At 42.0% G+C, this 144,179-nt stretch overlaps 5 protein-coding genes across 5 annotated transcripts in view; 1 reads left to right on the forward strand and 4 right to left on the reverse strand.

Annotated features, from left to right (window-relative positions):
• LOC147333608 (uncharacterized) overlaps positions 1-5,408 on the forward strand; it is an 8,986-nt gene extending 3,578 nt beyond the window's left edge. The window contains exons 2-6 of the mRNA XM_086285813.1: positions 1,343-1,801; positions 1,899-2,027; positions 2,389-2,697; positions 3,582-3,908; positions 3,989-5,408. Of these exons, the coding sequence (XP_086141939.1) occupies positions 1,343-1,801; positions 1,899-2,027; positions 2,389-2,697; positions 3,582-3,908; positions 3,989-4,053 (1,289 nt within the window). The 3' untranslated portion in view covers positions 4,054-5,408. The remainder of the gene's footprint in view (positions 1-1,342; positions 1,802-1,898; positions 2,028-2,388; positions 2,698-3,581; positions 3,909-3,988) is intronic.
• A 4,255-nt stretch (positions 5,409-9,663) lies between these two features.
• On the reverse strand, positions 9,664-13,984 carry LOC147333609 (neoverrucotoxin subunit alpha-like). Its single transcript, XM_086286320.1, has 3 exons — positions 13,837-13,984; positions 10,468-10,514; positions 9,664-10,323 (listed from the first exon to the last, which is right to left on the reverse strand). Exons 1-3 carry the CDS (start codon positions 13,890-13,892, stop codon positions 9,791-9,793), a joined length of 636 nt encoding a protein of 211 aa, XP_086142446.1. The 5' UTR covers positions 13,893-13,984; the 3' UTR covers positions 9,664-9,790.
• A 21,019-nt stretch (positions 13,985-35,003) lies between these two features.
• Positions 35,004-40,175, reverse strand: LOC147333610 (protein NLRC3-like). Its single transcript, XM_086286349.1, has 5 exons — positions 40,064-40,175; positions 39,878-39,979; positions 38,000-38,078; positions 37,057-37,261; positions 35,004-36,805 (listed from the first exon to the last, which is right to left on the reverse strand). The coding sequence occupies exons 1-5, from the start codon at positions 40,150-40,152 to the stop codon at positions 35,004-35,006; spliced, it is 2,277 nt and encodes a 758-aa protein (XP_086142475.1). The 5' UTR covers positions 40,153-40,175.
• A 10,901-nt stretch (positions 40,176-51,076) lies between these two features.
• On the reverse strand, positions 51,077-75,104 carry LOC147333611 (uncharacterized). The gene is made up of 12 exons (XM_086286353.1): positions 75,025-75,104; positions 71,756-71,871; positions 67,898-68,038; positions 62,833-62,875; positions 62,472-62,648; positions 62,155-62,374; positions 61,644-61,784; positions 61,441-61,550; positions 60,996-61,089; positions 58,296-58,353; positions 53,153-53,199; positions 51,077-52,990 (listed from the first exon to the last, which is right to left on the reverse strand). The coding sequence occupies exons 1-12, from the start codon at positions 75,079-75,081 to the stop codon at positions 52,443-52,445; spliced, it is 1,752 nt and encodes a 583-aa protein (XP_086142479.1). The 5' UTR covers positions 75,082-75,104; the 3' UTR covers positions 51,077-52,442.
• Positions 75,105-79,518: 4,414 nt separating this feature from the next.
• Positions 79,519-114,041, reverse strand: LOC147333612 (protein NLRC3-like). The gene is made up of 10 exons (XM_086286342.1): positions 113,992-114,041; positions 102,863-102,983; positions 102,695-102,778; positions 100,275-100,341; positions 96,112-96,340; positions 94,178-95,987; positions 91,933-92,106; positions 89,971-90,144; positions 83,210-83,256; positions 79,519-83,061 (listed from the first exon to the last, which is right to left on the reverse strand). The coding sequence occupies exons 2-10, from the start codon at positions 102,949-102,951 to the stop codon at positions 82,532-82,534; spliced, it is 3,204 nt and encodes a 1,067-aa protein (XP_086142468.1). The 5' UTR covers positions 102,952-102,983; positions 113,992-114,041; the 3' UTR covers positions 79,519-82,531.
• Between the last annotated feature and the right edge of the window lie 30,138 nt (positions 114,042-144,179).

Raw genomic sequence — 144,179 nt, forward strand, 5'->3', positions numbered from 1 at the left:
GATCCATTGTTGATCTGCACACAGCTGTTGCCACAAACGTTGCCCTTGCTTACGTCACTGTCATGAGACATTCTCGCAAAAAAAAATCACGGTTTTAGTAACGCAGTATCGCAGCGTTCCTACGGGAAAGTAACGGTAATCTAATTACCTTGTTTGCAATAGTAATCCCTTACTTTTTACTTGAAAAAAGTAATGGTATTACAGTAACACGTTTCTTGCAACGCGTTACTGCTCAGCTATGTTCATCAGCAGTGTTAGTCAGTAAGTGACTGGCTGCTCCTGTATGGGATTACAACGATGCCACCTTATCCCATAGTCCAGCTAATGATGCGATTCACATTCGTATAAATGCAGCTAATCAACGTGGTTGACAGGCTATGACAGCGTCCTTATGTGCCGGTGTTTTAGCGAGCAAAGCTGCTGATGTGGAGTGAAGCCACGTTAATGACAACGTGTACAACCATTGGAGATGTGAGCAGGACAGACGGAACAATTGACGGGAAAAGTGTGGCCTTTATACCAGTTTTTAAATTGTGTTGATCGGCCACGTAAAACCAGAATTATGATAAAAATATCTGCAATGTTTGGTTTTCTTCCTGAATACTATCGTTGTTTATATTTACTGCAGGAAGAAACGGTAAAAACTGCGTTTTATAAAGAAAACGCTCGAAAGCCTGTGAGCAAAAACGACTCCCAAAAAACTCTCTTTCTTATTGGTCGAAAAATGTAATGTATGTAACATTCCAAGTTTTCAAACCTCACAGGAAAATCTTGATAACCAAAAACTCTTTGATGTGATTGTTGTCATCACTGAACTATGCACACAGACTTGTAAGAACACACTTCAAGATACACAAGTCTGTTTTGAATTTTGCTTTCTTCTCTAATGAATAATGTTTTATTAATTCTTTAATCACTTGCAGCTTAAGAGACAGAGAATTAAAGTGGACAGTATATCCGTGGTTTGTCTTTGACATAAACTCATTGCTGCAGCCAGCGGCAGTACAAAACTGATGCTCTTAGACAGGCTTTTAGTTTCACTCTCCTAAAGGTAGTGGGTTGGCTACCAGCCACCGCCTCATGACTCCATCTTCCCTGTGTTCTGTATGTTGGTTTTAGGTTTTGTTTGCTCAGTTTAGTTTTTTTTGTGTCTCGGTTGTTGTTTTGCCTTTTGTTTTGTAGTGTCATCCAGTTTTAATAAACAGCTTGCCTTTTTTATAAAAATGACTTTCTTTTGCAAGTGTCTGCTTTTGGTTTCACTCTCCACTCCTCACGGTCCACCAGCTCAGACCATGACATAGGTGTGAAAATCTCTGATGCTGAATTGATCACTTGTAAACAGAACCCATCTTTGCATCTGTAGTTAAACTTTCACCTCATGTGCATGTTGGTCCTCATACTGTCTCACCTGATGTTACAAAATCACTGCATTCATCTGCTTCATATTTTCTCTCCTCAGTTTCCCAGCATGCCACAGCAGTGGAGGTGTACGAGGGAGCAGAGTCTGTTCTGCTGCCCTGTCAGTTACTAGCTGCTCCCAGTGAGTTCACAGCAGCAGTGTGGGACCGCAAGGACCTGAACATCCCAACAGTCCATGTTCGTGTGAAGAGTGGTGATGATTTGGATGACCAAAACCAGCGTTACACCAACCGAACATCAATGAGTGCTGATGCACTGCAAACTGGAGACCTCAGCCTCACTCTGAGAAACCCGACAGTCTCTGACAGTGGAACCTACACTTGCATCCTCCGCATCGCTGGACGAGATGTGAGCTGGACTTACTTACAACTGAAGGTCACAGGTCAGTGACGTAGACAGAGGTTAGAGGAGAAGTGAACTCTAAATTTATCAAAATCTGCTGGATGATGTTCAGGTTTTTGTGTTTGTGCTAATTACAGAACCTCCTCCTCCACCTCCTCCAGTCTGGCCCAAAGTTCTCTCAGCTGTCTTGGTTCCTGTGGTTGTCCTGGCTATTTGCTGTGGTATCGGCATGTTTTGTGGATATAAAAGGCTGAAAAATAAAGAAGGTATGTAGGAGTGTATGTCTGCGTGTTACTCAATAATTCTATGAAAAATCTGGATGCTTCTATCCCTCATAATCCTTAGTGTCATTGATCCATTACTTAGTTCTACAGTGTTTCATTCCTTGAGTGTAATATTTTGCAGCACTTCTGAGTTTCATTACCCTGTTTCTGGTTCTGTTGCTTCATTGATGTTAGTTCCCTTTTGTGATCTCTTTGTTATTTGTATCCCTGCTTCAAAATGAAACTTAAAAGCATCAGGTGACATTGCACATTGCTCATAACAGCTAGGTTCAGAAAGGAATCTGTCAAAGGAAGTTTGCTGCTGATGCTGTGCAGCTCATGTTGTGCTTGGTTGTTCTTTCAGTTCGTGAGGTGGAGGTGGGTTCAGGTGTGACGTCTGCCAAGCTGCCCTGCAAAGCCACAGTTCACCTGTCTCAGGTAAATAAAGTCGTGTGGAAGGACAGAGATGGCAGAATAGTCCACGTGTATCAGGAAGACTCTGATCAGCCTGAAAAACCGCACAGACGTTACAGGAGCCGAACAGAAATGAATGAAGACCTCAGTCTGACCCTGACATACCCCACAGAAACTGACACAGACACCTACACCTGCACCGTCTACAGCAGGGAGGGAAAAGTCCTGATGGAGAAAAAAGTGGAGCTGAAAGTCAAAGGTCAGTGTTGCAAATGATCCTTATTCACAGATTGTGTTTGACAATTTGATGGTTTGGAAGAACTAATGAAGCTATTTGTGGGAAATTGATGGAAGAGAAACTGTTAAATATTAGCAGTTAATGAGGCGGCCAAGCTCGAAGATAAATTTGAACACAGCAGATACTACGGTTATTCTGTCTAAAATTTTAAATTGTTTCATGATCGGAAACATTTATGGGTGACAAATAAATAAAACCATATTAACCCTGGAGAACCCATGCTCTGCTTCTGCGTAAAGTCCAGTTCACCATTACCTTTTTATAATTATTTGAACAATTCAGGAAACCAATGGGGTCGGCTCTGACCCCATTGGTTCTCCAGGGTTAATATGGTTTTTAACGTTAGATAAGATACGTTTTTAAATGCTGATGGATGACAGTGAGCTGAGTTTCTCTTGTTCACAAGGAGCTCACCCAAAACCCTGGCTGATTGTGACACCCGTTTTCATACCTTGGCTCATGTGATTTTGTAGAGGATCATCAGGGGGTCATTTGTCCCTCTTTGGGGTGTTACTCCCACTGGGTTTAAATCTGGGACTCTCCACCATTTGACCTTTAGAACTGAAGAAGCTTCTCGGATCAGAGGTGAAACGTCTTCAAGCAACTTACCAGATGCTTTTTTTCCCAAGCTCCTTAGACTATTCTGTCTAAGATTAAAAACATTTCATGATCTGAAACATTTATGGGTGACAAATATGCAAAAACAAGAAGAAAGAAATCAATTACTTCATGGTACTGCATGTTAGAAAGCATCTGCAAGTGATTTAACAGAAAAAAAAACTGGTGGATTAAAAAGTCAAATGTTTGTCTTTATAGAGCTCATGTTGTGTTTGTTGTCCTCTCAGACTGTCATGTAGAAGTGAAGGACGGGGCGGAGTCTGTCCTGCTGCCCTTTCAAACCACAGAAAACCTGCCTGAAGACACTGAAGTGGTGTGGAAATGCCTTGAACCCAAGTACATGAAGGTCTATGTGTATGAGAACCGCTCTGACCATCCTGACAAACAGGACGAACATTACAAAGATCGAACGGAGATGAAGAAAGACCTGCTGACCGCTGGAGACCTCGGTCTGACCCTGAAAAACCCCACGGAGGGTGACAGTGGGAGATACGGCTGTGAGGTCAACAACAAGGAAACCTGGAGATACAAGAGAGTGTGGCTCACAGTCATAGGTTAGTTAGTGAGTTAGTTCATGATTTTTCATGTTGGTTTATTTATTTGTTTGTGTGACTCTCTTCTGTTTCCTCTGCAGGGAATAACCAGGCCAAGAAACAAACAGATAACATCAGGATCAGGTCCAATGATCAATCAGTTTGATGTGTTCGTTTCATTATTAATCTGATTTCAAAGAGCAAAGGTCCGTGAAGGACATCATGAACAGACAATGGATGAAGGGCGGAAGATGATTTCACCTGATACTGAGCCCTTTGTTTGTTATTAGTCTCAGTGAGGTCAACAGTCTGTCCTCATATTTGTCAGTTCTCAGTATGATTAGACAAGCAACAGTGTCACTTTACTGTTGGCTGTTTCAGTAACATGAAGAAAGTACAGTGCAAGAAATATATCAATATCATCTGCATGTGATGTGAAAGAATGTGAAGCACCATTTATACATTTGTTCAATGAACATTTTATATAGACTAAGGTACACAAGTATTCATTAACCCTTTAAAACTGTTAGGAGCGGTAGACGGATGGATGGATGGATGGATGGATAAAACCGGAGGAGTTGTACTTACATCTTATGCCATCAGCTTGTCCTAGGTCATGGTTTCCTCCCACATATAGCTTTGCAAAAATTGCATAAAAAGCACTTGCAGCAACAAAAACATAATATTCCAGAAACACGCTTTGCCGATCCGATCAGCTGTTTGTAACACTTCCTATGTTGAAATAGACTTAGACGAACGATGGCATGTCCATGTTACCTGCTTGAAACTGGAAGTAACGTCATTTTCACAAAAATTGTAGGTTGTTTTTTTGGGTTTTTTTTTACCTTCGACACCTGTTACGACCCGTCTAGGGCCAGGCCATAACATGAGTGAGGCACTCGCTTCCCCCCCCCCAAGACCCAAGCAGCCACAAGAAACAAATCCGTTAGATATGAGGTGATTTGTTTACAATGTGAAATAAAGGAACCAAAACGGGAGTGTCAACACTTCAGGGTGAGCCAAGGCCAAAACAATAAACAAAACAAATCTACACAAATCCCGCACCCCTGACCTTACCAAAACAAAGTCGAAAATAAAGACAGAGTCTGACCTCCTTAACTAACTCAAAACTGGAGAAAACGGGTGATCAAAAGAAACGGCAGCTCACCCCTACCCACTCCACTTCCACAACTTTCAAGCGCACTGCAGCCAGTGGCTGCCACAGGAGTACTGCTGGGTCATGAGGAGAAACGCGAGGACCTCTCCCCGCTGTAGCACTCCAGCCTCCTTTTAATGGGCGGGTCCTCCAGCTGGGACCAGTCACATCGGGGCGGTGTATCCACGCACCAATCGGAGCAGGGCCCTGGCACAGCTAAATTAACATAAAAAGACACAACACCTGCACAAAACAAACACATGGACATGCGAGTTCGTAACACACCTTTAAAGCCTACACTGGTGTTTTTACACTGTATAGTTTCTGGAATGCTTAGAACTCAAATTGCTTTGAATAGTTTATTTTGATGCACATGCTGGGCTTTTTTTTGCAAATTTAGATTACAATATTTATTTTCGTTTTTCCTGCAGTATATAAAAATTGGTGTATCTCAAAAATAAAACTATGACGACACTCAAAATAAATTTCTTGTTGTTGGAGCTATTTTGTGCAAGTTTTTTGTATTTACAGCTTTGAGGGATAAACATCTGAAATTTCTATAACTACAAATATATGTAAAAAAAAATGAAGAACAATTTTAATTTTTTTTGTTGTTTATTTCACTTTTTTGCAATTTATGTAGTTACTATGGACTTAATGCATACACATATTACAATTTGGTCTATAACAGTTGTATTGATGTATGGCAACTTAAAATGCAGCATGAAAAAATATAAAGATAAGCTGTGGCAGACTTCTATGGTAGGTCGTAAAGGGTTAAATAAACAGCATTTATACATCTGTTTTCCTCTGCTTACCCATTTCAGATTCAGGAGGGCAAAAGTTGGAGCACATCCTGGACACGCTGCCAGTCTAAAGTTCCTCTCATAGCACTCAGTTACTCAGTTCAATTTTATTTATACAGCACCACATCACAACAACAGTCACCTCAAGGCACTTTATATATTAAGGTAGACCGTAAAATGTTACAAATTTTGAGAAAACCCAACAATCATATGAGCAAGCACTTTGGCGACAGTGGGAACGAAAAATTCCCTTTTATCCATTCTTTATTTGTCAAGGGATTATACAGACTTGTACACATTATATGCTTCTTACATGACATTAGATTTTGCAAACCAATTTGGCTTTTATTGTAAACCAAAAAAAGTATGATAGAGAAAAGAGTATGTATGCATCCAGGTACGCACAGGCTCACTCCTGGTGGCTGCGTGTCGAGGCCTGGAGCCTGGGGCTTGCTCGGGCCCCTTCGGGGGTGGGGTGCCCTCGGCCTCTCGGCCTGGGGCTCGGTCACTCTGGCACAGCTGGCTGCCGGCGGAGCTCATGGGCACGTGACTGCAACCCCCCCTAGCTTATGCTCTGCGGCTTCTGAGTGACCCCTCATCTGGGACCTCATGCCCTGGAGGATGGGGCTGTGGAAAAACTACTCCATGCATTCATCTTTAGTAGGCTTGACTACTGTAACAGCATCTTTACAGGTCTACGTAAAAAATTAGTCAGACAACTGCAGCTCACTCAGAACTCTGCTGCTCGAGTCCTCACTAAGACCAAAAAAGTGGACCACATCAGTCCAGCTCTGAGGTCTTTACACTTTACACTTTCTGCAAAAGTTTATATATTTTTTTCTTTTGTGATATATTCTCATGTGTAAGACACTTGCTTGGCAACCCAGCTAACGTTAGTACTGCTCTATTTTAGCAATCTTTTCTATAATTAATTCAGTATTTTTAACCCTATTCTCGTAATTAACTCAATATTAATGACTTTAATCTCGTAACTGACTTTTTTTCCCTAAATATGGTGTAAAACTGCCTCGTAATATTATTTATTTCTATGGTCAGAAATTATTTTTGTAATCTTCTCACCAAAACAGACCTGAAATAATCCCTACATGTTCCATCTGTCATGGTCCCCGTGCCTGCTCGGTTGGCCCTGTGTGGCTACATGTTATGTTTTTGTCTGTTCTCTCTCTCCTCTCTCTCTGCTCGCTGCCTGGGCGGAGCTCATTGTGAGCTCCCGGCCTCCACCACCTGTAGGCTATCACCTGTGGCTCCTCACCTTGTTTGCTCCCGCTACTTAAGGCAGTGACTGAGAGCACCTCGCCGCTGGACTATTGAGTAACGCTCGTCAGTGCTACTTTAGCCTCAGCCAGTTTTGAGCTCTGTCCGTGAAAGTTCTGTGCTAACTCTTGTTCTCTGTATGCAGATCTCTCGTGCTTGGTTTGGGGACTCTGGACGCTTTTCCCGACTCCTCTCTGCACCCCTGGGAACCCTGGCCCCTTCTCCTTCACCTGTATATAGTGCACCTGGAGTGTGTAAATAAACCTGTTTTTCTGAGACTTCAGTCTGCGCCGAGTCCTCCCTGCTCCGCCGTGACACTATCTTCATTTGCAGGAATGGGAAAGCCAAAAACCAAACCATGCCCTTCCTGTCAGGCTCCAAACACCTGCAACAGGAAGATGTGCAGTGGATGCCTGGGCAGCCTGAAGCCGTGAAGTAAGAAACTAACAAGACATGAATATACACATAAAATATTTATTCATAAAAGAGCATAAATAAAAAAGTTATTCACATCAGAATAACATCGTCACACTAAAGACATCAAACTAGAAAAAACTTCAACTATTTTAATTTAAGCTACCTCTGATTTTTAATTTAATTGGCTATTAACTGAGAGACAAAACATTTCAAGATGGATAATTTAGAACAGTTTAGAATAGAATAGAATAGAATTCAACTTTATTGTCATTGCACATGTCACAGGTACAGGGCAACGAAATGCTGTTTGCATCCATCCAGAAGTGCTTTAGCCATGATATAGATATATTACAATATATGTTAGCAATAATATAGATATGTAAGTATATTACAGAAATGGGTCTATTATGGTCAAGGTAACTTTATTTATACTCATAGGCAAGGTAAATTTCCTTTACAGAAAAAATGACAGCATTTGGCATCCCTTTAAAAACACACATACCTAGTACAGATATACACCTCACTGTGGCACATATATAGTAATTTTAATATTTCGAATCAAAAACAGTTCTTATTTAATTCAGTGACAGCAACGGGGACAAAGCTATTTTTATAACGCTTTGTCCTGCATCTCGGAAATAGAAACCTCCATCCTGAGGGAAGAAGCTGAAATTCACCCCTTAGAGGATGGGAACCATTTTTAAGGATTGATAAAGCCATCCTCTGTACCTGCTCAGAGTACAGGGAGGCTAAACAAGACTGTGGCTCACCTATCAGACGACTGGACCATCTCACTATCAGATTTAGAGAGTTTTTCTCTGTGACAGAGGTCTGACCAAACCATGCCACCAAACAAAAGGATAAAACAGACTCAATAAAAGAACGAGATAACAAAGTTAAAAAAATTTTGTCAATGTGGAAATGAACAAGTTTCCTAAGGCAATAAAGGTGCTGGTGACACTTTTTACAAACTGATTTGCAATTTTGATCAAAGTTCAGTTTTTCATTTATTATGGTCCAAAGATATTTATATGATTGTACTTGCTCTATTTTCTGACCTTTAATTAAAGTGACTCCGTGCCCATTTTGTTGTTTCCTAAAATCAACAACCATGTCTTTTGTTTTAGATATGTTCAGCTGGAGATAAGACTCCTCCCACCACTGAACAAAGTCATCAATGACTGGGCCGTGGTTAATTTCACCCTCTTTCAGAAAGCTGACAATAACAGAGTCATCTGCATATTTAATGATGGCCCTGTTTTCATATCTGCTCTGACACATGTTTGTATAGAGAGTGAATAATAAGGGCGATAGGACGCAGCCTTGAGGAGAACCTGTGGAGGAGAACACTGGGTCAGACAGAACCCCATTTATTCTCACTTTTTGTGACCTGTCAGTTAAAAGATCTAAAATCCAGCACACCAGGTTTTTCCTGATTTCAAACTGTTCTAAAAAGTATTTTAATTAAAATATGGGGCTGTATTGTATTACAAGCCGAAGAAAAAGCAATGAAAAGAAGTCTTGCAAAAGTCCCTTTACTCTCTACATGTTTAAGAATCAGATTTAGTAAAGTCAAAAGTGCGTCCTCCACTCCTCTGTTGGGCCTGTATGCAAACTGCATTGGATCCAGTTGATGTTCAGTTTCTTTCATAATCACATTTCTGAGGATTTTTTCAAAGACTTTCATGACAACTGAAGTGAGGCAACAGGCCTGAAGTCGTTTAGATTTAGGGACAGGAACCACGACTGCTTCTTTCCAAAGAGTGGGCACATGTTGTGTTTGCAAGGATTTATCAAAAATAACCTGAAATATAGGACTGAGTTCATCAGCACAAGATTTAATTAGGCAGCCACTAATATTATCAGGACCCTGGCTCTTGTTCACATTGACTGTATGAAAGGCCTTTTTGACATCGCTGAGGTCAATGATAAAGTGCTGAGTATCTCTCAGTTTCTGTTTCACTTCCAAAATATCCTCGCTGAAATCAGAAGAACTAAAATGAGCATAAAACATATTTAAAGCGTTTGCAAAATCTCTGTCTGAATTAAAACCATCTAAAATGATCTGACTGCTGCTCTGGGGATTTTGAAACCCTGCTGTGGTTTTCATACAAGTCCAAGCAGACCCAATATTTGTTGCAGCAAATTTGCTTTCAAGAAGGTTTTTGTAGCTCTGTTTTGCTTTCAAGATCTCGATTCTCAGTTCCTTGGAGTGTTTCTCTAACAGGGAGACACTCTTTACACTCAACTCAGCACAGTGTCACTGAGGAACCAAACCACAGTCCAAACCCAGGATAAAGAGGTTCAGTGAATGTGGTGTTGAAGGTGTGGAGGTGGATCAGAGTGTCAGAGGAGACTCTGTAGAAGGACAGAGTGCCAGCAGGACAGTCCACATACACTGCCACTCTGTTAGAGACAGAGGAGGAGGTGGAGGAGGAGACAGATTCTGATGTCTGGTTATGATAGACGGAATCAGGACGACCATCATAGCATGAAAGACTCCATGACTGATCATTCCATCCAAACGCACAGTAATCACTGTCTCCTTTCCATCCAATTCTTCTGTAACTCACTGATATAAAAACTCTTCCTCTCCACTCGACCTCCCAGTAACAGCGACCAGTCAGACCAGTTCTACACAGCAGCTGGTAACAGCCATCAAATCTGTCTGGATGATCAGGATATGACTGAATCTCCTCCACATGTGTCACCTTCCTGTTGTTGTCAGACAGTTGGAGTTTTGTGTGCACTGTGTTTGTGTCGATTGTGAGTTGGCAGGAATCTGATGGAGAGAACAAACACAATCCAGCTGCAGTTATTGATCCATCATCTGTTCATTGATCGACACTTTGATGATGACTCCTGACATCAGAGATGTGAATGTGTGCTGCTTTGTTTTCATGAATCCCATTAAAAACACACTTACACTTCCTCAGACCTGGTCTCAACCATCGTTCTCCAGCAGGCTCCACCCTGAAAGGAGGAGGGGGGTCAGACCAGCACAGTCAGCATGCATACATGGACATTACATGGCTCTCATATACATACTGTTAGACATTGATAAAGGAACAGTCCAACATTTTCACAAATACACTTCAATCCATATGTGGATCAAACTGCTGATAAGTTGGATTGATCCTGTATCTGCCTGTACACAGCTGTATTGAATGAAATATGAATGATTCAAACTCTGACCTTCATTATCTTAATATTCCTCTTATGTTAAGCTGGGGAGGAAACTGGCCTGCATTTGCTGTCCACCAGAGCTTATCAACAACAAAAAACAGCTTGTGCATCAACATAGACTATTTCCACAGTGAAATTTGAGTTCTAAGCATGCCAGAAACTATACAGAAAAGCCAAAAATGACTTTAAAAACCACCAGTATAGGCTCATAAAGGCCCTAAAGAGAAAAACTAAATTTTAAGTGAATGTAGCACTGGCTTCTGCACTATGAGCATCATGTTAGCAAAGGTAGGAGAGCCAAGCACGAAAGACGGCACCGCAGAAAACATTTTTTCGGCGAAAGTTATGTTCAAAAAAAGTGCCCCTCCGACAGCCAAACCCATCTGTTCTCTGATTGGATTGTTACATTTGTGATTGACATGACATTGACCAATCAGATGAGAGGAAGAAAAATAGGGTCAAGATTCGTACTTGTAACTTGCAGGGTTTTTTTTTTGCTAAGTCCACACACAAATCTTTTTTACACACACACACATTCTTTTTACACATACAAAACTGATTTACAAGTACAAAATATTTATGACCACATTTTGAACCCATAGTTTTCATTCAAAGACTTTATGGCTTTAATACCTGGTGGGCCGGTCTGTAGTCAAAATGCCCAATTTTTTGTCCCAGTCCAGCCCTGCAGGTTAATACTGGCAGTGTCACCATGCCAGCTGACTGTATTTCATCATCAGCCAGTGTTGTTCTTGATCAATATTACCAAAGTTTACCATAAGGCAGCATAGAAAGTATTTACTTGCTTTCAGGTTTCATTCAAATGTTAGTCTTTTCATTCGTTTCCCCACTTTTTTCCTGTTTCAAAATCAAACACCAGTTTGTGAGAAGATTATCTTCTTTTTTTAATAGGCATTGGTTTTGCATTGGCATTGGCTAGTTTGCCAATTGTATGTTAAAAATGTTTTTGCCCAAAACATATGGGGAGGAGGCCCCGGGGCAGACCCAGGACACGCTGGAGAGATTATATCTCTCGGCTGGCCTGGGAACGCCTTGGTATTCCCCCGGACAAGCTGGAGGAGGTGGCTGGGGAGAGGGAGGTCTGGACCTCTTTGCTTAGGCTGCTGCCCCCGCGACCCGGCCTCAGATAAAGCGGATGAAGATGGATGGATGGATGGACATATGTGCACTACATGTCAGTAAAAATACTATGCAAATATTGATGTCCTTATCTGCTGAACACTGACTGATTGTATCTCTTGTACTTTATCAACGCAGTATCTAAAAACTTTGCACCGTAGTGGTTAAAATCTCATTCTAATAAGAGTTAAAAGCGCATTTGGTTATTAGGTTTATAGGGTTATTGAATTATGGTTAACAGTTGGTAGAATTGTTTTTAGCATTATCTGCCAATAACATCTGCCACCTTTCCAAATCTGTGCCCCTACCTGCCCCCCCCCCCCAACAAAAGTTTTCTAGACACGCCACTGTTTACGTTAGCTGTAAGTCACAACTAACCAAACAAGCTGGTTATGAAACTCTTTGGGAAGGTCAATGCCAGGGTGCTGGTGAGGAGAGTCCATCCGTTAGTTGAACCTCGGATACAGGAGGAACAATGCAGTTGTCGTCCTGGTCGTGGAACACTGGATCAGCTCTTCATCATCTCAAGAATACTTTAGGGTACATAGGAGTTTAGAGAACTTGAAGAAGGTATTCGACCATGTCCCTTGGTGGGTCCTGTGGGAGGTGCTCCGGGAATATGGGGTGTCTGGCCCATCACTACGGGCCAGAATCCTTATACACCATTGTAAGAGCTTGGTCTGCATAGCCGGCAATAAGTTGGACTTGTTCTTGGTGGGTGGTGGACTTCGCCAGAGCTTCCCTTTGTCATCAATTCTGTTCATAATTTTTATGGACAGAAATTCTAGGCTTCTAGGCTTAGCCAAGTGGGTGAGAAGCTCAGCCATTTGAGAAATGCTAAGAGTAGAGCCGCTGCTGATCTAGAGAAGGATGCCTCATCTAGAGATGATCTAGAGAAGGATGCCTCCTGGGGGCCTGAAGTTAAGGTTATTGGAAGTCAAGTCCCTTTGGATAAGTTAACTGATACCCTCGGTCTGCTTACTTCTCATCTTTCTCACACTATAAGGAATCTCGGAGTGTTTTAGATAACTATTTTAAATTAGAGAAGCAAGCATCCACTGTAGTGAAAACCAGGTTACGCGAAATTGCCAATCAAAGCCTTATCTTTCTCGAAGAGATCAAGAAACACAAATTCATGCCTTCATCACTTCCAGTCTGGATTACTGAGATTCTCTCTATTTCTCTTCATTGCTCACAGTTAGTCCAAAATGCTGCTGCACGTCTTTATCGGGTGTTAGAATGCACACATCACTTTAGTTCTGGCTCCATGTCAAATATCATATTAATTTTAATATTAGTTTACTTACTTTTAAAGTTACAAATAATATGGCACCCAGTTATTTAAGCCAACTCCTCAACATGGATGACCCCAAAAAAGCACTGATATTGTCTAACCAGATGTTCTTAGTACAACCAAGGTCTCAATTGAAGCATAGAGGAGATCTGGCATTTACAGTAGTATCACTCAGACACTGGAATAATCTGCCAGAGGATATTTGACTTCAAAGTCTATTCAGTCTTTTAAATCACATCTTAATGCTCACTTTTTCACTTTGGCTTTTAATTCAAGTTCAGAAAGATCATTTCTAACCTTCACTAAAGCGGTTTCTATGAAAGCTGACTAAAACTCTTCAAATAAGACCTTCCTCTCCAGAGGACTTGTTTGACAGCTACTCTTTCAAGAATTTTTGATATGAAAGGAAGGCTGGAGTTTAGCCTATAATTAGCTAAAACCACTGAGTCAAGAGATGGTAAATACATACAAGAGAATGATGGCCATGACAACCCAATGCCCAGTGAATATTTCATGCAGCAGAAACCCAAGAAAGAGAAGCAAGAGGAGGAACCATCATGTAAGGAGAGGCCCCTGCACGATATGTACCACTGGCAGATAGACACTTCCTCGCACATCCAGAAATCCTATCAGTGGTTGGATAAAACTGGACTGAAAAAGAGCACAGATCCATACCTGAGAGTGTCCAGTCTCCACCCTAAATCCCTCAGACCAGCTGACAGCAGCTCCATTCCTGAGCCCCCTGGTTGATTGTAGCTCAGGTCCAGCTCTCTCAGATGGGAAGGGTTGGCACTCAGAGCTGATGCCAAACAAGTACAGCCTTCCTCTGTGATCAGACAGCCTGACAGACTACATACAAAAAAAACAGCAACAATTCAATCTATTTGCATCCTTTCAATTGAATTAAGCAGCATATAAGTGATGATTCCCATCAGTCATCTCACGTTTCTTAAGAGTGTAAGGGAGCACCCTACAAATCGAGGTCACGATTCAACTTTCTAGGAGAGACTGCTGTTAAAAAAAGGAAAAAAATATGTAGGTTCCACCTTTGGCTCATACCATCACCAGGCAAATTGAAGATATAGCAGGGGACACTAAGACACAGTTGTTGAAGAGGTACATAATTCAGGTTAATGAGTCTACTGAACTTGACGGCTAATACTACTTGTATGTGAAAGATATATGTGTGCATGACAACATTTTTTTTTTGCGCTGTCACTACCAAGCAAAACCAGTGGTGTAGAACTATTCAAAATTCTGAATGGTTACATATCAGAAAAACTGGATTGGTTTCTCTTGGTCTGCATATACACAGAGAGCTGAGTGGAGTTTGCACTTGACTGCAAGTCTATGCACTGTCATTTACAGGGAAATTGTGATTATCCAAAAAATGTTACTTGAACCTAAAAACACAATAAACAGTGTCATTAAAGTCATTAACTACATCAAAGCGAATGCCCTAAACTCAGGTCTATTCAAGCGGCTTTGTGATGAGATGGATGCAAAGCACAAATGCCTTCTCTTACACACAGAAGTAAGATGGCTAACTAAAGGGAGATCCTTGGTCAGAATTTGAGTAATGAAAGCTTGTGCCGAGACTTATTCCAGGAAAAAAACTGTGATCCAAACCAAATTGTGAAGTATGGTTGACATAAGTGACAAACATTGCATGTCCTTGTCTCCCATTACTCCCAAATGGACTGGCTTCTTAGGTGGGAAACAAACAGCACTGACATAAAGGAACAAAGCATACACAAAGGAGAAGGAAGAAAAAAATTGAGCATATGCACTATTGGATTGATGGAGCATGTTTTACAGATGAAATGGTGCCTCAGATCATAAAGACTCATAGATGAGTACAATTGATGCTAATAAGACAAGATAAGTGCTGCAGAAAAAAACATCAATCTGCTGAATTTAAGTTTTTATTTTACCGCTGAATTCATTAACATCAAGAATAGATGGAGTGAAAATCATTATCATATCATCATTACATAATTCTGTGTGGTTTTCTCATTTTAGCTAATTTCAGCTCTAAAATATATACTACCAGCCAGGTTTGGACACACTTCATTTAATGTGTTTTCTTTATTTTTGTTACTTTCTATAATGTAGATAATAGCCATAATCAAACCTAGCGTAATAAGACTATCTATAATGATCAAAACAGCACAACAAAGAACTCAGAACAGAAGTATTGAATCCTCTTCTTTTTATTCTTTTACTGGACAGAGAAAATGCGGAGTGAGAGTATGCAAAGTATGTATAATTATTTTATTCAATCATTACTTTCCGGAAAGGGATGTGCACGAGGCTAAGCCACTTGCAGATCTGAAGCATTAAGCTGGATGTGTATAACATAGTCAGTTATACGTCACACACAGTTTCGATCAAAACAACTTCTGCGCTTCACTCTGCCTACTTCCTCTTTTCTGTCTGCATCCTGTTCCTTTGCAGCTCTGCACAAAGCGTTCTGCACAGTTTCCTGTCTCACTCAGCAATCTATGACCTTTCACATACTATATGACTGAAAGATGGCCTGCTTTAGTATACTGGCCTACATAAAACAATATAATCAGAAAATAAGCACTAAGAATATATATTTATTTCCTAACAGAAGCCATAATATAAAATACAAAAGACTCAAAACTGCTGGGTCACAAGGACCCAGAACAGTGACACCTAGGGTGTTGCCTAGGGATGGGTATCGAAACCCGGTTCTTGTTGAGAACCGGTTCCCACTGTTTCAATTCCCTGGAATTGTTTGCCGTTTTTGCAAATGATTCCCTTATCGATTCCAGTCGCCCAGTAGTGGTTTTAGATACGGGCGACACAGGCGGTTGCCCGGGGCGGCATCATGGTGGGGGGTGGGATCACAGGCATTGGCATTGGCAAAAAAAAAAAATGCTCGTACTCATGCTGCCCCAATGTCAGCCAGCGCATATTGGGAATGGCATAGGCACCAATCGGTTTTCTATCGCCCATTTATTCACTGCAAACCGTTTTATTCTCCGCGGGAGTTTGCTTCATTCATCCTGGCCGCTGTTTACATCCCGCCAGACGCGGATGCGCAGGCAGCTCAGTGCGCACTCGCGGAGCAGATACTGCACATGGAGCGGACATTCCCGGACTCTCTCATCATTGCTCTTGGGGACTTTAACAAAGCCAATCTGAGCCATGAGCTTCCGAAATATAAGCAGTATATTAAATGCCCGACCAGAGAGGAGAGGACATTAGACCACTGCTACAGCACGATCAGCGGGGCCTATCGCGCGGTGCCCCGCGCTTCACTCGGACTTTCTGACCACGTCATGATCCACCTAATCCCCGCGTACAGACAGAGGCTGAAGCTCTCCAAACCTGTCGTGAGGACTAAAAAACTGTGGAGCAACGAGGCTGTGGAGGAGCTTCGCACGTGTTTGGAGTCTACAGACTGGGACACAATGAAGGCTGCTTCTAACAGCTTGGACGAGTTTACGGACACTGTCACCTCCTATATCCACTTCTGTGAGGACAGCATTGTGCCATCACGCACCAGGGTGAGTTATAACAATGACAAACCCTGGTTTACTCCTAAACTCAAAAAGCTGTGGCTGGAAAAGAGAAAGGCGTTCAGAAGCGGAGACAGGGACTGCTACAGAGAGGCCAAGTACAGGTTCACTAAAGAAGTGGACATTGCTAAACATCAGCACTCTGAGAAGATGCAGCAGCAGATCTCAGAGAATGACTCGGCCTCTGTGTGGAAAGGTTTTAGGAATATCACAAACTACAAGCCTAAAACCCCCCACTCCACTGATGACTTGCTCTTGGCCAACACCCTTAACGACTTCTACTGCCGTTTTGACGAGCCATCAGGCAGCCTTCACACCTCCAACGGCCCCAACAATAGAGGCACTTTGGACACTCATTCCCCCACCTCTCCCCCCTCCATAGAGCCATCACCACCTTCAAACTGTTCACCTACAACACCCGCCCCCTCACCCCACACAAAAGAGGATTTCACACCACCTCCTCCGACCACAACTCTTCATATTCATGAAGCAGATGTGAGGAAGCAGTTTAGGAGTCTGAATGCTCGGAAAGCTCCCGGCCCAGACGGTGTGTCTCCTGCCACCCTCAGACACTGTGCAAACGAGCTGGCCCCAGTGTTTTCTGGCATTTTCAACTCCTCACTGCAGGCATGTCATGTGCCTGCCTGCTTCAAGTCCTCTACCATAATCCCTGTCCCCAAGAAACCTAGGATCACTGGACTAAATGACTATAGACCCGTGGCTCTGACATCTGTGGTCATGAAGTCATTTGAGCGCCTGGTTCTCTCCCATCTCAAGACCCTCACGGCCCCCCTCCTGGACCCCCTGCAGTTTGCATATAGAGCCAACAGGTCTGTAGATGACGCCATCAACATGGCCCTACACTTCATCCTGCAGCATCTGGACTCCCCAGGAACCTACGCCAGGATCCTGTTTGTGGACTTCAGCTCTGCCTTCAACACCATCCTTCCAGACCATCTCCGAGGCAAGCTTTCCCAGATGAATGTGCCTGATCCCATCTGCCGGTGGATCACTGACTTCCTGACGGACAGGAAGCAGCATGTGAGGCTGGGAAAGAATGTCTCGGACTCCCGGACCATCAGCACCGGCTCCCCTCAGGGCTGTGTTCTTTCTCCTCTGCTCTTCTCCCTGTACACCAACTGCTGCACCTCCACCCACCAGTCTGTCAAGATAATAAAGTTTGCAGATGACACCACCGTTATTGGACTCATCTCGGACGGGGACGAGTCTGCCTACAGGAGGGAGGTTGAACGTCTGGTGTCCTGGTGCAGCCACAACAACCTGGTGCTGAATGCCCAGAAGACAGTGGAGATTATTGTGGACTTCAGGAAGCACACAGCTCCACTCCCCCCCATCATCCTGACTGACACCCCCATCACCTCTGTGGACTCATTCCGCTTCCTGGGTACCACCATCACCCAGGACCTGAAGTGGGAGCCCACCATCACCTCCGTCATCAAGAAAGCCCAGCAGAGGATGTACTTCCTGAGGCAGCTGAAGAAATTCAACCTGCCAACACGGACGATGATGCAATTCTACACTGCAATCATCGAGTCCATCCTCACCTCCTCAATCACCGTGTGGTACGCTGGAGCCACTATCAGGGACAAACAGAGACTGCAGCGTGTTGTGCGCTCTGCTGAGAAGGTGATTGGCTGCAGACTCCCATCTCTGCAGGACCTGTACACCTCCAGGACACTGGGGCGTGCAGCCCGGATCTCAGCTGACCCTTCTCACCCTGGACACAGTCTGTTTGACCTGCTCCCCTCAGGCAGGAGGCTCCGGTCCATTCGCACCAGAACCTCTCGCCATAAGAACAGTTTCTTCCCCTCTGCTGTTGGACACATGAACAATAAACGTACGACTGTTCCCACCACTAACACATGACCCTACGCTGTGTCACTGCATCATTCCATGTTTGGCACTGATCACCACCTGCACTCATGTATATATCTTTCTACGTAGCACTTTTAATTCTTATTCTCATGTATATATCTCATGTATATCTCATGCATATATCTTTCTACGTAGCACTTTTAATTCTTATTCTTACTTTTATTTTTTCATGTCTATTTAAGCGCAATTTATGACAGTATGTTTGCACTGAAGCACCGCAGCAATTTCCTAATGTTGTAAACCTGCTCAACATTTGGCAATAAAACCCTTTCTGATTCTGATTCTGATTCTGATTTGCTGGGAGTAAGGGCGCCCTCCGTTTGCGAGGTGTGCCCAGGGAGGAGAGGGCGGGGCGGCGGGGGATTCTCTGACCGGCTGGAGCAGCATCTAATAACCAACTCGCAAAATAAAACAAAATAAAAAACAAACCAACAAAAACACCAGACATCATGATACAGACAAAATTCTATACACGAAAGGTGAGCACGAGAGCCCTCGGTGCGCCTGCTCGCTGCTGAAGTCAAAGTAAACTTTATTGTCATCTCCGCTACATACAGTCCAGTATATAGAGAGAGGAGACGACGAGGCTCCAGTTAGAGCAGTGCAAGTAAACAAACAATATATATAAGAAGAGTAAGAAAACAAATATACACTTTAGGACTCGGGGGTAAAGGGATCAATAACAATTTAAATTTTAAAGTTTGATGATTTAAAGTCTCACACACAACCCGTCGAAAGGGGAGGGGGCCCTACTGCTTCCAAATAGAGCACATTTCATTCATAATGATGTAAATCCAAGCCCATTATGTATTCATGATTTGAATCCTGGGTTGTGTGAAATCTCAGAAATGCACCCTAGACAAAGTGAATCTGTGAACTAAGGTGTAGGTGTGTTAGATTATGTTGTGGTGATCCTCAGGATGAAGGATTGGTGTTCATACTGGAGTGCAAAATTAAAACCAATGGAAGATGGACAAGAAAAGTTCAAAGCCATCAGGTGCTCGGTTTAGAAAAAAGAGAAAAGAAGAGGAGGAGAAACGAGCAAAAGATACAGATAAGCAGATGTGTCATTGGATAATGGCAGGTCATCCTGAAACAATCAGAATCAGAATACTTTATTAATCCCTAAGGAAATAATGTGGGTTACAGTTGCTCCAAGAAGAAATGGTAAAAATAGCAACAGTAACAGACTAAACTCCAAACAATACATTATGTTAGAGAGGGAGTGTTCGCCCAGGGCACCAAACAGACTAGGACCACCACTGCAGTCGTCCCGAATGACGTCACCACGTTGCGTTGGCTGAAACGCTCAAAAGTTTGGTTATACTTTACAAGAGCGGATGACAACAGTGCAACTTGCAATACTTGAAAAGTAGATGTTTCATTTAAGGGAGGAAACATTACAAATATGCAAAACCATTTGCTCACAAAACACGTGATAACCTTAAATGAATGTCGTGTTTTTAATTCCGCCCCGGACTCGTGAATCTCAACCCAGCAGCAGCGGTAACGTTTGCACGTCCTCTCCCGTTAATGCGGCAGGTAAATAATCAACTAACAGTGCATATTATGTTAGCGCAATCTGCCTTATTACAAGACCTGCCATTACTGTGCATTTAGTGACCATGATGAGAGAGAGTCTGGCTCAGACTTTGGCAATTCTCGCTGCAGTCTACCGGTAGCGTCTCCTTTCAAGCCAGGATAGACGAATGTCACCGAGCAGTTTGTGGTCAAAGCCTTGCACCCGTTTGCCACAGCAGATGCCCCCGATTTTCGGTAAGTGAATGTGTTTAATTGTAGGCAGGGATATTACTGGATATTCTTGTGTAATTGCTATAGAATCATTTATGTTATACTTTGTTATTGCTACAGACGAATATTTATTTTATTATTTTACATTTACAATTTTTTTTCCCGGGGTCCCTGTGACACCCCATTGAAGAGCTGTAGGCTGCGGATCTCTTAAGATCTCACTGCTGGGTTTGTAAGGCCATGTTACTCCTAAATTTCTATCTTGTTCAAAGAGAAGATAAAAAACAAAGTTCTAAGCTAATCAAACTTAGTGTTCTCCTTTTTTAAAAAGAATCGATAAGAGAATCGATAAGAGAATCGATATAGAATCGAATCGTTAAACAGAATCGAAAATGGAATCGGAATCGTGAAAATCTTGCCTGGTGTGGTATACCCCAGCTTCTATGGCTCGTGTGCTCAGAGCTTGTTCCTGTGTGGCGATAACTGGTGCCTCTGTGCTGTGTTTAGTCCAGCCACTGGTAGGATTTCTGGATGTCAGCAATCTCCTTGATCTGCCAATTGTACATACCATGCAGTGCCTTGTCCTTACAGGATTTTCCTCCTCTTCCTCATCTTTTTTGGTTTCTGTTGCCTGAGGTATTCAATGAGCACGTTGTCAGTTGGGGCCATTCTCCCGATGTACTCATTTTTTTTTTTTGCCTCATCCTGGACTGTGGTGCTGACACTCACCAGTCCCTGGCCTTGTTCCTTCTGCTTAATGTACAGCCTAAGGGTGCTGCATTTGGTGTGAAACCCTCCATGCATGGTCAGGAGCTTTCTTGTCTTGATGTCAGTGGCTTTTATCTCCTCCTTTGGCCATCTTATTATCCCAGCAGGGTATCTGATAACGAGCAGGAAGTAGGTGTTGATAGTCTGGATCTTGTTCTTACCGTTCAGCTGACTATTCAGGACTTGCCAGGACCCTCTGCAGCTACTTGTTGGTTACCGTTTTTCTAGCAGCCTCTTCATGGTTCCCATTTGCCTTGTAACTGTTGTCTATGTCTGCAATGTCGCTTAGTGGTAGTTTGATCCCTTTAGTTCCCACTACTTTCCCCCTCTTTGTTACCACTGACTACACTGATGTCTGACAGGAGCTTCCACGTGGTATTACGGCAGGTTATTGATTGGTAGTTGGATGGGACCAGTCCCTTCTTTGGTCCTTGAGGATCGGGACTGTCTGGCCTTTGGTTAGCCATTCTGGATGTCTCCCATCGACTAGCAGCTATGTAAGTGAAATTGGCACCCCCACCTTCTTCAAATCCAACAAAAGTGGTATCAAACGTTTGTGCTACGTTTGTGCTGGTTTGTGCTGCTAAAATTGTTGTTTGTGCTGCTTGTTTTAAAGATATTAATGAAAATGTAAAGGTCAAAAGGTCAACCAGCCCCCCTACATTACCCAAATCAAACAAGATTGATGTCAAACGTTTGTGCTACGTTTGTGCTGGTGTGTGCTGCAAAAAGTTTCGTTTGTGCTGCTATCATTTTAAAGATATTAATAAAAATTTCTAAAGGTCATCAGAGGTCAACCAGCCCCCCCTCCCCCCCCACATTAATGGAATCAAACAAAATTGATGTCAATCAGTTGTGCTATGTTTGTGCTGGTTTGTGCTGCAAAACATTTTGTGTGTGCCGCGATCATTTTAAAAATATTAATAAAATAACGTCTGGATGCGTGCTTAATCATCCAGGTACTGTAAGTAAATCCCAAAAGGTTGATTCTTTTCATCTGGACATTTTCGGTTAGAGAAACGTTTCGTCACTCATCCAAGTGACTTCTTCAGTCTCAGCTGACTGCAGGTTTCCCCAACCTTATAAACAGTACATTTGCATAGTGAAGGAAACTAGCGCCACTGAATGAACAATGTGTTGGGGGGTTAGTTCCATGACTGTTAGTATGCAAATTCTTATGACCATTGATCAATGACAACTAATCAAAGCCTACTGATCAATGGCCATGAGTACCATTCACAGAAAGTGGGGATTGGCTACAATCACAGCATTGTAAGATGGCGAAAGATGTACCCTTGGGCCCCCCTTCTCGATTCAGAGATGGTCAGCATCCTGACAGCCCAATGGACGAAGCTGTCTCTCAGTCTGCGTGTTCTGGCCCGGAGGCTCTTCAGTATCCTTCCTGATGGCAGCAAACTGAAGATGCTGTTGAAGGGATGAGTGGAGTCACCTGTAATGGAGAGGACCTTCCAGATGAGGCAGGTGCAGTAGATCTCCTGGGGAGGGAGGCAAGAGAGGTCCCCACAATGCTCTCGGTTGCTCTCACTACCCGTTGTCATTTTTTCCTGCCGAACCCAGTGCAGGAGTCATACCACACAGTGATGCAGCTGGTGACGATACTCTCAACTGTGCCTCTGTAAAAGGTGCTCATAATGGGGGTTGAATCTCTTGTGCTTCTCAGTTTGCAGAGGAAGTAGAGTTGCTGTTGGTCTTCTCCACATTCAGGGACAGGTTGTTGTTGCTGTACCACTCTGCCAGATGGTTAACTTCACCCCTGTAGTAGATCTCATCGTGGGTCAGCAGAGTGAAGAGAAGGGGGCTCAACACACATCCCTGGGGAGCCCCCGTATTTAGTGTTCTTGGGCTGGAGGTGTTGCTGCCAACCCGTACTGTATGCTGTCTTCCTGTCAAGAAACCTAGCAGCCCGTTATACAGCAAGGTGCTGATCCCCAGCAGATCCAGTTTGTGAATGAGTTGCTGTGGAATGATGATGCTGAAGGCTGAACTGAAGTCTATGAACAGCACTCTGACATATGAGTCTCTAGTGTTCAGATGTGTGAGGGCTGAGTGAGGGGCAGTTGAAATTCCATCATCAGTTGAGCGTTTTGACCGATATGGGAACTGAAATGGATCCAGGTTGGGGGAAAGTGGTAATTTGATTTGATGCATGACTAACCGTTCAAAGCACTTAACTTAATAATGATGGAGGTGAGTTTGACAGGACGGTAGTCCTTAAAGCAGGAGGTAGATGACTTCGTGGGTTCAGTAATGATGGTGGAGGCTTTGAGGCATGTGGGAACGACGGCCTGACCCTAGTGATGTGTTAAAGATGTCTGTGAAGACATTTGTGAGTTCCACAGCATAGTCCGTCAGTGCTCGTCCAAGGATGTTATCAGGATCTGGAGCTTTGAGTGTATTGATTTTGGCAAGGGATCTCCACACACTGTCTGGGGATTGTGTCACCACGGTCTGTAGAGTGGGCTTGTAGTCTGTGATGGTTTGTATTCCTTGCCACTGCCTCCAAGTATTTCTGCTGTCGCTGAAGCTTTGCTGTAGTTGATGTCACGTGACAGGTTTGCCCTTGCTGTTCTTAGACTCACCTAATTCCCGGCTCTGAAGGCTTGCATTTTTCAACCTTAGGAGCATTTAAACCTGACCTGTGAGCCATGGTTTCTGATTGGCCCGGACAGTGATAGTCCTGGTCTCTGTGATATCATCAATGCATTTTGGGATGTAGGCAGTAACAGTTTCTGTATATTCCTGAAAGTCTGTGGTGTTGTCGTGTGTGGCGGCCTGTGGTGGAAAAGCAGTCTTGCAGTGCCTCTGAGGACCCTTCTGGCCACACCTGTACCTGCTTACGAACTGGTTTGGTGACTTTGACCAGGGGCCTGTGGGAACCCATGGCACACCTAGGTTTCTGCCTGTACTGACCCTTATGCAAAATAGGTGGAATTAAGACACAATTCCAAAAGCAAACACAACTGATCAGTGCTGAGACTGGTCCTGTTGCTGAGGTTGGGGTGATCCTGTAATCTCTTATGAACTACCTCCAACACTTCTATAACTGGGATTCAAGTGAAGACAGATGTAACATCTCTCTCTCACTGTACATGTACTGTTTATAAAATTAGGGAAACATAACCCGCACAAACAAAATAATTTGCAGGACAAATGTTTGACATCAATTTTGTTCGATTTGAAGAAGGTAGGGGGGGGCCAACTTCACTCACATGTGTTTATAAGGTTGGGGAAACCTGCAGTCAGCTGAGACTGAAGAAGTCACTTGGATGAGTGACGAAACGTTTCTCTAACTGAAAATGTCCAGATGAACAGAATCAACCTTTTGGGATTTACTTACCTGGATGATTAAGCACGCATCAAGACGTTATTTTATTAAAAATTTTAAAATGTTAGCAGCACAAACAAAAATTTTTGCAGCACAGACATCAATTTTGTTTGATTCCATTAATGTAGTTGGCTGGTTGACCTCTGATGACCTCTAGAAATTTTTATTAATATCCAAACGTAGCACAAACGTTTGATACCACTTTTGTTGGATTTGAAGAAGGTGGGGGGCCAACTTCACTCACATCTAGCAGCTGGTTCATTTGTGCTGCGAGATCCTCATGGAGTGCAGTCACCTTCTTCAGCCAGGTGTGAACCATGTCAGGTCTGATGCTGTCCAATTCTTGATACTGGAGACCTGTTCTTGGATGTCTGCCACTGTGATGGTTACTGGACCCTTTTCAGGGAGGTCGTTGTAGCCTTCCCTTAGGTCCACTAGCCACTGAGCATTGCCGTTATGGGTTGCATCCTTCTCCGATATTGTCTTCCAATATTGCTCTGTCTCCAGTGTGTGGTTTTCATATTGTTCCCTTGCCACTGAGAGTACACCTTGGCTGGTTCTCTGGAGAACAGCTGGTTTATCCTTCTGCCTTCTCTCTCCCAAGTGTACCTCTTCAATCGGCTGGCCAAGGCTGTGAGTAGTTGCTTGGCAGTTTTTCAGGCAGGCCTCAGGTATGGACAGCTTGCTATACATCTTGGATACCGTCTTTGTCGCACCTTTTTGCAGCTCCAACAGTTGGCTAACCTCTATCCATGCTACCTTGATACTAGTCTCCAGACTCCTTCCCCATAGGGGGTATTGCTTCTTATGGCTGTTCAACTTGTAGCCAAGCATCTCACTGATCACTCCTGCTGTAGTGTAGATCAGCTTGTTAGTCTCAGTAATCGTGGCTGTAGGTATCGTCCATAGCGCTGCATTTACATCATCTAGCAGATCTGCTGAGGGTACATTTATTCTTGCTAACCAGCTACGGGGACCCAGGTTTCCCAGTTCCTCTTGCACTCAACGATCCTTCTTCCATTGCACTTGAGGCTTGGTACCCAATCTCTTCTTTCGAATGTTGTAACACTGAGCTACTAGTGATATGTCGGTCGCGAACGAAATGGCTCTTAGTAGTAGTAGTAGTATTATTTATTGTCATTGTCAAGAACAATGAAATTGCGTTTGGGGCTTCCATACAACCCAAAAAAAGAAGAAAATAATAAATAAATACCCCTTAAAACCCAAGTGTACATATTTAACCCAGTGTGACTCCAATGCAATAAGACAATCCTTAGCAATAATGTTCGTAGAAATTCAGACAAAGACCTGAGAAACATGACAAAATACAACAATGCAACCCATTCAATATTATTGTACTGTGAGATATGATATCAGATATGATAGTTATCTATTTAAGAAAGAGGGGGGGGGGCAGGAGGGGGAAGAGAATAAAGATATGATGCACCAATGCAGACCAGTTCATTGCTATTAAGAAGTTGGATATGGTTATTGTCCGTGAGAGGGGGGCAGAGAGTTCAGGAGCCTCACAGCCTGTGGATACAGGCTGTTGGCCAGTCTGGATGTTCTGGCCTGTATAGACCTGTACCTTCTCCCTGAGGGCAGCAGATGGAAAAGGTGGCGCGCAGGGTGATGTTGGTCCCGCAGGATACTGTGCACCCTCCTCAGACAGCGAGTGGGGAAGATATTACTGATCCCTGGCAGACTTGTTCCAATAATTCTGCCAGCTTCTTTCACCACCCGCTGGAGTGCTTGCTGATCGGCCTTGGTGCAGCTGGGGAACCACACTAGAAATCCATACGTCAGAACGCTGCTGATGGCACAGTTGTAGAAGTTCAACATCAGAGATCTGGGAATGTGTGCGCTCCGCAGTCTCCTCAGGTAGTAGAGGCGCTGTTGGGCCTTCCGTGCAACTGAGGTGATATGGTTGCCCCAGGACAGGTCCTCGGTCACAGTTACCCCCAAGAATTTAAAACTGCTCACCCTCTCCACCGCCTCACTGCCAATGAAGAGAGGCAGATGGTTGTTATGACCCTTCTTCCGGAAATCTACAATGATCTCCTTGGTCTTTTTGGTGTTTAAGACCAAGTTATTGTCGTGGCACCATGACTCTAGTTGTTGCACCTCTGTCCTATAGTTTGTCTCATCGTTGTTGGATATAAGTCCGAGCACTGTAGTGTCATCTGCAAACTTAACAATGAGATTGGACGCGCAGGAGGAAATACAGTCATGGGTGAAGAGAGTGTATAGCAGAGGGCTCAGAACACACCCCTGAGGGGCACCGGTGTTGACCACAAGGGTGGAAGAGGTGTTCTTACCCACTCTGACACTCTGTCTACGGTTAGTGAGGAAGTCCACAATCCAGTTGCACAGAGAGGAGTTAAGTCCCAGTTGGTGGAGTTTGGGACGGAGTTTGTATGGCCGGATGGTATTAAAAGCCGAGCTGTAGTCTACAAAGAGGAGCCGTGCATAGGTGTTCCTGTGTTCCAAGTGCTTCAGTAATGTGTGCAGCACTGTGGCGATCGCATCCTCGGTTGACCGGTTCTCCCTGTATGCAAACTGGTGCGAGTCCAGGGATGGTGGAAAGGCAGCTCTGATGTGTTTAATAACCAGTCTCTCCAGGCATTTGGCGGGAATGGGGGTGAGTGCCACAGGTCTGAAATCGTTCAGGCATGTGACATTTGACTGTTTTGGGATGGGAACGATGGTTGCTGCTTTGAAACAGGATGGTACCAGTGAACAGGACAACGAGGTGTTATATATAGAGGTGAAGACGTCCGCCAGGTCCGCAGCACAGTCTTTTAGCACCCGGCCCAGCACTCCATCTGGCCCGGCTGCCTTCCTGGTGTTAATGCTCCGGAACACACGCCTCAGCTCATGAGTGCTCAGGACTGGAGCAGGATCGGTTGAGTGGAGAGGGGGCAGGACAGGGTCGGTGTTCTCCCTATCAAAACGGGCATAAAAGAGATTTAGATCCTCAGCCAGAGTAGAACTGTTGGCTGAGGGTGATGGTGTTCTCCTTTTGTAGTCCGTGATAGCCCTGATGCCCTCCCAGACCTGCCTTGGGTTTGTGTTGTTCTCAAACCTGGCCTCGATACGCCTCCTGTGCTGCTGCTTGGCAGTCTTGATGCCTCTTCTCAAGTTGGCCCTGGCAGCACTGTATGCCTCCTGGTCCCCGGATTTGAAAGCGTTGTTCCTCGTTCGAATAAGTTGTTGAACTCCGTGTGTCATCCAGGGTGGATTATTAGGGAACACACGGAATCGTTTCCAAGTTGTTACATTGTCCACACAGAAACAGATGTAGTCCAAGACAGTGGAGGTGTAACTGTCCAATGCGACACGATTGTCAGTGTCCTGCACCTTGAATACATCCCAGTCTGTGCAGTGGAAACAGTCCTGAAGTATCGGAATAGCATCCTGCGGCCATGTTCTCACGGTTTTGGTTGTAATCCCAGTGCTCTTGATCTTTTGTGTGTATATTGGGTGTAGCAGAAGGGAGAGATGGTCTGACAGACCCAGGTGGGGATAAGCCTGGGCTCTGTACGCATTCGCCATGTTGGTGTACACCTGGTCCAACGTTCTATCTCCTCTGGTAGCACACTTCACATTACGGTGGAAATTGTGAAGTACAGATTTCAGGTCCGCGTGGTTAAAATCCCCAGCCGCAATAAAGACACTGTCCGGGTGTGCTACCAGGCTGTTATTGATGCTGCTGCTCAATTGTGCTAACGCTAGCTTAGCATTAGCATCTGGTGGAATGTAAACAGCGCAGATGTAAACGGCAGAAAATTCCCGAGGGAGATAGAATGGACGGCACTTTAACACCAACAGTTCTATCTCTGTACTGCACAGTCTTTCCGTTACCGTGACGTTCGTGCACCAAAAGTTGTTAATATAGATGCACAGCCCCCCGCCAGTCTTCTTACCTGAGTCCGCAGACCTGTCGGCTCGATAGGCGGTGCGGCCTGCTAGATCAATAGCCGCATCGGGAATGGCGCTGTCCAGCCAGGTTTCAGTGAAAATCATGCACGAGCAGTTATTAAAAGTCCGTCGAGTGGCGATCTGCAGTCGTATTTCATCCAGTTTGTAACGGATTGAACGGGCGTTGGAGAGGAATATGATCAGGAGTGGTGGTTTAAACGGACTAGTCTTTAGCCGTGCCCACAGGCCTCCCCGCCTGCCTCTCTTCTGCCTCTGCTCGCAACGTCTCCTCCTGCGGCTTGCTGTTGCGGGTAGCCCCGGGGGTTGCTTAACGATCTCCGGGGGGATGAGATACTCGGATGTTAGTTGAAGATCTCCACGGCTTAGTTGTAGTAGATCATCTCTGTTGTATTGAAGTAACCCCAGACTGTGTGAAATAATACACAGTACCACCAAAAGTGCAAAAGTGTAGGAGCTCCGGGCCGCTGTGTCTGTGCGCGCCGCCATCTTGTTACAAGAGCCGGATCTTTGACGTGAACGACGCGAGCCGGCTCCTTATCGCAAGCCGTGGTTTTTTTCTCTCTCTCACCCTCTCTGTCGCCCTTTTTTTCCTCTTTACTCAGGACACGAGCCTTGTGCTTTATGCTGGGAAGAGGCGGGAGGTGCGGTAGTTACACTCGCAGTAGCACAGGAACAGAGCGGAAGGGAAAGAGAGAAAGAGAGCCAGGGACAACGACGTCACATTAGTGGCTCTCCCTCTGTGGAAGAGGTTTTTTTCTCCTTTTCTTGTGTTGCAGGTCTGCCTCATGAGCCACAGCTGAGGTGTGTTCCAGCTCGTCAGCCACGGCATATAGTCTGCCATCCTAAACTGCCACACCCCTGCCACTTCCCCCATTTTTGCCAGAGCTGTGAGCTATCGTGTTTTGGGCAGCGGGCCTTAGTGTGTATGTGTGTGAGAACTTAAACTCTGTGACACTTTGGTTCTTTCTTTTATTGTAAGAAAAGGTGTGCCCTTATTGTGTTAATTAGTTCATCATTGTGGAAGCAGGTAGGGGTTCTCTGCCATTTTTGTTTCAACTGTTTTCTCCTTTTTTTTGGTTAGACAGGGAGCTCAGCCATTGTATTTTGTTTTGGTTAGTGAGTACTTGGTTTGATTTCTAGCTAAAGGGGGTGTTTTGTTTGTTGTTTTGGCCTTGGAGACCCTGAAGAAAAGAGCTTCCCTGTGTTTATTTTTACTGTAGTAGTTTTGGGCAATAAATCACATTTAATGACATCTATTCTCCAGTAGTTCATGTGTTCTCTTTCACTTTGTGTTACCCCTCACTCCAGTCAACACTTCGTTTTTAAGTGGGGCGTAACATCATCCACAACTACAGGGAGTGCAGAATTATTAGGCAAATGAGTATTTTGTCCACATCATCCTCTTCATGGATGTTGTCTTACTCCAAGCTGTATAGGCTCGAAAGCCTACTACCAATTAAGCATATTAGGTGATGTGTATCTCTGTAATGAGAAGGGGTGTGGTCTAATGACATCAACACCCTATATCAGGTGTGCATAATTATTAGGCAACGTCCGTTCTTTTGGCAAAATGAGTCAAAAGAAGGACTTGACAGGCTCAGAAAAGTCAAAAATAGTGAGATATCTTGCAGAGGGATGCAGCAGTCTCAAAATTGCAAAGCTTCTGAAGCGTGATCATCGAACAATCAAGCGTTTCATTCAAAATAGTCAACAGGGTCGCAAGAAGCGTGTGGAAAAACCAAGGCGCAAAATAACTGCCCATGAACTGAGAAAAGTCAAGCGTGCAGCTGCCAAGATGCCACCAGTTTGGCCATATTTCAGAGCTGCAACATCACTGGAGTGCCCAAAAGCACAAGGTGTGCAATACTCAGAGACATGGCCAAGGTAAGAAAGGCTGAAAGACGACCACCACTGAACAAGACACACAAGCTGAAACGTCAAGACTGGGCCAAGAAATATCTCAAGACTGGTTTTCCTAAGGTTTTATGGACTGATGAAAGGAGAGTGAGTCTTGATGGGCCAGATGGATGGGCCCGTGGCTGGATTGGTAAAGGGCAGAGAGCTCCAGTCCCACTCAGATGCCAGCAAGGTGGAGGTGGAGTACTGGTTTGGGCTGGTATCATCAAAGATGAGCTTGTGGGGCCTTTTCGGGTTGAGGATGGAGTCAAGCTCAACTCCCAGTCCTACTGCCAGTTTCTGGAAGACATCTTCTTCAAGCAGTGGTACAGGAAGAAGTCTGCATCCTTCAAGAAAAACATGATTTTCATGCAGGACAATGCTCCATCACACGCGTCCAAGTACTCCACAGCGTGGCTGGCAAGAAAGGGTATAAAAGAAGAAAAACTAATGACATGGCCTCCTTGTTCACCTGATCTGAACCCCATTGAGAACCTGTGGTCCATCATCAAATGTGAGATTTACAAGGAGGGAAAACAGTACACCTCTCTGAACAGTGTCTGGGAGGCTGTGGTTGCTGCTGCACGCAATGTTGATGGTGAACAGATCAAAACACTGACAGAATCCATGGATGGCAGGCTTTTGAGTGTCCTTGCAAAGAAAGGTGGCTATATTGGTCGCTGATTTGTTTTTGTTTTGTTTTTGAATGTCAGAAATGTATATTTGTGAATGTGGAGATGTTATATTGGTTTCACTGGTAAAAATAAATAATTGAAATGGGTATATATTTGTTTTTTTGTTAAGTTGCCAAATAATTATGCACAGTAATAGTCACCTGCACACACAGATATCCCCCTAAAATAGCTAAAACAAAAACAAACTAAAAACTACTTCCAAAAACATTCAGCTTTGATATTAATGAGTTTTTTGGGTTCATTGAGAACATGGTTGTTGTTCAGTAATAAAATTATTCCTCAAAAATACAACTTGCCTAATAATTCTGCACTCCCTGTATTTTCAGTTGCAGATGATTTATTTATTACATTTTATGTGGTGTGAATAAATAAAAGTATATTTACGGTGGTCCCTAGAAACAAAGGACGTACAGACTTCAAAACACATACGAACTCTGAAGCACGTAAAAACTCCAAAACACGTAAAAACTCCAAAACACGTAAAAACTCCAAAACACGTAAAAACTCCAAAACACGTAAAAACTCCAAAACAAAATACAACAGAAGTGCTCCAGAATGCTAGTCGCAGTGTTGAGCTTTTCTTACCTAGTGGCTACACAAGCCAGCAATTAGCAACAACCAGATTTGGTGTGTGGTAATAACAGGTAAATGAACATTTTTTTTAAATTATTTGAATATAAATGAGTGCCTGTGTATAAATACACAAACAATACACATATGCTTTCAATCGAGTAATTTAAGTAATCTAGGTAGCTCTGTTCAGTTCACGCTAGAAATGTGTTTTGGAGTTTGTACATGCATTGTCTCTAGGGGCCACCACATATATTTATACATAAACATATATAAATAAAACCACTTTTTTTTACATTAGTAATTCCTTTTGTGCATAATTTTATATTATTGTTAATAATAAATCAATTAAAGCAACAAAACCACCTGAAGAGCCAGTTTTAGTGAGCCGAGCCGAAATAGCCAGTTCTCTAAAAAGAGCCGGAAATCCCATCACTATGAGCTACGCATTTCACCGTCAACTTGGATGATAAGTATAGAAGATTCCATAGGTCCCTCATCCTTTTCATGTAACCCCTTCCGCCAGGGTTACTTGCATAGTAGCATTCCAACAAGGCCCCATTTTCATTTCTTAGGTTAAGTCTGATGCATGAAACAATACATTTTTAGACATACAGTAGGTTGTGATGGCCGCCGTTTTCTTTTTGAGTATTTATTACACGGCGTGCTGCGGGGAAAAGCCTGTTCTAACGTTTGAGTCTAAGGTTTATTTTTTAGCACCTGGCGGCTCTTTTTTGCTTCTCAGCCATAAATACTCTGCATACTTTTTCACATCATTCAGTTTATTTTGAAAAGTCTCAACAGGATCTTGAGCTTTATTGTGAAAGGTTTGTGGAAAATAAACAAGCAGACTTGTGATGTTTTTACCATTGTTGTTGCTAACGACAACGCATAAAAACAGGCACTTGTCCGTCCGTTGTGTGGTTATATTAAATATAAGAGAAAGAGAGAACTTTAAGAAATTAATATAGCCACTACAGTGACCATCAAAACAATATTGCCGTAAACGTTTATTTTGTGACACCACAAAACAAACGATAACGTAAAATGAAACTATAGATGTTTATATACCATCATCCGGTATATATCGTTATATCGAACAGCTCTACCCACCGATGCCTTCTTGTTTCAATAGCCCACTTCTCATCAGGGTGCCCTGGTTCCTCAAAACCTGATGTGGACCTTGTTGAGCGAAATAGAAGAGCCACCTTGGGAGAACAAGATTAAGCTGTTTCTCTAAAGGACAAAACTCACTCTTTCAAGGATGCCATTGTTCACATTTTCCATTATGAAAATAGGGATGCAAAACAGACCTAAATCTTTGAAAAGAACAGTGCATAAATCATGTTTCTATTGTCACACTAAGTGTCACAGTTTTTAAATTTTAGAGTTTAATAATCCACTGAAGAAGCAACTAAAATGGCACCTGCAATTTCTATATAGGTTAGCAGTTTATGTAAATAACCTTTTAATTATCAACAGTATCAATCAGAATCCTGACCTTAGAATTTCCAGTGTGCAATATGAACTCATCACTCCAATGCACAGAAACTTCACTCCTGAGTCCCGTAGGTCATTGTTACTAAGATCCAGCTCTCTCAGACTAAAGTACTGGGAGCAGAGAACTGAGGACAGAACATCACAGCTTCTATCCGTGAGGTTGCACACACTCAATCTGAAGGACACACACAAAGAAAACACTAGCTTTACAGTGTATTGATAGTGGTAGTTTGTAGATTTGACGGTTCTAATCTTATTTTAGAACTGGCTGGAACTCTTATTGTCTTATTATAAATAGACCAGAGGTGTGGGAGTTTTTAGATACAATTAGCACTAATAAAACAACAATAAATGGATGAAGCTGACTTTTATTACTTGTTTTTTGAAAAACAAACAAAAGCTCTTTTGATCTGACCTCAGATTTTCCACTGTATAATGTTGAGTCTTTAGTCCACTGCAAAGAAGCTTCACTCCCGAATCCTGCAGATTATTATTACTTAGGTCCAGCTCTCTCAGACAACAGGATTGGGAGCTAAGAACCGATGAGAGAGCTCCACAGCTACTCTCTGAGAGTTTACAGTGATTCAATCTAGAAAAAGAATGGCATGTATTAAAATTAAATCACTTTAGATGAAGAAATCAAACATCAGTGTGGAGCACAAGTCTTTATTAACTTACAAATACATTTTAATCTGGAAAAAACATTTAAAGATTTGGAATTGCACCAGTAACAACCTAATCATAACTCTATAATTAAATGTAAACCAGTAAGGACCTGGTTCATTTAGTAACTCTAGTTCAGCACCTGCAGGGCTACAGGCCCTGTTCATATTTCTAATTGTAAAATATACAATTACTGTTGCTAAATGGCAATCAAACCAATACTTTTCATTACATACTTGACCTTGTTTTAGCATCTGAATTAATCCTTTATACTTGCTCGTTTAGCTTTTTCCTCTTAAGCCCTTCCTAAAATCCTACTTTCTTTTGATTAGCCAATTTAAGGATGCCTGCTAAAGGCACCACTCTGTCCTTTTGAACTACACCATGTCCACTACATGTGCATAGGTTGTGCAAACGGTAAAACCTTTATAGACAAGTTCTGGTTTACAATTACCAATAAAATCTTCTCGCATCCATTTGTACATTTCAGAGCCTGATTCTGGAATATGATAGTGGACGTCGACAAATACAAAATCATTGCTTTCTTACTGAGGACTGAGGACTTCTTACTGCATTTAGTCTTTCAAATATGAAATTTATAAAAAAAGTGTCCCTGTTTAAAGGGTGTGACAGCTAAATTATTTTGGAGAGAGAACACCAGATCAGATCTGAGAGAATTAACAATACTCCTTCCAGAACACTGATTATGAATTTTGTTACCCACAGGGACAAACTGAAATCAAATCAATCTACACTGTATAAGTGGACAAAAACTGATTTCTAGGAATCAGTGAATAAGATTAATACGTGCTGACAGCAGGAAACCAAATGCAACATAATGACTAAGATTCAGTTCACCAGCAACTGAAGTACCTGGGTATATAAGTGACTGTGACATTTGAAAAGTGAAGTCATATCTTCAACTAAGCAGGGCACTGATCCTGAGAATTATCCTTTTTCTCAGGGTTGCGGAGTGGTTGGAGCCTGACCTAGTTACAGAAGGGAGAGAGGCAGGCTAAAGCTCTTGGAACTCTTACCCAGGGCTAACATGGAGATACCACCAACCATTTGCACTGACATTCAAACCTATGGGCAATTTAGAATTAACAGTTCACCTAACCCCACCTCTTTGGCCTGTGGGAGGAAGCCGGAGAACCGGGAGAAAACCCACAAAAACAACCAAAAATTAAAAAATGCATTGTAATCTGCATTTTGTAGTTTAAAAAAATCCTTTTAGAAATTAAGGTATGAATATATATGTACTCACAGAGCTTTGTTGGAGGCTTTGACCACTGGCAGCAGCCTAAGAAGAGCCTCCTCTGAAGCAGAGTATTTCTTCAGGTCAAACACATCCAGATCTTCTTCTGATGACAGTAAGATGAAGACCAGAGCTGACCACTGAGCAGGAGACAGTTTATCTGTGGAGAGACTTCCTGATCTCAGGAACTGTTGGATCTCCTCCACTAGAGAATGATCATTCAGTTCATTCAGACAGTGGAACAGATTGATGCTTTCCTCTGCAGACAGCTTCTCACTGAGCTTCTCCTTGATGTACTCGACTGTTTCCTGATTGGTCTGTGAGCTACTTCCTGTCTGTGTCAGCAGACCTTGTAGAAGAGTCTGACTGGTCTGCAGTGAAAGACCCAGGAGGAAGCGGAGGAACAAGTCCAGGTGTCCATTTGGACTCTGTAAGGCCTTGTCCACAGCACTCTGGTAGAAGTGTTTCTCTACAGATTCTCCTTTTTCAGACTTCTGGAAGGTTGTTTTTTGTTGTTCCAGCAGATTGAGTCCAGAGTTGATGAAGGTCAGATGGACATGAAGAGCAGCCAGAAACTCCTGAACACTCAGATGGATGAAGCAGAACACCTTGTCCTGGTACAGTCCTCTCTCCTCTTTAAAGATCTGTGTGAACACTCCTGAGTACACTGAGGCTGCTCTGATATCGATGCCACACTCTGTCAGGTCTGATTCATAGAAGATCAGGTTTCCTTTCTGCAGCTGATCAAAAGCCAGTTTTCCCAGAGACTCAATCATCTTCCTACTCTCTGGACTCCAGTGTGGATCTGTCTCAGCTCCTCCATCATATTTGATCTTCTTCACTTTGGCCTGAACCACCAGGAAGTGGATGTACATCTCAGTCAGGGTCTTGGGCAGCTGTCCTCCCTCTCTGGTTTCCAGCACATCCTCCAGAACTGTAGCAGTGATCCAGCAGAAGACTGGGATGTGGCACATGATGTGGAGGCTTCGAGCTTTCTTGATGTGGGAGATGATCCTGCTGGCCTGCTCCTCATCTCTGAATCTCTTCCTGAAGTACTCCTCCTTCTGTGGGTCAGTGAACCCTCTGACCTCTGTCACCATGTCAACACAGTAAGGAGGGATCTGATTGGCTGCTGCAGGTCGTGTGGTTATCCAGAGGTGAGCAGAGGGAAGCAGTTTCCCCCTGATGAGGTTTATCAGCAGCACATCCACTGAGGAGGACTTTCTAGGGTCAGTTAGGATTGTAGTTTTGTGGAAGTCCAGAGGAGGTCGACACTCATCCAGACCATCAAAGATGAACACAACCTGGAAGTCTTCAAAGCTGCAGATTCCTGCTTCTTTGGTTTCAGTAAAGAAGTGATGAACAAGTCCCACCAAGCTGAACTTTTCCTCTTTCAGCACATTCAGCTCTCTGAAGGTGAATGGAAATATGAACTGGATGTGCTGGTTGGCTTTGTCTTCAGCCCAGTCCAGGGTGTATTTCTGTGTTAAGACTGTTTTCCCAATGCCAGCCACTCCCTTTGTCAGCACTGTTCTGATTGGTTCATCTCTTCCAGGTGAGGCTTTAAAGATGTCTTCTTTTGTGATTGTTGTTTCTGGTCTGTCTGGTTTACTGTATGCTGTTTCAATCTGTCTGACCTCATGTTCATCACTGACCTTTGCAGTCCCTCCCTCTGTGATGTAGAGCTCTGTGTAGATCTGATTCAGGAGGGTTGGGTTTCCTGCTTTAGCGATCCCCTCGAAGACATACTGGAAGTTTTTCTTCAAGACAGACTTAAGATTATGTTGACAAACTGCACCATAGAGTTCTAAATGAAAAAAAGAAAATATTTTTAAAAAGTCAATATTACTTTTTAGTTTAGTTTTATGTTCTTGCCAACAAACTGAAGCGGAAAGTTCTGAAATATAATTTTTTTTTTAAAAAATGGTCATGTTTTACAAAGTGCTCATGATAGATTTGACCAAATAAAGAAATAATTAAATTAAATTAAGTCTCTCTTGAGATATTAGCAAATTCTTATTCACCCAACTGCTTAAATCTTGATAGAAATCCTCTTACTGTTCTGCAGGCGATAAGCCAGCTCCTCCTGTTTCATTCTCCTAAGGAAGTCCAGTGTGATCTTCACAAAGGCCTCTCTGCTGCTCCTCCCCTGCTTATCATCCTCTCTCTGACTCTCTAAGCATTCTGGGTAATCTAGACCAAGAACCTTCTGGATCTTCTTCAGCTCATTCTTCACAAAAGTGATGATGTTGTCCTCCAGCAGCTGGAACAGAATGTGTTATGAATGATCCATTCTATGATCACACTAATACATTTTAATTTTAAAAAACATCTTTTTCTCTCCGTTTTGGCCTTCTGTCTACACTGAGATGGTGTTTCTGGTCAAGGAAAACTGAGCTTTTTAAAAACACTCTCCAAAGTGGATACATTTGAAAACGCACTTTTTGTGTCGCAGTGTGTGCAAAAACAGAGGCTTTTAAAAACGATGACACATTTTACTCATATGATTCATTCATGTGACCAATTCAACGAGAAGGCATTGCCGTCTATATATGCGCTCACTTTGCATCTTTGTACTTTTGTGCTACTCACAGCAACAACTTCAACTCATGATCAGTTCATTTAAAAAACTTTTTGATTTTCTTCGACATTTTGCCACAATGTTTCAAAGAGCCGGAAAGTAAATAAACAGCAGACAGAAATGACGCAGGTCGAATGACCTTATTTTTTAACGCATGCGCAGTACAGAACACAAGTGTTTTCAGTCATTTCAGTATGGATAAAAAACTTTTTGTAAAAAATTGAAAATGATAGTGTGGACGTGGAGCATTTTTAATTTATCCAGATTGCTGTAGACGTTACCCCAGTTAGACACTGAAATCATGCAGCCAAACATCAGATCCATGTTGGACACACTGGCAATCCACTGGTCTACAAAGAGCAGCATGGAGATGATTGTGAACACAATAGATGTAAAAGTAGTTGCTGTACATGTACAGACCATAAATATGGAGTCCAGGTCTGTTTGATGCTGCTGGACAGACTGACCACTGGGAACCTCTGAGCTCTGCTGGTCCACACTGTGGAGGAATTGTGGGAAGTAGTTCACATTGAGACATTTTTACTCGCCACACACACACACACACACACACACCTCGACGTGAATGACAGCATCTGTTGGTTGTTGGAATTTTAGGTGATTTTACCACCTAAAAGATGTAGGCATAGTCACTTTTGCCTGAGTTTTCCTTTCAGATAATAAAATGATGAATAGGAAATCAAATATACAAATTATACTCAAGTGTTCTACCATTCTTAATCATATTCATATTGCAGCTGGTTGTATATGATCCTAAATGATAACGCAGTGTCTTATCTACAGTCAGTACAAAACTATGTTACACTGAATAATGTGGAGCTGCAGTTGTAGCAGGAGTAGGCCTCAAAACAACTACACCAAACAACAAAAACTAGAATTCCAGCCTTACTCACAAAGCGAAACACAATGAGTACAACTGTATCCTTCAAGTGCTACACAACCTGCAGGCTGCTGAAGCAGAGCTGCACATTCACAGACTCACACCAACAACAGTAAGTATGAGCTACATTGGCTGTTGACTAGCCTCACTAAGAGTTACAAGAGATGACACTAAATCCACAAATTCTTTTATCTAAAGGTCACATACACAAAGCAGCTTTACAGAGGTCATCGTGACTACCACGTGCTGCCTTTGACAGCTGTTTGACACGTCAGCCATCTTACTCTAGAACTTCTCAGTTTGCTGTACACCTTAAAAGTTTGGCTAACTTTGACTTGTTTATCTGCAGTGGACTTCATCATCATACCAAAGGCCAAACCAGTGTCAGTGCACAAAATAACAGAGTGATGCTGGTCTATTTAACTTCTAGAAACTAAAGTCACTCTCCACTTTTCAGAAAATTCATTAAAAAAAATAAAAGTCTAATCTGTTAAAATGTAGAAAGGAAAGTTTCCTCTCTGACTGACAGTGTTTGAGTCATTTTTGATGCTCTGAGTTTTATGAGGAAAATTTGTGCCACAAAGTTAGTGTTCCCTCTTCTAACTTCCAACAACATAAAGCACAACATGACTGATGGAAGAAAACATTCGCACGCGCATCACTTCCTGTTTGCTGAAGCGGATTTTCAGTTGTTTAGAAACCAAAAGCTTGTTTTTAAGAGACACTTTAAAGGGGATTGAGGGAATGACGTGTTTGCACTGCAGTTTATATCAAACAACATCAAGCAGTTAAATCAAAGATTTCATGTTACTAACAGCTCACCTCTCTGCAGCAGACACAGGCTGATCTTTAAATTGAATGGGTTCACCCCTAGACCGTTCACTCCGAAAGGTCACACAGCTGGGTCCAGGTTCAGTTTGGATCCTGATAATTAAAGTTCAAATATTCAATCAAGGACTTGTCATTTTAGACATTATAATACTGACTTTAACTTGCATCTTTCTTGGTGACTGTTTTTGTTGAAATCTATTAATGGCATGATTCAACATAGTGTTTACACAGCTGGGTCCAGGTTCAAGTTCAGTAGGTCTCCTGTGGATCCTGTGAGAGAAGAATGTGTTTTTCATTTGCAGCCACAGAAGCTCACGAAGACTTAGAATACCTTCATCATCCCAAAGAGAAACTGCTTTGCAGCTGAGCATGAGCAGAAGGAAACTCCAAACTAAATTAAGAACAGAGCTCAACTGATTGACTCCTGTGTGAGCAGCAGGAGTTTGAATGTTGGACATGTTTTATAGAATAAAGGAATTCCTTGCTCAGTGACTTCCTTTGACCAGGAAACAACATCAAGCAGTTCATTTAAGTCAGACATCAAAGACTTTATGTTTATAACAGCTCACCTCTCTGCAGGAGACGCCTGCTTGACTTTAAAATGAATGTAGCAATCATTAGATGAGTCACTCTTACAGGACCCAGAGCTGGGTGGAGGTCCAGGCTGGTCCCTGTGAATAATGATGGAGCAGTGATGTGAGTGCTGAGCTGTGACATGGAGAAGAGTCATGGACAGTTAGAGATGGTCATCTCACCTCTGAGCTTTGGTCTGGCTCTCATGTTCCCCACACAGAGTGCTTTTAGAGGGAGGGGCTCCCTCCTCTCTGTCCTCACACTGATCCATGCTGCTCAGCTCACACACACTTTCTACCTGCAGAGGAAACACAAATCATTCACGTGCACATCAATTACTAAGATCAGGTGACTTCAAAGTGCAGTAAGTCATTCATTTGATGTGTTTGAAAACTTACCTTGGGATTGAGTGTAAGGAAAGGCATTGGGTTTAAAACTCAAAGTTAAATTAAAGTGGTGGGTGGGCTCATTTTGACAGAATATATAATATTTCATGAATGAATTAAATGCAGAGTTTAGACTTTCATTTATAGCATCTACACTGATGATAAAATTACCTAGTATGATTATTTTATCTGAACTCAGCACTGAATCAGATTAAAAACTGAGGAACAGCCAGGTGGACAATAGATTAAAAGAAAAAAAAATATTTGTTGAGTTACATAGTCAGGGTGAAAAATGCAAAAAGTCAAGCTTTCAAATGGTGTACCCAAGTATTTATAGAGTAATCAATATGTTGATCAGTTATTAAATAGTTTAATAACTAAAGAATCAGGCTTTCAAAGTGTTCAACCTCTTTGAATAAAAAGAATAATAAATAAAACATGTAAATTATAATAGCATTAATATAACAAAATATAAGTAAAACTATTTGATGCCATAAAAGCTAAACAGTCACTGTAGCCATCAACACTTACTACAGCTACAAGCCAATATTATTTTGAAAAATCAATACATTGTTTAAATCAAATGTAGAGAAAAAACAAACTATTCTGCATTATGCCTTTAATACACAATGAACAAGGAATCTCTAAATGGTTCCACCTTTTTGACTTACTTGATTATTTTACTCATTATTCTATTCACTGATTGAGTAATACCATAAGAAATATGGTTGTCTTATTATAGGGCAATAATAAATATTCTAAAGAAATAAAATGAACTGTTTAATACTTTCCATTAACTATTTTAATAATTTAAATGTACAAAAAGTGTTCAATTCATAATAAATGTTTTAAAGCTAAATGTCCTCTTTTCTTCCCTTTTTAAAAAAAAAAAAGTCTCTCAGCCTAAGTTTTAGTTTTCTATTTTAATGGCCTGTGGAACAAAATGAGTACAAATGGTAAAAATTGTAAATGGTCTGTATTTGTATAGCACTTTACTACTCCCTAAGGACCCCAAAGCACTTGGGTACACCAAATCCTTTATAAATGAATCCAGTTTAATTAATATCATATTTTATTTATATTACACATGAATGTAACCTGCCAAATAATATAACCAAACACTTGAAATAAATACATCGAGAACACCCCATGCCCCCCGTAGACTAAGCCCTGCTTACTGCAGGTATCACTGCCACATAAAGTACCATGAGGTAGATCTTAAACATGATGCTATGCTGCTGTCTCCAAAAGTTGATTCGGTTCATCTGGACTGGGAGGTCAGTTCTTTAATCATAATTATGCAAATTCTCATGACCATTGATCAACAACCACTGACCAAAACCCACTGATCAAGGAGCACTGATCAAAGACCACTGATCAATGGCCATGAGGACCATTTGATGGGTGAAACTGGGGAGCCCATGGCACACCCATGTGCCAGGAGTCTAGCGGTCCATCTAAACAAAAGGCACTTAGACTAAAACTGACATAGATATGTTTATCCTGCCATAAAACAATAAAACAAGGCACGGCCTCTCCCATGCTCCCTGGATGTGGGTGTGAATGCCAGAGCACTCTGGAATGCACACAAAGTCTTTGCAGCCTATAAGGATCAAACCTCTACCAACATGACGTTGATTATAAAACTCCAAGCATGCCTGGGATGGTCTGCTTGCCTCCACCCCGGGGGGAAGGGTAACATCTCTTGGGTCTGGGTTCTGTTTCCCCCTCTGGGGGCGAGGGTACCTGGACCCGGGGTATAGAGTATGTTTGGGGAGTGTGATTGTGTGTACATGTCCATTTATGTCAGTCCTTACGTTGGGTGAGTGCTGAGTGTATGTATATGTGTGCATGAGGGTGGGAACGCATGTTTGTGTCTGTGTGTGCCTGTTTGTCTGTGTCTATATGTCAGGTCAGGTCTTAGACTCCACCTCTCTGGGAACTCCCAGGCCCTCCAAGGCCTATCTCCCCTCACCACACTCCCTGCCGGTGACTGATGCCCTCAGGGGTCGGTGCATTGGTGGTTCTTGGTGTCCGGGGCTGGGCACTCAGGTATGTACCGGCTCACTCCCGGTGGCTACCTGGTGGGGCCTGGCGCCTGTTGCTCGGTCAGGCCTCCTCCGGGGTGCGGGGGGCCCTCGGGCCTCGGGCCTCTGGGCCTGCAGCTCGGTTCAATCTGGCACACCTGGCTGCCGGCAGAGCCGGCGGGCACGCCGGTGCAGCCCCCTCTAGCTTCTGCTCGGTGGCTACTGGGTGACGCCTCGTCTGGGGATCCTCAGCCCTTCCCATGAGGGTGGCACGGATGCCCCTCCAGGTGGTCCTCCTTGGGCTCTCGCACTCTGAGGCCTCTGGATGTCTGGGGCCTGGATCTCCTCCATGCCTGCTTCATGCCCTGGGGGACGGGGCTATGGCTCGCTACATCCTCTTGCAGACCATTACATGTGGAAACCATTTGAATACAAGCGCGCTGATCCACACAGGTGTGCACACGGGTGTTCACTGCTCATAGACTTAAATTACACCTTTCTTGGCTGCTACTTCGAAGCACATCTGTCCTGCGTGCTGCACAACAACATTGAATATTTAGTATTTACTGCTGTTTACACTTAGCTAGATTAATGCGATGGTGTTGTGTTTAGTATGTTGCTTTGGGTTTTTTTGTTTTTGTTTTTTTTGCTTGTTTTCTATTCTTCTCCTCTCAACAGGTGATCCAGGAGATTTTTTTTTCCCTTTCTCACTGTCCCTCTCCCCTTCTGTTTTTCCTTTCCTTCCTCTTTCTCTCTCCCTTTCCTATCCCTCACTCATGTCTGTCCCGTCTGTAACATTTGAAAATAAAATATAATAAATAATAAAAACAAAGGTCGATCAAATGGACCAATACGGCAATGCCACGATGATCCATTTGGCAAAGTAAATCCATTGGGTATCCTTGTTGGTCTTCAGACAACAATTCTGACGGCTAAAGAACCAAATGGGACAGGCCAAAAAAATAAATAAATAAAAATAAAAAATAAATAAAACTCTAAGCATATATGAGTAGATATTTCTACGCATAAATGACAATCAACAATATAAATCTAACAACAACGCTACATCCAGATGAACAGAATTACCCATATGGAAAAGAAACAGTAAAAACTTATATGATTTACTCATGAAAGTGGCCACTTTCTCATTACTTTCATATATTGTTTTAGTAAGTATCCAAAACATACAAGTTTCATTATATAATTTTTCAAGGGATCTTATATCTGTTTTCACTCTTATATGCTTTTCATACAAGTTTAACACAAAACAGATACAAACTTTATAAGATTTATATATATCTTTTTCATATGGGTAATTTTGGGAGATTTACTTTCCTGGATGATTGAGAATGCATCAAGGTGATACTGCTGTGCTCGGTTCATGACAAGTATTTGAGTCCAGACTTGCTGTGTGTTGTATTTAGAAAGAAACAAGCTGCTATCTGGAACGAGTCAGTGCTCTGCTTCTGATGGAAAAAGGGGTGATGAAATAATGGGTGATGCAGAGGAGGGGGATTTTGACAAAGAGAGTATAGAATAGAGATGGACCGATCCAATATTACGTATCGGCATCGGTCCGATACTGACCTAAATTACTGGATCGGATATCAGTGAGAAATAAAAAATGTAATCGATCCATTAAATATATATATTAAAAAAAAAAAAAATCACAAAACTTGCAACACGGCAACTCAGTTCATAACCGTAGCACGTCAGAGCAGTGTGGTCACGTGATAGAGCAGCTGCGTGTTTTTGTAGCCTCGCTACCAAACCAGCATTTCATCTCCGAGGAAGTGATCCCAGAGAGAAGTAAAGCAAGTGTGTAAGTTCATCTCTGAGTGTTTGTAAAGCATTCCTGCGTTAAGCTTAACAACCGATATATGGAGCGACTGCCCCTCTCTCCCTCTCCTGCTGCTACTTCAATCGTGAAACTGATCAATGATCAGCTGATCGGCTTTTCCGTCTCTCTTCTTTGTTTTTGGCCCACTTTGCACCAGAAAGAGGAAACCAGCGGCTGAACAACAGCAGCACGTTTAAGCTTGATCAGCTGTTGTTACAATTTATTTAATATTACTTTCTACACCAGGATCTTTTTCTACGTAGCTGACAGCTGGTAACTGTGCAGGGGAGGATCTAGCAAAGTTTAGCCAGGGGGGCCGATAGGGCATGAACAGGGAAAAGGGGGCACAAAGACATACTTTTCTTTCTTATTCTCATTTAAAATGTCTGGCTTTTAACCCTCTGGGGTCCAGGGTATAATTGGCCGTTTTTGACTACTTTTGATTTTACCTCTATATTTCACCTTTAAAATGTGTTTTTCTTGCTTTGTTTGGTATCATTATTTTCAGTACAACCTCAAATATCTGAATTTTCTTTTTCATTTTGGTATTCTATATTAGCACAGTTGATCTAAATTCAGACAAAAAATTCAAAATCCGAGTAGAAAAAAGTTAAATCTTTTACTGTAAAACCCACAAAAATGTTTAACGAATCATTTTCATAAATTGAAATGCAAATAGAAATTGTACATTTCTAAAAGAATATGCACAAGTTTTGCAAACACCAAAGTTATATGGTACTATTTACCTAAAAATGCAGCCAAGGCCTCAGTCGTTTTTTTTATATAACCATTTAAATCTATTTACAGAACACTCAGCTGTGCTGCATCAAAGAAGGCACACAAATTATTTGTGCCAGTCCAAAAGAAGGTAGTTTGTGTTCAGTATAAGACAGGAGAACAGCACAGGCCTAAACCTGCAGGTCTGACAGCAGGAGGAGCATCAGTCCAGTTTTCCATGTGGGAACAGCGTTTACACTGGACTCTACCTTTGACGGCGTTTTTGGAGCAAATGTGACATTCAGCAGTATAACTGACACACAATACAACACAATAACTACATAACACACTAACTACAGCCTCCAAACACGCTAAACGTCACTAATGTCTCACATATGAAAACTAGCTCTCTCTCTTTCTTTCGCTCTCCCGCTTTCCTTCTCAGGTGTCACTCCTAAAAACTTCCCCTTCTCCCTAAACAACCAAATGTCACATGTTGCCTTACCAGTTTTTTGATTGGCTGACATGGTAAACTCTAACACCAATAGGGAAGGGGTGTTTTTTCTTTTTCTTTTTTCACTCACAAGCGGAGCGTGTTTGCTTGCGCTGTCTGTAGAAAACCCCGTTTTTACCGTCCTTCCCGCTCTGAACACCACTGTTTTATTAAAAAAAAAAACATTACGTGTATGTTTTATCATAACTCTGGTTTTACGTGGCCCATTGACACAATTCAAAAACTAGTATATAGTTTGAAGTCTGCACTTTCGACCCAAGTTGAAATGGTGAATAGCTTTAGTGTTGTTGTGTATTTAAACTTGAATATGAACTTATACAAAATGCAGCAAGATATTTAAAAAAAATTTATTGATTAAATAAACACACTATATCGGATTCATATCGGTCTCAGCAGATATCCAAATTTATGATATCGGTATTGGTATCGGACATAATAAAGTGGTATCGTGCCATCTCTAGTATAGAATATAAGCATTCCTGACCATATTTACTCCAACTCACTTTTCAGCAACAACAAATACTCCAAACACTTTAAGAAAAAAAGTGTCTCTCGCTAAGGCAGAAAAAAATGTTTCTTTGATGAAACAAAGCAGAGTTCCACTAACAACTTTTCCTTTATCGAAAAGCAGCTTTTTTACTGTCTGTGTACAAACCAATCTTTATTTTGAACATAGCTTCTCAAAGCTCAACCCAAATACAGAAAAACATCATTGTCTCTCTCACACTGTGTGACTCACACCTGAACAATGAGGTTGTGTCACACCTGCCCTGCAGCTAAACTGCTCATGTGAGTTTGACTGTAAATAATAGTGGTCATATGATTTACAAGGAGAACAGGCCATGCCAAGTGTCTTCCTTGTCTGTGCCCGTCAGCATGGGACCAACTTCTCCAACTTCTCCTGTTATCAGATTTGTGAGCAGCAGCAGAAACAGAAACATAAAACCGTTTGATTCCAGTCAATCAACAACCAATAATCAAGTTTGAAGACAAACAGTGATCAAAGTTTGTCCTGGAATTGGAACTGAACAACTGGTCCAAACATCACAGAGCACAAAAAAGAAACAGTCAACCTGTTGAACTAGGAAACAAAGGAAACTTACAGTTTCTTCAAGTACACACACCATCAACAAGCTCCACTCCACACCTGGGGCCCGTTCTTCGTACGTCGCTTACTACATCCAAGATCAAATGACACATCCAAGACCAGACCATCGCGCTAACCGTGAGCTCGCTAATCCGGTTCCCCGAACACACCTGCTGTTGACGATTAGTACAGCTGGACGCAGTAATGTGACATCACTGGGTGTCGTAAAAGGGGCTACGCATCGATAGTAGAAACGTTGATCGGCAACCCGCTGATTGGTCGGCGAAAATGTCGAAGGGGCGTGCTCGGTATTTTCCGGCAGCAGAGCAAGAACTCATGAGTGAGGGATTTCAGGAGTTTCAGAGTTTAATTAAAACGCAAGAGAACACTGCAAAGGCTGCAAAAGCAAGGAGAGAGGGCTGGCAGAAAGTTGCTGACAAATCAAACTCGTAGGTAATTTAATAATAATAATAATAATGGATTGGGTTTATATAGCGCTTTCCAAGGCACCCAAAGCGCTTTACGATACCACTATTCATTCACTCTCACATTCACACACTGGTGGAGGCAGCTACGGTTGTAGCCACAGCTGCCCTGGGACAGACTGACAGAAGCCAGGCTGCCATATCGCGCCATCGGCCCCTCTGGCCAACACCAGTAGGCGGTAGGGTAGATCTATCATATGACACTATATTGTCCAATATTATATGGCATTATATTATATTATAATATGTTATATTATATCCCCTTTCACATTAGAGCCACAACAGGACCCACAAGAACATGGGAACAAGTAAAAGTGGAATACAGGAGTATTCTACAGAATGGTAATATTTATCTCTTAGATTGCTGTTCGTCTCTTGGCAAGGTAATACTGGCCTGTAATACTCTGTTAGTTTGTTCATAACAGCAACCAAGAAAAGGGCAGAGGAAAAAAAGACAGGTGGTGGTCCTGCACCCCCTCGTCAACAAGTTGGTTAAGTAAATAATACCCTCACGGGGATATCGATATCTCTCAATGAGCACACTGTCGCGCTGAGCTAAAGGATCCTGTCTATCCCGCAATATACGCTGAATTCTGAGGACTCTCCTTATCAATCTTGCACCTTCCACAATGGGTTGGTCGCGTATACGGACAGGACATGGCTGCGACAGGCTTCCCAAATCCACCTTCGCTTTTATAGCCGTGGTCTCTCATCTTGATTACACGAAGTAATTTACAATTACTACTCTGAAATATGAATTACATCTGTAATAATCACATACATGTAATAGAATGTTAATAGTACATTTCCCTTTTTTAGGAAATGACCTGTATGTATCTGTGTGACATCAATAAAAGGATCAAGTGCTGCATTATCTTTAGTTACATTGATGTTATTTATTTATGGTGAAACAGTGGTAAAATATCGCTGTTGCTTTCGTATAAATGAAGCGGACATACCTGCGTGGCCGCGATCTAATCCTGTTTACATAAAGTAATCCTGCTCCCGAGCAGGTTTACGCTTACGGCTCTGTTGCTATGACAGCAAGTCCCGGATGAGCTTCGGGGAACCGAACGATCCAGGATCACGCGAAATCGTCAACAATCAAATCCAGCTAACTTACTTAGCGAGGTACGAAGAACGGACCCCTGGACACTAAACACGGACACACAGGTGAGCTGCTTACTGGAAGGAGGCGGGATTTAATGCCTAAAGAGTGTGAGAGGGTCACACCTTCATGTGCTGGTTTACAAATATGTCATCTGACTGCTCAGACTGAACCTGTTTACCTGGTTAAAACCTGTAAAACTGGGTTTTCTGAGCTTCCCGCTTGAAAATGACATGTAGAAAATGAATTTAGTATTTTTTTTTTCTTACACTCTGACTAAACTAAATTTAAAAGTAGAATGGGAGGGAGAGCCTTCAGTTTTCAGGCCCCTCTTCTGTGGAACCAGCTTCCAGTTTGGATTCGGGAGACAGACACTATCTCTACTTTTAAGATTAGGCGTCAAACTTTCCTTTTTGCTAAAGCATATAGTTAGGGCTGGACCAGGTGACCCTGAATCCTCCCTTAGTTATGCTGCAATAGATGTAGGCTGCCGGGGGATTCCCATGATGCATTGAGTTTTTCCTTTCCAGTCACCTTTCTCACTCACTATGTGTTAACAGACCTCTCTGCATTGAATCATATCTGTTATTAACCTCTGTCTCTCTTCCACAGCATGTCTTTATCCTGTCTTCCTTCTCTCACCCCAACCAATCACAGCAGATGGCCCCGCCCCTCCCTGAGCCTGGTTCTGCCGGAGGTTTTTTCCTCTTAAAAGGGAGTTTTTCCTTCCCACTGTCGCCAAAGTGCTGCTCATAGGGGGTCATATGATTGTTGGGTTTGTCTCTGTATCTATGAAGCGCCTTGAGGCGACTTTTGTTGTGATTTGGCGCTATATAAATAAAATTGAATTGAATTGAATTAAACAATCTTGGCATCAAATTAAAGCTAACACTTGTGAGATTTGATCAGAGGTGTAAATACTACAGCAGATGTGACTGTGTCAGAGTTCCTGAGGCTGGAACATAAAAAACGTTTGTAGATTTTCTTCAACTAAGTTATTTTTTATTTTATTTTATTTAACAAGTAGGGTGACCATATTTAATTTCCAAAGGAAGAATACACTTGGCACAGTCATAATGAACTTTAATTATACTGTTTGCTTAAAGAAGTTTTTAACATAAAAATGATGCTTTCTCTGTACGGTTAATGAATCGTGAAATTTAAAAAAAAAAAAAACGTCTTATAGGCTTTTCAAGTCAACAAGTTAAAAAAAGAAGACTTTTGGTCACCAATTTATAGCCACTTTGAAAATATGATTCCCTTCCCATTTAACCAGGAATCAACATGTGAACATTATCTGTGCAAGTAATGATGCTGCTGAAGTGAAACCATGGAAAATTACAGCACTGTTAATGACTACATAGCCATTTGGCACATTTTGCCAATGTGATGGTGTGATGCATTTTGTAATGGTGATTTATTATGTCAGAATCAGAATACATTATTGATCTCTCTCTCTCTTTACTAGTCCCCCCTAGGGACCCCAAAGCGCTTTACACACCCAGTCATCCACCCATTCACTCTCACATTCACAGACCGGTGGAGGCAAGCTACAGTTGTAGCCACAGCTGCCCTGAAGAAGTAACTATATAATTAATTGCCCAACACTGGTCATTATAAACTGTATTTTGCAGACAGAGTTACAGGACTCTCTCCCAGACCACAGACTCATAATACAAGTCAGAGCTTTATTAAGAAAAAAAAGAAAAGAAAGAAAAAAAAAAGATGTTTTCAAAATTGGAATTTAAGTTATTTTTACTTCCAATAGTGTTTACATATTTTTTTTCATTGTAAGTGGGCTAAAGCATAAACATAAATGTAAATGCTGTAATTTGATTATTTTAGTGAACCATGTAACTTGGATGGATTCAATGCTGGCCTGACGACAGTGCACACCTCTGATGTTGCTCACCGTGGTCCAAGGGATCACTCAGAGAGTTTGTGTGTTTGCTCAGACACATGAAAAATTAGAGGGAACATTGGTTGGTGCCAACCTGCAATAGAAATGTGAGATCAACTAAATATTTAGAATTGTGTGATTTGAAATGTAAATAGATGCTGTGTTACTGTAGGTGACAATATGTCATGATATTGTATATATTATATGTTTGTTACGTCTCCTCGAGGGCAGGAGGGGATAACACAACAACTCCGGAAACTCGGTACAGGTGTTATGAAAAAGGTTTAATGGCAGCGCTCTCACAAAATAAATAACCTAGATTCAAACAACAAATGTGGGGGAGAAAGGGACAGTTAGGTTGTGCCAAAAAAAACACCAAAAAGACAAAACCAAAACTTAGCTGAGCTGAGCTATTATCCTAGAAAAGCAACAAACAGGAGAGAAAGACCCTAAACCTCAACTTAAAACAAGCTCAAAATTACATGGGTGGCACCAACCTACTTACCTAGTGTTTCTAACAAAAAGACTCTACGTGAGTAAGTGTATGGTGTCCCCAAACTTACCTAGTCCACTTTACTCCCACCACAATCATCAAACAAAAGACAGCCTGCAGAGAACCATCACACATGTCCCAAACAATTCAAAGGCAGGAAGAGAGCCACACAGCCACAGGTGAGTCTCCTTATCAAGGTGTGCACTCCTGGATTGTCCAATCAGGGCCTCCCTCCTCTAATTAGTTGGACGTCCCCAGATTGACATCAGCCTGCAGTCTGCAACCTAAGGGAACGGCAAACAAAAGGAGAGGGAAAGAAAATATGCAGCCTGCAGACACGTAACAATGTTACACTCACATAACATAACATAATGTAATGTCTTCATATTTCTGACCAGGTGATTGTGGGAAAACGTGATTAACATATTTTTCTTGTTTGTGGATGAAAAAAGCAACGCTTATAAGGCTAAATAATTACTCGTCCTGTATCGACAGACAGAAGAGGGTCCCAGGGCCCAGGTCCATATCAGTACTGTGTGGCTACTACTGGCATGTCCATCGAACTGGAGGTTCTCCTGGAAAGTTGAGAAAGTCTCTATATTGATACAAAAATGTGACACAACAATTTCAGATAGAAAATAGTGTGAGTGGTGAGAGAAAGATTTTTGTGTGTGTGTGTGTATTGTTGAGAATGTTCAGAAAAAACAGCAATTATAGATTAGAAAAAAATGGACAACAGTCATTCACAGTTATAGTTTAATGACTTTTCAAATGTCGAGTGTTTATATGAAAATAATTGTAATAAAGAGTTGGAAATGCATACATACAACAGTCTCAAGTTTATTACATAAAACTGAAAAGCATGATAAATACAACAATCTTTAATTCAATTTTATTTAATTTCATTTTATCTCTACAGCGCCAAATCACAACAACAGTCACTTCAAATTGTAAAGTAGGACTTACAATAATACATGTAAAGAAAAACCCAACAATCATTTTACCCCCTATGAGCAAGCACTTTGGTGACAGTGAAAAGGAAAAAAAACTCAAGCAGTATCAGGCCCAGGGGCAGCCTGATAGTTAAACTTAGTTTTTGCACTTGGTAAAGCAGAGATGCTGATCATTTTATTAAACATGAAAGAATTTAGACACTTTTGAACTCTTAGTGATGCAACAGTGTTTTTTCAACTTTAGAACTGGAAGCAGAGTTTGGACCCGGATGGATCCTCGAGGCTCCTCACTACGATAGCCATAATGATTCATCGAGGTGTGCATCTTCGTAGCTTACCAAAGTCGCACTTTTTTTGAAAGATTTTTTAGCGCCGTGTACCACATAAAATCGGTTGGGGTCAGTAAGCACAACCAGAATTCATGCACAAGGCACACCAGATTATAAGACGCGCTGTGGATTTCTGAGAAAATTAAAGAATTTTAACTGGGCCTTATATAGTTTCAAATGAGGACTGAAGCCTTTGCTGTTTATTAGATCAGCCACATGTATTATGATCTCTCAATACAATCATATTCTGGCTATAACTGCACTTAAAATCTATTGAGCCAATCATTTCGGCTTATATAGCCGAAACATTTTCAAATCATGAGCTCCCAACAATGAGTGAAACAGTAAGAGCATGTAGAGAGTTTGGAAACATCCCATTAAGAAAGAGAAATCAACTTTGTTTTAATGAGCTCAGACTTGTTGAAAATGCAGAGGTTGTGAACTGAGCTTCAGAGAAACATACTGATATTCACTTTGAAGCTTTGAGTGGAAAAAGACAGAAAACAACAGGTGGATTCTGGAATAATGTGAGCTTCCATCTTTAAAGGACTGAAGAGCAAGAAGTTTACAAGGAATCATTTAGAACAGCTTAAAACATCAACTGACTGAATGTATGAATCTGAAAATGTGTTTCTGGGTGAAAGAGACAGACATGTACAGACTGAACTATCTGTTCAACAGTCAGAGTGTTTCTCTAACAGGAGACACTCTTTACACTCCACTCAGCACAGAGTCACTGAGGAATCAGGACTATCGGGCCAGAGTGTAAACCCAGGATAAAGAGTTTCAGTGAATGTGGTGTTGAAGGTGTGGAGGTGGATCAGAGTGTCAGAGGAGACTCTGTAGAAGGACAGAGTGCCAGCAGGACAGTCCACATACACTGCTGCTCTGTTAGAGACAGAGGAGGAGGAGGAGGAGGAGGAGGAAATGGATGTTCTTTTTCCATTATACCAGACAGAACGAGGACCATCATCAGAGCAGCTCAGACTCCAGGACTGATCATTGCATCCAAACCTACAGTCTTTACTGCCTCCTTTCCTTCTGATTCTTTTGTAACTCACTGATATAAAAATGTGTCCTCTCCACTCGACCTCCCAGTAGCAGAGGCCAGTCAGACCATTTCTACAAAGCAGCTGAGGATAAAAATCAAATCTCTCTGGATGATCAGGATATGACTGAACCTCCTTGTCATATGTCACCTTACTGTTATTGTTAGACAGTTGGAGGTTTGTGTTCACTGTGTTTGTGTCGATTGTGAGTTGACAGGAATCTGATGGAGAGAACAAACACAATCCAGCTGCAGTTATTGATCCATCATCTGTTCATTGATTGACACTTTGATGATGACAGTCAGGATGAGTGATGTGACAGTTTGAAGATGGTTGAATGTGTGCTGCTTTGTTTTCATCAATCACATTAAAAACACACTTACACTTTCTCAGACCTGGTCTCAACCATTGGCCCCCAGCAGGCTCCACCCTGAAAGGAGAACGGAAAGAAAGGAGACCAGATCAGACCAGCACAGTCTCTTTCAGCATGCACACATGGACACTGCATCGCTCTCATACACATACTGTTAGACACTAATAAAGGAACACTCCTACATTTTCATTGTCGTCATTATCTTTATATTCCTCTTCTGTTTAGCTAAAAATAACACCTCCCTGCCTTTGCTGCCAGCTGTTTTCTTCTCTTAATGTCAGTGTGGTTACTGTAGATGACCTCTGACCTTTGAGTGAGTGCAGCGTTTTAATGTGTTTTAATACTACCTGAAACCTGTTCATCTTGTGATTTGTCCACATGCACACAGAGAAATTTCTGCCTCTTTCATGATATTCCAATCAGCACATTAGAAACTATTATCAACTATCTGTCTACATTTGTGTGACTGGGATAAAGAGAGATTGAAGTGAAGGGGTAAAGTGTCTTAATATATGTCTTAACATTAAAAATGATCAAAGTCCCAAAAAATTGGTTTTCCCTAACCCTAATAAAAAAGCATTTTCATTCTTAATGAAATATAAATAAAATGACAAGTTTGATCATCATGAGAAATGTTTGAGTAGTAAAATGGACCGTTCTAATATCTGAATTTTGTGTTTTCAGACATGATACAGCTTCAGGCTTTTCCACTTGTGTGGAGGAAAGTAGGAAGATAAGAACTATATCCCCAAGTTATCATACTCCAAATGGACCATGTTCAGCATCTCCATTGCCGAAGCTGCTGCACTGAGTTGCGGCCGGAAGGTGTTTGGTTTCTGTCGTGGTGGTAACCCCCCAACCAAATGTTGGACACCAGACGTGAAGGAGTCCTATCAGGCTTGGTTGGCCTGTGGGACTTCGGAGGCAGCTGACAGGTAACGGCAGTCCAAGCTGAACGCGGCATGAGCAGTGGCTCAAGCAAAAACACAGATGTTGGAGGAGCTCGGAGAGGCCAAGGAAAAAGACTTTCGGACTGCCTCACAAAAATTCTGGCAACCCAACAAGTGACTCGGGAGTGGAAAGCGGTGCTCTACCTGCACTGTGTCTAGGTGGACCGCTGCTGACTTAGACTGAGAAAATTGTCGGGCGGTGGAAGGAATACTTCGAGGACGTCCTTAAAACACTGGAAGTCCCAGGCTTCTACCTTTCTACCTTTAAAACCCGCCACCAGCCAAATGGCTGGTAGGCTTTTAGCTAAGCTTTAGCTTCAGCCAAGTGGAAGCTAAATTGGCTAGTCATTCATATGTATATTAGGTTGTTAGCTGGGAATTCTGGAGGGAGGGGAGTGGGGGTGTGTGATTGAGGGCGTGGGGGAGCTGCTAAAAGCTGTGCACTTCCTTTTGTGTTTCATCTTGATGCATTCTCAATCATCCAGGGAAATAAATCTCCAAAAGTCACCAACTTGGAGTGTTTCAGTTTGCCATCTTAGGGAGAAATCAACACACATGGGTGTATTTCCTTTGTTGCTGAGATTTATTGATAAAAACAGTACAAAAAATCAACCATTTGTACACATTTTTACAAATAATTATAAAAAGTGAGTGAGTACATTTCAACATTTTCAGCAATCACTCACAATCCTGGCACTGCCATGGTATCTGTAGTCTGCATTTACCTTGGCTTGGCTTCCTGATCAATTGTCCACTACCAAAAGGAAGCCAAGCCCTGTGATCACACCTTGTTTTGTTGTAAAGGGTGACAGGGCTTGGCTTCCTTTTGGTAGTGGAGCATTGATCAGGAAGCCAAGCCCTATATATATGATACAATCTCACTGCACTTAGCCTAATCCTTCATTGCCCTGAAGAATTCTGTGGTGTACGGACCTCCTCTCCAAGGAAAGAAAATGCAGAGAAGACTCACCACTCAGCAGGCCTTGGAAATGATCCTGAGGGAAGTCGACCCTTGTGACTCGGATGGAGAAGACCTACAAGTTCAGCCGGATTCGGACTCAGAGCTGTCTGATCAGTCTTCCGGTTAGTTGCATTTCATGTTATTTCCTATTTCATTTCAAATAAGTAAGTGGATGTAGTTTGTAAGTAAGATATTTCAGACATTATTCTGATACAGAGGAGGAGATACTGGACCTTCCCATTGCTCACAATTTGAATTTGTTCTCACTGCAGATGAGGAGACTGCTTCTGCACCTAAAAAGAGAGCTTGTTTGGGGACTGAGACAGCGAAAGATGGCACAGTGTGGCGTGAAGAACAGGTGGGGACCCGTCTCCCTTTCACCCCAATAGAAGCGTACGCTGCAGATGGAGAGCCAACGGCTAAGGCCAGGAGAAATATCACGAGTCGCCTTCGGAGCTTCCTGTGTTTCATCACTTTTGACATGCTTCATAGCATTCAAGAATGGACTATTCAACATGCACAGCAAACGGAGCATGTTCATTGGTTCATGGACCTCCCTGAACTAATGGCATTTATTGCAATTGTCATCTTGCGGGGGGTTACCAGGGTTCCATCTCTAAATGACTGCTGGTCAGCAAACCTGGGAAACCCACAGATAATTGGAACTATGGCACGAAACCGCTTCCAAGAAATCATGCAACACCTACGCTTTGATGACAAGTCCACCCGCAGTGATCGAGCAAAGACTGATAAGTTCGCTGCAATTTCCAGTTTGTGGGGATCATTTGTCACCAACTGCATCACATGCTACAACCCTGGTCTACATATCACCGTTGATGAACAGCTTTTCCCATCAAAGACTCGGTGCTGTTTCCTGCAGTATATTGCAAGTAAACCTGACAAGTTTGGGATCAAGTTTTGGGTGGCTTGCGACCTAAAATCCAAGTACATTTGCAATGTCTTCCCATATCTTGGCAAGGACCCCAGTCGTCCCACTGGGGAGAGACTTTCTGAAAATGTAGTAATGAGGCTGATGGAACCATTCCTAGACAAGGGCAGAAATGTTACCACGGACAATTTTTTCACATCGCTTTCACTTGCGCAAAAACTTCTTAGACGGAAAACCACCATCCTCGGCACAGTCAACAAGATTCGCAGGGAAATTCCTCAATCCACTAGACAGACAGATCGCAATAAATTCACCACTCAGGTATGTTGCAGGTCTTTTGTGGTTCTATGTTTATGTGTTTCATTGTGTGTAAAAGTGCTATGGAAATAACAATTTATCTTATTTCTTAGGTGTTTTCAACCTCTGCTGCCACGCTGACGGCATATGCGGCTAAACGGAAGAAGACAGTCTATATTCTTAGCAGCATGCACGGCGTGGTTCAGACTGATAACACTACCAAAAGGAAGCCAAACACTGTCACCCTTTACAACAAAACAAAGTGTGGCGTGGATGTGATGGACCAGATGGTTCGGGAGTACACTGTCCGCAGAGGAACACGGCGCTGGCCAGTTGCCGTGTTTTATAACATGATTGACATGGCAGCACTGAATGCACATGTGCTGTATCAAGCATGCTCCGGGACGAAGGAAAGACGGGTGGACTTCCTGGTGGAGCTTGCAAGGGAGTTAGCTCACTCTCATGTAGCTGCGAAGAAGGCAAGAAAAGAACAGTTGCCTTTGACACAACCCTCCACACCGAGCCCTGGAAAAAGAGCCATGTGTCAGGTCAAACACAATTGCAAGAACAATCATGCCACTGTGCGATGTGTTCACTGCAACAGATACACATGTGGTAAAAGGATTGTGAGTGATTGCTGAAAATGTTGAAATGTACTCAGTCACTTTTTATAATTATTTGTAAATATGTGTACAAATGGTTGATTTTTTGTACTGTTTTTATCAATAAATCTCAGCAACAAAGGACATACACCCATGTGTGTTGATTTCTCCCTAAGATGGCAAACTGAAACACTCCAAGTTGGTGACTTTTGGAGATTTATTTCCCTGGATGATTGAGAATGCATCAAGATGAAACACAAAAGGAAGTGCACAGCTTTTAGCAGCTCCCCCAAGCCCTCAATCACACACCCCCACTCCCCTCCCTCCAGAATTCCCAGCTAACAACCTAATATACATATGAATGACTAGCCAATTTAGCTTCCACTTGGCTGAAGCTAAAGCTTAGCTAAAAGCCATTTGGCTGCTCTCCGGGTTTTAAAGGTAGAAAAGCCAAATGGCTGGGCTCTGGGCCTTCCTAGTGTTAATTCCACTGGCACGTCTTCTGTGGAGGAAGAAGAGTCTTGGGATGACCCCCCCCCCCCCCCCCCCCCACCTCTGGGGGTGAGGACACAGAAGGCAGTTAAACAACTCCTTGGTGGCAGAGCCGCTGATGTGGCTGAGGTGAGGCTCTGGATGTTGTAGGGCTGTCCTGCCTGACATGCCTCTGCAATGTTGCGTGGAGATCAAGGGCAGAACCCCTTGACTGGCAGACCAGAGGATGTGTTCCAAATACAGGTGATCACACTCCTCAGCCTCCCTGGGAAAGTCTATGCCAATGTGTGAGAAAGGAGAGTCTGTCTGTTAGTCAAACCTCAGACACAGGAGGAACAATGCAGTTTTCTTGATACTGCAGGTACTTGAGGGCGCATGGAAGTCTGCCCAACCAGCCTGTTTGTGTTTTGTGGACTTCGACAAGGCATTCAACCGTGTCCCTTGGTGTTTTCTGTGGGAGGTGCAGCTGGGGTGTCTGGCCCATTGCTACGGGCCATTCGATCCTTATACAACTGTTGCCAGAGCTTGGTTTGCATAGCTGGCAATAAGCCAATAAGCAACAATAGAGGCCAGTGTAAAACTATACCAGCACACTGCACATATGGCAACTGCCATATTATAATGTTGCAAGCAATCCCAAACTCCAGTCTTCTGTACTCCAATGTGCAGTAAGAAATCTATTATCCTCAACAGTTCTTTCCAGGAACATCATCTGAACAATTTTCAGTATAAACTGGCTGGTCCTGTCATAACTTTTTCTGGCATCACATGTTGCACAAATCTTTAAGCTACATTTAAACTGTTTGCTTGTCATATACTGTTTGTGTGTTTCTCCAGATATCACAGGATGTCTGATTCTTGATATGGAACTCATTTTCTGCATGAATCAACAAAAAGGCTACGTTAAGGAGAGAGGAAATGTTTTTTAACAATTTCTCCTTTTTCAGGGGGTTTTTGCATACCTGAGAGCTTCCAGTCTCTTGTGTAGTTGCTTCTCTTCAGGTAACCGGTGCTTAATTCCTGTAAATGCATCTTAAATCATAATTGGTCCATTAAACATTTGACAATGTTCTAACTAGCAAATCAAATCAATTCATGTTACTTTAGCAGTATGAGGGCTCTGGTCCCCCACAAGCATTGTGTTTTTTGGGCCTGTTGCAGTCTTAACCTAATTCTATCTGTAATTTTTGTTTTGTCAAATGACTATCATTGTGATGGCCATCATCATGACTACATATTACTAACACGAGTTAGTCATCCTGTTTCATTCTAAAAAATTAACCCAGTCAATCAACAACAACAACAAACTTTATTTACGTAGCACATTTAAAAACCAGTGGTGTACCAAAGTGCTTAACATGCAAGAGGGTAAGATGAAGTAACAGGGAAGGATGAGGGCTATGGCAAGGTACCAAAATGTGCTAGCAGGTTGAATGGCATTAAAACACACAAAGGCAAAAGAATTGCATATAAAAGCATAAAAGAAGGCTAAGTGTAGAGGATAAAACAGTCAAAAATTTTTTAAAATGAATTAAAAGCCAAAGATAAGAATAAGCGTTAAGCTAACTATCAAGCAATCGTTAACTGGTAGAAAAGGCGAGGCTAAATAAGTGGGTTTTTAACCGCGATCTGAAGGAATGGATGGAATCAGACTCGCGTATAGCGATGGGGAGGTTATTCCATAAATCGGGTGCAGCCAAGGCAAACGCGTGGTCACCTCTATTCTTCAGCGGAGATCTCGGCAGTACCAAGAGTGACTGGGAAGATGATCTTAATGCTCTAGTAGGGGTGTATGATCTAAGTAGCTCAATGAGGTAGCTTGGCGCTATATTGTTAATAATTCGGAAGGTAAGCAGCAGGATTTTGAATTGAATGCGGTACTTAACGGGAAGCCAATGCAGATCAGCAGGAACAGGGGTAATAGAGACACGCCGCCCACTACCAGTAAGGAGACGAGCAGCTGCGTTCTGAACAATTTGGAGTCTATGGAGGAGAGTAGAGTTAAGACCGAAGTAAAGTGAGTTGCAATAATCCAACCTAGATGTCACAAAGGCGTGGATAAGCTTTCCAAGGTCCCTATGTGGAACATAATGTCTGGCTAATAAGATGCAATTGATGGAAACAAGATTTAACAACAGAGGACACTTGTTTATCGAACTTAAAAGAGCTATCCAAAAATACACCCAGGTCACTAACAGTGTCAGTGAGGGAACTGTTAAAGGAACCGAGGGAATTCACAAAGTTGGCTACAGGGGACTCTACTGTCAAAGACGGTAATTTCCGTTTTCCTGTCGTTTAGAATAAGAGAGTTACCTACATCTGTATGTCGTCGACATAATGATGTGCGATGTTATACTTCTCAAAGATTGCGCCTAAGGGGAGCATATACAGTGAGAAGAGCAGGGGGCCAAGGACAGATCCTTGAGGCACACCGCAGGAAACAGGTGCAGCAGAGGAGAAATAAGGGCCAAAATTGATCGAGAAGGACCTATTAGAGAGGTATGACTTAAACCAATCTAGGGCGGCACCTCCAATGCCAACTGTGTGTTCAAGCCTCGCTAATACGATGTTATGATCTACCATATCAAAGGCCGAGGATAGATCTACTAGGACCACGATTGAAGAGCGTCCGGAGTCAGCAATCAGAAGGAGATCATTGAGGACTCTGAGCAAGGCCGTTTCAGTACTATAACAGGGTTTGTAAGCAGACTGAAATTTATCATAAATGGCATTCGCATCCAAATATGGCTGGAGTTGTGAAAGAACGATCCTCTCCAGTGTTTTGGACAGGAATGGAAACTTAGACATCGGCCTATAGTTCCCAAGATCGTTATGATCAAGGTTCCTTTTTTAAAGAACAGGCTGGACAACAGCGCGTTTGAAGGCTAAAGGAACAGAGCCTGCAAGTAGAGATATATTCATTAGAGATAGGATGCTGGGTCTAATTACGCTGAAGCAATCCTTAACTAAACGAGATGGAAGGATATCATAAGCAGGAGAGGTGTTCTTTGATTGGTCAATAAGTCGCTTGAGAGTATGGAGTGACACCGGCTCAAACTGTTGAAATGATGATGAACAACCAGGGGTGGGAATAAAACTCGACACTGAGGGGAGCGAGAACTTAAGCTGTAAAACTTTACGAATAAAATGAGTTAAAAAAATTTCACAGAGAGCAGGAGAGCATGCCAGTGGCATTTCAGGACAGAGGTTAACCAATGAATTGAAAACATTCATGGTCTCAACTATGTTTTTGTGTGGGTAGAGCATTTGGGGGGTTAAGCCAGGAGATTACCTTTTTGTGAGCAGGAAGTCACACAAATGCACCCATATCCAAACACACTCACTCACCTCCACATATATACAGACTTACAGAGACACACATACACACACACACACACACTCAGTGCCCCCCCCCCCCCCCCCCCATGGACCATGTTGGGGGGGGGGGGGGGTTGCAGTGAGTGTTTGTGTAAACTGTGTCACAGACTAAATGGTTGCAGGGGAAGCTGGTTTTTTGGAGTGGTCTGAGACCGAGGGCAGAGATGCTACTCTGAGATCCTCCCCTTGCTAGCATGTAAAAACCGTTTTTTGCCTTGCTTTCTTCACAGAATAAGTCTGAATTTGCGGGCCTGTCGAAGCACAGACCCAACAGTGGTTCTTACCTGGAAATAGGTAGAAGTGTTTTGTCAGAGTGTCTCTCTCTTTGGTTGGCATCTGCTTCTGTTCAGAGGGGAAATCTTCAAATTGTTGCATGACCTTTGAGATTAAAATAAAGTTACAGTGATGTCTGACACAGCTGCTCATATTACAGAAAATATATATTGCAGTCATAGATAGAGAGAGACATGGAGACATTATTTCCATCATGTTTAGAGACAGGAGGATCATCTCTTGTTTTGCCTTGTTTCAGGTCACAACAAATGAAGGGCATTACAGATTTCTAGCCCCATTGCCAGCTACGAGCATGGGAGATCAACCTGGTATGAAATGGACTAGTAATAGTAGCCAGAAAGAAAATGCAAAAATATTGAGAAAAACTTAAACATGCAGAGAAAGAATTAGGAATAAATTCAGGTTAATGACCAGATAAAATACTGGCAAACTTACTTTTTTGAATAGTTCTTCAATATCATCTTGACAGCACCCCGTGAGGATCACATCACAAATGTAATGGAAGAAATTAGAACCATATTCTGGGTTTCTATATGAATAGGTGTCTACAAAGAAACAGAAACATAATTTGCTGCATTTAATTGTGTTTGTTATTATACACTATTATTATAATAGTTACAAGAAGCAGGATAACTTACGAGGTGTGCTCGAATGAAAACCAATGAAATCCTTTTCTATGTGTACTTTTCCAACTTTGGCAATGTTTTTTGATGGAGGGCCAGTGTTTTCTGTCCCCATGGATTGTCTGCTTGCATCTACTGTAACTACTCCTTCATTCTCTGAAACAAGAAAGATGTGTGCAAACAGCTATTCTTGATCATCTTCAGGTGCTCTGTTGTCATACTAAAAGCGAGAAAAACTGCATCATGTGTATTTAACATCATTACATCTAGTAAACCATTAGTTTTATTACATTCTCCAAATTATTTTAAAGATTTCAAAAGTTTTGGATTTTCTTTGCCTGTAATTAATTTTGTTCATGGTTTTCTTGTTTCTTTAAAAAGAGACACTGACCTAAATGAGACAAACTAAACAAAATATTTCATAACATCACTACTACAACTATAACTGGTAATAATAATAATAAAAACATGTGTAACAGTAATGTTCAGCATCTTTTTGGTGCATGTCAGGCTAGTTGATAATCACCTCCTCTACAGGCCTGAATGATTATGACCTTTGGCTTGTTCATTAGTGCAGGACAGTTCTTTGTGTTTAAGCGCTCATAAATTTTATCAATTTCAAAGTTCTTCAGGTCAGAGCCACGGATAGTTCCCAAGTCACCATGAGACATGAGAACCACAAACACACTGTCTGTGTTAAAGAGCTTTCGATGCTTGGAGAAACGAATTAGAGCCTCATCAATCTCCTGTAAACAGAAAAGTTGGACATGAATTTGATATTTTACTCAGTTTGAACATCAGCTAAGTGGAAGTGAAATAATGCTTTCTGTCTGTAGAATTTACCTGTGCAGTCAGGTCTTGGTAATATACCACTGCATAGCCCAGTTTATAGAGCAGGTTGAGCACGGCTTGTGCGTCATACTCAGCACCGTGTCGGTTTGATTTCAGATCATAAAAATGTCTAATATTGATCAGCAGTGCGATGCGATTTGATATGGAATATTCAGTCACCGGGTAAATCTGAAAGAATATATAATTTAAAGGAAAGTCTTGAGATCACTGTAACAAACTTTATTTTAATTTTTTTTGTAATGCAGTCAGTTACAAATAGACAGTAATTAGCTTTAATTTAATATTAACTGCAAAAAGCTAAAGACAAGAGCTCAGTTAACAGATATGAGATGAGAATTATATGGTGACTCACCTTGTTACAATCTATGTCATCTGTGCACATCGCCATGTTTAATCTATAAACACATTGAAAGATATTTGTAGCTGGAGGACTGACTCAGCATCAGTTTATCAAATGATATCCATTTTTTAGATTATTCACTATATATCACATAATATCTCGTCTTCGGAACAGACAGGAAAGACAACAAGAAGGTGTACAAAAAGGGTTTTTTGATTACCTAATCACAAAAAAATAAAGTTAAACTAATACAAGACATGGAAGAAAAAAAAAAACTTAACTTAAAAGAGAAAATAAGCCAAAGACTAGAGATAAGAAGCAAACTGAAGATGGAAGTGTGGGTTTCTCTACCTCATGCTGGAAGATAAATTATAAAAATAAAATAAAAAAAGATACTTTTCCTGCTTTCCCGGGAGGCTGGACATGAAAGCCATGGTTCTGGGTCAGTTGACCCAGCATTTTGACATTCTGTGTTTTGTTGTCTGTTATATATTAAGTTTAACTGCTTAGTTGTAAGTTCATTTTTATTATGTCTCTGAGTTAACTTGTAATCAGTTTAATTTCTTGACCTTTGGGTTCCCTTTGTGTCTCTGTCCTCTGTGTCCTTCTCTGTGTATTTGTGTGCATCCTTGTGTCTTGTTTCCCTCTTCGGTTTCAAAATGTGCCAGTCTTGCATTACATCTTTTCCTGTTTTCTTTTGAGTCTTGTGTCACATGTTCAGGGTGTTTAGTTTTGCTTCTTCTGTCTCGCTATGTATAATTTGCCTTAGCTTTGTTTCCCCATTTGTTTTCTGTTCCTTGTCATTCCTTGTGTATTTAAGCACTCTGTTTCCTGTGTCCAGCACCCAGATCTCCCTCATGGCTGTGTTTAGTTTAGGTTAGTTTTGTATTTCTGCCATCTCAGTAATAAAGCTGTGTTTTGAGTTTAAGCCGTATCTGCAAGTCTGCATCTGGGTCCTATCCTGCCTGATTCACAGCCAGTTCATGGTAATGTCTGCCATCCATCAGGGGTTTTTCTTTCGGTGGGGGACTTCTAAAAACACCCTCCAAACTTCAGTATTCACATGTTAGCAAGAAAACAATGATATTAAATGTAAAGTTCGGGGATAACCTGTTAAATCAGCTCTGAGCTAAGTAGTCTGAGAGATGAAACATGATAGTGAGTCCACCAGAGCCTTTGTTTTGTTTTGGGGTTTTTTCTACAGCTTGGTAATAGAGTGGTAATAGTAGGGTTCCAATGAGAAACAAGAACATAATTATGTGGTAATTTCTAAGCAATTACCACTCAATTACCTGTAGTAGTTTTTTGTGTACCGTATTTTCGGGTCTATAAGGCGCACATAAAAGCCTTAGATTTTCTTTAAAAAGTGCGGCGCGCCCTATAGTGCAGTGCGCCCTGTGTGTTGTAAGGAGGACGTAGTAGAGAACACCATGAGAATGCTAAAGGGTGAAGTGTGGGCGTTGATCGTATATACCGGGACAATCGCACATACCTGTATAAAAGGAAAGGTAGGTGCATTATGCGGAACATCGTTGTTTTAACAACCCTGAAAATGGCAAAGGGACACGCTTATGAAACACAGTTTAAACTGAAGGCCATCAGCTACGCGGAGGAACATGGAAATCGAGCAGCGGCGAGAGAATTTAAGATTAACGAATCGATGGTTCGACAAACACATCCAGCCCAGCCACATCACAAACATGGACGAGGTCCCGCTCACTTTCGACATCCCAGTGAGTCACACTGTGGAGAAGAAGGGGACCAGCACAGTAGCGATACGGACAACGGGGTATGAAAAGTCTTCTTTTACTGTTGTGCTTGGCTGCCATGCTAATGGACAGAAACTGCCGCCTATGGTGATTTTTAAGCGAAAGACTTTGCCTAAAGAGAAGTTTCCAGCAGGAATCATCATTAAGGCAAATGAAAAGGGCTGGATGGATGAGGAAATGATGAAAGAGTGGCTGAGGGAGGTGCATGTAAGGAGACCAGGTGTTTGTTTTTTCCACGCATCACCATCGCTGTTGATCTGTGACTCTATGCGTGCCCATCTCACAGCCGATGTGAAAAAACTAGTGAAACGAATGAACTGTGAGCTTGCTGTCATTCCGGGAGGCCTGACAAAGGAACTCCAACCGCTGGACATCGGTGTGAACCGTCCGTTCAAAGTAAGGCTGCGAGCGGCCTGGGAGCGATGGATGACCGATGGAGACCACAGTTTCACCAAGAGTGGAAGGCAGCGCCGGGCAAGTTACCGGTACGCCACAATTTGCAAATGGATTGTAGATGCTTGGGCTAACATGTCTGCTGGCACTGTTGTTCGAGCTTTCGCAAAAGCCGGCATCATTTCCGAGGAGCCGCACGGCACGGAAAGTGACTCTGACGGTGAAGACAGTGAACCTGGCATGTTTGATGGAGATTTAGCGCAGCTGTTCAATTCAAACAGAGGATGAGGACTTCCATGGGTTTGATTGATGACAATTACCGGTAATAAAAATGTAAGTACCAAACTCAGTTTTGCTCCCGCTTTATTTTTAAACACGCATACTTGTATGCGCCCTATAATCAGGTGCGCCTTATGTGTGTGTTAAATACAGTAATGGCACACATAACTGAGACTGCGCCTTTTAGTACAGTGCGTCTTATGGTCGTGAAAATACGGTAATAAGAAGGAAACAGAGCCGAAAAATGCAAATAAATAAATATATATATATATATATATATATATATATATATATAAACACCCAGCACGCCTCTGCGGGCGGTTTATCCTTCAAGCTCGGGTCCTCTACCAGAGGCCTGGGAGCTCGAGGGTCCTGCGCAGTATCTGTATTTTATTGTACTTTCATGTCTCTCTCTCTCAGCCGTGTTCCCCTTTCCTTTGTCTCCTTGGTCTGAACTCCCATAACTGTTTTCCGTGTCTCCCCAGTCCATCCAGTTTCCTTGAGGCCTCCTTCTTCCTTGCTCCTATATGAAGTTGCGTGATTTTGTCTGTTCATGTTAGCTGTGTCCCTAATTACCCTCATGTGGATTTATTGTGTCAGTTTCTTCTGTTCATTGTCTTGTCTCTGTTCAACATTTGCCAAGATTCGGGTTATAATGTTCAAATGGTTCCCATGACTAGGTTTGATGTTCTGTATTCTCTGTGTTTAGTTTTTCCCAGTATTGTTATAGTTTAGTTCCCTCTTTTCTTTTCATTTCTCTGTTCTTTTCAGACCTAAAAAAAAAAGCTGCTCTCTTTTGGTTTAAATTACAATTTTTTCTCATACCTGATTTTTGTCTATGCTTGGTTCCACTCCACGCACCAGCCATCCAGCCTTGACCGTACTGAAGATGATGAGCTCTCAACCACCTCTGTCAAGCTCAGGGAGGACATGATCTACACTATGGACATACTGTGCTGTGAGTGGTGTATTGGGAGGCAATCACCCACCAGCTGCAGATACTTCTTTCTAGTGGACGGACTACAGTCATTGGTGCAGCTCAGCTGTTGCTGTGGCCAGAAATACAGAGTGGTGTTGGCACTTCAGCCTACTTGTTCGTCACCCATCACCTTTCTGGCAGGCTTATAGTCGGAGGATGAGGAGTGGAGAGCCTAGCTAGCACTTCCCTGTGTCAACTGGAGGGTCAGGCGTGCTCCGTTGCCACCGTCGGTCCCAGGGTTGGCCTATTTTGCCCATGCTGCCAACCTCCTGGTTGTCCCCCAGAACTGTGTTTTATTGTGGAATCTTGTGCTCTAATTGTTATTCTCTTTCAGATTTGTCTCGATATTTTAAATATGTCTTCCATAACCACTTTCTTTCCTACCCGATTTTTACCATATCATGTAATATTATCTAGATATAAACTATGCTGTGAAAAATGGTCCTCCACGCTCATATGTGATTCTAATGTATTCATATGTAATATTCTTTTAAATGCATCACTAATTAAGTTTGTTTTAAAATGTTATTAACATGGTTATTCATTTGTTGTTGAATAGAAGCACCCAGTTTTAAATTTCGCATTTCTGTTTCCTGGTTATTACACAAAACTATCATGTATTAAGTGGTTATAACAACATAGTTGCTTTCTTGTTTCACCTAACCTGTTATTTGTTGTTTATTAACGAGCCTTAATAAAAAGTGCGAGAAAAAAAGTGGATGCGGGACTGACTGTATCAGCTCCCCACTATCACATCTCACTGCTTTCAAAAAAAATCACTTATTGATTCAGGCTTATTTCCTACAGAATCAGACTGAATGGGATCTGGTGGACTCAAAATCATCACAGTAAAAAAAAACAAAAGTAAACAGCTAACACTGATAGATGGTCAATAATATACTTATTCATATTCAGGAAGTATATCAAAACAAAACAGAAAATTAAGTCTAAAATATTTGACTTGAGCCCTGCGACAGACTGGCGACCTGTCCAGGGTGTACCCTGCCTCTCGCCCTATGACAGCTGGGATAGGCTCTGAAAAGGATAAGCGGAGGCGAATGGATGGATGGATGGATATTTGACTTGATCATTAATTGCAGTATTCCCCATCCAAAATAAAAAAAATGTTAAGCGTGTGAAACTTTGCTGACAGTAACTGCTGTGACCTCTTTGTGCAGAAACTATAAACATTTTTGTAACTGCAACAGTACAGATTTCCCCACAGATATGAGCATCAATTTCAATTCAATTTCATTTATATAGCACCAAGTCACAACAACAGTCGCCTCAAGGCGCTTTATATTGTACTGTAGATCGTACAATAATAGATACAGAGAAAAACCCAACAATCATATGACCCCCTATGAGCAAGCACTTTGGCGACAGTGGGAAGGAAAAACTCCCTTTTAACAGGAAGAAACCTCCGTCAGGATCAGGGAGGGGCGGGGCCATCTGCTGCGACCGGTTGGGATGAGAGAAGGAAGACAGGATAAAGACAAATTTCCTTTTCAGGACAGCATCACTGTCCTGAAAAGGAAAATGACCAAGTCTAATATTTTATCTTTGTTTTTTCTTTGTTTTCTTTGTAAAAAAAATTCAGGCCATTTTTGTCCAAGAAATCATAAACATCTAAGGGAGCTCATTACAATTCTCTGACCTTGTTGGTCCAGGCTCATCACTGAAGTCTGGAGGTTGACCTTTGGACTGGTCACTGGTCACACATGGACAGCTGGATCTTGCAGACTCTACTCTGTCCTCCTCTTCCTCCATCATCATCTGCTTGAGGACTTCAGTCAGTCTGAGAGGTAAACCACAAACAGTTCACATTAATAGAAGTAACTGAGTTACAGTCGCTGACCTCTGACCTGTCATGTAACCTAGAAACCAGGTCACATGATTCATAGCAGAGATACCTGAACTAACCTGCTGAAATGTAAGACTTTCCAACAACAAAACACAAAAACAAGAAATGGACAGAATATTAGGCACAGCTCTGAGTGTTATGCACGCAGTACACTGCCATCTCCAACCTCCGTATGAAACCATATTAAAGCTCTTTTATGGCCACTCAGACACTTTAGGATAACATGATGTTCACACATTATATATGTGACTGTCATAGTTTAACACGTGAACTTCGTGCATGTAACATTCATGTTGAATCAGATCTCAGCTCCACATCAGCTTTGCTGAATAATCTAAAGTTTCTTTGACATCACGAATTAGACGCTGTCATGAACACACCTCCATGTTTCAGTTTTCTCTGATACACTGAACTAAGTCTTAATAATGATGATGAGCTCCTGCAGGCTGTGGCTTTATTCCTGGAGATGCATGAATCACATGTTTAATCCACATTTGGACTGTTTTGTCCCCTCAGTTTGAACTGAAGTCATTTAAATATGAGTGAAACTAAAGCATCAGCTGACAGCTGTAATCAGCACAAATCACCTGTCAGAGCTCACAGTATTTGACTCTGAAAGTCATTCACAGTCTGCAGCTCAAACTCTTCTTTGCTGAATTGGAGAACATTGTTTCTGTAAGTTTACAGAAAAGTTCACCTGCACTGATGTTCACATGAAGTGGATCCACAGTCAAACGTCTCAGCGTAGAAACACTCAGACCTGATCATTGTTTCCATGCTGTCCTTTATCTTAGAAACGCTCCAGTGTGCAGCAGTTTGTGCTTTAGCTGTGAGTGTGGACGCAGTTCACGGCAGGACATATTTGAAGCATTAAATTGTTCAGGTGTGTGTCCACCTTTACAGGGAGAAATATGCTGCATATGAAGTGGAACACAAATTGCTAATTTTACTACTTTGGGAAATGTGACAGCAAGGTCTGAGCAGCTTTAGCTTTTATTTTACACACATGGAAGCACCTGTCTAAAACTGTCATTCTATCCATCAGGTGGTGACAGCTGTGGTTGTACAAAGACTTCTGGTCCTTTACAAGTTTACAGGAAACACTTTGTTGCTGAGCTGATGGTCTGAGTCACTCATTTTGTCAAAGTGAATAAAAACTCTCTTTAGAAAATTATGAGTTATGTAAAAAGATGATTAGCTGCGGTATTTTTTGTGTCGTCATTGGCTAATGATTGGTCAATAAATCATTAGCCAATGAGCAAAAGGTTTCGCGGTCACACATCATCACATCTGGTTTCTTGTAACAAAGATTGTAAGAGTTATCACTTTTCTCCTGAGTTAAAACATCACTTATCTCTTGAGTTAACACTTATCTCAAGCCCTGAACCCTGAGGTCTAGATTTGTTCTTATCCAGCTAACTTCAGATTAATCTGGGTTTTCTGTGCTATGAAGGTTTGTCACTTATTCATCCTGGTAAGATGTGGGACCTCTGTGGGGAGAGAAAGTGTGTCTAAAGTCTCTTTGTTAGCTGATGAACATCAATAATAAGCATGTCTACTAGCTCGTCGGTTGGCTTGGACTGAAACAGCACTTTCTTTGTTTTTTAACCCTTTAAGACCTACCACAGAACCAAGTCTGCCAAGCTTATCTTTATAATTTTACATGTTGTAGTGCCATTTTTGGGAGCATTTCAAGTTGCTATAAATGAATACAACCGTTATAGCCCAAATTTTAATGTTATATATATATACTACAGGAAAAATGAAAATAAATATTATAGTGCTAATTTGCCAAAAAAACCCAGCATGTGCGTCAAAATAAACTATTTCCAGCAGTGCAATTTGAGTTCTAAGCATTCCACAAATGATACAGAAAAGCATAAAGTCAGACATGATTTTTAAAAACACCAATCAAGGCTTATAAGGCCCTGAAGGTAAAAAAAACAAAAACGAAACAAAAACAAACCTAGGACAGGCTGATGGCATAAAATGTATGGGAAAAAAACCCGTTGCTCTAGCTCTAGCTTACTTGCTTCCAGTTTGCGGGGCCCCGCAAGGGACATGGGAGGAAAAAAATTAAGTTGAACTTTTGCGAGATCTTGCAAAAAAGACTGCACTCATCACAGGTCGCATTTGAAGGCCGAGTTGCTGTATCCTTTGTGACCCAACCTATCCAGAATTCATAGCACGGCGCGGCCATTGTTTTGCCAACAATGGTGGCAGCCACTTAGTTTTAATATTATTCTTTCTGGGTCACAAAATAAACTTTTATGATATTTTCAGGCGTGAATGTAGCTGTGTAAACTTCAAATATCTGCTCAGTTTATCAAGACACCACATATTTGTCAAAGTGCTCAGACATTTTCGAAGATGTCTGTTACCCACCAGCTCGAAGCTAACGGGAGGTTGAGGCCCACTACAGCCAGGGGGAACGCCACACTCCCGGCACGTTGTGCCTCAACCTCCCGGTCGGCTTGGAGCTGGTGGCCTCCGAACATTTGCGAGATTTCTGTAGCAGTTCTACAGGGATTTAAAAAACCGAGCGAACCCTGCATTTTAAAGGGCTAAAAGGATGTCCTCTGTTATCAGCAGGGGGAGCAACCATAATGGAAGCTCATTTATTCCCTGCCTGCATTCATGGATTTTAAATGTATTCAGATTTTTCTATAATTATGCTCATATCACAGTGCTGAATGGGTGACGTGTTTAGCACCATCACCTCACTGTGAAAAGGTCCTGGGTTTGAGTCCACTGGCTGGCCGGGTGCCTTTCAGTGGAGTTTGCATGAGGTTAGGTTGACTACAACAAACTTTAACTGCTGGGATAAACTCAGCTCTATGCAGAAACAGCCAGAAATAGACTTGGTTTAAGTAGCTGCCAGAGAGGAGGGGTGAGCTGCTGCAGCAGAGAGCCAGCTGCAGAGCAGGAGCCGTGAGCACTGCAAAGTGCTGAAGTGCAGAGACCACAGTGAAAAGCGACAAAACATTGTGAATTTAAAAAAGCCAAACATGAACATCTATGTGAGGTCCTTTGGGTTACAGTGTCATCAAATGTGTGAAAATTCAGCTTCAAAAGTTTCTACTCATCCTGCGACATGCAGCACAACATGACTGATGGAAGAAAACATGAGCACAGACATCCAACAACATCCAGCAGTTAAATTAAATTAAATTAGTTGTAATGGGGAAATTCTAGTTAACCCTCAAATTTAGATTTAGATGGATAAAACTTCACTGTACGATTTTTGTATAACCTTTGTATGCTTAGATGACGTATGTGTATATGTCAGGATAATCTGGTGGAAAAAAACTGCTTAGTTTTGCTTAACAATGTTTCACTATGGCATGTGCTAAATGTTGACCAGTGCCTGAAGCTTCCTGAGTACAGATAGTGAGAGTCTCTGCCCAGCAACAGCCTGTGGGACAGAAACCTGTTGCAACTAAAAGATACAGAGAGCTGTGTGTGTGTGGGGGTGGTGGGGGGGGGGGGGGGGGGGGGTATAAAGGGGGCGCTGCATGCAGTAACAAATACCAATAGAAAATTCCATGACATAGTCCAGGTTGGTTCCTGTGAATAATCATGGAGCAGTGATGTGAGTGCTGAGCTGTGACATGGAGAAGAGTCATGGACAGTTAGAGATGGTCATCTCACCTCTGAGCTTTGGTCTGGCTCTCATGTTCCCCACACAGAGTGCTTTTAGAGGGAGGGGCTCCCTCCTCTCTGTCCTCACACTGATCCATGCTGCTCAGCTCACACACACTTTCTACCTGCAGAGGAAACACAAATCATTCATGTGCACATCAACTGAAATCCTGCTTTCCATCATCATCAGTGTCAGCTGGATGCAGTCAGACAGCAGTGTGAGGCAGAGGAAGCTGCCATCAGCTGCTCTGCTTCTACTATCAGTCCACTAGATGGAGCCGTGAAGCACACACGATGCATTCACTGACACACGCTGATTTTTTCTATTTCTATTTTCAGTTGATGCCACACTGGTGCTTTCTGACTGTGCAGCTTTAATTTAAACTGCAGGAGAAGTTTAGCAATTACAGCTCCCCCAACTGCCTCCCCTCCAACCAAAAACTGGAGGTTACAGAGTTAAACATGCTAAGATTTTTATTGGGAGTGAACAAGAGGGACTCAGAAATGTGTATCAGAGGGACAGCTAAGTTCAAATACTTTGGACACAGTGAAAAAGAGAGACTGACATCTGCACTTGATGAAAATCATGTGTACAATTTGTACACAGACATGATTTTCCATATAATTGTATTTTTTATATAGAAATACACTAGTACTTTTTATATCAACGGTAATATTAAAAAAAGATTTTTAAAACATTAAGTTCATCAATAATTTTATTCATTTGTAACACATTACATCTGTTGACATGCCTGAAACTGATATCTAATTATCTTTACATGTTCTCAGTTATTAACAGAAGGGTGCAAATTTAATATAATGATTTTGGTTTGATTGATTGACTGTGATTAACAAATGCAACAACTACAACTACAACTTTTATTCACTCAGATATGCTGTGATGTTAAAATATTAAAAATAATCTGTTATGCTGAGTTTTATTCTTGGACTACAGGACTAACTTTACCTTTCTGTTCTCTCCTTTAACCCTGTTCATCCTCTGTTTGAAAGTCTTTTGAATTCTCGTCTAAGACCAGCCTCTCTGCTGACTTTCATTCTACAAACAGAATGTGGTGCTGTGGAGATTTAGAGAAATAAATCTACCATGAACAAAAGAAACAAAAAAGAGCAAAGAGACTGATTTTCTTTTGGAACACAGATATATAGAAATGTTTAGTTTTTGTCACATTCAGGTTTGTGAAAAATGGAGAGAGGATCCAAATGCAGGACTTGCAGACTGGTTTAAAGTGTACAGGGATTTATTATGGAAGCTAAAGTGAATTAAACAGGAAGCACACAGAAGGTGTTGACGACGAGACGAGGAACTGGGGCAAAAAAATCAACCATCAGCTGTCAGCAGAGCAATATTTAAGTGAACACTTCCTCGTGTTTCAGTGTCACACTATGTGTTTCTTGCATATTAGCCAAGTTATTAACAATATATTCCACTCAGTTCCTCCCATTTCCATTCTTCTCTTTTTCATGAATAAATCTGCGTTCTTGTTAAAAGAGTGCATGGGCAGTCAGCATCAGGCTGCTTGCTGCTCCGCAGGTCCTCATGTCTGCTGACCATGACAGACTCAGACCTGATATTCTGGACACAACCATCTGATCGGCTCCATAGCCGTTCTAATCTTCACAGCTGAACATTTCCATTTGTCAGACTTATTTTTCTTTTGAACAGTTAATTTGTGTTTAATTTGAAACTGATTAAACGCAAGTATCGGGGCTATGTTCAGCACTTTACACCTCACACATTCGTTATGGAGGCAGAGCTATAAGTGTGTTTGAGGCTGCGACACGTTACTCTGACCTTAACTTCGTGAATCAATAAGTATACTTCATTACAACAAACAGAATTTTACCATTTATCAGTTCAGCCACTTAACACATCTACATGTGTAACTGAGACACCATATAAATGTATTTGACACAAGATTAGAAACACTAACTTAAAAAAAGCATCAAGTGGAAATTCATTCAGACTGAAAACAGTTCAAAAATGAGAAAATTCAAAGTGTTTAAAACTCTGGGACTAATAATGATCAAAAGCTTCTAACACTAGATGAAAACTCAGACTCAAATCCAGTATTAAGAAGCAAAAAGCACAATAGGCAAGTGACATCAAGACAAACACATGGGAATGCTGAAGAGTCCAAATAATGTCATGCCTCCATATGCAGATATACTTAACAAGCACAGGATTTCAAACAGGCTGAAAATGAGGTCTGTGAAAACCTTTATTTTTTTCTAAACAGCTTTTTTCGCAGTAACTGAGCTGGTGCTGCCTCACCTCGTGCTGTTTTTCACATCACTTTAGTAAAACCTGAATGTCGACTTCCTCAAAACAGGTTTTATTTTCTTTTTTACAGTTTAAAGGGAAGAGCAATGTTCCACCAGTGATGATCAGTATCTGATGGCTCTAAAGGTTTATACAGATTGATTTAAACCGGTTATCTCAGGAACACATGTTTCAGTGCAGAGTTACTAACTGTTAACCAGTGTGGAATCAATAGGTTCAAGATATATAGTTGTACTAGTAAAAACACAGGGAAATGTAACCTGACACGCTCCTCGACTTGTGCAAAAAAAGGCGGGGGGGCATTATACATTAGATGAATGTGGAGTAGTAGCATTGTAGCAGCTGAATTCTGTAATCATGCGATTTGACTTCAAACACAACAGTGGTCCAATGTTTGTCTCGAAATATGAGCTGAACATTTGGTCCAAACATCATAGAGCAGAAACGAACAGTACAGTTGTTTTTCCTCCTTTTATTTTTAGAGGCACATTGCATCCAACAATGTTGCACTACTGCCATCTCCTGGGTTTTACTGCTGCATCACTTCCATTTCCTCAGATCATCTTGATAAATTTGGTATTCTTCAAAAAATGAAAAATCTTTCCTTTCCCTTTATCATGACTTTACTGATTAATCACCTTTTCATACTGGAATTGACTAGTTCTACCCATTTCTACCCTCATCATTCTCGTTTGATCAACATACTTCCTGCAGCTAATAAGCACGTTTAGTCGTTTCCTTAGCATTGCACCTACATAAACCAGTCAGATGTTTCCCCATCCTAAAAAAAAACAGGCCATTCACAAAACAGTGACTTGTTTTAGTTTTTTGTATTCTATAAAAATATCTCCCTCTTACTTATTATCCCATGCCATTTTCCGTAACTTCTTACTTTCTATCCAAACTATACTTTTGCTTTCAGAACAGTAAAGTTCCTAAAGACACACTGTTAAAGGAAGAAACAAAGCAAACTTACGGTTTCTTCAAACACACACATGAACAACAAGCTCCACTCCACCTGGACACTAAACATGGACACACAGGTGAGCTGCTTCCTGAGAGACGAAAGAACTCCATGTGAAGACGGTGAGAGGGCCACACCTTCATGTGCTGGTTTACAAAAATGTCGTCTAACTGCTCAGACTGGCTCAGAGTGAACAAGCTGAGCACAGTGTGTCTCGTCAAACCATAAAAGAGTTTTAGCATACAGGTCAAAGGGTTATTGTCCCACAGATGATTCTGCTTGTTGTGGTTGTGACAGGTGCTATTTAGGAGAGTTTGTTTTTTAGGAGGTGGAGATGTTCTCAGAATGAGTGCATAATCAGACGCATGAAACAGCAGAAATGAGCTGAGCTTCTTTTTCTCAGCAGTGTGCACACAGTGAAAATGAGTACAAAGTAAAAAATGAGTGGGAGTGAAATCAGCCCAAAGTAACAGAATGAAGCTCACATGTAAAGAAGCACTAGAAGAAAACCTCCAGAGCTAACTGGTACTGGTAGGACTTCTCTGGCCGGGCTCCAGAGAGGCTAGCTGCCAGGCCAGGGCGGGCTCCACCACCAGCCAAAGAGGCCAGCTGCCAGGCTGGTCACAATCAGCCAGGGTTTCAGGTGAGCTCACTGTGAAACCTGGCCCCACGCAGGAAATGTGATTTCCTGAGATCAGATGGCCCAGGATGTGAGTGGGCGTTAAGGCGTCTGGGAAGGGATCTCAAAACTGGATTATAGATGGCAGAGAGTTGGTGTCATAAACCACCGCCTCTGTTCAAAGATGGTCGCTCACAGTGGACGCAAATGCTTCTTTCATTCCTCTTTCAAACCATCTGTCCTCTCTGTCCAAAATGTGAACATTGGCATCCTCAAAGAGTGACCTTTATCCTTAAGATGCAGATGGACAGCTGAGTCTTGTCCTGTGGAGGTGGCTCTTCTGTGTTGTTCTTGTTCATGTTTAGTAGTTTAGTTGTTCCCAGTTTAAATTATCTTCAGTTCTGTTTGCCATTTTCAACTTGCGTTTTATTTTCCCAATAAACCTCCTTCACACATCCACAAGTGCCTGCAATTGGATCCTCCTTTATTTTTCTCCACATGGCTCATTACACTCGCCCTGACAGTACGGACCAGCAAGATTATGGATCCAGGGGCATTCACCCCACCCAAGCAGCTTCAGGAGGTCATTATCGACTCTGCTTCAAGATTAATTAACCTGTGGCTTGAGTATGAAGAAGAAGGGTTTCTCTACATTGTGGAAGCCAGGCTACAACAGCTTGTTCCCGGTCAGCCCTGGCTATTGGACTCACTGCACCTGCATGTACAGGATTTCATTTTCCACAAACTCCCCCCCCCCCCCCCCCCCACTGATAAAGCTTACTCGTTCACTTCAATGGAGGACGTGCTGTTCGGACAGCCGGATGTGGAATTACCGAGCCCTTTGGAGCCGTCTCCGAGAAGGAAGCCATGTTTGCACCACCGGCGCGTCACCCCACAGCCGGATGTTGGGACATGCAAACAACCGGAAGTGGTGAGTGAGGGGACACTGTTTCTTCTATGTCTGACACAAGGACTTTTGGGGGGTGCTATTTTTTGTGTTTCTTCTGAGGATAACAGTGGTTTCTCTGCCTCACCCATGGCCATTGCTTCAAAGACTGCCTTTTCTGAGCCCACATTCAGTGTCAATGACTGTGTTCACTCTGTTGTTTCCAAGCCTGGGGTTACTAAGCCTAGGACTATTAATTTATGGAATAAAAATGTTAGGGACGTTTTTTCATCAGCATTGGTTCCTACAGGGAGAGCAAGGAACCTCACTGAAACAGTCTTTTCTGACAATATTCTCCCATCCACACCTTCACCAAAGTCAAACGTCCGGCCTGTAACACAGTTAGCAGTTCAGTTGGACCCCTAGAGGTTAGGATGCCAGCTGTCTCACCTGACAACTCTGCTGAGCAGTCTCAGCGGTCATCCCCTGCTGAGAACTCCAGTGAGTTCACCCATCCGCCTCTGTCCTCTGCTGGGAGTATTGGTGTATTGGAAGTATTGGTAAACAATTAAGCAAATACAAGTAATCTGCAATAAATTACAGGTAGTAAGAAAAATAAACTACTAACTCTTTTACGCTATACCCACACCTACACGGGTATTTTTGAAAACGCAGCTGTTTCGTCACACATCGTCAAAGGTATGTGCGTTTTTTCACGTCACACTGTGGCCACGTTATTGTTTACATGAGATGAATTGCAGAATGGCAGATAGAGACAAAATACTGTTAATCTGACTGTCTGCAGGTTTTACACGCAGTTACTGTCCCTCCATTTACAAAGGCAGAGGCGTCACGGTGTGATTATTTTACGTGTAGTTGTGTTTTCCTGTGTAATAATGTTCAACATTGCTATTAATACATTTTTCAAAAAATGCCTCTCTGTGCAAAATGGGTTTAAAAACAAACAGCTGTGGGATATTGTTTGTCCGTGATTTGAACCGGGGGAATAAATCGTGGCAGGATCAGCCTGATGTTATTTGTATCCTGCTGTAACTTTACTGTATAAAGAGCTAACATCTCCAAAATGTCAGGAGTAGTTAGTCATTACAAGTGTTTGCGAACTAAAAATCAAGAATGTGGGATCCTGTTTGTCCGTGATTTGAAGAACCCAGCGCTGCTCCTGACGAAGGGAAAACCAGTTCTGCAGGGAGACCTACCTTGGCACTTGTGCAGGTGAAGCCAAAGGGAAGATTTGCTTCACCATATTTTCTAGTCTTTGGCTTAGAAGGAAGTTGGTTTGGAAACATATTCAGCGATGCTTCATCTCCCGCTTTGCATTTGTGTGGGCGTCCCGTGCTAGCAGTGTCCAAGCATTGTTTTGTTTTTTTCCCCTTTTCATACCCCCCCTTACAATGTCACTATATGTATATGGTGATATTGACCAGCACTTTAGAGTCACAGAGCAGGTGGTAAATGAGATTGAGCTGACTCTTTTGAGCCACACGCTTATGTTATCGGTCCATACAATGGGCGTTAATAGGTTGTTATCATCCATCCAGATGGAGGATCATTAACAGCAGATTGATAAGACTCCAGAATCCACTCTGGCTGGAATCTGGTGGATACAGCAGTGTTTACAGGTAAGACCATTTAAACTGAAAGCATTTACAGAATGACTATTGAATGTCAGCGAGTGTCAATAATGTTAATTTGGTTATGTTAGTAATACACAGAGTGCTAATATAACAGCTTTAAGATGCATTTGTAGATATTATTACGTGTTTTACCGTTTTATTAGAGACACGGCTAAGCGTTTTGCATTTTGCATAATTTTAAGTTTAAGTGTGTTCAGCATTGAACGGCAAAAATTAGGTTTTCTTTTCAGAAGTATGTAAAACGAAAAAAACAAAACAGCGTCCGACAGCGCTGTAAACAATGGTAGACTTGTGCGTAACAAGCAAGCGAATAATGCAGAAAACAGATTTTTAGATGGGAAACTGTTCTTGAAGAGAGAGAGAGAGAGAGCTGTGCATGAAGTGTGATTTTATCATGGTGGAAGCAAAACAGTGAAAGTTAGAGGGAACTCATGACGATGTTTATGTGAAGCTTAGTTTGGATCTTCTTTTGCTGCTGGTTCAGTCAATATTGTTTGGAGAGAGATAAAACTAACAGCTTTAGAATCAGCGCAAAAACGGCGTGAACACAAAGCGCGGACCCACCGAAACATCGGAATCAGCGAGCTGTTGGCTTTCAGCCCTGTCCGTGCCGTCGGGTGAGAAAGGCGACATCTCATTGATTCTGATCCGCGCTGTGTGTTTACGTCTTTGTGCAGAAGCTCTGCCCTGCTGTCATTTACTGTCTTAGCTGTTTGGTGGTTGTTGAAATTTTGTGAGGTTTCACCTGGGATTCTGGCATTTCAGGCAAAATAAATTTATATTAAAAAATTGATTCAGGATTTTAATGAATCGATTTCACGTTATACAAGCCAGAATTGATTTTAATCGATAAACCGATTATAAAAATCCACCGCTAATTAGAAGCCAGCATGGTCTCACATACACACACACAGTTTACTTAGTTCCTCTTTCTCCATACTTCCTGTGTTCTGCACAAGACGTGCAGTCTACTCTGTGACTTTTGGCATACATTCTAACTCACAAGGGCGTTTTCCTACACTGGGCTCTATAAAACAATATAAACAGAAAATAAGCATTAAGAATATATATTTATATCGTAACAACACTAACATAGGACATTACAAAATAAGTATCTAATAGATATACAATCCGATATTAATACAACAAAAAATAAGCAGGTAATAATAATAAATTGTATTTGGAAGCACCTTTCAGAACACTCAAGGACACTGTACACAGCAGAATAATAATAGATAAGACACCTTTATTAGTCCTGTGACAAAGTGGCTAGGACAGAATTCATTTGCCATTTGTCACTTGCATATATTGTTATTCTGTGTTCTGTTATTTTACAGTCAGCCATAATGCTTTAATTTAGACATTGCTGGTGTAACTTCTCTTAACACACAATATCCCGGGTTTTGTTTGTGGTAGCAGTAGTTACATTCTTTACATCCATGCATGTGTTTTAAAGCAAACACTACTAACCATCAGATCATCTGAATTTTCTTCTGTTTACAGGCACATGTCTGGTAAATTATGTTTCTTTATGTTGCTTTGGTTATACTTACCATGGTGTCCATGTTGTGCATTCAGGTCCTATATGTGAGACAGGTGTATGGGAAGGGCCGCCCACTACTTCCTGTTTATATAGGGTCATGAGGTCAATGATTGCATCACTGGGTGTAACCAAATGGAGGGTTTTTCATTTTGTATAGTATTGTTTGTTTTCTTTAAAGTAGCCTTTTGAGTTATATTGTATGCAGTGTTTTACTTTACAAACTATTTAGTTGAGTAAATGAGTTTGTCAGTTTCATGCATGACTTTATTCCTGTTCTTTGTTTAGAATTGTATTATTTGGTTTGACCTATTTTGTTCAATGGTAGGGACTAACGAGGTCAGGTGTGGGCAAAGTCCTGTATAAAGCCAGTGGGATTTTTGCATGCCTGATTGATTGTTTTATGGTAAAATGGAGATGCTAGCAATAAAGTATGCTTAAAAAGAACTTCAATTGTCTGCTAATGCTATTTACTTATCACCTTCCTTGCTGCTTATGTTATGCTACTTCACAAGTCCCACGATTGGGAAATTTCATGTAAAAGCAACATAAAAGTTTACACAATCAGAAAAACATAAGACATAAAACAAATTTAAAATAGCAGCGTGGAAAGTTTATGTGGCATAAGCTATTTTGGACAAGGTAGTGAGTGAGAATACACTTGTATCATTAGCGCAGAGGCTACGACCTACTACTACTGCACTTCATTGAAGGTGTAGTAGTAGAGAAAACAATGTCACAGAACACACTATTATTCATTGCCGAATATACAAGGAACTGTCAGAAATTACAGCCATTGCTTTTCGACGAATTCCATTATCTCAAAGGTGTAGCCATGCTTTCCCACTATTCTCTGCACTTCCTACTTACAGTCAATCCAAACATCAAAATAAAAGCTCCACAAATTTCTGACATATAACAATGGAAATACAATTTCCGTAGCTACTTATTTCTCTCATTAGAATGTAAAACATATTCAGGAAAGAACAACAAATCAAATAGCCATTAACTCCAGCAGATTCTTCACCAGGACCCTTTGTGATAGTTTTAATGTCGTATACAAACTACAGTCATACACAACATATACAATGGTATATGGGCATATTTACACATTTTTAAAAATCTCATATCCAAGCTCTCACCGACATACTACAAAGTATTCTGGTTAAAATTATTGTAAGAGCCAAAGTCAATGTTTATGTTTTTCCTTTTTGTTTTGGTGGCACAGGTGTATAGCTTTACCTGCGTCTCAGGTGATGGTATGTGGGTGTGGTCACAGTCTATTTACCTGGTGTCTGTGTCCGCAGCAGGTGTGTTGGGTGAGTGGTTTGTGGGCAAACTTTTCTGTTGACCGTCATTTTTTGGCACACCAGTTAATCCATGCGCTAGTTGTAAATTGATTGAAAGCGCAAATGTTTGTTTTTGTTTTGTTCTTAAAATAAATGCGCAAAGTACAAGTACGATTCATTATGGATTATTGGAGGGACACAACCAACTCAGCCGGCCGCAGCTTTATTTACGGATGAAAGTCGCAACAATTATCTCTGTGGAAAAGATGTCAATGTTACAGTGTTTTAATGCAGGGTTTGCTGTTTATTAAATAAGCCATATCCATTATGATCCCTCAATACAATCATGTCAACATTAAAAACTATTGAGCTATTAAAAACTATTGCATTTTCAGCTTATATGGCTGAAACATTTTCAAATGATGACCTTCCAACAATGAGTGAAACAGTGAGAGCCTGTGGAGAGTTTGGAAAAATCCCATTAAGAAAGAGAAATCAAACATTTGGATTCATTTTAATGAGCTCAGACTTGTTGAAAATGCAGAGGAGCTGGTTGTGAACTGAGCTTCAGAGAAACACAACATACTGATATTCACTGTGAAGCTTTGAGTGGAAAAAGAAAAGCAACACGTGGATCCTGGAATAATGGTAACTTCCATCTTTAACATATATTTCAAGTTAGAGAAATTTAGGCTTATCCCTCAAAACTGTAAATATAAAAAAGTTGCAAAAATTGTTTCCTACCACAGGAAATTTATTTTGAGTGTCTTCATAGTTTTATTTTTGAAATACACCAATTTTTATATACCGCAGGAAAAATGAAAATAAATATTATACTGCAAATTTGCAAAAAGCAGCATATGCATCAAAATAAACTATTTCCAGCAGTGCAATATGAGTCCTAAGCATCCCAGAAATGACACAGAAAGTCATAAAGTCAAAGACAACTTTTAAAAAGAGCAGTATAGGCCCTGAGGCCCTGATGGTAAAAAAAACTACATTTCCGTGAAAATGACGTCACTTCCGGTTTCGGGCAGGTAATGGCGGACATGCAAAAGTTCGCGCTGACGTCTATTCCAACGTAGGAAGTGTTATGAACAGCTGATCAGATCGGCAAAGCGTGTTTCTGGAATATTATGTTTTTATTGCTGCAAGTGCTTTTTATGCAGTTTTTGCAAAGCTATATGTGGAAGGAAACTGTGACCGAGGACAAGCTGATGGCATAAGATGTAAGTAAAACTCCTCCAGTTTCATATGCAAAAAAAATGATTGCGCTAGCTTACGTGGTTGCAGAGCTACCGGGATTTAAAAATAGTTACGCAAAACAGAGCGTGCCCGCTCCGATCGGCTCTAAAGGGTTAAGGACTGAAAAGCAAGAAGTTTACAAGGAATCATTTAGAAGAGTTTCAAACATCAACTGATTGAATCCATGAATCTGAAAACGTGTTTCCGAGTGAAAGAGACAGACATGTACAGACTGAACTATCTGTTCAACAGTCAGTGTTTCTCTAACAGGACTTTACACTCAACTCAGCACAGACGCACTGAGGAATTATAATTTAACCAAAACCCAGGATAAAGAGTTTCAGTGAATGTGGTGTTGAAGGTGTGGAGGTGGATCAGAGTGTCAGAGGAGACTCTGTAGAAGGACAGAGTGCCAGCAGGACAGTCCACATACACTGCTACTCTGTTAGAGACAGAGGAGGAGGAGGAGGAGGAGGGGGATGCAAATTTCTTATTGTGACAGACATAAACAGGACCATCATTAGCACAGTGCAACCTCCAGGACTGATGATCGAGTCCAAATTCACAGTCATTGCTCTCTCCTTTCCTTTTGATACTGTTGTAACTCACTGATATATAAACCCTTCCTCTCCACTCAACCTCCCAGTAACAGCGACCAGTCAGACCATTTGCACACAGCAGCTGATGAACATCAAATCTGTCTGGATGATCAGGATATGACTGAACCTCCTTCACATGTGTCACCTTCCTGTTGTTGTCAGACAGTTGGAGGTTTGTGTTCACTGTGTTTGTGTCGATTGTGAGTTGACAGGAATCTGATGGAGAGAACAAACACAATCCAGCTGCAGTTATTGATCCATCATCTGTTCATTGATTGACACTTTGATGATGACTCCTGACATGATGAAGATGGTTGAATGTGTGCTGCTTTGTTTTCATGAATCACAATAAAAACACACTTACACTTCCTCAGACCTGGTCTCAACCATCGTTCTCCAGCAGGCTCCACCCTGAAAGGTGGAGGGGGGTCAGACCATGATTATATTTATTGTTTATTTGTATAGCACTTTAAGAAAACACCAGGCAGGACAAAATGCTGAACAACACAGATATAAAAAAAAACTAGCAAAATGAAATATACAATAAAATTATTAATAATACAATAAACTTAATTAGGTGTCAGTTTCCTACAGAGTGAAAAACCAGGGACTAAAAACAGGTTTTCAATCTGGACTTAAAGACCTGCACTGATGACACTTGTCTAATATGGAGGAGTAGGTTATTCCAAAGCACCGGAGCAGAGAACACTCGGTCTCTTCTGCATTTCAGCCGTGCCTTAGGAAACGACAGCAGCAGCTGAACAGAGAGAGCAAGGAAGAACATGTGGCTTCAGCAAATCAGATAAGTACACAGGAGCCAGACCATTTAAAGATAAAAAAAAAAACACAGTAAAAGAAAAACTGGGTAGAGTCTGGAAAACCTCCTGTGTGGTCCCAGTGCCAAAGACTTCACGCTCCAAGGACCTCAACAGCTATAGGCTGGTGGCTTTGACATCCTGCCTGATGAAGACCCTGGAGCGGCTGGTCCTGGCTCAGCTTCGGCGCCTGGTGAGCTCATCATTGGACCCACTTCAGTTTCAGAATCAGAATCAGAATCAGAATCAGAATGGGGTTTATTGCCAGATGTTGAGGTTTACAACATTAGGAAATTGCTGCGGTGCTTCAGTGCAAACAATAAGAATTAAAGTGCTATGTAGAAAGAAAGATATGTGCATGAGATATACATGAGATATATACATGAGAATAAGAATTATGAGTGCTACGTAGAAACATATATACATGAGTGCAGGTGATGATCAGTGCCAAACATGAATGATGCAGTGACACAGCGTAGGGTCATGTGTTAGTGGCGGGGACAGTCATGTGGTTATTGTTCATGTGTCCAACAGCAGAGGGGAAGAAACTGTTCTTATGGCGAGAGGTTCTGGTGCGAATGGACCGGAGCCTCCTGCCTGAGGGGAGCAGGTCAAACAGACTGTGTCCAGGGTGAGAAGGGTCAGCTGAGATCCGAGCTGCACGCCGCAATGTCCTGGAGGTGTACAGGTCCTGCAGAGATGGGAGTCTGCAGCCAATCACCTTCTCAGCAGAGCGCACAACACGCTGCAGTCTCTGTTTGTCCCTGATAGTGGCTCCAGCGTCCCACACGGTGATGGAGGAGGTGAGGATGGACTCGATGATTGCAGTGTAGAACTGCATCATCGTCCGTGTTGGCAGGTTGAATTTCTTCAGCTGCCTCAGGAAGTACATCCTCTGCTGGGCTTTCTTAATGACGGAGGTGATGGTGGGCTCCCACTTCAGGTCCTGGGTGATGGTGGTACCCAGGAAGCGGAATGAGTCCACAGAGGTGATGGGGGTGTCAGTCAGGATGATGGGGGGGAGTGGGGCTGTGTGCTTCCTGAAGTCCACAATAATCTCCACTGTCTTCTGGGCATTCAGCACCAGGTTGTTGTGGCTGCACCAGGACACCAGACGTTCAACCTCCCTCCTGTAGGCAGACTCGTCCCCGTCCGAGATGAGCCCAATGACTCCCTACCAGCCTGGCATTGGAGCCGATGATGCTGCCCTTTTTGACTACCTCACCCACTGACCACAGTATGGAGAACTCAGGGCTGCGTGTTGGACAGGGTCATCTGCAGTATGGGGACTCCACAGGGAACGGTTCTGTCTCTGTTACTCTTCACCATCTACACTGCAGACCTCTCCCACAACTACTGTGTAAAATGCGGCTGTTATGTCCAATAACACAAGCACAACATATTTACCACGATCAGTAAGGAGGGATATTATACCCCTAATGTCAAACAGAGTGATTTGTGGCCCCAATAAAAATTTAGGGCCCTAGGAAGTAATAAAGTAATAAAGGAAGTGACAAAAATATGATATTCATAAAAAGTATGATATTCCTACAAAATATGCTAGTTCATAGCTCATTGCTTTTTCCCCTAAAAGAACTAATTGATTATTTAGAAAGTTTCTAATATATCAAATAGCATTCTTTTATTTCTTAAGCCAATAAAAAGTTTTTACTTTGCTGCTGGAGCGGGGGGGCTAGGAGGAGTCGGCCGTCCGGCTGCGGTCTGGAGTGTGGGGCCTCCCTGCTGCTGCGGAGTCGGGGCGGTCTGCCTCTCCCCACCGCAGGGAAAAGGGTAACACCACCTGGGTCTGGGTGCAGTTCCCCCCTCCAGGGGCAAAGGTACCTAGACCCGGTTCGTAGAGTACGCTTGGGGAGTGTGATCGTGTGTACAGCTTCTCTTTATGTCTGTCTCCACGTCGGTTGAGTGTGAAGTGCACATGAGAGCATGAGGGTGGGAATGGATGTTTGTGTCTGTGTGTGCCTGTATGTTTGTGTCTATATGTCAGGTTGGGTATCAGACGCCACCTCTCTGGGGACATCTCAGGCCCTCCAAGGTTTGGAGGCCTATCTCCACCCACCACCACTTCCCCTGCCGGTGGCGGACTCCCTCAGGTGTCGGTGCGTTGGTGGTTCTTTGTGTCTGGGGGTGGGCGTCCGGGTACACACCGGCTCACTCCTTGGCGGCCGCTTATTGGGGCTCGCTCGGGCCATTTCGGAGGTGGGGTGCCCCCGGCCTCTCGGCCTGGGGCTCGGTCACTCAGGCACAGCTGGCTGCCGGCGGAGCTCACGGGCGCGTCACTGCAACTCCCCCTGGCTTCTGCTCCGCGGCTGCTGAATGAGCCCTCATCTGGGACTCTCCTCAGCTCTTACTGGGACAGTGGCGCAGCTGCCCCTCTGTGGGTCTTCCTTGGTCTCTTGTGTTCTGGGGGCCTCTGGATGTCTGGAGTTTTGATCTCCTCCATACCCGCTTGATACCATAAAGGACAGGGCTGTGGCTCCCCACACTCCCTAGCAGATCATTACATGGAGAAACCTTTGGAATGCAAGCATGCTGATCCACACAGGTATGCACACAGGTGTACACACGGGTATTCACAGACGCCGACTACAGCTTTCTTGGCTGCTGCCTCAAAGCACACTGTGCGCTGTCTATCTTGCGTGCTGCACAATATCGTTTATTATTTAGTAACTATTGATATCTATGACTAGGTAGTTTATTGTGATGGTGCTTTTTTTTTTCTTATGTTGCTCTTTGTTGTTTGCTGTCTCCTCTGTTTTTTTTTCTCCATACAGGTGATCCAGGTGTTTTGTTTGTTTGTTTTTTTTTTTTCTCTCTTCCCCCCCCTTCTCACCGTCTCTTCTCCCCTTTGGTTTTCTTTCTTTTTCTCCCCCTCTTTCTTTCATTCTTTCCCCCTGTCCTATCCCACAGTTATGTCTGTCCCGTTTGTAGCAACTGAAAATAAAATAAATTCATAATTATAATAAAGGTCAATCAAATGGACCAATATCGCAAGGCCATGATGATCCACTTGGTAAAATAAATCCGCTTGGCATCTTTCTTGGCCTTAAGACAACAATTCTGATGGCTATAGATCCAAACGGGAAAAAAATATTTCGGGGGCCGATAAACAATCGCACATAGCAATGAAGGCGAATGGCCCAGTTCACACTAACAGACTTCAAAACTGGTGTAGCAAGACGAAGGGAATAGCTGCTTCAAGTCCAAATGAGCCTTGAAACAGCAGCAAGCCCTCCTCATTTGCTGCTGTTTCTCTCGGAAGCTCTCGGAACATAAATAAAATGTACAGCCAGCCGGTACTAGTTCAAGGAAGGCACTTAACTCACCGGGAGAAATCCAGGTTTCAGTCAGGAAGAGCAAATCCAGAACATGAGAAAGAAAAAATTATTTCAACCTGAAGGTCTTGTTTTCCACCAACCTGGTATTTATTAGACCCAGCCTGAGAGGAACTGGGTCCAAAATTTCCGAAGCATTAGCAACCAGATCCACCAGTCAAAGTTTTTTTTTGCAAATCCACGCCAGCGCAAATGTCGTAGAGGAGAGAGTTTTGCAGGACTCTTTTCAAGAGACCCAACAACAGGAACCAACCAGGAGAGTCCACTGAGTCCAAGGCATGCAATGGCACCAAAAGTTGCAGACAAAAACAGCGGATGGAGCGGAACTCATAGGGAAAATGAGAAATCCAGGATTTCAGCTTGACAAGACGACCTCAACAGTTACCCCGTCTCCCTGCATTGCTAGTACAGTGGTATCGCTTCCAGAAAGGAAGGCAAAAAGCCTTGGTTTTCATATCCAGGCCGGTCAGAGATCTGGATGGATAAACCTATTTCCAATAATGTTTGGTGATGATAATACAAAGTAGGACAGACATGTAGCGCAAAGTTAGCTAAAAATAATATAAAACAAAACAAATAAAGGACAGTGATAGACAGCGTGCCGAACACATAGGCACCATCTTGCAAACATGACTAGTACAGTTTCTTTCAGCTTGCCCACATGGACATTACATGGCTCTCATACAGATACTTTTAGACACTGATAAAAGAGCAGCCCAACATTTTCACAAATACACTTCAGTCCATACGTGGATCAAACTGCTAATGATTTGAACTGATCCTGGATCTGTCACTACACCACTGTATTGAATAAAATATGACTGATTCAAACCGTATTTTTCATTATCTTTATATTCCTCTTCTTCTTTATATTCCTAGCTGGAAAGGACCTGCCTTTTTTCTCCCCTTAGTGTCAGTGTGCTTACTGTACATGACCTCTGACCTTTGAGTGCGCGCAGCGTTGTTTTCATGTGTTTTAAATAAGGATGGGTACCGGTGTCCGGTGCCATGATGGCACCGGTTCTGAAATAAACGGTAGTAACCAGACCGAAAAGCAGCGCACATTTCGGTGCTTAATTTCGGTCCTTTTTTTTTCCTGAGCTGTGATACACTTCTAGCCAATCATTTTACGTTTCCGAGGATAGTAGGCGGGGCCAGGTACGTACATTCTGTTAGAGCAGAGCTACCGATTAGAAATGCCCAAGGCGAAGCGGTCAAAAGTCTGGCTGTACTTCACAGCAAAATATGCAAACTCAGCAGCAACAAGTGCTTTAAGCTGATACTGTGATACTGTCAAAGGAAGTAACACCTCAAATCTGATGAAACACCTGGCGACGCACAGCGGGGTTTTTTTAAAAGCCGAGAAAGGCACCGTATTTGATGGCAGCCGTTCTTCTCTGTTGTTCGTGTGTAATTTACGCTGAGTAGGCTAACCACGTTATTACATTAATGCATGTAAGGTGAACTAGCAAACATCATCATAGCTACATGCGGCTGTCTTCTTGTTTGATGGCAGATACTCCCTTCACCCTGGCCAAAAAGGCTAAAATGACCAAAGAAAAAGAGGGAAACAGCTAAACATGAGAGGTTTTTGGACAAAGTTTGTGTTTTTTCCATTGTTTAAGCACTGCTTCCAGCTAAGAGTGATACCATATATGCCCCATAGCTGCAGAAAAGGCTAACATTGTTATCTTTTTACATAAAACCAGCTGAACATGAGAGGTTTTTGGACCAATTTTGTGTTCTCCATTCTTTAAGCACCGGTTTGAGCACCGTTTGAGCACCGGCACCGTTTCAAAAGTACCGATTTGGCACCGGTATCGGATAAAACCTAAACGATACCCATCCCTAGTTTTAAAGCCACCATTTACCTGAAACAGCAGCGTATTTCTCCACATACACACAGAGAAATCTATGCCTCTGTCACAAAAATAGTGAACAATATACCATAAAATTTCATGTTGAAACTATTAAGGGACCAGTGCATTTCTACAGTGCTAGAGATTATCTCCTTTAGCCAGTTCCCTGTATTTGATGTTTGGTTTAATGAATGGTGCACACCCTCCACCAGCAGCATCAAGCCTATCATTTATTATATCATAACTGCAGTGTATCTATGGAAAACTAAATCTAACCTCAGCTTAAGCCATGTTTCCTGTACACAGATTTCCTGTGAAAATTGCCTCTGTCAGTTTCTTCTGCTGAATCTATGATGTTTTCTACACTTTCTTCATCAGGTTTTTTGACACACTTTCCAGAAGAAACAAACACTTTCTGCACCTCGCTATTTCTCACACCTTGTACCAGCAGGTCGCAAGCCCTAGCTGCTTTCTTTGTCAGGACCTTCCAGAAACAGGCAAGGGAACTGGCCCAGACATATGCAAGCTGTCGGTCAGAATCCCTACCACTGTTCCTACACAAGTCTGAAGTTTAATTAATTAATTAAATACATACAGTAAATACATTTCTGCAGGGCTGCTTGCCTTTAAATTGTACAGAAAACATCTCCCTATAAGTGTCAACTTCTACCACAGCTCTGATTATAAAATAAAGATTTTGTTTTCTTTTTATAAAGCTAGGCTTACAGTTTCCCCCGGTTCCAGTGTTTGTTTTAATCTAGGATAAATATGTCCTCAGCCTCTGTATACAGAGATTTATCTAATTTGAACTGTTAACTATACTGAAATACCTACAATTTTTCCTGGAGAAGTTCTCCCTGCGGCATTAGCATGGTAAATAGTAAATGGCCTGTATTTGTATAGTGCTTTACTTTGTCCCAAAGCGCTTTACACATTTAGTCATCCACCCATTCACACACACCTTCATACACTGGTGATGGAAAGCTATATTGTATGCCTTGTTGTCATGTCACATCTGCATGTAACAAACAGGAAGTGAGTGAACGACAAAGGATATGTTTTCAGCTCTTCCTCCTCTATCACACAATCTCTCCATACCTGAGAGTGTCCAGTCTCCAGCGTGGATCCTTCAGTCCAGCTGACAGCAGCTCAATTCCTGAGACCCCTGGATGATTATAGCGCAGGTCCAGCTCTCTCAGATGGGAGGGGTTGGAGCTCAGAGCTGAGGCCAGAGAAGTACAGCCTTCCTCTGTGATCAGACAGCCTGACAGACTGCAGACACACAAAACAACAACTCATCTATGAACAATGATTATCTGTTTGTCACACACAATAACATCTATCCATCCATGCATCTTCTTCAATCCAGGGCTGGGTTGCGGGGGCAGCAGCCTAAGCAGAGAAGCCCAGACCTCCCTCTCCCCAGCCACCTCCTCCATCTTATCTGGGGAAAACCAAGGCGTTCCCACTAAAGCCAAGAGTTATGATCTCCCCATGTGTCCTGGGTCATGCCTGCCTGCCCCGGGTCATATAATCATGCCTCACCCAGGAGTGGCCCAGGAGGCATCCTTGTCAGATGCTCGATCCACCTCAACTGGCTCCTTTCAATGTGGAGGAGCCGTGGCTCTACTCTGAGCCCCTCCCAGATTGCTGAACATCTCACCCTATCTCTAAGGGCCAGGGCCAGGGCCAGCCACCCTTCGGAGGAAGTCCATTTCTGCTGCTTGTATCCGCAATCTCGTTCATCTGTTCACTAGGCACAGCTTGTGCAGCAACCGCAACAATGCAGCCACAGCACCAATTTGTCTGTCAATCTCCCGCTCCCGTCACTCGTGAACAAGACCTCAAAATACTTAAACTCCTCCCCTTAGGGCAGGAGCTCGTCCCTGAATCCGGAGTGGGTACTCCACCCTTTTTTGGCCAAGGACCATGACATCAGATTTGGGTTGTGCTGATTCTCATTACCACTGCTGGTGGACCAATCTCCTACTACCAAGACTGTCATTTCCATCAATTCAATTTAATTTAACTTTATTTATACGTGACACTAGCACGCATCAGGCAATGTCTATGGGCAACTGACTGCACTCAAAAGGGGGCTGAATAATTACGCACACCCCACTTTTCAGTTATTTGTTTGTGAAAGATGTTTGGAATCATGTATGATTTCCATTCCACTTCTCACATGTGCACCACTTTGTGTTGGTCTTTCACATGGAATTCCAATAAAATAGATTCATGTTTCTGGCTGTAATGTGACAAAATGTGGAAAAGTTCAAGGGGGCTGAATACCTTTGCAAGCCACTGTATATTTGAAAAGCTTAATGTCTTAAATCTGGTGATCACCAGTGGTGAGTCTCCTAACTTATATGTGGCTCCAGAACCCTGTATTATCTACAGGGTAAGATGGCTTGCTTTTTGAAACCATGGCAGCTACTACTGTGATAATTTAATGAATTTCCAGCTCAGTGCCAGTGGAGCTTACCCAGCCATCCATTTCATTCTCTCAAGAAGAAGGGCATCTTTTTATTTTTGTAGTAGAATATTCTATTAAGCAAACTAATATATGAACTAACAGCTAATTAAACACCTTCAGAAAAGAAATAGAAACCAAGTAAGAAGATCTGGTGGATGTGAATGTTGTTGAAGAAAAGATAAAAATCTCATTTTGTGGAATTTACCTTTAAAGGTAAGTAATGCAAATTAGAACAAATACTGAACCAGTCACTAATTACCAATAAGCTTCTTAATTGATTACTTGGATTAGGCTGTTTCTTCAACGTTTCCTCAGATTTTAGGTCTAAATATATAGATGAACCAAATAAGCTGTACATTTCAATATTGCCTAAAAATGTACTGTTTTTTTTATATTTTCATCTTACGAGTATAAAACAAATTAGTGTTAGAAATTCAAAATGGTTCTAAATATTATGCATGCAGTTACTTTCATTTAAAAAAAGAAACAAAAAGTATAAAAGAGGTCACTTAACAACTTTGTTAAGGTTAGATATTTGTGCAATATTATAAATCACAATTTAAATCATCATTTAAAATCCTGACCTGAGAGTTTCGAGTTTACAGTGTGGGCTCTTGACTAGAGCAGAAAGAAGCTTGACTCCTGAATCCTGCAGGTCATTGTTACACAGGTCCAGCTCTCTCAGATTACAGGACGGTGAGGTGAGAACTGCGGACAGAGCTTCACAGCTTCTCTTTGAGAGGTTACAGTAGGTCAGTCTAAGAGAAACAAAACAATAGTGAAAAATAGTGAAAACCTTCGAGCAGCTGCTCAGTTTATTATCCTTCTGAAATCTGTTTGAACTCCTTTAAGGTCATCCTACATAAAACACTATTTTTTTCCTGATGGGTCACTTTAAGAATGCACAGCACTGAATAACATGATTTCTGGCTCCTGATTAGAAATGGAAACATATCTAATTTTGGAGACCTATTCCAATCTGGGATATGACAGTGGACAGCAGAAACCTTCACAGCACCCGAGATTCCAGCAACAAATTCAGATCAATCAATTTCAAAACCAGCAGGTTAAAAACAGTTTACTCCCTCTGACAGTGAAGAAAACATCTCCTCCCCCTCTCCCTAAAGCTGCGTACAGGCTGAAAGTGATTCACATGCCAAAGAAACTGTATGATATGTGATGACTTCAATTAAATACATTCAAAAAAACTTCTGGTGATGTTCAGCAAGTGATAAATCTTCAGGTAAGTGTCATAGTCCTGGGTCATTTTGACCCAGTATTCTTATTTTTCTCATGTTTTTCTATTTTGTTGTTTATTCATTCCATGCTTCCTATGTTGTTCACCTTGGTTTAATAGATTTTCCCTCATGTCAGCACCCCCTTTTGTCCCCCCTCCACGTATCTGTGAGTCACCATGCCTCGTTCCTCCTCCTCGTGTTGTATTCCATGTTTTCCCCAGCCTGTTATGTCTGTGTTCTCCCTGTGTTCCCTCTGTGTATTTATGTCCACATCTCCCTCAGTTCTGTGTCACCTTCTCCCTCATAGCTGTGTGTGATTATCCGTGTCTCCTGGTGCGCATTATAATTCATTTTTCCCAGATTAGTTTTGTATTGTTGTTTTTGTATTGTTGTATGAATAAAGCTGTGCTTTTGAGTTTATAAGTTCTGTCCCCGTGAGTTTGTGTTTGGGTCCATTCCTGCCTGTCACACAGCCGAATTATGACAGTAAGCTACTGAAGAGACAACCAGCGAAATAAAAGAATATCATCAGTTGACATATGACCTGCTAGGAAATACAGCAGCTGGTCACCTAGTCAACAGGAACCTAGAATATCCCAGCTGACAGCTTCAAAGCAATCATCCAATCACCTCCAGTGAAAAATAGAAGACATTTCTGAGCTATTATGGAGACGTCTATATGTTTATGAACTAGATTTTACATGTTTCAGTATATATTTGCTTTGGATGAGGAAAATAAAGTTGCTATGATTAAATTCATAAATTAGATTCATAGATCTGAGAACCAAGGAAACAAGTATCTTTCAGTCCATTTTTTAATGTCCTGCTTCTTAGGAACTAAAAGAGGCCACTAAAACACATGCAATATTACTGGAAAGGCCAGGACGTCCTCTATTCAGCAAAACAGGACTCGATGTGATAGCTGAAATAAGAAAAAAGTTACAGACTAAAATCAAATGTCGATTAAAGTGGACATAAATGAGTAGGCTGGATCTCAGGAGGCCATACAGTGACTGTATACATGTTGTAGCCATAATCGAATTACATCTTCAGCTGAAATTTTGTTGAGTTCAGAGGGAGATGAGTAGCACTGTTGATAGCCTTGGCTCAAAGGTTAAAACTTGGAGCTCTTCTGCCTGAAGATGGATGCCTTATCCTTGCACAGACTTTCTATAGGAGCTCTCGGTTCTCCAAACTTAAAAATGTTAAATGCTACCTGCTGTGCCAAGGATACTCTCACAAAAATATCTTGTTTCATTTTCTAATGAACAAAAAAAGGATAGCATGGAATAGTCTGTTTGATAAGTTAGTGAAAATTGAAGTAGCAGTAAAAAGACAACACTATAGTAGAGTGAAGCATAAAAAGACTTCCACACACGAGGTTCAATCAGTCATTGCATCTGACACTGAGGGAGAGATACCATGTCAGCAATTAATTCTCTTGTGCTGTTTTAGTGCATAGGATGTGATTTTTTGCTTGCAAAAATATTGCACTCTTGAAATATTAAACGATTGTCTGAAAAGGTTTGGATCAACAAGATATACTGTAAATTTAATATAAATATACATTTTTGTGTACATGTTTACTTACAGAGCTTTGTTGGAGGCTTTGACCACTGGCAGCAGCCTCAGAAGAGCCTCCTCTGAAGCAGAGTATTTCTTCAGGTCAAACACATCCAGATCTTTATCTGATAACAGTAAGATGAAGACCAGAGCTGACCACTGAGCAGGAGACAGTTTACCTGTGGAGAGACTTCCTGAACTCAGGGACTGTTGGACCTGCTCCACTAGAGAACGATCATTCAGTTCATTCAGACAGTGGAACAGACTGATGATTTTCTCTGCAGACAGATTCTCACTGAGTTTCATCTTGATGTACTGGACTGTTTCCTGGTTGGTCTGTGAGCTACTTCCTGTCTGTGTCAGCAGACCTCGTAGGAGAGTCTGATTGGTCTGCAGAGAAAGACCTAGGAGGAAGGGGAGGAACAAGTCCAAGTGTCCATTTGGACTCTGTAAGGCCTTGTTCACAGCACTCTGAAATAAAGTCAGCCACTCTAAAGAATTACTCCGCTTAAAAGTCTTGGAAGTCAATTGCTGTTCTTCCAGCAGATTGAGTCCAGAGTTGCTGAAGGTCAGATGGACATGAACAGCAGCCAGAAACTCCTGAACACTCAGATGGATGAAGCAGAACACCTTGTCCTGGTACAGTCCTCTCTCCTCTTTAAAGATCTGTGTGAACACTCCTGAGTACACTGAGGCTGCTCTGATATCGATGCCACACTCTGTCAGGTCTGATTCATAGAAGATCAGGTTTCCTTTCTGCAGCTGATCAAAAGCCAGTTTTCCCAGAGACTCCATCATCTTCCTGCTCTCTGGACTCCAGTGTGGATCTGTCTCAGCTCCTCCATCATACTTGACCTTCTTCACTTTGGCCTCAACCACCAGGAAGTGGATGTACATCTCAGTCAGGGTCTTGGGCAGCTGTCCTCCCTCTCTGGTTTTCAGCACATCCTCCAGAACTGTAGCAGTGATCCAGCAGAAGACTGGGATGTGACACATGATGTGAAGGTTTCGTGATGTCTTGATGTGGGAGATGATCCTGCTGGCCTGCTCCTCATTTCTGAATCTCTTCCTGAAGTACTCCACCTTCTGTGGGTCAGTGAACCCTCTGACCTCTGTAACCATGCCAACACAGTCTGGAGGGATCTGATTGGCTGCTGCAGGTCGTGTGGTTATCCAGAGGTGAGCAGAGGGAAGCAGTTTCCCCCTGATGAGGTTTATCAGCAGCTCATCCAATGAGGTGGACTTTCTAGGGTCAGTTAGGATTGTAGTTTTGTGGAAGTCCAGAGGAAGTCGACACTCATCCAGACCATCAAAGATGAACACAACCTGGAAGTCTTCAAAGCTGCAGATTCCTGCTTCTTTGGTTTCAGTAAAGAAGTGATGAACAAGTTCCACCAAGCTGAACTTTTCCTCTTTCAGCACATTCAGCTCTCTGAAAGTGAATGGAAATATGAACTGGATGTCCTGGTTGGCGTTGCCTTCAGCCCAGTCCAGGGTGTATTTCTGTGTTAAGACTGTTTTCCCAATGCCAGCCACTCCCTTTGTCAGCACTGTTCTGATTGGTTCATCTCTTCCAGGTGAGGCTTTAAAGATGTCTTCTTGTCTGATTGTTGTTTCAGGTCTGTCTGGTTTCCTGGATGCTGTTTCAATCTGTCTGACCTCATGTTCATCATTGACCTCTGCAGTCCCTCCCTCTGTGATGTAGAGCTCTGTGTAGATCTGATTCAGGAGGGTTGGGTTTCCTGCTTTAGCGATCCCCTCAAACACACACTGGAACTTCCTCTTCAGAGCAGATTTAAAGTCATGCTGACACCACTTCAAGTTCCCAGTGCAGATTCCTGAGTGACACACACACAAACACACAAAACGTCCAAGATTCATCACACGCACATATTTTGAATGTATTTATGTCTATTTCTTGAGACATTGTTGAATTTTTTATATTTAGAGAATAATTCTCACTTCTCAGCAAATGCTCAGCGAACTTATTTTGCTTCATTCTCTTCAGGAGGTCCACTGTAATCATCAAAAATGCTTCTCTGCTTCTCTTACTCTTCTCTTCATCCACACCTTTTAATACATCTTCATCCTCACATTGATCCTTAAAAGACTGTAGGTCATCTGGACTCAGGTTTGTCTGGATCTCCTTCAGCTCGTTCTTCACAAAAGTGATGATTTTGTCCTCCAGTATCTGGAGCAGAATATTTTATGAATGACCCAAAAGCTTTTCTCACACAGGAGAGAAAAGAAGAACATAGGAGGAGTTATGTTTCTGGGAATAATTATGTAATTATGTAAAATATACATGATTCCTCAATTAAATTCCAGCACTGGCTCTCTAAGATCATACTGATGGCTATAGATCCAAACGGGACAAAAAAAAAAAAAAAGGAGGAAGAGATACGGAACAGGAGGTTGGAGAGAAGGAGCCCGCGGGATTAAGCTATCGGAGGAGAACACACACTTGGATTATCACTTTGGAAACTCAACTGCACACCACTGGGAGTTTGGAGAAGATCACTGTTGGACTTTGCACTTCACTTTGTGTTTTGAGACTGTTTTTGGGCACTGTAAATAATAATAATAAATGTGTGCTTCGCATCCAGAGCTCCGTGACTCAGTCCGTATTTTCCCATTACCCGTGACAGGTTCAATTTCTTACTCTTAAAACCCCCAAATTACTATCCAAAATATACAGAATGCTTTCTAAAACAGATGAATCAATATCACTTCCTATTGCAAAATGCGAAGCGGATTTATCAGTTAACTTAGACCAAAACTTCTGTTCTCAGATTTGCTTAAAAACCTTTCATCTAATCAGAAATCCCAGTCTTCAATTAATTCAATACAAAATACTACATAGAGTGCACTATACAGGTCATCGGATGTTCAAGATGGGTTATACGTCTACCAACAACTGCTCACAATGTCAAACCAATACACCGGACAATTATATCCACGCTCTTTGGTTCTGTCCACCAGTTAAGAAGTTTTGGCGCGAGATATGTGAAGACTTATCAAAGTGTCTGAAATGTAACATTCCAACTTCCCCCTTAGTGTGTTTGTTGGGCAGCTTAGATAATGTCACTACAGAAAAGAATATAGCCCATATGGTTTTCACTGCCCTATGCATAGCCAAGAAAACTGTCCTCATGAACTGGAAAAATAAAAATAAGCTTAATTCTAACCAATATAGAAATTATCTATTAGATTACATTAGTCTTGATACAGCCTCTGCCACCACATCGGGTCAATTGCTCTGGGCTCCTTTGAATAGCTCCATCACCTAGTGGGGGTGGGGGGTGATAGTTTGGTCCCACCTTCGCTGTTGTGATTGGTGTGGGGGTAGGGACAGGCTTAGGGCGTCGGGGGGTTCCCCGGGAGCATCTTCCTTGGGGGGCTCAACCCGGGGTAGCGGTCATGTCCGGTTAGGGGCTCTGCTGGATCTTAGGTGACGGTTTCCTCGTGGCTGCGTGCAGCGGGGCTAGGGGAGGGTCTGTGCTGATGGACGTGGGTTACTGACCTGGTAGCCTGGCTGCCCCTGGGTGGGTCTGGGACGGGAGTGAGGTTCTGGGGGCGCTCCGTCTCTGGGCTGGGGCCCTGGCCGGGCCTCGGGGGCTTGGGTCCTGGTTGGTATGTTGCTGGGGTTGTGGACGGGTGGGTGTATGGGGGCCTGACCCTGGCATGCCACCAGTGCATCAAGCCACCTGGGGGGCTCTTCAACTGGTGGGGGAGGTTGTTACACCTTGCAGGAGCTTTCCTCTCTTCAGGAACTCTCTCTGCAGGAGGGGGAGATACTGGAGAGGTGGAGGAAGATCTCAGCCTGGGTGTCTATTGTCTTATGCAGTCTGGAAGATGAGTGGATGACGGGGTGGGAGCAGTTTTCTCTGTGGTGGGGTCAGGTGGGCTGTCCCGGGCTCTGTGGGGCTGGGCGGCGCTGCTGTTCTGGGCCCCCGTCCGGATGGGCCTGGGCCCCCTTTCCCTGGCGGGTTGCGGTGTATGGGGATGCCTGCCTCCCTCTTCCCGCTCCACCACAATCACCCACACATGCAGGGCCTTGGGGTAAAGGTGTGTCACCAGGGTGCAGGGGAGGCATCCCCCCTCTGTCCCCTTCTGGCTTCCTTTGCCTCAATTTTATCTCACAACTTAGACATTCACATTACTCACACTCTCATAACACATACATATAGGATCTTGAGGGTGGGGAAGCTACACGGACTCCAAAAGACCATCAGGGTGTACACCTCACCCCTGGCATCGTTGCCCACCTCTCAATTTTAAATACACGTAGACATTGAGGGCTAACAGGAGGGACTATGCGCTTACCTGCTGCTCTCTGGCAGGTAGCTCCATGCCCTCCTGGGTTTTAATTGCACCTTAGAACACACATGCATCAACACTACAATGAGCGGGTGGAGGGAGGTTTGGAGTCTTCTCTCACCCCCGTTCTCTGCGACCTGCTGGAGCGGGGGGGCTAGGAGGAGGAATTGGCCCCTGGCTTCTGCTCCGCGGCTGCTGAGTGAGCCCTCATCCGGGAATCTCCTCAGCTCTTTCTGGGATAGTGGCGCGGCTGCCCCTCTGTTGGTCTTCCTTGGTCTCTTGTGTTCTGGGGGCCTCTGGATGTCTGGAGTCTTGATCTCCTCCATACCTGCTTCATGCCCTGGAGGACGGGGCTGTGGCCCCCCCACACCCTCTAGCAGATCATTACATGAAGGAACCTTTTAAATACGAGCGCGTCCATGCTCACAGGTGTACACACAGGTGCTCACACACACAAACTGCACCCTTTTTGGCTCCTACCTCAAAGCACACTGTGTGCTGTCGATCTTATGTGCTGCACAATAATGTTTAATATTTAGTATTTACTGTTATATTCCAATATATCATCGTGATGTTGTTTATTGTATTGTTCTCGTTTTCTTCTGCTTGTTTTCTTTTTCTTTCTCAACAGGTGATCCAGGTGATTGATATATGTATTTTTTTGTCTGCTTATTTAGTTGGTTTTTGTTTTTTTGCCCTTTATCCCTGTCCCTCTTCTCCGCTGTTTGTTTCCCCTCTTCCTTTCTCCCTTTTCTTTTTCCTCATTCAAGTCTGTCCCATACCTAGCAAGTGAAAATAAAAAAATAAATAAAATAAACAATAAAAGGTGAATCAAATAGACCATTACGGCAAGACTGGGATGGTCAATTTAGTCAAGGAAATCCGTTGGGCATCTTTCCTCGCCTTTAGACAATAATTCTGATGGCAAAAGCACCAAACGTGACAGGCGCAAAAAGAAAAAAAAAAAAAGAATAACCGTCTGCTGCCTCAATACTTCACATCCCCAGAAAGCATGTAGGTTTTACTCCCCCACCACACTTCCCATACTCATGATCCTCAGAAAAACGAGCAGCAACTAATACACGAGTAGACATGACTTAAATACAAACAGAAGAACACAGGGAGATTACAAACAGGTGGGGAACACAGCTGGGAGTAATTGACAAGATGACACAGGGGAAGCAAAACTGATTACACTGACATCAGACATGAACTGTCAAAGTAAAACAGGAAACAAGAAACAATTCACAAGACACAGATTAGACACAGAACTAAAAGGGACACATGGAAAACACAGGCCCGATACTGACAATTCAATTCAATTTTATTTATATAGTGCGAAATTAAACCAAAAGTCGCCTCAAGGGACTTTATATAACCACAGAACCAAAACCTAGGAACAAACAAAGACATCAAGAAATCAAAGATTAACAATAAAAAATAGAAAACGCTGGGACACAGACCCAGGACTGTGACATTTCAAGTGTTATTGGCCATACTGTAATTTTGTTACCTAATTGCTTGTAATGTGTACTTGATCTTGAAATGCGCTTCTAAATAAAACGGAATTTTATTCCATTTATTTTTCTTTTTGGGCCTGCCCAGCTGCCAAAGCGTATGGTTTGCTTTTCTTTCTGAAATACTGAGACATGCTTGAGATTTGCCGATATTTGCAGTTTAGTGGAGACACAAATCTGACCACAAAATTCTGTTCAACAGAAAGCTCTACCTTCTGAGCCAGAACCCAGCATGGAGATAGCTGTGAGCAAAATTTATGTAAAAGTAGATGTTGTACATGTACATACCTGAAATATGTCCAGTTGTGCTTGAAGCTGACTACTGGGAATCTCTGATGAGCTCGGTTGGCCCTCTCTGTGGAGGAGTCATGAAGAATTAAATACAGCAAAACCTTACAGCATGAAATGCAGCCTGCTGGTTAGACTACACGCCTTTGGAACAGAGGATCGCAAGTTCGATTCCTGCCTGGGGCATCTGTATCCAGTAAGGGTCATAAGGCTAGACCCCCTATGCTAAGAAAGCCAACTGCAGACATGAGCGAGACAGATAAATATGAAGGCATGCCAGCTCGGACGTCGCCCGGATCAACAAGGTCCGCGTCAGGTGTTGAGGAACCAGGGCACCCTGACGAAAAGTGGGCTACTGGAACAAGAAGGCATCGGTGGGCAAGAGACGAAAACAGGGCATTGTTGGAATGCTACTACGCAAGTAACCCCGGCGGAAGGGGTGAGTCCCTCACCCTCATGAATAGGATGAGGGACCTATGGATTCTTCGATACCCAACATCCACAATGACGGCGAAACAACTAGTAGCTCAGTGTTCCAACATTCGAAAGAAGGGACTGCTCTCACAGCTAGAGATTGACGAGGTACAACACAAATGCTACGGCAAGGAGGAGTCAGGACGCCAGGTCAGGGGGGAGATATCATCACCCCCACCCGAGATTGGGTACATAGCCCCAAGTGCGATAGGAGAAGGATCGTTGAGTGCGAGAGGAACTGACCTGAAAAATAGGATAATGGCCAAGCTTGAAACCTGGATCCCCGTAGCCGGTTACCAAGATTACGTGAAGTACCCTCAGAAGGTCTGCTAGATGATGTTAATGCAGCACTACGGACAATACCTACAACCACGATTACCGACACTAACAAGCTGATCTACAATACGGTAGCAGTGATCAGTGAGATGCTTGGCTACAAGTTGAACAGCCACAAGGGCAGTACCCTCCATGGAGAAAGAGGCTAGAGGGCAAGATCAAAGTAGCACGGAGGGAGGTTAGCCAACTAACGGAGTTGCAGAAAGTGGATCTGAGGGCAGACCACAGCGACCTCCCTGAACAGGGTCTGGCTGGACAAAGCTGGACTGAAAGAGAGCACAGAGGCACTAATCATGGCAGCACAAGAACAAGCTCTGAGTACAAGATCCATTGAGGCTGGGGTCTATCACACCAGGCAAGACCCTAGGTGCAGGCTGTGTAAAGATGCCCCAGAGACAATCCAGCACATAACAGCAGGGTGCAAGATGCTAGCAGGCAAGGCATACATGGAACGCCATAACCAAGTGGCCGGCATAGTGTACAGGAACATCTGTGCCGAGTATAACCTGGAAGTCCCGAGGTCAAAATGGGAGACGCCCCCAAGGGTGGTGGAGAATGACTGAGCTAAGATCCTGTGGGACTTCCAGATACAGACGGACAAAATGGTGGTGGCTAACCAACCGGACATAATGGTGGTAGATAAACATGAGAAGACGGCCGTAGTGATCGATGTAGCGGTCCCGAATGACAGCAACATCAGAAAGAAGGAACACGAGAAGCTGGAGAAATACCAAGGGGCTCAGAGAAGATCTCGAGAAGATGTGGAGGGTGACGGTAACGGTGGTAATCGGAGCACTAGGTGTAGTGACTCCCAAGCTAGGCGATTGGCTCCAGCAGATCCCAGGAATAACATCGGAGATCTCTGTCCAGAAGAGCGCAGTCCTGGGAACAGCTAAGACACTGCGCAGGACCCTCAAGCTCCCAGGCCTCTGGTAGAGGACCCGAGCTTGAAGGATAAACCGCCCACAGGGGCGTGCTGGGTGTTTATATATATATATATATATATATATATATATATATATATTCTGTATACTATGCCGGCCACTTGATGCATCTTGCACCCTGCTGTTATATGCTGGATTGTCTCAGCGGCACCTTTACACAGCCGGCACCTGGGGTCTTGCCTGGTGTGATAGACCCCAGCCTCTATGGATCTTGTACTCAGAGCTTGTTCTTGTGCTGCCATGATTAGTGCCTCTGTGCTGTCTTTCAGTCCAGCTTTGTCCAGCCAATGGTAGGATTTCTGGATATCAGCCAACTCCTCTATGTTGTTACCATTTCCAATATTAACAAGTCTCTGCAGCTTTCTCATTTTATTTATTTATTTATTTATATCTATAGCTATTATATATATCCTCTCCCTCTCTTTAGGTAGATAGAGGCAATCGCACGTTTTTGAGTGTGTTACTTTCTGCTATATATCATGTCAGAGCAAAATGTTTTTACGGGTTTCACTTCCTGTTTGCTGGAGTGGATTTTCGGTTGTTTAGAAACCAAACGTTTGTTTTAAAGAGACAGTTTGAATGGGATTGACGGAATGACATGTTTGCAATTTATAACCAACAACATCAATAAGTTAAATCAAAGAATTCATATTACTAACAGCTCACCTCTCTGTAGCAAACAGAGGCTCTGCCTGTTTAGATGCGTGACTCTCTAAGGACACAGAGCTGGGTGGAGGTCCAGGCTGGTTCCTGTGAATAATGATGGAGCAGTGATGTGAGTGCTGAGCTGTGACATGGAGAAGAGTCATGGACAGTTAGAGATGGTCATCTCACCTCTGAGCTTTGGTCTGGCTCTCATGTTCCCCACACAGAGTGCTTTTAGAGGGAGGGGCTCCCTCCTCTCTGTCCTCACACTGATCCATGCTGCTCAATTCAGCTCACACACACTTTCTACCTGCAGAGGAAACACAAATCATTCATGTGCACATCAACTATAATCCTCCGTGTGCTGTCCAAGTATCAGCTGCTTCATCTCAGTGTCAGCTGAATGCAGTCAGACAGCAGTGTGAGGCAGAGTAAGCTGCCATCAGCTGCGCTACTTCTAATATCAGTCCACTAGATGGAGCCATGAAGCACACACGATGCATTTGTTGTGACACAGATTCACTGTGACTGGAAGTTTCACTCTAGTGATGGGATTTCCGGCTCTTTTTAGAGATCCGGCTCTTTCGGCTCGGCTCACTAAAAAGAGCCGGCTCTTTCGGCTCCGAACCGGCTCTTCAGGTTGTTTTGTTGCTTTAATTAATTTATTATTCACAATATAATATAAAATTATGCACAAAAGGAATTACTAACGTAAAAAAAGTGGTTTTATTTATATATGTTTATATATAAATATATGCGGTGGCCCCTAGAGACATAACACATACAAACTCCAAAACACATTTCTAGCATGAACTGAACTTCCAAAGCAGAGCTACTAGATCACTTAACCCTTTAAGACCTACCATAGAACCAAGTCCGCCAGAGCTTATATTATATTTTTACCTGCTGTGGAGCCATTTTTGGGAGCATTTCAAGTTGCTATACATCAATACAACCATTATAGCCCAGATTTTAATAATATGTATTCATTAAGTGCATAGTAATTACATAAATTGCAAAAAAGTGCAATAAACTACAAAAAAATTGAAAATCGTCTTTGATTTTTTTTTTTTTTTTTTTTTTTTTTTAAGTGACATCAGAAACAGCAGCATGTGACATCACGTGATGGCGGAGCTTCAGTTCATCCTTTGTCATTTTTTTTTTTTTTTTTTTTTTTTTTTTTAAATAGGACAGGGGGAAAGAATGAAAGAAAGAGGGGGAGAGAAAGAAAGAAAACTAAAGGGGAGAAGAGACGGTGAGAAGGGGGGGAAGAGAGAAAAAAAACAACAAACAACAACCAAAAAAAAACCAAACTCCTGGGTCACCTGTATGGAGAAAGAAAAAACAAACAAACAGAGGAGACAGCAAACAACAAAGAGCAACATAATAAATAGAAGAAAAAAAAAAAGCACTATCACAATAAACTACCTAGTCATAAATATCAATAGTTACTACGCAAGATAGACAGCGTTTTTGATTTTTTTAACATATATTTGTAGTTAGAGAAATTTAAGAGGCTTATCCCTCAAAACTGTAAATACAAAAAAGTTGCACAAAATAGTTTCCCACCACAGGAAATTTATTTTGAGTGTCTTCATAGTTTTATTTTTGAAATACACCAATTTTATATACTGCAGGAAAAACGAAAATAAATATTATACTGCAAATTTGCAAAAAAGCAGCATATGCATCAAAATAAACTATTTCCAGCAGTGCAATATGAGTCCTAAGCATCCCAGAAACGACACAGAAAGTCATAAAGTCAAACATAACTTTTAAAAAGAGCAGTATAGGCCCTGAGGCCCTGATCATAAAAAAGACTACATTTCCGCGAAAATGACGTCACTTCCGGTTTCGGGCAGGTAATGGCGGAAATGCAAAAGTTCGCGCTGATGTCTATTCCAACGTAGGAAGTGTTATGAACAGCTGATCGGACCGGCAAAGCGTGTTTCTGGAATATTATGTTTTTGTTCCTGCAAGCGCTTTTTATGCAGTTTTTGCAAAGCTTTATGTGGAAGGAAACTGTGACCTAGGACAAGCTGATGGCATATGATGTAAGTACAACTCCTCCGGTTTCATATGCAAAAAAAATTTTTGCGCTAGCTTACGTGGTTGCAGTGCTACTGGGATGTAAAAATAGTTACGCAAAACAGAGCGTTCCCGCTCCGATCGGCTGTAAAGGGTTAAATTACACAATTGAAAGCATGTGTGTATTGTTTGTGTATTTATACACAGACACTCAAATATATTCAAATAATTTAAAAAAAAGTTCATTTGCCTGTTACTATCACACACCAAATCCGGTCGTTGGTACTTGCTGGATTGTGTAGCCACAAGATAACAAAAGCTCAACACTGCGCCCAGCATCCTGAAGCACTTCTGTTGTCTTTTGTACGTGTTTTGAGTTTTTATGTGCTTCTGAGTTTTTACGTGCTTCGGAGTTTGTACGTGTTTTTACGTGTTTTGGAGTTTTTACGTGCTTCGGAGTTTGTACGTGTTTTTACGTGTTTTGGAGTTTTTACGTGTTTTGGAGTTTGTACGTGTTTTGGAGTTTGTACGTGTTTTGGAGTTTGTACGTGTTTTTACGTGTTTTGGAGTTTGTACATGCTTCAGAGTTCGTATGTGATTTGAAGTTTGTATGTGCTTTGTCTCTAGGGACCACTATAAATATACTTTTATTTATTCACGCCACATAAAATGTAATAAATAAATCATATAATACAAAAATCAACTATTCACATTTCAACTTTTACTAGTTAAATTTTCAGCTGTTTCCTTTTACAAATTTAAAGTGAAAACAACACAAAACACTGCAAACCACAATTAAATATAAATTATAATATGAAAACAAAAAGAAGATGCACATTCTCTGTCATATGGGCCCGCATGAATCCGCACTTTCTGAATCCTTTATCATCTGCAACCGAAAATAGTTGTGGATGATTACTATACCTTTCTAATGTGAAGTTATTGTCCCTGGCTCTCTTTCTCGCTCTCTCCCTCTGGCTCTGTTCCTGTGCTACTGAGTGTAACTACCGCCCCTCCCCCCTCTGCCCAGCGTAAAGCACAAGGCTCGCGTGCAGAGTGAAGCGGAAAAAAGTGCGAGACAGAGGGTGAGAGAAAGAAAAAAAAAAACCCACGAGCCGGCTCTCGTCGTTCACGTCAAAGAGCCGGCTCTTATCGTCGCGGCAGGTAAGACCCGCGGGGGAGGACTTTGTGTTTACATCAATGATGCCTGGTGCCGCGATGCTGTTGCGGTCTGCAAACACTGCTCACCAGTGCTGGAGTTCATGGTTATTAAGTGCCGGCCATTCTATCTACCGAGGGAATATACAGCCATACTACTGTGCGCTGTGTACATCCCTCCCTCCTCCAATGTCAACAACAGGAGTGAGGCACTGAATGAACTGTACCAGCACATCCAGTGAACAGCAGACAGCCCATCCTGATTCTTTTCTCATCCTGGCTGGGGATTTCAATCATGCAGACTTAAAGTGCGTGTTTCCAAAAATACAACAACACATTGACTTTCCAACAAGGGGAAACAACACACTGGACTTTGTTTACACCACCCAGAGAGGAGCTTACAAAGCTTTTCCCCTCCCCTACCTTGGCGCCTCAGACCATATCACTGTCATGCTAATGCCTGCCTACAGACCGCTCGTTAAAGTCACCAAACTGGTTCGTAAGCAGATAAAAGTGTGGCCAGAAGGGTCTTCAGAGGCTTTACAGGACTGCTTCAACACCACAGACTGGAACATGTTTAAGCAGGCTGCCACCTATAACAACACCACTGACCTCCAGGAGTACGCAGAGACTGTTACTGCCTACATCAACAAGTGTATTGAGGATGTAACAGTCACAAAAACCATAACTGTCCGGGCCAATCAAAAACCATGGATGACAGGAGAGGTCTACAGGCTGCTGAAAGCTCGGAATGTTGCCTTCAGAGATGGAGACGAGGCAAGCCTGAGGACAGCTAGGGCCAACCTTTCCCGTGACATCAGAGAGGCGAAGAGACAGTACTCCAGGAAAATATCTCATCACTTCAAAGACAGCAGAGACTCACGGAGCCTGTGGCGGGGCATTCAGACCATCACAGATTACAAGCCCCCACCACAGACCTGTGATAGCACTATCCCCCTGCTGAACGAGCTGAACACTTTCTTTGCTCGCTTTGAAGTCCAAAACAGCACCACTGCACAGAAGACCCCACCCCCTCCTGGTGACCAGGTGATGACTCTGTCCCCGGACAGCGTGAGGAGATCCCTCAGCAGGATCAATGCACGTAAAGCTCCGGGTCCTGTCAACATTCCTGGTCGTGTACTGAGAGACTGTGCAGTGGAACTCACTGATGTCTTCACAGACATCTTCAACATATCACTCATCCAGGCTGCACTCCACTCGGCACTCACACACCTGGACAAAAAAGACTCATATGTTCGAATGCTGTTCATAGATTTCAGTTCAGCATTCAACACTATAATCCCCCAACAGCTCACTCAAAAACTGGTCCAGCTGGGGCTCAACACCTCACTGTGCAACTGGCTGTTGGATTTCCTTACCGGAAGACCTCAAGCAGTACGGGTCGGCAGTAATACATCCAGCACCATCATTTTAAACACGGGGGCCCCGCAGGGATGTGTGCTGAGCCCCCTCCTCTTCACTCTGCTGACCCATGACTGCACTCCATCATACAGCTCCAACCTCTTCATCAAGTTTGCGGATGACACAACGGTGGTGGGTCTCATTAGCAACAGGGATGAGACCGACTACAGAAGTGAGGTGAGACGCCTGGCCACGTGGTGTGCTGACAACAATCTCTCTCTGAATGTGGAGAAGACGAAGGAGATTGTTGTGGACTTCAGGAGAATGCACACCCAACATGCTCCTCTGACCATTGACGGAGCGTCTGTGGAGAGAGTGAGCAGCACCAAGTTCTTGGGTGTGCACATCACAGAGGATCTCTCCTGGACGTACAACACCACAGCACTGGCCAAGAAATCACAGCAGCGTCTCTTCTTTCTCCGCAAACTAAGAAGAGCAGGAGCACCAGCCCCCATCATGTACACTTTCTACAGAGGCACCATCGAGAGCATCCTGTCGAGCTGCATCACTGTGTGGTTTGGAGCCTGCAATGCGTCCTGCCATAGAACCCTCCAACGCATAGTGAGGGCTGCAGAGAGGATCATTGGTGTCTCTCTCCCCTCCCTCCAGGACATTTACAGCACCCGTCTCACTAAAAAAGCCCTTTGCATAGTGGCTGATCCCACGCACCCAATGCAAAGCTTCTTCAAGCTGCTGCCGTCAGGGAGGAGACTGCGGAGTCTCCAGGCCAGGACCAGCAGGCTGAAGGACAGCTTCATCCATCAGGCTGTCAGGAAGCTTAACTCCCTCCCGATTCTGCCCCCTCTCCCCTCTCTCCTCCACGGTCTCACTGAACTCTGTCACACACACACACACACACACACACACACACACACACACACACACACACACACACACACACACACACACACTCTGACTCACTCACTGGCCTGCACCAGTTACCAGTCCTTTGTGGAGCATTGGACTGCCATTACCTCATAAGACTTTGTTGTTACACTATCTCTTACCGTACATTACCAAATCTCAGGCACTACTCTGCCTGGTTTACACTCAATGTCATTTACCCATTCTATTGTATATTGTATAGCTTTCTTGTAATATGTAAAATTGTATTGTATTTATTTATTTAAATTTTTACTTTTTAATTATTTTACTTGCATTTTTAATCACTCTCATATTTAAATGTTCATTTGCTATTTTATCTAGGGATTGAGAGTAACGTAGTTTCTATTCTCTGTATGTCCTGTACATGTGGCAGAATTGACAATAAAGTTGACTTTGACTTTGATACATTTCAACAAATATGTCTTTGTTCTAAACTGTTTGCTTTCCTGTTTCACACTGAGATACAGACACCGACATCTGCACTTTAGCTCAAATTAAGATATTGATAACTGTTATTAAGCATTATTATCCAGAAATATAAATTATTGTAGTACAAATGATCAGGATTTTATACAACAGCTTCTTTAAAACATTTTGAAAATATGCTCATTAAGATTTTTTTTAATTTATAGTACTTCCTTCTTCTCAACATTATAAATGGACTGTTTCTTATACAGAGCTTTGTTACTCTACTTGACCTCTCAAAGCACTTCACACAACTTGTCTTTATTATATATCTATAATAAATAGTTCAGCTCCCTGGCCTCCCTCAACCCGGATACCGAACAGCTGTTGATGCATATCACCAGACAGTTTGACAGCATTACTGTGGACCAGCATTTCCTCTCCACCTCCTCCATACACTGATGGAGGCAGGAAAATGACTCTGGATTGAAATCAATCAGATCAGACTGATCTCTGTGTGTTTCCGCACTAAAACTTTCATTTGTTCACTCCTAAAATATGTCGTCTGACTGCTCAGACTGAGTCAGAGTAAGTGTATTGTTGGGTGTTGCTTCTACCTGGAAGGATGCGGGACTCCACCTGAAGGTGGACAAGTGGGAGGAGGTAGATTTTTAGATGAGTTTCTGTTTTACTTTGTTAATAAAATGAACCCACTAAGATGAAGAAAGTGAAATTAGACAAGTTTAATCTGTCATCACAAAATGGCATGACTTTGTGTCTTTCTACAAATTCATAATTATCAATAAAGTCTCCTGAAAATGACTCTGATTTATTATCTCAGGATAACTTGGTAAAAGAACATACTTTTAATGGGCGACATTCAAAGTGGTCTAAACAGTTCCTAAGGTCTGAAGAACAGCTGTAAACGTGGACGTTTCCATGCTGCTCCTGAATGCAGCACACAGCAAACTTTCCAGTCTAAGTTTCACATGACTTTTCTCAAGTGCATAACGGTGAAGTTTTTACTGCCATAAACAACTTTTAATTTTTTTTACTTTATTTAATTCAGTTCAGTTAATATATAATTTTACACAGTAATGCAGTTTTGAAAGAGCAGATTCTCAGCTTTTGTGTTCAAGCAGTTGTGCAGAAATAACATTAAACTGTTACATTACTGTTATATACTGTGAACCTCCCAAAATGAACATAGAGAGATATAAACTTGTTTCCATGGTGCCATTAAAAAAATCATAAAAAAGTTTTGTTTTTTTACAGTGTTTGTAGTCCCGATCAGGCAGACATGGTTTATTTGACTATATTATAGTGAAACACTGGGTTAAAGGTGAGGAGTAAATGTGTTTTTAAATTAGATTTAATAACAGTAAGTGAAGTAGCCAGACATCAACGGAAAATCATTCCACAATTTTGGAGCTGCAGCTCTGAAGGCTCTGACCTTACATTGAGTCTTTGGAACAAGCAAAAACATCTGGACTGCTGACCTGAGAGATACAAAGGTACATGAGCTCCCACAGATAAAATAGGGTACAACCATGAACAGACTTAGAGACAAATGAAAGGATCTTAACATGGATTCAGAAACAAACAAAATTTTTGAAAGTAAGCTGACACTGAAGTAAGGTGTTCTTTGCTTGCACCAGATAAAATTTAAGCAGCAGTGTTTTGTACCAACTGTGGATGAGCAACAGACTCCTAGCTTATTCTACTTAAAAATTCACTAATCGAGACGAAACGTAACAAAAGACTGTGTTAAGCACATTAAGCTTATTGTATAAGCCTCAAACATTCATACCCTTTCCTCCATAATTAAAGAATATGTAAGTTGCAAAACCTAAACCTTTTAGATTTGCTTAAAATAAAAGACATTAACTATTCAGAAATGTTGTCCACCGTTTTGTCCCTTTGAGACATTTTATTCCATGGATAAGATCAGAGACTCTTTAAACCCTCAGTCTCTGCTCAGTCATCAGTTCATTAGTCTGTAAAAAACATTGTCCTTTTAGAGCAGGTATGCTCATGTAAAGGTTAACATCGCCACACAAGACACAATGAGAAGCAAAAATAATCACAAATGAACATAAATAAGTTCTCATAATCTGATATCAGAGTCAGAGTCCTTATATATCAAACATGCAGTGAACTCAGCCTCTTGTAAGTTGGTTGGAAATTCTCAGGTGTAAAGATCTGAACCACTTTAACAGGATCAGATTATTGTGTCCAGGAGATCAGGTCTAAGTCAGTCTGGTCATGGTCAGCAGAGGTGAAGACCTACAGAGCAGGAAGCAGACTGATCCTGGCTTTTCATGTTTTCATTTAAGAAGGAATCAGATTTATTCAGCAAAATAGACAAATGCGTTTAAAAAAGGATGAACAGAGTAAAACATTAATAACCTGGTAAGTAATCAGTCACACACATACTATTACACACTCAGACATGAGGAATTGTGTTCAGTAAACATTTCTCGGCTGACAGTTGATGATGGAGGAGGCACAGAAACTGATGGAGCTGATAGATCAGAACAGGAAGTGAGAATTTTTCATTTACTTAACATAAAGTAAATCTGATGCATAATCTGAATTAACATATAAATCAAATAAATGGATGTGTGTTACTCTTTATGCAGCTCTGTTAAATAACACGTTTTGCTGTTGATACTTGAGAGAGATCAGCTATGCTGCAAACTGAAACTATGCTGCATGCAGTTTCTAGTTTTTCTAGTTTAAACTTCCATGAAGAACGTTTCCTTGGCAGTAAACACCAAACTTAAAAAACATTTTTGCTTCTCACGAACATGATGGAAAAAAGAGGAGAACTAATGCTAATTTTAAGGACCAGCTCAGGATCACTACTTCTCACCTGTGTTCATGGCATAAACATTATAGGGATATTACAGAAACTGCTGCAGTTTACAATATAGTTTTGGTAACATTTAGTTATGTCTGTGTCCCTGAATTCATTTAATTCTAATCTGAAGAACTTTGTCATGTCTGCAGATGAATGATGGTCTAGTAATTGTCACAGTTTTCTTTGTATGTTTCTTATTTTTTGATATGTTATTAGTTTTTGTGTTATTTCCTATCTGTCTTTAGTTTGGGTTGTTATTGTTTATTGTTCCTTGGTTTTCTATGTTTTGGGGTTTTGGTATTTATCATCATGTATTTAGGTCTGTTAAGTTTGTGTTGCCATGCTTAGTTTTAGTGTTCCTGTTTTATTTTGACAGTGTCTTGTGTTCCTTGTTCATTATAGTTAGCTTTCCTTTCTTGTTCCTGTCATTAGGGTTATGTCTGTCAGCTGTTCCCCCATGTGTCTCCACTTCCACTGATCACCTCATGTGTGTATTTAAGTCTTCTGTTTTCTGCTTGTCATTGTCGGTTCGTCTGTTTATTTGACCTCAGTCTTAGTTACGGTTTTCGTCTGTTATGTATTATTAGTCTTAGTCATGGATTTGCTTGTTATTTTCCACCACAGTCATAGTTTAGGTTTTGGTCTCAGTACCGTTTAGTATTTTGTTTCTTAGTGTCTTGTCAGTTTACTTTGGTTTCCTGGTTTACTTCTGCCGTCATCTAATAAAGGATCACTTTTCTGTTCAAACTTCAACTCCTCGTCCTCATCTGCTTTTGGGTCCTGTTTCCATTACACACCGGCGCACCCCGCCGTGACAGTAATAAAGTCTATTACTTCTGATGGTATTATAGGTAGTGATGGGCAGATGAAGCCCCATGAAGCACTGGAGCTTTTCATCCAATTGGTTCACCCCAACGCGAAGCTTCATGAAGCTTCATTTGCTCTAGCAGGACACCTACTGGACGTAAAAATAATAGCTGGCATGAATTTGAAGAGTGTGGCATTTTGCACACAGCCTGTAAATGTCAACAACAAAAGGAGTGTGTAAAACATGTATATTGTAGTGATGGCAGTATACTGTGTATATTTATGCTGGCAGTATGGAAAATGATTATTTGCGGCAAAGTTCGAACCGCTTCATGAACCAGTCACGTGGTACAGCCGGGCAGCGAGGCTTCGGACGTCATCATTTTCAGCTCCTCCCATAAATGAAGCAAGCCTCGATACGCGCTTCGCGGAAACGCCCCCTCCATTACTCGACACAAGCCTCGAAGCCTCGATACAGAACGTCCCATCACTAATTATAGGTACTCTTGGTGTGCCTGACAGTTTTACCTTGGGCTTCCTTCTCTCACCCCAGCTGGTCTCAGCAGATGGCCATGGCTCCCTGAGCCTGGTTCTGCTGGAGGTTTCTTCCTGTTAAGGGAAGTTGTTAGTACCTCCAGCACTAAATCAGTTCACTATGAGAAGTAGTTTTCTAAGATATTGTCAGATTAGGGAACTCTTATGTGAAAGGGCACACCAAATATTAGTAACCACCACTGAAAAGACTCACCTCTGCTTTTGAGCCCAGATCTAAAAATGTCTAAAATCAGCTGGTTCATAGACCTCAGATTCATATTGAAACTGACAGGCTGTAAAAGTTTCATGTCATTTTATGGAAATGTGTGAAAATACTGTAACAGGTACTGGAGCAAATGACTTACTCCAGTGAATAATTAAGTAACGTACTGGATTACTTTTAAGAAAAAACATCCAGTAATGTGTAATACATTACTTTGTTTTTGAGTAACCACCCTAACGCATCATGTGAACTTTACTCTGACTCAGTCTGAGCAGTCAGACGGCATATTTTTGGAGTGAACACATGAAGGTGTGGCCCACACACACACACACACACACACACACACTGTCTGTTACACGCTTTGACATAATATCTGGTTGGAATCCTTCTCTAAAGCTCGATGCTCATGTGAACACTGTGCTAAGAAAGTTGACATGACTCTCAAAGTTCAAGCCTCTTCTGTCCAAATGCAACCTCGAAATATTAATGTACAATAACTTTCCTTATGTAGATATTATTTTCAGGTACAGGATTTTAAACATGCTGAAAATGTTCATGCGTTTGTGAAAGATATTTTCATCTATTCTTCTCTATTTTCTTTGCATACACTGACCCTGAACTGAGCTGGAGCTTCTCTGCTTCTTTTTATTTTACCGTCACTCCAGTAAAACCCGAATATTGACTTCTTAACAAGAGACTGATTTTATCTGATTGTTTCCAGTTAAAGTAACGATCATTGTTTCATCAGGTTAATGATCAGTGTCTAAAGTCTCACACATATTCATTTAAACCATTTATCACAGTAACAAATGTTTCAGTGCAGAGATACTAACTGTTAACCTGAGTGGATTCAGTTCATCAATAATCTATAATCATGTGTCTTCAAACACAATAGTGATCAAAGTTTGTCCTGAAATAAGAGCTGAACATCGGGTCCAAACATCACACAGCAGAAACAGTCAAATTTTTAAAGGAGGAAACAAACAAACTTACAGTGTCTTCAAACACACACACCAACAACAAGCTCCACTCCACACCTGGAGACTAAACACGGACAAGTGAGTGAAGCGGGACTCCACCTGAAGCAGCACAGGTGGGAGGAGCTGAGCAGAAGCAGCAGCCGAGTTGATTTAACAACATCCTAGGAGTTCTTGACAAAGAGACTGATGTGAAAAGTGAAGCCTCTTTCGTGTGTCTTTTCCCTTTTTCTTTCCTCTTCTGATTTCCTCTGAAGTCCACTCAGAGGAAATGGGAACAGTCATTTTTGTTTTTACTTTCTTGCTTCATTCAACTCCTTTGAACTGCCATGAAATTTCTCACTAACCAACAGGTTCAGGAGACACTGCTTCACTTCACAAAGCCTTCTCTGACGTCTTGTGCAGACATGATCCCAGAAAGAAATCAAATCAAATTTACTGTCATTCTGTGTCTCTACATAAATAGAAAACACTTATTTGGAGTAAACATATCACTGTTGGTATCAGTGTGAGTGTCAGCAATCAAAGGAAGGTGCGTTCACACTGAGCTTTGATTTCAGTGGAGGTGGACATATTTAAATATCATCATGATATGTGAGAACTAAGTAGAAGTATTTGTGGTTAAGACCGACTTCAGGTCTATGAAGAAGGATCACTTTCATTGAGGTACATCATAATGACAACCTATCTTGCACACTGTGAATAATCAGGAGTCAGAGCTTAAGACTGCCCTCCTCACCCTGATGTCCTTCAGCTGTGTAAACATAAACAAACTAAAGTTGTCACGGTCACGGTCCCTCACCGGCTGATTCCGTGTTGGGCAACATGTGTCCTTGTGCTCTCTCTCTCTCTCTCCCTCTTTCTCAGGTCACACCTGTGCTCATCATCACACCTGGCGCTGGTTACCACTATCAGAAGGGCTTTTTAAGATGGCAGACCTACACTACTCGTCGCTGGAACGTTGAGTCATCCGCGTTAGTGCCTCAGCAATCTGCCTAAGTCTGTGAGTTTCCTTGTGATCTAGTGCTAATTGGATTTTCTGTGTGTGTGCGTAGATTCCCCCCGGACCCGTCCCTGTACCCCCGAGTGAGCGAGAGGAGCGACTGGAGTGGGAAAAGAGTGGGACTGTTGGCTGAAAGAGCAGAGTGTGGTTTTGGACCCTTCCCCCCTGGAGCCCCGGACACCTTCCCCAAGCACCTTGTATATACATAATCACCCGGTGACACCACTGTAAATAAACGCATTGTCAGTTTCTGCAAAGGTCTCCTGGTCTGCGCCTGAGTCCGTTTACAAAACTGTGTCAAAAGTGACCTTAAAGTGAAACGGGGACTCAGGGGTTGGTAAGGATTGTGGTGTGTTGCATGTGTGGCTGGCAGCTTGTGAGCTGCATGCGTGGTAGATAAAATGGCTCAAAACAACACTCTCTGGACCCGCCGTGTCTCATTCACACCACAGTGGTGCCGAAACCCAGGAAGTCGCACGGCGGGCCTACAACCGATCCTGAGGAAGGAACTGGCCCAGAGGGTTCCCGAAATGGCATCTACCCAGCGGGAGCAGGTGGCGGAGGTGCGCCGCCAACAGGAAGAGCTGTGGAAGGAGAGCGAATGCCACCTGGGAAGGATGGCAGAGCTGCCGGCACTGCTGCAGGCCTGGGCGACCTCGCCACCACCCCAACTGGGGTATCCTGATTGTGGGAAATAATCTTATTAACAACCTGATTCATGTTTTTTCCTGGATGACTACATGCTTCTATTCATCCATGACTAGCATGACCTGGATGACTGAGAAGCTCCAGTTTCTTTGTGAAGACTCTGACCACTGAAGCATTTAAGCATGAAAGGGCTCTTAACTCGAGGATGAACCAGTGTGATGCTCATCTTTTTATACTTGCACTGACATCACTCATTTTTATGCTCTGCTTATTTGTGTTCAAGCTTTTTGTCATGGTCGTCTTGAAAGGTGCTCTATAAATAAAATGTGACTTTACTTTGACTTCATGTCCACACGTTACAGACAGATGTTTAAACTGCATCTGGAGCTACATTAATACTACCAGCCTGTCATGGAAACACACCATTTGCTCCCATTTCTCTGGTTGGATCCACAAGAAATGCCAAAGATAAAAGCTGCCATGCATCAAAGTGTCTCTGTGACAGAAACAGAAACAAAGCCACCTCTTTCCACCTTTACTTTCTCCTCTTTCCTTTACTCCTTCTTTGTCTCCTCTGTGCTCATTAATTTTTTTTAAACTTCCTATTCTCTCCTTTCCTCTCTCCCTCTATCTCACCTCATCCTTCAATCTGGCTTCCTTTGATCAGTCCCATGTCTCCTCCTCCCTTGTCCTTCTCTCCTTCCTTAGAGTCTTCCTCGATGAAATGAGACAATTTTCATGTTTACTTTGAACATAAAATATAAGATTTACATGTTTTTAGTAAATTATTTTATTTGACCGACACTTTTTCATCTCACATTTTTAGTACAATTTAAATAAAGTTTTAAAATAGCTTTTAATTTCCTGTTTTATTTTGAAAATCACAGCCAGTGATGTAATGTTTTTAAATGAATGTTAAATACTTGCTTTGTTATTTGTTTAGTAAAGTTCATTATCTGTATTTCTATAAAAGCACCCTTTTCTCATTTTAAAAAAATATTCTCATTTATAAAAATATTCTAATTCCTCTATTCAGTTTTATTTATACAAGCGCAAATAAAAACACGCACTGTTTTTTGTGTGAAGAAATCAAACATGAGCTGAAGAAACAGTAAAGTTCCTAAGGACAAACTGTTAAAGGAGGAAACAAAGCAAACTTACAGTTTCTTCAAACACACCAATAACAAGCTCCATTTACTTCCTTATAGTTTAGCTGCTTCCTGCAAAGAGCAGGAATTCACCTGAGTGGAGACAGATTTTCACAATAAGACTACTCTGTAACTAATGTAACTTCACACTGACGGTTTGTGACTGCTTGTCTTTGTGGTGACAGAATTTAAATAACTTGGTGTCACTTCTTTCCTGTTTCCCTGAGCAGATTCCGCTCTGACTCATATAATCAAACTAGTAAATATCAACCATCATATTAAAGGAGTCCTCATTTTATTATATAAATCAACAGGAATGTGACACTGATCAAAGAAGCTCCTTTTAATGGCTGCCATTTAAAGCTATTACAGGTCATGTTAAATGCAGTACTTGTGAGACAGCTCTTGTTTTTACCAGTGTGTGTATGGCAGCAAAAACAGGAACTGGATTCACCTTAATACATTTGTTTCACTGTGTTGTGTCCTCCACTTCATGTTTTCATTCACATACAATTCCTGTGTTTGTTTGTTTGCGTATTGTTATGTAACATGTCAGTTCAATGAAACTGAATGCTAATGGCTGCTGGGCGGGGCCATCTGCTGGACCGGTTGGGGTGAGAGAAGGAAGACAGGATAAAGACATGCTGTGGAAGAGAGACAGAGGTTAATAATAGATATGATTCAATGCAGAGAGGTCTGTTAACACATAGTGAGTGAAGAAGAAATACACAGTGCATCATGGGAATCCCAAACAGCCTACACCTATTACAGCAATCATTTGCAGTCGGGTGGTCGGGCTGTCCACAGACACACTCGGACGTTTAGCTCTCCGTTCCTCCTTCACGTTCTTCATATATCCATGTTGGAGAAATTAAGTAAATAAGTAAATACGTAAGTATATAAATAAGTAAATACCGGGGCTGAATGCCCTTTGTGTTCATTGGTTAACCTCTGTCCTGAAATGCCACTGGCGTGCTCTCCTGCTCTCTGTGAAATTTTTTTTAACTCATTTTATTCGTAAAGTTTTACAGCTTAAGTTCTCGCTCCCCTCAGTGTCGAGTTTTATTCCCACCCCTGGTTGTTCATCATCATTTCAACAGTTTGAGCCGGTGTCACTCCATACTCTCAAGCGACTTATTGACCAGTCAAAGAACACCTCTCCTGCTTATGATATCCTTCCATCTCGTTTAGTTAAGGATTGCTTCAGCGTAATTAGACCCAGCATCCTATCTCTAATGAATATATCTCTACTTGCAGGCTCTGTTCCTTAAGCCTTCAAACGCGCTGTTGTCCAGCCTGTTCTTTAAAAAAGGAACCTTGATCATAACGATCTTGGGAACTATAGGCCGATCTCTAACCTTCCATTCCTGTCCAAAACACTGGAGAGGATAGTTCTTTCACAACTCCAGCCATATTTGGATGCGAATGCCATTTATGATAAATTTCAGTCCACTTACAAACCCTGTTATAGTACTGAAACGGCCTTGCTCAGAGTCCTCAATGATCTCCTTCTGATTGCTGACTCCGGACGCTCTTCAGTCTTGGTCCTAGTAGATCTATCCTCGGCCTTTGATATGGTAGATCATAACATCCTATTAGCAAGGCTTGAACATGCAGTTGGCATTGGAGGTGCCGCCCTAGATTGGTTTAAGTCATACCTCTCTAATAGGTCCTTCTCGATCAATTTTGACCCTTATTTCTCCTCTGCTGCACCTGTTTCCTGCGGTGTGCCTCAAGGATCTGTCCTTGGCCCCCTGCTCTTCTCACTGTATATGCTCCCCTTAGGCGCAATCTTTGAGAAGTATAACATCGCACATCATTGTTATGCTGACATACAGATGTATTTCAAGCTAACTGATGATCCCTCTATGTCTTTGTACGGCTTTCGCGACTGCATGCGTGAGGTCAAAAATTGGCTCGCAGGTAACTCTCTTATTCTAAACGACAGGAAAACGGAAATTATCGTCTTTGACAGTAGAGTCCCCCATAGCCAACTCCATGACGCCCTCGGTTCCTTTAACAGTTTCCTCACTGACACTGTTAGTGACCTGGGTGTATTTTTGGATAGCTCTTTTAAGTTCGATAAACAAGTGTCCTCTGTTGTTAAATCTTGTTTCCATCAATTGCGTCTTATTAGCCAGACATTATGTTCCACATAGGGACCTTGGAAAGCTTATCCACGCCTTTGTGACATCTAGGTTGGATTATTGCAAGTCACTGTACTTCGGTCTTAACTCTACTCTCCTCCATAGACTCCAAATTGTTCAGAACGCAGCTGGTTGTCTCCTTACTGGTAGTGGGCGGCGTGTCTCTATCACCCCTGTCCTTGCTGATCTGCATTGGCTTCCCGTTAAGTACTGCATTCAATTCAAAATCCTGCTGCTTACCTTCCGAATTATTAACAATAATAATTGTTACCAAGCTACCTCATTGAGCTACTTAGATCATACACCCCTAATAGAGCATTAAGATCATCTTCCCAGTCACTCTTGGTACTGCCGAGATCCCGGCTGAAGACTAGAGGTGACCACCTATTTTTTTTTTTTTGACTGTTTTATCCTCTACACTTAGCCTTCTTTTATGCTTTTATATGCAATTCTTTTGCCTTCGTGTGTTTTAATGCCATTCAACGTGCTAGCACGTTTTGGTACCTTAACCCATAACCCTCATCCTTCCCTTTTACTTCATCTTACCCACTTGCATGTTAAGCACTTTGGTACACCACTGGTTTTTAAATGTGCTATATAAATAAAGTTTGTTGTTTGTTGTTGTACCAAAAAATATACCTCTTAGCAATGCACTGGGATGTCGTGTTTCTTCAAGCATGACATCCTGGTGCATTTCAGACCCAGCAACACGCTCAGACAAAAACTGGTTCACCCGAAAGACAAAACTCCAAAACACAGACTTAACAATGTGGTGTATGCTGTACAGTGCAGCGAGGAATGCCCAGACCTCTACATTGGAGAGACCAAACAGCCACTTCACAAGCGCATGGCACAACACAGAAGAGCCACCTCCACAGGACAAGACTCAGCAGTCCATCTGCATCTTAAGGATAAAGGACAGTTTTTCGAGGATGCCAGTGTTCACATTTTGGACAGAGAGGACAGATGGTTTGAAAGAGGAGTGAAAGAAGCCATATTTGTCCACTGTGAGTGACCATCTTTGAACAGAGGCGGTGGTTTATGACACCAACTGTCTGCCATTAATAATCCAGTTTTGAGATCCCTCCCCAGACGCCTTAACGCCCACTCACATCCTGGGCCATCTGACCTCAGGAAATCACATGATAGGGTGGGGCCAGGTTTCACAATGAGCTCACCCAAAACCCTGGCTGATTGTGACCCACACCCGTTTTCACACCTTGGCTCATGTGATTAGAGGATCATCAGGGGGTCCTTTGTCCCTCTTCGGGGGGGATACTCCCACTTTTGGGACTCTCCACATTTTGACCTTAGAACTGAAGAAGCTTCTCGGATGAGAGGTGGAAGCAACTCAAAGAAATCCAGACGCTTTTCTTTCCAAGCTCCTTAGACCTCTTAACAATGCAAAGCTATCAGCACAGGTGTAAAAGTACACACAATATTTATTTAAGTAGAAGTACAGATACTAGTGTTGAAGAACACTCTAATAAAAAGTAAAGGCTCCTAAATGTCTTGAAATTAAAAAAGTAAAAAACAACTCATTGTAGGACAATTGTAACCTATTGTAATTAATAATATAATATAATATAATTAGATGAGAATCCAAATGTTGTTCTAATGTAAATCTTACTTGTTCCCTTGAATCCGTTCTATATGACACAAGCAGTGAAAGAGAATCTTAAAAATAACTCTTTCCTGTTGCTTACATGGTAAAGGGTTTGGGGAAACCCTCAGAGCTTTTGTACTGGCTCAGCAGTTTCTGGAGAACAGAATCACAGCTCACAATGATTTCTAATGTGAGGTTCAGTACAGGCTGTGATCAGCTGACCTGCTGCTCTTTGTTCATTTAAACAGCTGAACTCAACAAGATGGAAACAGATGTTTCACAGCTACCTTAGCTGATTTCCATCCCCTACGCTGACAGCACACTATCCAATCTTTATACTAGACAGGAGAACGTTGGTATATAGATTGAACTGAGTGAATCAATCTAAGCATTATCAGCTGAAATGAAACAAATCTCTGCCACACTTGATGTAACTGAACTCTGGCCATGAACACCAATCGAACACAGCGCTTTACTAAACACTTTAAGGCTCATGTAGCCCCATTATTTTATATTGCACAGCTGCCTTGTGGTTTGTGTCACATATTTGTGTTTTTTGCCCAGAGATGTGCATCGTAGTATAGTTTTGGATTTGGACTGCTACACTCAGATACTAACAGACAGAAACAAAGGGAAGCTGTCTTCTCTGAAGATGGTCTGCCTGGATTCGTGATGACACCAGAAGGTCTAAACCTTTGAGACTGACTCTCCCAGAGAAAAACAGGCCTATAAATGCTGCTGTTAGGACAGACCTTCCGAAAGTGTGGGGCCCGCCCCCTAGCGGGGGGGCGCAGAGCCATTGCAGGGGGGGCGCGATATGAAAGGGGGGGGGGGGACAAAACACTTGGACACTGCTAGCACGGGGTAACCCAAGCTAACCTGGTAACCCAACAAAAATTCCTCAGTATTTGAAGAACACAAACTTAGTGTGTTAGTTTGTTTTGCAGGACATCTCACAGTATGATACATCATTTATCCAAACACACCATATATAAATCCAATATTTCAATAAAGCCATAAGGTTACATTAGTGGAATATTTTTGTGAGCCCGTTGAGCTAATGTGATGAAATCATAACTATATGTTGATTAAAGTCTAATATAAGCACAGTGCTGGTGTGCAGGGCTGTTATATGCTGATGGCATATTATAAAGTGTTATGTCTATATCAAGCTTTTAACCTCATAATAAGCAGAGATATTTCTGTGTTTGTCTTCAACATTCCGATCCTTAGAGATGATTTGATGTGTGGATCAACAGCTATCACTAATTGAAGCACTTTAAACCTGCACTGGAAAAATATCACTTGTTTCAGCTGTGATCACTTTTGTTCCTCAGAATAAATTGTCAGCAGCTCATTAGCTGTGACGGAGGAGCAAAACATCCACACGTTAACTGCGACCGCTGAAGTTCGTCTGTGAAGCCAACAAGTATGAAATGATATGTGAAAAGGATATTTAACATTAACTGTACCAATGATGTTGTGTTTTAGGCACAGATTTATTTCAAATATTTGAGGGTGCCACATGGCCCGGCCCGGGTTAGAATCCAACGTCCCTATCAAATAAAGCTGAAAAAGCCCCCCCCCCACACACACACACACACAAATTTTTGAGCAGATGGCATATTAGGTTGTAATGTAATGAAATGTATGTTTAAATGTGTCAAGAACATTTATGAGTTGCAGTGAAAGGAAGTGCATGTAAATGGTAAAATAAACAGAACTTTCAGTTTATCTATTAATCAAAACTATGTTAATGACAAGAAACTATACTGTGTGAAAATAAACTGAATTTTCCATTTTATACATGAACGAAATGCCTATAAATAGTATATAGAGTACACTGTAGAATTACAGAATTTTCCGTTTTACCATTTAAGGGAAAGTCAACTTCTGTAATAAACAAATATATATATATATATATATTCTAGCAGCAAATTACTGTTGGGTCTGTGTTTCCACTAGTTTAGAGACTTATTCATCATGAAGAAAACAAGACAGTGATCGATCGATTTACTTGCAAGGGAGGCCTCGTCGGTGTCTACCACAAAATGTCCCCAACGACGGCCTCCGCTTGGTGCCTTTTATTGGGAAAACCGTTCACACAATACACATCACAGCAAAGCCCACATGGTTCTAAGACAAGGCACTATGTGTGCGTGTGTGTGTGTTATGTGAGAATGTGTGTTCCTGATCACAACTGTTTCTACAACATCCTGGTCATAAAGAGGGTAGTCTCCCCCACACCCAATGTATGGTTTACCATGGATAACACAGTGAAGCCATACAAAGGGCAGGAAGCTTACCAAACATCAGACCTTCACAAGAATGTGCTTGTGATAAAACACTACAGCCCCCCCAGAACCTCGAGAGGCTGGGGAGGGGGACAAAGGAATTCCTTTCATCACAGAGTTAAAACAATGTAGAGATGGTAAGCATAAAAATGACACCATTTAACAATTCACTTTAACAATTACCACAAAATTTTCTTTTTTTAATGTATTCCCATTTTACAGTGAATGCAAAACTGTGAAATCCAGGCTTCTGCTGTATACCTGAGTTTTTTTTTTCTCCAAATAACGTGGACGTTTCTTCTTGTAAAATAAATGAGAAAAGATGATTTACCACAGGGGTGTCCAACTCCAAGTCCTTGAGAACTACCTTCCTACAGCTTTTAGATGTGTCCCTACTCCAACACAGCTGAATCAAATGGTTTGATTAGCTCTTCAGCATACCATCAAGTTTGGCAAAGGCCTGGTAACACAGGCGCTGTGGAGAGCATCCTCACACAGAACATGACATCGTGGTTCGGGAACAGCTGTGTGAAGGACCAAAAAGCTCTCCAGAGAGTGATCCGTACAGCAGAACACTGCTGCAGGATTGCTCTCCCCCCGCTTCAGGACACCTACACCAGGAGATGCCGGACTAGAGCAGCGCAGATACTGAAGGACCCGTCCCATCCTGGCAACAAACTGTTCCAACTTCTGCAATCTGGTAGAAGGTTCTGCATCATCCGGGCAAGGACAGAGAGACTCAAGAGGAGCTTCTATCCCCAAGCCATCCGTGCCCTAAACACACACACCCGCCCTCTCACATCATCTATAACTGACTGAGACAGGACTCTTCCAGACACATTTCAAATTCCTTTAATTTTAAATATGTTTATGTTGTCTATCCTGTAAAATAGTCAGATGTCTATTCATATTAATGTACAGAATTCACCTGCTTGCTGCTACTACTGCACATTCACCCAGTGTATATACTATATGTGTATATATATAATGTTCTTCCTCTACACCCCCCCCCCCCCCCCCCCAATTTTTGCACATGTCAAGGAGCGTGTCAGGCTACATTTCACTGTGTGTTATACTTGTATAACTATGCATGTGACAAATAAAGAACCTTGAACCTTGAATTCCTTTGATTCAGATGTGTTGGAAAAAGGATGCATCTAAAAGCTGCAGGACGTTAGCTCTCGAGAGTTGGACACCCCATTATTTACCAGTTACAGACAGTATGCAGTAGCATTTAAAGGTTAATATGTAAGTTTTAATCTGCTGGTACGTGCTGGACATTCGTCTGCTGGGGAAAGTCAGACAGAGCTCAGCTGCAGATAGAGGGAACAACTTAGCTGTACGTTACTGTGGATTAGGTTGGCTCTTTAAAAAAATTTTTTTTAAAAAGTCGATTTTCCCAATTCAGATCGATTCCAGTTTGAATAATGTGATATTGATTCATTAAATCCTAGATTGAGTTTTAAATATAGATGTATTTTGCACCAAAAACACTAGAATTGCAGGTTAAAAATCACAAAACTATTTCAACAACCACCAAACAGCTAAAACAGTAAATGACAGCAGATAAATGGATTCCACACAAAGCTTGGATTGTTCACCCGACAGCATATACATGGACATGCCGTGCTGAAACCCGACATCTCACAGATTCTGATGCTGCAGGTTTCATCACTCTAACCAAAAATCACCAAAAATGAACCAGCAGCAAAAGAAGATCAAAACTACACTTCAGATTTGATAAATATCGTCATTATTTCCCTCTTACTTCTGGTGTTTTGCTTCCACAATTATGAAATCACACTTTCTGCACAGCTCTTTCTCTCTCTCTCAGTGTACTTCTCATCTCAAACTTCTGTAATCTGTCTTGATTGCTCGCTCATTGCGCACCATCTACCCTTGTGTACGGCACAGTAGGATGCTGTTTTTAAAAGATATTAAAAAAAGAAAATAATTACCTGCGACAAGAATTTCTGCTGTATAATACTGGAGAAATGATGCCAAATTGATAAACACCGATACTGTTCAATAAATAAGGTGGATGCATCATTGAATTGCTAAATCGCAATTAATTTTCATGACCTTAAGTGTTTTTTTGTGATGTTTCCATTTTTATTATTAAAACCCAGGACATAATTAGGAGAAATAATTTATTTATAATTAAATAAAAAAATGCTTTATTATTGTGGCGGGTCGGGGTCTGCGTTGTGAACGAGCAGAACTCAAAGTAAAGAATAGATCTCACCGGGCCAGCATCGATCCAATACCGATGCTGACTTGGTATCGATACTATCGATATTTGGATCGATCCGCCCACCACTACTTCAGGATGTGGCGGGCTACTGTGTGGAGTCTGTAATTGATAAGTTTCTAGTTATGGTATTAGAGATTTTCTATTTATTTCCAAAAAGTAACGTCCACGTTATGTTACAAAAAAACCAAAACCAAAGAACGGAAGCCCAGATGTCCCAGTGTAAGCTTAAGTTTGTGGATCTGTGAGAAGCTGGCAGCGTTAAATTTACCTTAAAACCTCCATGTGGGCATGTGATTTGGTCTGTGCATATCAGGCGATTGGTGCACGCCCATTTAAGGTTTTTTAAGGAGACAGAGATGTTACGTGTATTTTTTGACATTTGCACACAAAAAAAAAAAAACCTTTCCTATTTAAGTCAGAATGATCAGATTCATAAAGCTGAACATAAGAAATGGTGTGCAAATGATCAGTATTTATTTCGGTTTGGATGTACACGTTTGTAAAATAGTGTTATGTGCGTTCAGATTACATCCTTTTTGTGGATTGAAGCACGCTTGTGTGAGTCCTCAAAAGTTACACACAAATCACTGCACACATTTGTTAAGCTTAGTTTACCCTTTATATCGAACGCATTTGAAACTCTTTGGAGACAAATTTCTGTCCATAAATATGAAATCAAATCTGTTTTCTACATGAAGATTAAAAGAATCCACTTAAAACTAAAATACTCTGACATGTAATTATTGAGAAAAATGTGATAATATTAATATTGGCTGATATGAAAAACAAAATCTGTAAATTTGAAGGGAAGGTAAGACATACATTGTCAGGTACCTGGTTAGTAAGAAGTTGTGACTCTTTTTATATGATATGTGTTTGTTTCTGCACTGTGCTGCTGTTCCTGTGTCTATGTTTGTATTTATTGGTGTGTGTGTGTGTGGCTGGGCCTGGTGGGTGTGGTCCTGCCAGGTTTTTGGCCACACCTAAAGATCATCACACACCTGGAGCTAATCAAGCTTCGTCGGGGAACTTTCCGGACTACGAAGCGCACCTGAATATTAGCCGCACAAGCTAAAATCAGGGGAAAATCCTGGTTTGTACATACATTAGCCGCACCTGACTAAAAGCCGCAGGTGTTTCAATGTTGACTTATCATATGTAAGAGAATATGCACAAAGGGAATTGTCAGGAAAGAGATGGCTGTTTGGAGACACATCACTTTTATTAATATTGTGAAAAACAAGTTATGAGTACATATTTGCACAACTTTTTAGGTATATGTACAAGTAGCGGTAATTACAAGTACGAAACATGTGCTGTGCTTCATAAATGAGTAACAAATGTAGTACATAACAATAACCTACAGCACACCAGAAAAATAGATTCAGACTACCTTTTAGGCTCAGGTGCAGTGACACGGCTTTAACAAGAAGAAAAGTCAGTCATTCACCATCTTCCTCTTCTTCCTGCGCACTAAAACCACCAAAGTCCTCTTCTCCAGTGTCGGAAACGAACAGGCTCAGGATGGCTTCGTCATCCACTCTCAGCTTCTTTCCTTCGTTGTCACTTTCAAAACCAAAGAAATCCTCGTTGTCAGTGTCAGAGTCGAACACCCTCAGAAGGGCCGCGGCGGTGTCCTCCTCTCCATCATGCAGCAGTCCAGCCCCTCTGAAATCCGTTGGTGATCGTGGATGTTTTCACACTTTTCCACGCTGTCAGATTCCACTGGTGGAGTTGAGCATAACTTACTTCTCGGAAGTTTATCGCCGCTCGTCATCCACGCCTCCCGCTGAACGCGTAGCGCTACTTTGAAGTTTGTTTTTCGCGCTACTTGTACGGCACTATGTTGCCTGGCGGATGGACACGTGACCAACATACCACTCTTGAACCCCGATACTGTGTGTCTGATCACATGCCCTTCCGCCAGGCAACGTAGTGCCGTACAACAGCGGAACAAACAAAACAAATCGTCTTACGATATGACAAAAATCATGGACAATCCATAGAAAAGCCGCACCTGACTAAAAGCCGCAGGGTTCAAAGCTTGTGCAAAAAGTAGCGGCTTATAGCCCGACAATTACGGTACTTAACAGTGTGGCTGAGCAGATGAGGGATTGTTGTGTGAGGCTCCGCGTCAGTGTCTGGGCTAGTTTAAAGTCATTGAGTGGATACCTGCTAGAGAGTGTGTCTCGTTACAGCTATCTGCTATTTTCCCCTGGGAGAAGTGTGGAACAGCAGAGAGCATGTGGAGTGTGGAGACACGGAAGATGAGAGCACAAAACAGGGACTTTAGGAGAAGATATATGGCCTTATTTTTATGCCACTATTCTGAGCGCACATAAAAAAAAATTGCAGGCGCAAGTGTTGCATTTTGAGGAGAAATTTATTTTGAGCGAAGAAAAACTAAATTTGAGTGAACAAAATTCATAGCTGCATGCAAAAAATGTATTTAAGTGTTTGCTATCTCTCACACACACACAAACACACACACACACCAGCAGCCCCTCTCGCACAGTTTTTGCACTTGCGCTTGTTCGCAATGTGTTGCTTGTGCTCTCAACATTTCTGCCCATGCGTGCTCAACTCTTTTTCTACACTGTTATATTTGTGCCACAAAACCAGCCAATCACAGACTCGGATGCAAAAAAATCTGATTGGCTGTTTTGGTCTCCAATCAGCTCGAAATGACTAAATGCAATATCCCAGAATCCAAGAGTCCCCTAGTGTGAGTGCAGCAGCAGTCATTACAGTCGCGCATGCTGCTCTCATTGCATTTGCAGGCTGGCGCCGTGGACTACCCAACCCCCGCACATGTATGTACGAATAGGTTAGAGCTGTGGCTTGTATGGTTTTGTTCGGTTAATGGCAAATAAAGATCTGTTGTTCTATTTAACTGACAGGCCTCTGAATTGTCAAGCTAACCTCCACACCACATGCCCGCTGGACCTACTAGCTGGTCCTTCCTCGCCACACTGCTGTTACAATGCGTGCACGTATATTGTCATTGTTTTATGTTTTGTTGACCTGTGCTGTCTGGCAACTTTTGCAATCAGAATTGTGATCTGAATGTCATTGTGTTGTTAATTAATTATAATTAACACAATAACACCTCTTATCCGTTAATGCATTTACTATCCCCTTAGTCACCTTGCATTTGCAGTTAATATCAAAGGTAATACAATTAATTTTGCATAATTACTAACAGTAGTGCAGATAATTTGTTTTTAAGGACATTTGTAAATGTTAAAAGGTACAGTAAGACAAAACAAAACTTACCTAATTTTGATTTAATAATTCAACAATGTTTCTCCTTCAGTACTTGTATGAGTCCTGTTTTTGTGTACAGTTGGTGTTTGTGAACATCGGAGAGCCACAGAGTACAGACGAACAGCAACAGGTTGCTGTCGTCTTCAAGAATCAAAGGCATCACAATGTCAGAAATGGACATAAGCGTCCCATTGATATTGGCAAACACCTAAGAACAACAGAGCAGGTGGTAAATGAGATTGAGCTGACTCTTTTGAGAAAGCTGTAAGTCCTAATAAATTCTAAAGGAGACTAAATTCATCTTTACTGTTCCAACACCTTTTTTTCTAATCACTGCATTCATTTAATTACTACCTTTTTTATACACCCAATTTCTATTACAGCATTTTTAACTATTTTTACGGCTTTTCTGCAAATCTGGATTTTCCAGTCTGCTGGCTTGACAAGCACCTGAAAAAGGTCCATGAATTACAGGTATGTTTTTGAGTTGCTGTCTCTGTGTGGTTTTTGTGTGTGGGTGAGCCAGCCCTAGATCTAAAGCACACAACCATATATACAGCTCTGGAGTGATACTGGGCCCAGCAGATGTCTATGGTAAAGGGACAGACGCATTGTTAAGGAACTGGCACTTCTGAGGACTTCAAATCCCACACCAAGAATGGTCTCACATGAGGATGAAGTGGATGATGCAGTAATTGAAGAGGGCATCTTTAGGGCACCAGAGGCAAGGTCAAAGGTTACTTCTCCTATAGCCTCGTACAGCAAGGCTCCCAGTGACCATGCCACACTGAAACACCAGCCTGCTCCTCCCTCTGATAGTGAGGCTCCCGGTGACTCTGTAAAAAAACCAAACCTACAACCTTCTCTCTCTACCAATGACACTCCCCGTGACCACACAATCCAAATTATGCAACTTTTTTCTATCTCTTCCAGCAAGGTTGCTTGTGATTCAACAGTGATATCCCCTAATGTGTTAGTCCCAAGCAGTATACCTTACAATGCAGCAAAGCAAAAAAAAGGGACGTCCTCTCCTGAGAACACCTGCTCCTGATTGCTAAAAGAGTCAGATGCTATTCACTGAGCTACAGGTCGTGAATGTAACCGAGGTGAAGGAGATTGTGAATTAACACAAGTGTACTACAGGAGGGAAACCCTCCTCAAAAAACAGACGGAGCAGTGGAGCAGCCAAGGGAATGCACCGACTTAAAAAACTGTATGACTAAAATATAATTTATTATACTTAAACAGTTAAAAATATAAAATGAATTAAAACAACCCTGGCCAGGGAACAACACAAAAAACATTAATAAAACACAACATTAAACATCCAGTGGCGTCCGCCACGCAATAAAAGTCACTAAAAAGTTAGAAATCCAGGCAAGCGGTGTAGAAGGGGGAAACCCGGCGGCGTCCTCGCCTTCCTGTCTGTGTTCTCCGCTCCGGCGCGCTGGAAAAAAAGGGGCAGCGACAGTCACTACTCTTTTAGCGGCTACCGTTCATTAGAGTGGGATAAGTCAGGAGACTTACCCCGGGTGGGCAGAGCTCTTAACTCTGCCCGCCGCTTCCTTGTAACACGCCAATCGGCACCGGCCCGTCTCGCCGCGGGAGGTGGAGCACTGTCTCGCCGCCTCTAGTTCCCCGCAGAAGAGTGATCTGGCCTCCAGTTACTGCAGCAGCCGGACCGCTCTCTCCGATCCCTGCTCGCTGGTGTGGTCTCCTCGTTCACCGCCCACTAGGGTTGCCAACTCCCTGAAAAATAAATAAGGGACTAGGGATGGGTATCGTTTAGGTTTTATCCGATACTGGTGCCAAACTGGTGCTTTTGAAACGGTGCCGGTGCTTAAACGGTGCTCAAACCGGTGCTTAAAGAATGGAGAACACAAAATTGGTCCAAAAACCTCTCATGTTCAGCTGTTTTTTTGTAAAAAGATAACAATGTTAGCCTTTTCTGCAGCTATGGGGCATATATGGTATCACTCTTGGCTGGAAGCAGTGCTTAAACAATGGAAAAAACACAAACTTTGTCCAAAAACCTCTCATATTTAGCTGTTTCCCACTTTTTCTTTGGTCATTTTAGCCTTTTTGGCCAGGGTGAAGGGAGTATCTGCCATCAAACAAGAAGACAGCCGCATGTAGCTATGATGATGTTTGCTAGTTCACCTTACATGCATTAATGTAATAACGTGGTTAGCCTACTCAACGTAAATTACACACAAACAACATTAAGCTACTCACGCAGAGAAGGCTGCTGCTGCCATCATCATCCTCATCATTTCTGCTACACTGGCAGGGCTAGGGGCCAGGACTCTATTAGACTCATTTAGCCATTTATTTTTAGCTCAAAATGACAACATTAACACATAAAACAGGTCTCTTTCTTAGACAGAAGCCTGTCATGCTTAACTTTTGAGAATATAAGTAAATCTTTCTTTAAAAGAACTCTGTCCTGCTTAACTTAAAATTATAGAAAACAATAGAAAGAAAAATATTCTTGTAACAGTGCACATATAGTGCATTTAGTACAATTGGCTTCAGTTGAGGTATTATTTCAGCTTTTCTAACGCTAATCAGCTGCTCCTGTTTGTAAACCCGCTTGTTCCCATGATTACGCATCATAACTCATCATCATTATTCATCTATGTATTACTTTTATGTATTAGTGATCTATTTGTTGTAATCATCTATCCTTGCAGTTGTTTATTACACAAAATAAATTATATTATCACACTTCTGGCCACATAGCGCTGATATTCACTGCACATGCCCAAATTAACCTTAACCAGAGGGTTTAAAAAAGAAACCAGTGTTTACATACCATATCTGCTTCTGCCGTGGCCTGGTGGACAAAAAATTGGTTAAGGGTTCCCCGAGCTTTCACGCCCCTCATGTTCTTCATGTGTCCACCACTAGAAGCATGCCTATGGAAAAAGTGCGCCAGCACACAGTGCAGTGCGCTTTAAAGGTGTTATCGTGCACTTTCCCAGCCAGTTGTTTTTCCCAGTCCTCCCTGTACCTTTGCAGCCTTTTCTTTCTTTCTCTGAGGGGAACAAACATTGCTGCTCTAATGCTGGGCGCACACTGTGCGATTTGTGGCCCATTTTGAGACGCTTTTTGAGTCGTGCGACCAATTTGGTGATCGGCCCGATTTTGGCCTTCATCGTGCATCGTGTAGTATACGTGGGGTAACGAGACACGATTAACACCTCACGACCAGCTCCCGATCATCAATCGCTCGTGAGGGGTGTCACCACAGCCGCTCACACTGCTCACGCGCAAACACGTAAACGTCGGTGAAAAAGACGGAGCAGCACGGCTGTGCAGCGTGTGATCTGGACACAAGCGATGGAGGCACAACTTGTAGAACTTTGGAAAGCTCATCCGAGCCTTTTCGATGTGGCCTCACAAAATTATCACGACCACAACAACCGTGAAAATAGTTGGATTTACACTGCTGCTCAATCACAGCTAGAGTGTGAAATTGTAAGTATTATTTACCTTCTGTGATTGTACACCTCATTGTGAAAAAATCTTTAAGTTACTTTTGACAAACAAATCTATAGCAGATGTAAACTTTTTTCACCCAGCAAACCCCATCACTATGCTAAATATTATCTTATATTTTAGCTTGAAGAAAAATGTGTGTGTTATCAATGAAATCCATCTGAGGTAAAAGACCCAAGGCTTAAATATGAGGGCTATACAAATGTACTTTGACACGATGTCTGTTCTTGCCTCATGAGTAAGAATGGTGAAAGAATTTAAGGCCCATGCAGAAGGTGTGAACCCTAGCAGAAAACTACATGAAAATGCAAGGCAGTGAGCCACTCATGTCATCCAGTTTCTTGAATTCATGGCAGACTCAGCAATTCCAAACATTGACCTCCTGTTTCTGTTATCTGATGGATGCTGTGCTTTCATGAAATACATCTTAAACATGTCACCACCACAAGTCAGACTTGGAATTAAAAGAATCAACACCATTTTGGTTGAACTAAGGCCACGTAACAGAGATACTGGCCGTGAAGTAGTCGGGCACCGGTTTAATGTGCGTCGATCTAAGTCTAGATCTACATATATAATACACATCTCTACCTACCTACTCTACCTCTATTATTGACATCATGTCATTAAAGTAGGTAAAGTGTCTCAGGGATTGTGCTTAACTTTGTTTTCGAACAGACTTGTCAAAGCAGAAAAACTTGCTTTGGTCACTGAAGAGGGTCCCCAGAAGATTGCTGCTGTATAGATCACTGCAATAATTAAATCTGTAAACAGAATGTTTATTTTTATTTTAAGATGGATTATGCAGAATCCAGGATTGGGTTAAGACAAAGCTTCTACAGATCTTTACATCAGAGTGACCCACACATTGAAACTGAGATCATTGGAAAGATTATTTTCATTATTATGGTTAGAGTCGGGGTGGTCCTAGCTTGTTTGGTTCCCTCTTAAACTTGAAAAACGCTTCATTATACATTTTAATTGTTATTCTAAATTGTCACAGTCAGGCTGTGAAGCTGACTATAAGAATTTGAGGAGCGGACCCAAAATGCAGACACCAAGGAACGTGGAGCAAAACTTTAATGTGAACAAAGAGAGCCTTTTAATAAGGCTGATTAAACATTACGAAACAAAAATGCAGAGGTCAAGTTGAACCATAACCAAAACTGGGAAACCTAAAGGTAAACATAAAAAAACAAAACATGAAACCTAATGTGGATAAAAAAGCTACGTACACGGGTATTGTTAAAAATGCAGATTTTTCTATGCGTATGCACCGTGTGCGCCTTTTTTGACGTGACGCTGTGCACCAGCGTCTTTTGATAAGTTTCTGTTTTTCTGAAAGGCAGATAATTGTGTTACTTAAGTGCCTTCATCATTTCAAATGTTAATAGCTAAAGACAGTATTTTGGCTGGGGTAGACTCACAGCTTAGGAATAAACAAAATGCATACAGCATACATAAATGTAATTTTTATTTATTTATTTATTTTTTTAAGTAAATTTATTCAAAACCGACATCGGGATTTAGGCTGTGACAGCGTCTGTTTTGAATGTAGAAGCCACATCCAAAGTTCACTCTGACACTTCTTTCTAAATGGAGGGACAGTAACTGCATGTGTGTAAAAACTGCAGATAGTCAGATTAACAACAGTATTTTGTCTCTAAATTGTGTGAGGGCACAAAACCCTGTTTAGTCTTTGCCTCGACAAGAAACACGACTAACATAGAAGACCTGAGTGAAACATAAGCAAACTAAACTTAAGGCAACCAAATGATAATCCTATTACTCAAAATTTAAAGGGATAACTTAGGAACTCAAAACGTAAACGGAAAACGGTGGGTCAGAGACCGAGGAGCGTAATATTAACATAGAAAATTCATATTCAATCACATGTGGATGTAATTCACTTCATGTTTTATTCAGTTTATGTGATTCTACTTGAGTCAGATTTGTGTTTAGGACATTTTAACATGAACATTCATTCAAAATCCGATTTTCAATTCAAACGGTTTTTAAAACTCAGTAAATTGCCATTTATTTCTTTAGTTAATTTATACAACGCCTTTTATGAAAACATATATTTTGTTTGTTAGATATTCTTTGAGATTAGGAGCTCCATACAAGTTATGTTATCTGGAACATATTTACATTTAATATTTTGAGTTATATTTTGATCAGTTTTAGATATTTGTACAACGTTGTTAACCATTAGTAAAACCACATTGAGATCATGTTTCTGCATTTAACAATTACAACATTTAATGTTATTGATTCAAGATTATGTGTATGATGAGTTGGTGACACAGTTCTTACTTTCCTGCTTTCCTTCAGACACACACAAAACTGCCTAGCTTGAAGCTTGATCATGGATCATGAAGCTGGATTGCGTGGACACACACACAGAACTCAAGTTATTAGAATTTTTTTATTACATATGTTTTATATTTTAAGACCTTTGACCTTACTTTTGATGTTGAGGCGGCAGGATGACGGGACTTTAATCTCTTTCTACGACACACGACACAGCGGCATGCAATTGGAATTTGGGTTTTTATGTATGGTTGTTCTGGAAAATTTGTTTGGTGCTTTGGGGTGCTTGTGTGGTCCTTGAGACACGATGCTTGTAAATTTGCTCTATAATCTGCACAAAGGGACTGCACATGTAAATGCACTGTATGTATTGACACGTTAGTTGTTGCACATCTACAAAATTCCTAAACATGTTGTAGTAAGTTTAGACTATACAAACTGCTTGTTTTCTATATTTTTAGTTAGGGCTGTGCTATATTATACCGTTCAGGGCAAAAGCAGATCGTTGAATGAAACCGATGAACCACAATTAGTTTGTAAAAAATGGTGCAACTTCAGTGATGTGGTACTGGTTTGTTTTTTTGCCCTTCAGATACCCACCAAAGCACATTTGTTTTGTAGAACATGCCAGTGGGCTGTCGTTATTAGCATATTTTTCTGACTTTAAGGCGCTCTTAAAATTCTCAAATTTTCTCAAAAATCGACACTGCACCTTATAATCTGGTGCGCCTTATGTATTCTGGTTGTGCTTACTGACTTTAAACCAATTTAATGTGGTACATGGCACTCAAATCTGTCAAAAAAATCTTTTATTACAACTTTGGTAAGCTAGGAAGCTGCACCACTTGATGGATAGTAGTGATGGGATTTCCGGCTCTTTCGGTTCGGCTCACTAAAAAGAGCCGGCTCTTTCGGTTCCGAACCGGCTCTTCAGGTTGTTTTGTTGCTTTAATTAATTTATTATTAACAATAATATAAAATTATGCAAAAAAGGAATTACTAACGTAAAAAAATTTGGTTTTATTTATATATGTTTATATATAAATATATGCGGTGGCCCCTAGAGACAAAACACGTACAAACTCCAAAACACATTTCTAGCATGAACTGAACTTCCAAAGCAGAGCTACTAGATCACTTAAATTACACAATTGAAAGCATGTGTGTGTTGTTTGTGTATTTATAACCAGGCACTCATATATATTCAAATAATTAAAAAAAAAAGTTAATTTACCTGTTACTACCACACACCAAATCCGGTCGTTGGTACTTGCTGGCTTGTGTAGCCACAAGATAACAAAGGCTCAACACTGCGCCCAGTATCCTGGAGCACTTCTGTTGTCTTTTGTACGTGTTTTGAGTTTTTATATGCTTCTGAGTTTTTATATGCTTCTGAGTTTTTACGTGCATCGGAGTTTGTACGTGTTTTTACGTGTTTTGAGTTTTTACGTTTTTTGGAGTTTGCACATGCTTCAGAGTTCGTATGTGATTTGAAGTTTGTATGTGCTTTGTCTGTAGGGGCCACCGTAAATATACTTTTATTTATTCACTCCACATAAAATGTAATAAATAAATCATATAATACAAAAATCAACTATTCACATTTCAACTTTTAACTATTTAAATTTTCATCTTTTTCCTTTTACAAATTTAAAGTGAAAACAACACAAAACACTGCAAACCACAACACAATTAAATATAAATTATAATATGACAACAAAAAGAACATGCACATTCTCTGTCATATGGACCTGCATGAATAAACTTTCTGAATCCTTTATCATCTGCAACCGAAAATAGTTGTGGATGATTACTATACCTTTCTAATGTGACGTTGTTGTCTCTGGCTCTCTTTCGCTCTCTCTGGCTCTGCTCTTGTGCTACTGAGTGTAACTACCGCCCCTCCCCCCTCTGCCCAGCGTAAAGCACAAGGCTCGCTTGCTGAGTGAAGCAGAAAAAAAGTGCGAGAGAGAGGCTGAGAGAAAGAAAAAAAAAACCCACGTGACGGCTCGCGATAAGGAGCCGGCTCGCGTCGTTCACGTCAAAGAGCCGGCTCTAAGAGCCATTTTGTTCGCGAATGACCCACCCCTACTAATGGATAGTAGGGGTGGGTTTTTATAATCGATTCATCGATTAGAATCGATTCTGGCTTGGATAACGTAAAATCGATTCATTAAAATCCTGAATCAATTTTTTAATATAAATTTATTTTGCCCGAAATGCCAGAATCTCTGGTGACATCTCACAAAATTTCAAGAACCACCAAACAGTAAATGAGAGCAGGTACAGGGATTCTGCACATAGACTTAAACACACAGCGCGACCCGCGGATCAGAATCAGTTAGATGTCGCCTTTCTCACGGTCGGGGCTGAAAGCCGACAGCTCGCTGATTCTGATCTGTCGGCGGGTCCGCGCTTTGTGTTCACGCCCTTTATGCGCTGATTCTAAAACTGTTAGTTTGATCTCTCTCCAAGCAATATTGACCGAACCAGCAGCAAAAGGAGATCCAAACGCTTAACATAAACATCGTCATGAATTCACTCTTTTACTGTTTTGCTTCCATTGCGATGCGCAGCTCTCTCTCTCTCTCTCTCTCTCTCTGTACTTCAAGAACAGTTTCGCTTTCTTCATTATTCGCTTGCTTGTTACGCACAAGTCTACTGTTGCTTACAGCGTTGTCGGCCGCTGTTTTTTTCCCTTTTACATTCTTCCGAAAAGAAAACCTCATTTCTGCTGTTCAATACTGAACAAATTTAAACTTTTTAAAATTATTCAAAATGCAAAATGCTTAATCGTGTCTCTAATAAAACCGCTGTAACGTCAGAGGTAATGTTCATATGTTGATTAATGGTTTTCTTTCGTTTTTGATGTACTGCAGAATATTTTTATAAAATCCCAGGCCAGGAAAATCACCTTCATGTTTTTCTGTGTTTTATCCTCAGCTACTTTGACACAAAGGCCTCTGCTGTGACGCTCACACCCGTGATAAAGTGTTGCGTGTGTCAGCTTCCTTTTTATTGATACAAAAATATGTAAATGTACTGATCTGAATTATATTTCTGACTGTCAAAATTTCCCAGATTTAAATCGAATTAAACGAATCGATTCGGGACCTTGTGAATCGGAATTGAATCGATTCTAGAAATCAGTGACGATACCCAGCCCTAATGGATAGTTAGAGCATTATGGCTACGGTAGACAGGGGCCTCGCGGAGTAATACGTACTGTGCTTCAACATAATATTACCGTACTGTGTGTATGTATAAGGACCCCAAAATGGCACTTGTTAGGAGACATGCGTATGAAGCGGATTTTAAACTCAAGTCAATCAGTCGCGCAGTAGACCATACTAGTAGAGCAGCTGCGAGAGAATTCGGCATTAATGAATCAATGGTGCAGAAGTGGGGGAAACAAGAATAATGAGTTGAGTAAAGTTAGACTTATCTGACTAATTTGTTTTCTTATAACCCCCGTGCACTTTATGTTCCTTGACCTATTTATTTGGCACAATGCAGTTTGATGTTTCAAAGCACCTCATTTTAACTTTTGTGGATATTATACATGGTTATGCTCAGGATATGTCAGCTCATTTCCTCTGGAAATGCCTTTTGGTTAAACTGTCAGCAAAGAATTTGCGTTGCACTGTTAAATTTTTATATAGCTTTAATGCACATAAAAAAACAGCTGCTTGTTTAAGTGAAAATAAATTGATGGGGTTTTTTTTTTCCACTAATTAAGTTGTGAAGTTGTAAAGTATTTTGTCTCCCATCAATTATATCGTCAGTTATGTTGTTATCGCAAATTTTCAAATACATATCGTGATAAATATTTTGGCCATATTGCCCTGCCCTACCTACTTTTATTAGTATGTACCACTTTCTTCAGTGGAATGGGGATATAATGGGGAATGACAGTTTTTGATAACATCTGTGAGATTTCCCATATGGAAAAGAAATAGTAAAAAATTATATGATTTACGCATGAAAGTGGCCACTTTCTCATTACTTTCATATATTGTTTTAGTAAGTATCCAAAACATACTAGTTTCATTATATAAATTTTCAAGGGATCTTATATCTGTTTTCACTCTTGTATGCTTTTCATACAAGTTTCACACAAGACAGATACAAACTTTATAAGATTTATATATATCTTTTCCATATGGGTTTAGACAACCTGGAAAGTTCTCATATGTATACCTTAAAGGTTTGCCACCCATCTAAGACGGCAGTCCTGACAGACTGGGGCATGGCAAACATAAGAGACACTGTGATGCTTCGTCAAGGGAGTAAGTTCACTGCCTAGGCTGTTGGTTCAACTGGTGGCATATATCTTTACATGGCTCCTGAATGCATAGTGATGTTTTGAGAGGCCTCGTTCCACACAGACATGCGGTCCCTTGGAGCCACATATCTGGAGATCCTAATGGGGTCTGCGCCATGGATTGTCAAAACACAAAGAGAACTGGCTGCATTAATGGCCACCAAAACCCCACCACATGTCCTATCACATATCAGTGACACACAGGTTTCTTGGTGGTTTGGTGAGCTATGACCCTTCCACATCTGATGTTGTTAAGTTTCTCAAGTTCCCTTGATCTTGCAAACAGATATGGCTACAAGTGGTAATGTTGCTACAGTCTGCAGTTCAAGAGTCTCTCAGTGTTAATTATGTTCTACATTAATTATTGTGAAAAATGGCACCTTGTCAATTGTATTTCCATGTTTTTTGTCATGGTCTGACCAAGCCCTGCTAGGCGACCTGATCGTTTATGTTTGTGCTTACTTTGATGCTTCCTCGGAGGCGGGTCCACCAACCCGGAAGTAGCTCCGTTCGGAGTTTCTGCACACCGCCGATTAATCAGCACTCACCAGCTGCTGTGAATTATCCGCCGTCAGACCCCGATGTATTTAACGCTGTGACCAGGCTTCAGTCAGCGCTGGTTCATTAGACTAAGCTCGTTTGTAGTGTTTAGATCATGTACTTTTTCATATTCCCTTTCGGATTGCTTCTCACTCTTTTTTGTCTTTTGCACCAGGAGGTGGAGAGGAGAACACGGGAGCCAAATCACGAGCGGGGAATTAAACGCACGAGTATCGCCTGTTTTGCCATCGCCGTACTGCACTTTCGGGAGCTGGGTGAATTGACCACGGGGAGCCACGGCCGAAGGATTTCCCACTGGACTGTTATTATTTCACACTGTAAATAAATTCACTGTCTCATTGCAAAAGGAGATCTGCATTCGAGTCCGCTCCTTCCACACACCACAACATTTTTATTGTATTTTGTTGGTCACACAATTGTCAAATTATCTGTTGATTGTAAACAAGGACAAATAAATGTTAACAATGTTGTATGATTTTATTGGTCATTGGAAATGTTTAACGATGCACCTTCTATTGTCTCTCGCTTTAGAAATATGTATATGTCATTTGCCTCTGCAAATGTAGAAGGTGTAGGAACTGCATTTGCAGTTATGAATTTTTGGACTAACATGAGGTATGCAGCAAGACAACCATCAGGTGTGCAGGGAAACTGACAGTTTTCTAAAATGTTCTGGCACATGTCTCTGAATTCCTGGTTTGGTACCAGTGAAGACTCTTCTTCTCACAGATTAATTGCTTGGTGTAGTCCAAAAGGTCTATGTGCAGTAGGGCTGCCATGATTAGTCCACTAGTCACAATTACGTCGATTATCAAAATCGTCGACGACTAATTTAATAGTCGACGCGTCGTTTGAAGCTTTAAGAGTGTAATAATGGACTGAAACAGAAGATGGCAGCACTGCATGTACAAGAATGCCAGCTGCCGTTAAACCCCGAAGAAGAAGAAACTGTGTCCGAGAATTCATAGCATAGCCCAGCGTAGCCCTGCTCAGTTTCCAACAATGGCGGCAGCTAGTTAGTTTTAATATTACTCGTATTATTCTTTCTGGGTCACAAAATAAATGTGTAACATGTTTTCAGGCGATAATGTAGCTGTGTAAACCTTAAATATTTGCACAGTTTCTCAAGACACCACATATTTTCAAAAGCGCTCCAACATTTTCGGAGGCGTCTGTTACCCACCAGTTCGATAGCTAACTGGGGGTTCAAGGCTCACTAGAGCCGGTGAGAATACCGGACTCCCGGCAAATTGTTTTCAAACCCACCGCCATCTTTCACTACTCAGGTTAAACATGATATATAAGTCACTTAGATAACTTCAAAATGTTATTGTTTGGCCTTTTTCAGTATTTTATTTGTTCCTGAGTAAATCGGTTTGGCTGAGATTAAAGTTATAGTTTTTAACTGTTGTGAATTTTAGCACTACGGTTAGCATTTACAGGATATTGTTTTTGATGATATTATACAAAGGACCCTGTTTTTGCAATGGCCTTTGTTTAAACTTCATCTCCTCTTGCTGCGACCCCACGGCAATTTCCTTTGGTCTGCTGATTTGGAAAATCCAACAGTTCATCTATATGTAAAGAAGGCACTTAAACTGGAACAGGCATAGCTGCGTTGATCCTGCTGTGGTATAGTGGGACAGAGTGCATTCCTCAGTGCAGCCTGCTAAAGATCACACACCATTGATTATGTGCCTTTAGGTATATATGGTTAAACATTTCCTAATGCAAATAACTACATGTAGTATTCTACCATGTGCAAACTTATATCACTAAAGGATTCTAAATGTCTAGTGTTTAATGGACCTGTCAAAAGTATGTTGAGATTATAGAAGGCCCCTTTCAGAGCTAGGGGGAACTTCCTTATATGGTTGTAACTTGTAACTTGAAACTTGTTGACACACGAACCCTTCTGCCTATAAAAACCCTGCACAGAAGAATAAACTTTGAGTTGATTTTGGGAAAGCAACCTGAAGCAGTCTCTGTATCATTTTGTTCTCCCAGGCTACTCCCGGCGCTGTAACTAACCCGCTGAACGGCATACCTGAGCTTACTTTGAATAATTAATTTTATACAAAACTCTGCTTATCGCTGCCCACGTCTCGAAGGAAACTCGATCCACGGATGACCCGGAAGGAGAGATTTCTTTCAGTTTTTACACAGCTGAATAAACGTCAAGCAGACAGCTGATTATCAGAAGTGTGAGATGCTGAGAATATACTCCGGTGTCCTGTTATATTTTAGATAGCAAGGAGCAGATGGATTTATTAAACTTCACCGAAACAATCTTCAGATTTCATTAAGATTTAATAAACTATCATTTTGTCTTCATTTTAAGTTAGCACATACCTTAAACACTTAAAGCTGTAAGCTAATGATAGTTATATAAGAGCAGATGCTGCTGGTGCAATAAGCTGTACGGATGCATGATTTGATTAGTGGACTAATCGCAAAAATAATGACTACTCTGAATACTGAATACTCGAGACTCACGTTACTGACTCGTGAATCATGATTCACAAGCGCAACTGACTCATCCCTGTCGCTGTTAGCAAACTAATTCCATTAGTAGAAATATATCTAGCTTATAATTAAAATTGTGGGGGGGAAAGCAACAACCAGTTTCCTAACAAAAACATTTCTGCTCTGAACTGGAAGAAAAAACCCTGAGTAGAAGCTCACATCAAGACAATAGCTCCTCCGTTCACAGTAGCATCGCTCAGCTAACATGCTAACAGCACATCTGAGTTACTCACCCCCTCCCTTGCTGTGCTGAATCATAGCATGTACAAATCACTCACTCACCCCCTCCCTCCTGGCTCACAGCTTCTTCTTGGTTGGCAACCAATGTTAAGGCGCATGACACATTTAAGGAAAATACTAATAAAATAAAATAAAAATAACTAAATGTTCCCTTTAGAATTTTTGCTCTTTTTTTGCTCTATAAAATAGTTGTTTTCTTTTACAATCATTCATCTTAGCAGTAGGATTTACATGAAAAGAGAAACAAATGAAGTTTGAGTGAAAATATACATTTTTGCACTCTCTGGTCAAATGTCTAAGACATCTAGAGCCCGACAATATTTTCACGGACCGGCCTTTAACATGTCGCGGATAAATACAACAAAATAAAACTAGTACCGGTACCGAAAAAAAAGAAAATTTATTCATAACACACGTGAAAAGACCCAGGAAAACCAGTAAACGATAAAAACGATAACAAAATAACGCTGAAAACCGATAAAATCCCTGAAAACTATACATTTCACACCTGAGCCTCAACTCTCGTGGCCCGGTACCAAACAACTCACGGACCGGTACCGGTCCAAGGCCCGGGGGTTGGGGACCGCTGATCTAGAGAAATGTAAATCGCCGCTTGATTAATTCATTTGCTTAACTTGTTTTAAACCGTAAACAAGGCGCGAATAGGACACCGGAAACAAAGGAGTTTTATTTCAGGAGTTTCCGCACCAGAAGTAGCATATGCCTCTCCTCTGCTCTTCTCCCTGTACACCAACTGCTGCACCTCCACCCACCAGTCTGTCAAGCTAATCAAGTTTGCAGATGACACCACCGTTATTGGGCTCATCTCGGACGGGGATGAGTCTGCCTACAGGAGGGAGGTTGAACGTCTGGTGTCCTGGTGCAGCCACAACAACCTGGTGCTGAATGCCCAGAAGACAGTGGAGATTATTGTGGACTTCAGGAAGCACACAGCCCCACTCCCCCCCATCATCCTGACTGACACCCCCATCACCTCTGTGGACTCATTCCGCTTCCTGGGTACCACCATCACCCAGGACCTGAAGTGGGAGCCCACCATCACCTCCGTCATCAAGAAAGCCCAGCAGAGGATGTACTTCCTGAGGCAGCTGAAGAAATTCAACCTGCCAACACGGACGATGATGCAGTTCTACACTGCAATCATCGAGTCCATCCTCACCTCCTCCATCACCGTGTGGTACGCTGGAGCCACTATCAGGGACAAACAGAGACTGCAGCGTGTTGTGCGCTCTGCTGAGAAGGTGATTGGCTGCAGACTCCCATCTCTGCAGGACCTGTACACCTCCAGGACATTGCGGCGTGCAGCTCGGATCTCAGCTGACCCTTCTCACCCTGGACACAGTCTGTTTGACCTGCTCCCCTCAGGCAGGAGGCTCCGGTCCATTCGCACCAGAACCTCTCGCCATAAGAACAGTTTCTTCCCCTCTGCTGTTGGACACATGAACAATAACCATATGACTGTTCCCGCCACTAACACATGACCCTACGCTGTGTTCACTGCATCATTCCATGTTTGGCACTGATCACCACCTGCACTCATGTATATATCTTCTACGTAGCACTCTTAATTCTTATTCTCATGTATATATCTCATGTATATATCTTTCTACGTAGCACTTTTAATTCTTATTCTTACTTTTATTTTTTCATGTCTATTTAAGCGCAACTTATGACACTATGTTTGCACTGAAGCACCGCAGCAATTTCCTGATGTTGTAAACATTTGGCAATAAACCCCTTTCTGATTCTGATTCTGATGCTAGCGTGCACATAGTCTATAAGCAACATCTTAACATAACAACTTAGGAACCATGGCATACACACAGAAAAAAGATACAAAAACAGACAAAAACTAAGAATGCTGGGTAGGGATGGGTATCGAAAACCGGTTCTTGTTGAGAACCGGTTCCCACTGTTTCAATTCCTTGGAATCGTTTGCCACTTTTAAAAACGATTCCCTTATCGATTCCAGTCGCCCCGAATGACGTCATCACGTTGAGTAGCGTCTTTTACCCAGTAGGAAACACGGCGCCTGAGCGGCACAAACGCTCAAAAGTTTGGTTACACTTTATGAGAAAGGATGACAACAGGGCAACGTGCAATACTTGCAAAGTAGAGTTTTCATCAAAGGGAGGAAACACTACGAACATGCAAAAGCATTTGCTCAAAAAACACGCGATTGCTTTCAACGAATGTCGTGTTTTTGATCCGCTCCGGACTAGCGAAGCTCAACCCAGCAGCAGCGGTAGCGTTTCCACGTCCTCTCCCGTTAATACTGCAGGTAACTAATCAATTAGCATTGCATATTATGTTAGCGCGATTTACCTTATTACAAAACCTGCTATTACTGT

This window comes from Aulonocara sp. 'chitande type north' Nkhata Bay, linkage group LG3 (assembly GCF_057382095.1).
Source record: "Aulonocara sp. 'chitande type north' Nkhata Bay isolate Kocher_YH1m ecotype deep benthic linkage group LG3, A_spYH_male_GT1.1, whole genome shotgun sequence".
Taxonomy (NCBI): Eukaryota; Metazoa; Chordata; class Actinopteri; order Cichliformes; family Cichlidae; genus Aulonocara; species Aulonocara sp. 'chitande type north' Nkhata Bay.

Coding starts and splice junctions, on each gene's coding strand:
- LOC147333609 (XM_086286320.1), bottom strand. CDS start 13,892: ATGGAGCTGCTGTCAGCTGGTCTGAGGGATTTAGGGTGGAGACTGGAC. Junction 10,515..13,836: donor TGGAGACTGGACACTCTCAG/GTATGGATCTGT, acceptor TCCTCCTTTCAG/GGTGGAGCCTGCTGGAGAAC. Junction 10,324..10,467: donor GAGACCAGGTCTGAGGAAGT/GTAAGTGTGTTT, acceptor TCTCTCCATCAG/ATTCCTGCCAACTCACAATC.
- LOC147333610 (XM_086286349.1), bottom strand. CDS start 40,152: ATGGATCAGTGTGAGGACAGAGAGGAGGGAGCCCCTCCCTCTAAAAGC. Junction 39,980..40,063: donor AGCCAGACCAAAGCTCAGAG/GTGAGATGACCA, acceptor CATTATTCACAG/GGACCAGCCTGGACCTCCAC. Junction 38,079..39,877: donor CAGGCGTCTCCTGCAGAGAG/GTGAGCTGTTAT, acceptor ATTCCTCCACAG/TGTGGACCAGCAGAGCTCAG.
- LOC147333611 (XM_086286353.1), bottom strand. CDS start 75,081: ATGTTTAGTGTCCAGGTGGAGTGGAGCTTGTTGTTCATGTGTGTGTTT. Junction 71,872..75,024: donor TGTGTGTGTTTGAAGAAACC/GTAAGTTTGCTT, acceptor TTTCCTCTGCAG/GTAGAAAGTGTGTGTGAGCT. Junction 61,090..61,440: donor TTGAAGAACTATTCAAAAAA/GTAAGTTTGCCA, acceptor TTAATCTCAAAG/GTCATGCAACAATTTGAAGA.
- LOC147333612 (XM_086286342.1), bottom strand. CDS start 102,951: ATGGATCAGTGTGAGGACAGAGAGGAGGGAGCCCCTCCCTCTAAAAGC. Junction 102,779..102,862: donor AGCCAGACCAAAGCTCAGAG/GTGAGATGACCA, acceptor CATTATTCACAG/GAACCAGCCTGGACCTCCAC. Junction 83,257..89,970: donor TGGAGACTGGACACTCTCAG/GTATGGAGAGAT, acceptor TCCACCTTTCAG/GGTGGAGCCTGCTGGAGAAC.